This window comes from Triturus cristatus, chromosome 6 (genome assembly GCF_964204655.1).
Source record: "Triturus cristatus chromosome 6, aTriCri1.1, whole genome shotgun sequence".
Lineage (NCBI taxonomy): Eukaryota > Metazoa > Chordata > Amphibia > Caudata > Salamandridae > Triturus > Triturus cristatus.
Window position 1 is genome coordinate 40,803,902 of NC_140589.1, and position 144,179 is coordinate 40,948,080.

A 144,179-nucleotide genomic window follows, 5' to 3' on the forward strand; every position below is an offset into this window, starting at 1 on the left:
GCCATTGGGCGGCGTGCCGCCAGACAAAGAACAAAGATGACACTCCCGCAGTACCCCGGGGATGCCTTACGGCAGGGGTACAGACGGAGAAGATGACGAGGACCCCGCCGCAGGAAAATAGAGTAGATGCTCAAGTAAGGTCCTTGGGATGCCAAACGGCAGAGACCGCTGGGAGAAGGGAGGGCCCCTGAAAGGATACAGGACGAGCGGGACGGCACTTGCAGCCCGGGCATGCCCAGAAAGGGACACCCTCCAAATCGGTAGCAAGTTGAAGCCTAGACCCGTGAATCGAAACACAGGGATTGGGGCCCCTCTCTCCTCTCCCAGGCAATTGAGGCGGCTGGGTCCAGAATGCGAATAGAAAATGATGAACAATGGATAAAAATGAAACATGGTCATTGAAGGACTATAATAAGACCATGAGTGTTGAAATTTGAAACATGAAGATTTCCTGTTAACAAAATGTTTGTTGTGAAAATAAAACTGCGACCTTTTCAGGCACCAAAAAGTGGTCAAGTGCTAATTAAGGGAAAAGCGCGCAGCGATGGCAACAAACATGGGGGAGTGGGGAGGGAGTGCTCGCCGCCTGGACGGGGTTAGGACCCGGGCCGGGGAAGGCGAAGCCGGACCCGATCGAGGCCCGGGTAAAACGCCGGCCGGCGGCGGGACCCCCCCACGCCACGCCCCCCGCAATTAAAAGACCCGGCTAGGCCGGGGAGGGCAGGGATAGGCCCGAAAACAAAGGAAGCTCCCCCCCCCAATCAGGGGGCGAGAAAGATAGGCAAGGGGGGGGTTAAGAAGGGCCAACGGCCCGGGAAACCTCATTTCGAATTTCCCCCCCCGCAAAAGAAGAAGAGAAGCAGAGAACCTTTCGCGCCAACGACCGGCCGGACAAAGGCCCCTGCAGGCGACAGGCTCCAGGCGACGGGATGATCCAAGCTGAAGAGGCAGAAAGGAAAGCCGGGGAAGCTGACGGACCGGACCGGAGAAGGGGATGCAAGGACGCTACACGGCATTTCGCGCCGTTTGGTCGGAAGGAAAATATGCGGCCATTCACCCCTGCCCCATCTGTCGGCGAGGGTACGGGCAGGGTCCACCACAGACGCAGGCTCAAGGGCACTTGGAGCCAATACGGCGGTGCCCGGAGCAACAGGAGCAGATTGTGAGCAGGCAACTGGCGTACACGAACCACGCGGGGGTCGGTGCGGGCGGCGGTGCCCCCGAACGGAGAAAGACGGGTGCGGGCGGCAGTGCCCCCTTAGCGAGCCCGGAAGCAAGATTAAAAAGAAAAGGTAAGGAGCGGGGCTGCGCGAAGCAGGGGTACGGCCGATTCAATTTGGGAAGAAAGGGTTAGATTACCGGGGTGATCAGAGGTGGCCAACAAGCGCGCGGTGCCTTTCCGCGGGCCTGTCCTCATCGCGAGCCAGCGTTAATGATCTTCCCGTCCTGCATCGCGGCCCCAGATGAATTTTAATTGAACGCAGCATTTCTTCCTGGGGAAGGCGCCCCGCTATTTACTGGTGCGCTACTCCCCCACATACCGATAGAAAAAGACGGGGCGAGATCAGTATTCGTCAGCAGGCAGCCGTGGTATTATTCTTCAGCAGGCAGCCGTGGTTTAAAGCGGGGCACGTACAACAATGCTGCCCCAATTACGTGCTGAAACGTGACTAGAGTTCAGTTTATCGCATCAGTAGCAAGGCGTATCAGCTCAGTCAAGCCTAGCAGATCAATGCAAAACGAAAGGTACACGGGGGTTCAAACGGTGAGGGAGCAGCCAGGCAAAGATTTTCTCGTGTGCCACACGAGCGCACATTTAAAGAGCAGCGCCGGTAACACGAAAGCGTAACGTTTTAGAAAATCCATATTCCGTTCTGAATGTATTCTCTATCAAGAAAAAGCTCATAACGAATCTGATATTGAACGCCGCCAAGGGCACTACTTACACGTTCATTTCTATCAGGAAGCAAACACAGTCCAAAGATCCAGATGGCCTGTATTTAACATGAAGAGGGTCTGGCGTAAGTCGAGGTCTATACTGGAATCTACGCATTATCAAACTCAGTGAGTCCCTAAAATTCACGAAAGTCGATAGCTCACGATTCTTTATGGGGACTTTAAGTTAGGCAGTATAGTTTTTCGAATTTCCCCCCCCGCAAAAGAAGAAGAGAAGCAGAGAACCTTTCGCGCCAACGACCGGCCGGACAAAGGCCCCTGCAGGCGACAGGCTCCAGGCGACGGGATGATCCAAGCTGAAGAGGCAGAAAGGAAAGCCGGGGAAGCTGACGGACCGGACCGGAGAAGGGGATGCAAGGACGCTACACGGCATTTCGCGCCGTTTGGTCGGAAGGAAAATATGCGGCCATTCACCCCTGCCCCATCTGTCGGCGAGGGTACGGGCAGGGTCCACCACAGACGCAGGCTCAAGGGCACTTGGAGCCAATACGGCGGTGCCCGGAGCAACAGGAGCAGATTGTGAGCAGGCAACTGGCGTACACGAACCACACGGGGGTCGGTGCGGGCGGCGGTGCCCCCGAACGGAGAAAGACGGGTGCGGGCGGCAGTGCCCCCTTAGCGAGCCCGGAAGCAAGATTAAAAAGAAAAGGTAAGGAGCGGGGCTGCGCGAAGCAGGGGTACGGCCGATTCAATTTGGGAAGAAAGGGTTAGATTACCGGGGTGATCAGAGGTGGCCAACAAGCGCGCGGTGCCTTTCCGCGGGCCTGTCCTCATCGCGAGCCAGCGTTAATGATCTTCCCGTCCTGCATCGCGGCCCCAGATGAATTTTAATTGAACGCAGCATTTCTTCCTGGGGAAGGCGCCCCGCTATTTACTGGTGCGCTACTCCCCCACATACCGATAGAAAAAGACGGGGCGAGATCAGTATTCGTCAGCAGGCAGCCGTGGTATTATTCTTCAGCAGGCAGCCGTGGTTTAAAGCGGGGCACGTACAACAATGCTGCCCCAATTACGTGCTGAAACGTGACTAGAGTTCAGTTTATCGCATCAGTAGCAAGGCGTATCAGCTCAGTCAAGCCTAGCAGATCAATGCAAAACGAAAGGTACACGGGGGTTCAAACGGTGAGGGAGCAGCCAGGCAAAGATTTTCTCGTGTGCCACACGAGCGCACATTTAAAGAGCAGCGCCGGTAACACGAAAGCGTAACGTTTTAGAAAATCCATATTCCGTTCTGAATGTATTCTCTATCAAGAAAAAACTCATAACGAATCTGATATTGAACGCCGCCAAGGGCACTACTTACACGTTCATTTCTATCAGGAAGCAAACACAGTCCAAAGATCCAGATGGCCTGTATTTAACATGAAGAGGGTCTGCTGGCGCAGTTTTATTTTCACAACAAACATTTTGTTAACAGGAAATCTTCATGTTTCAAATTTCAACACTCATGGTCTTATTATAGTCCTTCAATGACCATGTTTCATTTTTATCCATTGTTCATCATTTTCTATTCGCATTCTGGACCCAGCCGCCTCAATTGCCTGGGAGAGGAGAGAGGGGCCCCAATCCCTGTGTTTCGATTCACGGGTCTAGGCTTCAACTTGCTACCGATTGGAGGGTGTCCCTTTCTGGGCATGCCCGGGCTGCAAGTGCCGTCCCGCTCGTCCTGTATCCTTTCAGGGGCCCTCCCTTCTCCCAGCGGTCTCTGCCGTTTGGCATCCCAAGGACCTTGAAAAGAAAAGCGTAATCTCCCTGTGCCCTTAGACACCGGTACTGAAAGTAAACCGCCCCGGAAGAGCTGATTAGACACCGGTACTGAAAGTTAACCGCCCCGGAAGAGCTGATCGTTGTGTCATCAGCACGTGTTCTGATGGAAGTTTCTTCAGGCGGGTAAGGACCCCCTCGCGCCGCACCCTCCACCGATATTACTGCCTTCTGACCCTGCACACACAGGTGAGCTGTAGCTAGATCTGTGAGTACATTTATTATTTATTGACACCGCAATGCTTTCCCATTTTCAGTGGCACCCGTGAAACCCATCATGAGGCTGGTGCGACGGGGGGTATGGGGTCCTTCTGAGCTCAGGACATTTCTTTCTAACCCGGTCCCGTCCCCCTTCGTTATTTCAAGAGACGAGCACCCCTTGCAGCAGCATGCACTAGCAGAGCTCTCAGGTTTTCCAGGGAGTGGACAGCTCAGCCGGTGAAAGGGTTTTATTCAATTTTAGGAATTGCAGGCCAGTTCTATATGAGTTAAACAAGAATGCAAATCTCAGTATGGAACAAAACACGTCGGAGTAGAGGTGAGCTACTTTTTTAATTGAACAGTGTAAGTAGAGAATACTGATTTTAACGAGCGTTTTCTAAAAACACTGTATTTGATGATCAAGTTAGTCAGGTCCGGTTGTGACTAGAAGAGTGGGTAGTGAGTGTTTGGCTGCATGTGGCCAGATGCAACGTTTCAGGACTTTTACTTTGGACTGTCTCATCTTTTAAAGTGACTCCACTGTATTGATGAAGCGTTACATGGATGTTTCTACATCAAAATAACCGCTAGTGAGAATATTACTAGAATACTGCTAAACTCTATGAGTAGGGACAAGGCTAACGGTTGGATTAAGAAATATTCTTGGTGTTAGGGTAAGAGATGTCATATTTAGGGTCTGGTGTAGAGTTAGGGTATAGGGTTACTGAAGTGAGGTTCTGGGGTATAGTTAGGGTATAGGGTTACTGAAGTAAATCACAAAGGCGTCGGTTCACCAAAGGTTGTTTATTTTGGATCGGCTGTAAATGGGGAGCTTCCTCGCCTTCCCATCCGTAACTGCTGTCACGGCCCGTTCGACTTAGTGACCTGACAAGAGCTCTCCTAAACCTGATTAGATGTGGTCAGACCATACCAATAGTAAGGGCTCGGACGGTACAATCTTTACATTAGAAACGATTTGATCTAAAATATGTCCAGCCTGGTGAGTGGGCCTATACATCTGTTGGACAAGGCCATGAGAGGACAAAGCGTATGTAAAAGAGGCTACCTCCGGGTCTAGAGGCTCGTCCATATGAAGGTTAAAATCACCTAACTCTAAAAAAAATGTGCATATTTAAGCGACTAAGTAGCCAGAATATCGCTCAGTTATCTCAGAAAGGGGCCATCATGATCCTGAGGTCTGTAAATCAAAACCCCTGCAATAGACTGATGGGAAGATAGAGAGCAACAAAAGCCTATCCTTTCAGCTCCATCTAGTTCCTCCAGAGGGATACAAACATTCATGCTTGCGTTTTATGTATTATGGCCACCCCTCTGCCTCTATCTTTAAGGCGGTCCTTCCTGAGGATTTATGTCCAAGAGGAATGGCTGTAGATAAGATTGGATTAGAGAATTTAGTGAGCCATGCTTCAGTTAAACAGTCTGGCTTTTCTTCATCTAGTAGCTCCGAAATATGCATTTCAGGCTTCTGCAAGGAGCGGACGTTTTAAAGCGCAGTCGTTAATTCTTCTAAGACTGAGCTAATTTCTAGGGCAGAAGTGGTTGATTCACTCCTGGCTGAGACATTTGGGATCCATTAGCAGTGTGCGTGCAAAAAGTCAGGATTCAGAATGTTAGGTTGACAGTGAGGTGCACAGGGTGACTTGGGGCTAAGCTGCGTAGGGCAGGACTGTTATTGTAAACCAGAGACCTATATTGTGTATCAAAACTGGCAGAGTGACTGGTGCTGGCGCGTGCAGACAAGCTAATGCCTTTGGCACACCCACTGCATGCGTCTGCGCACTACCTCTACTTAAATGCATGTGGCCAGGGACTAGAGCGCACACTACTCAGTATGGTTGGTGCCTCTTCGTGTCCCAAAGCAGAAAAAATGGCCAAAAAACGATCAGTATATCCCCAAATAATTTTTTGCTGCTCCCACCTCCCTGAAGCCCTTCAAATTACAGTTGGCATGTAAAATAACAGAGCATGTTCCAAATTACATAAAGATTAGAACACACTTAGAGCGAACTTAAGTGCCATCAGAATCAAACAACTGGATGGCACCTTTCCCAGGATTTTATAATCCAGGTTTAGTAAAAATAGAGATCTATGTGAACTCGCCAAAAGGAGGGGGGGGTTCCCTCCTCTGCTTGGTCATGGTGAGGGGAAGCATGGAGGCAAGCTCATTCAATTGCAAGCCCTACACCCATGACTGTAGAACAGCGGGCACCATGCACATATGCCACATGTCTTCCATAGCTCAACAGCCAAGCAATGAAAAGGATATGAGCATAGAGCGTCAGTGTACCCTGCCCACCGTCATTGGAGTGACATCAGGCCCCTGACAGAGTTCCAGTTTGAGCTGTCACCTTTTTCTCGTCTACATCATACTGAGAGTCTGTGTCACTTTGCATCTAGTCATTACCCAGGCCAGCACGCTGTTCTATCTCTTTCATAACCAAAGCTGACCCCCTAGCAGCTTGTTCATGGAATGGGTGGATCTGTAACTTCCAGTTACTCCTTTGCCATTGTGCTGGTGCTTACTTTGTGCATTCCCATTATTGCAATGGCAAAACATAGATGCATCTTGATACTAATTGCAGATAGGACGCCACACTCCTTTTACACCCCCTCCTTAATTATGATTCAGAATTGGTCGCACTTCCCCTTTTGCGATTCAGAAAGTTTTCAGGATCACAAATTGGTTTCAGTATGTCGCTAAGAAAAAGATTTTGCAGTCCCAGTTGCTGTGATTTTGCAAATTACATTGTTTGCAACTGCAGAATAGTTTTACAAACTGGTTCTAAATGAACATTTACCTTCCCTACAAGGGAATAGACTAGAAAGAGCTCCAAGTCACCTTTTGGGCTGCTGACTTTGGTGAGCCTTGTGAAGTATTTCAGCTAGGGTAGTTATCTAACCTTTGACTCCTGCGGGGCAGCTATTTGTTGTTTGGGAAGCCATTCAACTGGGATCTCCTGTTTTGTTTGCAGTTCCTGTGGTGTTCTTGAACAAATGTCTGAGCTCTGTTTAGCCTGGAGGTCATGGTCCTGGACAATAGATGCATCAAGAATGTCGAGTGGACCTTAGGTGATAATTAAGTGAATCGAGTTGTAAGATTTTTCTGGCTGCAGTGTTTGCTGCCATGTGGATAGTCTTGGAGTGTGTATGTGTGAGGAGAATGGCCGGTCCAGATGCTTGATGCTACTAGATGGGGAGAAATTGTACCTCCATGCTGATAAATTTTTAGGTCGAGCCTAGCAGCAGCGTGCATTCGCTGCTCGCTCTGCGAGGCATGCTGTACTCGGGTATGCAGTGGAAGCCCCGCCCACTCTCCACCCATATTTGTCGTTGGCTTGTGTTGTTGTCCTTCGTAAATGCTGGCTTCTGATTCGTTATTAGGCTTGTTAGCCCCTCCGTAATACCGCATTCTTAATTTGTAACCTCCCATGGCGACGCATCCTTTTATTCCAGTTGTTACACGGTACTGTTCTTTAAGTCTGTCAGCACTCTTTTCTTTATAGAGTTTCTCTAACTGCCAGCAAGACGTGCGTTGTTTACATTCAGCGCCCCATATGTGCTTTCACTTTTCAAGCATCCGGGACACAGACTCGAACTTATCTCCCCCAGCTCCAAAGTCGGTAGTTCTGGCCCTAAGGCCACCACCTCTTTTGCGCTTCATGCCGCACTAAGGCTCTTTTTCAGTGCTGTAAATATCCAGCGTTACTATCACCCAATTTAATACATTTATTTTAAAGCACTCTAACCACTTTGAGTAATATCCACGCTATTTATTTTTCACATTTATAAAGCGCACTGTTACCCGGAGGTGTCCTGGCGCTGATTGTCAAAGAGTGTGTGTGCAGAGGGATTAATGTGTGAAGAGCCACGTCTTCAGTGCTCTCCTAAAGGACAGGAGGTCCGGCAATTGTCTGAGGTTCAGCGGCAGTGCGTTCCATGCCTTTGCTGCACCCAGGGAAAAGCTCCTACCTCCCCAGCGAGCTTTCCTAACTCTGGGGACAACAACCAAGCCCTGCTCAGCTGATCTTAGCTATCTTGTCGGTCTGTACCATTGGAAAAGTCGGTTCATGCAGTGGGGCCCTAGGCCATACAGAGCCTTAAAAGTTACGCATAGTGATTTTGAAAATGATTCTTTTACGAACTGGTAGCCAATGTAGCTTTGCCAGATCCCGTGACACCGAGGCAAATTTAGGTGTGCCTGTGATCAGGCGGGCTGCTGCATTCTGCAGAGTTTGAAGTTTATTGAGGAGCCCCTGTTGGGCATTCAGCAGTAGACTGTTACAATAGTCCAGTCGGGACATCCCCAATCCTGTTACCACTGTCTTCTTGTGCTCGTCGGCAAGAAACGGCAGAACTTTCCGAATGGTTTTTAGGATGAAGTGGGTTGCTGAGGTAAGTGCATTAATTTGAGGCCTGAAGGACAGCGAGTCGTCCATCAGTACACCCAAGTTTTTGACCTTCGAGACCGGAGATGGGGGTGTGCCCATTTCCTCTGGCCACCAGCGTGGGGACCAGAAGTTGTCTCTGGACCCGAACAGCAACACCTCAGTTTTAGCTGAATTTAGCTTGAGACAGTTTGCTGCCATCCAGTTACTGACCTCCCGCGTGCAGCCTCTGAACCTTTCTGCAGTGCTGTCTGTTTCCCCCGGTAGCAGTGACACCACTATCTGAGTGTCATCTGCGTACGATGTTAAGTTGAAACCAAAGGATCTAATAATTGGTGCCAGGGTGGAGACATACACATTAAAAAGAGTAGGACTCAAGGAGGACCCCTGAGGGACTCCGCAGGGGAGCATAAAAGGGTCTGATTCAAAGTCCCCTAGTGCCACCTTCTGAGTCCTGCTGGAAAGGAAGGCATGCAGGATTTTAAGTGCCATTCCTTGAATCCCGCTAGCCCTTAGCCGGTCCACTAGTATCTTGTAGTGGACCGTATCAAAGGCCGCGGACAAATCCAGCAGAATCAGGGCGGCTCTGCCCCCTGCATCCATCACTGTTCTCAAATCTTCTGCTGATTTAATCAGTGCCGATTCGGTACTGTGCCCTGCCCGGAATCCATGTTGAGATAGGTCCAGACTCTGGGCTGCCTCCAGGAAGGCGCCCAGCTGAGTGTTTAAGATGCCCTCCAAGATTTTCGCCGGAAGGGGGAGCCTGGCAATTGGCCGAAAATTGTTCAGGTCCGTCACATCTAGATTCGGTTTCTTCAGCAAGGGTAGAATGGAAGTTTGTTTCCAGCGCGAGGGAAACTCCCCACTGTCCAACATAGCATTGAACAGTGGGGTGAGTCCTGCGGCCATGGCCGAAGAGGCTAGTATGGCCACGCTGGCCGGACAGGGGTCATTAGGGGAGACAGATTTTATCCGTTGTAATCGGTTCTCCACCTCCTCCTCCCTAATGGGGGAGAAATTGAGTAGCCTCGGTTGGTTACTGTCAGCCTCTAGGTTAGTTTCTGGAGCAGCGAACTTGACTTGAGTGTCTAACGAGAGGAAGATGTTTTCTACCTTTTCCTGGAAGAATTTCGCCAGATCTTCGCATAATTTGCGACTTGGTGGTATCTCTGCTGGTTTAGGGGCAGCCAGGGACGATACTGTGCGAAATAGTTCCTTGGAGGAATTACTAGCATCCTTGATGCGTTTCGTATAAAACTCATGTTTGGCCTCTTGGATCGCGTGTTTATACCTTTTCAACTCTGCGTTGAGAATCTTTCTGTCCTCCTCTTTGTAATTTTTTCGCCAGATTCTTTCCAGCTTTTTGCAGAGCATTTTATGGTCCCTGATTTGTTCTGAGAACCAGGGGGCAGAGGGGCTGGATCGTGTGGAATGATACGTTTTAGGAGGGGCTAGGTTGAGGCAGGCTGCCTCCAGCCAGTTCGTATATGAGGTGGCTGCATCTTCCACATTGACTGGGAGGGGCCCCATAGAGGTTCTAAGCAAGCTCTCTAGAGCCTCTCCTTCTATATTTTTCCACTTCCTGATTGTTCTGGGCGGGTTCTTGACCTTGCTTAGTCTGGGAGGCGGGGCCAGGCTAATTTCAAATTGAACTGCCGCGTGGTCAGTCCAGGAGACCGGTTGAACTGCGGTGACTTCTAGATTGGGAAGATTGGAAAAAATCCCATCTAGAGTGTGTCCTGCTCTGTGGGTCGGGCCATTGACCTTTTGGTTTAGCTCAACCCCGTGCAACAGTTCTATGAGATCCCGCGTATCCGGCTCCGAGTCACACTCCAGATGAAAGTTAAAATCTCCCAGCACTGTGAACGTCTTGGCGCAGAGCGCTTCTTCTAGTAGGCAACTGAGTGCTGGGAGAAACGGGGCTTTAGGCCCGGGGGGCCTGTAAATAAGGCCACCCTTAAGGGTATGATGGTTGGATAGGGTGAAGTTATAAATAAGTGCTTTAAAAAGGTCGGTGGTACCCGACTGGAAGGATCCTCTGACCGAGTTATGGTAGATTATGGCAAGACCTCCTCCCCTCTTATTTACTCTGTTCTGGACAAAACACTCGTACTCAGGGGGGGTGGCTTTGACAATATCTGGACCTGAGGCTGCATCTGTCCAGGATTCCGTTACAAATGCTATCAAAGCTTTGGTTTCCAGTATAAGGTCCGCTAGCTCTATACTGTGTCTCACCAGAGATCTGGCGTTAAGTAGCAGGCATTTGACTACCGTAAGTTCTTTCCTCTCCCTAGGCTTAAATAAAGCCGTGAGAAGATTACTGGTTTGCCAACATAGCGTGGGAAGAGCCTGCATACAATTTGTGCAGAGCTGGGGGGGGGCAGCAAATCCTCCTGCATTTCCATGATAACGCAGTCCGGGCTCTTGCATTTGTAACAAAGGGCCAGAAGAGTGTTACGGCTGTAGGAGTGACGACTCGAGTTTCTCCCTAACCCCGGACCAGGGATCCTGGCTCTAGGCGCGGAACCGGCGCGGACGGGCGCAGACGGGCGCGCCCGCTGCGCTCGTCCGCTGCGCCTCCTAAAGGAGGAGGCCATTTATGCAGATCTGGTCGTGAGGGGCGGAGCACTAGTCTGCTCGTCCCGCTCCTCACTGAAGAGGGCAGGACAACGGGCGACTAATCACGGGTTCGAGCCCCGAATGTGCAAGAAGTGCAAATTTAAGAAATACAGGTAAAAGAATAAAAACGGGTGTTTTAAAATCAAGCGGCAGGTTCTGTAGGCAATTAAAACCACATACCAAACAGCAGTCTCATGGAACTTCAAGTCCTGGCTTCCGCCTCAGGACCTTTCTCTCACATACACACACTAGCAATCTATAGCTATATAAAAATGACAATAAATAAATGTTGACGCACGTTACATATATCTTTAATTGGGTTATGAATGGGTGGATGAATTCCTTTTAGTAAACGCCTCGGATAAGTGATGGCAAATGCGACAATGAAAGGCGCGCACATCGCGTGTTTAATAATGGTGTTCCGTATTTATCCCACCTCCACTGGTCACTGCTGGCCTGCCTCGTGCGCGTGTATACACAGGTCACATATCAGACAAAGCGCGAGGAAGGATCCTGCCCTCCGTGATGCCTTCTGTGTCCCATTAGTTGAAAGTACACCGGGTGGGAGGGGCACAGCTCTGAAAAGCAACCCTCCCACCCCCTCTAAGGAGGCAGTCAGAGCAGACCGCTTGTCAAGGAGTTTTTGGCAGCCCGGCTGTAGGAGGTGAGTACAGTCAGTATATTTTTTTCCTTGCATAAAGTTAATGTTACATGCATTTTTATGGCGGTTTGACCCGAAGCCCAAACAAGCTGGTGAGGTCCTACGGCTAGGAGGAAGGAGGCAATTGAGGAGGGTGACGCTGCTCATTAACCTACTGGGGTAGGGAAATATATGGTGCTTCTGTGTATCACTGATGTTACTAGAGAATTACATGTCGGGGACACCTTGTTTCTTCTTCGGGCCATCAATTTAGCAGATCGGTGCATTATGGGGGCTGTTGTTTTGTTTCAGTCCAATTAAACAGTTGATTAATACAGCCAACGCCATGATTTGCACAAGGCAGGTGCAGGACTCGAAAAGCAATGCCCCGGTAGAACAGAATCATCCAGAAACCCGAAAAGCCACGGATGCTTCCTGTGTTTTACTCAAATAGGCTCCTGTTCATCACTGCACACATTCGTGATCATCTGTCTGATATGCCTACATATGGAGCCATTCTCCTGTTCACCAGTACATAGTACTGTTTGATGGATGTAATATACAGCTAGGCCCCTGTTTATTCTGCACACATGGAAGATCTGTCACTGATTATCGCACCAAGGTCGTTTCCGAGTTGTGTAATATCAACACCCATAAGTAATTACTTACCACACCAGGGTATTGTGTGATCTGTGTCATGTGCAGTCTTTCATCACTTCAGGGGTATTTAAGTGGTCCTGACGAAAGCCTGTTGTTGGCTAATGGGAGCAGCTCACACCTCCAGGACATGTTCAACACTGCATTTTTAGGTCTCGCCTGGCGAACGCAGCGCGAAGCGCTGTCGCCAGCGAGATCTATTGTTGCTGACTTGCCTCGGAAGTGGGACAGGAGATGGGCACGCGCATGGTCTCGGCGGATTTGAGTTGGTTTACGCGCCTACAGCCACGCGGCGTGCACATCTCCTGTCTCTCTTCCCTCAGCAAGCCAGTATGCAGTTTCACTTTCGTCCTCACCAGTCTCTGTGAACGCTCATACATACGCCCCAGCATCCAGTGATTCACATCAGCGTCTGCTTAGCTGACTCTTCGCGCCACGTTAATTGGCTTCCTGCGTTGCTACACGATTAGCATAGCTCCAACTCGTAGCAAAACCTTTGGCAGCCGTCTAACTGGCGCCATAGTTTTCTTAAGGAACGGAAGGGGACTAAATGACAAATTATTTGTTTTTATCTCATTGCTAAGTTTGGCTTTTTTTTTCCCCTTTCAGCCTTATAGGAACTGCTTTTGTGATATGCGTTGGATGTCCGATGTGCTTTGTTGTATTAAACATTCATTGGCCATCTAATTTTATTCATTATGTTATCGTAGACAACCAGCATACAAGCTCATGTTCCTACGAAAACATGAACTTCTTTAGCGATTCTGTGCGCTATATTCAATGCCATTATCACCGCTGTAAGAGCAGTTGTCTACTGATCAAACTATAATAATTTTTAGCATACCTTGTAAATATGCTCAATAGTATTCTGCTTAATATATACTCTATAGTATTTTGCTTAACATCTAATATTGTTGCCTGGTCCTTCGTGCTACGAAAGGGGGGACACTACTATACGCTTTTGCTGTTTTTGGGGCATGACGGCCTTTACACACTGTGCACAGAGTATTGGCCTCATTTATAAAATGCACCAGCGTTTTTGTTAAAAGCAGTCCGCCCATATTAGTGGTACTGCACACAAACATATAGTCCACCTCATGTTCGCAGTCGTATCTCATATTGTCATCTAATCCTTTGTGGCATCAAAGAAGAAATACTACTATAATCCTTTACTGCATATTGGGATTTGGCAGCGTTTGATATTGTCCTTTTTTATAAAATAGAACTAAGTTTTAATGGAAAAGAATACGTTCATATTAGTGGTACTGCAAACAAACTTATAGTTTAGCTGGTGTTCACATTCGTCGTGTTTTTATCGTTCTTGCATACCTTATATATTTTCTTTACTACTAGATGCATTTAGCTGAAATATGCGCTTTTGATGTTACACCGTGTAAGAACTCGTTCTCCACATTTACAATGCCCACATGCTGTTTGTAGCACCTGCCTATCTTCACACCATCGCCATGCCTCTGCTTAGCTGACTCTTTGCGCCACGTTAATTGGCTTCCTGCGTTGGCATTGCTCATGACATTATTTTTGCTTATGTTTTTTGTTTTTAATACATGTAAAGAAACGGCATTGTCACCGTGCAGCAGACGTGGCGCAAGGGGCATGACCTTACAGACACGCGCGGGTCCTGTGTTCTATAAAGGCAACCTGAGGGCCGCCCACGCTTGTAATCGAGTGGATCCCGTTCGTGGCAGGAAGGATCCCGCGCTCTTGTGCCCCTCGCCCCCGCCCCTCAAGCACTTCACTCCTATCGCACTATCTATCGGTAATAGGAACAGAAGCAGTGTTAATGGTTTTCAATTTGTGTTCTTTCTGGCATTAAATATTTATGGCGAACGATCGCCGGGTTCAAGGTTTTACAGGCGTCTTAACACATCTCAAGGCAGGAGTCCTCGGTGGGTTATTTAGATAGCTAACTTCTAAGCCTTTGTGTGCGGTTTATCGACCCCTCCGCCCACAATTCGTGTCCAGGACGCGCGGCTAATAGACACACTGCTGCACGCCACACACTGCTGCACGCCACACACTGCTGCACGCCACACACTGCTGCACGCCACACACTGCTGCACGCCACACACTGCTGCATTACGCACTGCTGCACGCCTCGCACTGCTGCACGCCTCGCACTGCTGCACGCCTCGCACTGCTGCACGCCTCGCACTGCTGCACGCCTCGCACTGCTGCACGCCTCGCACTGCTGCACGCCACACACTGCTGCACGCCGCACACTGCTGCACGCCGCACACTGCTGCACGCCGCACACTGCTGCACGCCGCACACTGCTGCATGCCGCACACTGCTGCACGCCGCACACTGCTGCACGCCGCACACTGCTGCGCACACTGCTGCATTACACACTGCTGCACGCCGCACACTGCTGCACACCGCACACTGCTGCATTACACGCCGCTGCACGCCGCACACCGCTGCACGCCGCACACCGCTGCACGCCGCACACCGCTGCACGCCGCACACCGCTGCACGCCGCACACTGCTGCATTAGACACTGCTGCATTAGACACTGCTGCATTAGACACTGCTGCATTAGACACTGCTGCATTAGACACTGCTGCATTAGACACTGCTGCATTAGACACTGCTGCACGCCGCACACTGCTGCACGCCGCACACTGCTGCACGCCGCACAATGCTACACAAAACACTGCTGCACGCTGCACAATGCTACACGAAACACTGCTGCACGCCACACACTGCTGCATGCCGCACACTGCTGCACACTGATGCATTACTCACTGCTGCACGACACTGCTGCATGCCGCACACTGCTGCACGTCGCACACTGCTGCACGTCGCACACTGCTGCACGTCGCACACTGCTGCACGTCGCACACTGCTGCACGTCGCTCACTGCTGCATGTTGCACAAAGCTGCATGCCGCACACTCCTGCACGCCACACACTACCGCACGCCACACACTGCTGCACACACTGCTGCCCGCCCCACACTGCTGCCCGCCCCACACTGCTGCCCGCCCCACACTGCTGCACGCCGCTGCACGCCGCACACTGCTGCACGCTGCACAATGCTACACGAAACACTGCTGCACACCGCACACTGCTGCACGTCACACAGTGCTGCACACTGCTGCATTACTCACTGCTGCACGCCGCACACTGCTGCACGCCGCACACTGCTGCACGCCGCACACTGCTGCACGCCACACACTGCTGCACGCCGCACAATGTTGCACACCGCACACTGCTGCACTCCGTACACTGCTTTTATGCGAGTTTATGCTACGGACATTGTAAATGACAATGCCTTTTATTTGTTTTAAAACCAAAACATAAATAAAAGGCATTGTAATTTTACAATGCCAATAGCTCAAACTCTTATAAATGCGAGACCTATTGCATTGCAAATGCTTGTTACATGTCCTATTCCTAAACACAATGCATGACATGTCGCATTTTACAGTTAAAACATGTGCCTCTGTGCTACACATCGCTGGGCTGCTGTCACTTCATAGAGTGCAAAAGAAACAATTGATGGACGGAATGCTGGACAATGTAACATTCACCCCCCAGTCACAAGGATCTGGGTTTAATCCATCATTCTTTTGCTCACCACACCACCCCAGTTTGGACCTAGCCATATGCAGATCAGTCTTAACCCTGTTCCTTGTGGGAACAGTCCAGCCGAACTGCCAAGCCAGGTCCTCCCTGGACTGGAAACAAGCATCTTAGGACCGCTTTCAGGGCATCACCCTTCTTCAGCCAGGCTAGCTTGAATCCAGTGGTGTGATGAGCACGGGACCCACATCTGGGCATAGCCTTCCCACTTAGGGCGACATATGCAAAAGAAACAATTGATGGACGGAATGCTGGACAATGCAAACATTCACTCCCAGTCACAAGGATCTGGGTTTAATCCATCATTCTTTTGCTCACCATTCCATTTCACCCCAGTTTGGACCCAGCCATATGCAAATCAGTCTTAACCTTGTTCCTTGTGGGAACAGTCCAGCCCGAACTGCCAAACCAGGTCCTCCCTGGACCGGAAACAAGCATCCTAGAACCGGTTTCAGGGCATCACCCTTCAGCCAGCCTGGGTCCAAACTGGAATGGCATAGTGAGCAAAAAACGATGGATTTAGGCCCAGATTTCTGTACTGGGGTGAATGTATGACATTGTTCTACATTCTGTCCATCATTTGTTCTTTTTGCATTTGTTACCCTGAGTGGGACGGGTATGCCCAGACGTGGGTCCCATGCTCTCCATGCCACTGGAGTCCAGCTATCCTGTCTGATGAGGGCTGAAAGCCCGAAACCTTTCCTAGGATGCTTGTTTCCAGTCCAGGAAGGGCCTGGCATTTCGGGCTGGAATGTTCCCATTGGGCACAGGGACAAGACTGACTTGCATATGGCTGGGTCCAAACTGGAATGGCATGGTGAGCAAATAAACAATGGATTTAGGCCCAGCTCTCTGTACTGGGGTGAATGTATGACATTGTTCTGCAATCTGTCCATCGTTTGTATTCTGTCCATCGTTTTGTTCTTTTTGCATTTGTCACTTCATAGAGTGGCACAATATATGTTGCAGCCCACTGGTTAAATGTAAAGTAGTTGCAGGTAAGCTGAATATGCCAATTACGAGTATGTCCGTTTCATCACGTTTGAAAGAGGGAGCACAGGCATCTTTCCATTAGTTAGCAGGGAGACTTCTTCCACCAGCAAAAACGACCATGGCATAAATGTGGGAGGATATCACACAAAAGCTGGTCAATTCCAACAGTCAAGCACATGAAAAGATATGGGAGGAAAGTCAAACCACTGGAATCGCTCTGCTTAGTGTTCCAACCCATTGTGTTTTTTTTGTGTCCGAAATGCCACCTTGATTTAGACCCAGTCATATGCAAATTAGTCTTGATTGTGCTCCAATGGGAATTGTCCCATCCTAACACCCAGGTCAGGTCCACCCCAGACTGGAACAAAAGCAATTCGATACTGATTCCCCCTTGATTGAGGCTAGTCAGTTGGGTGTAGCTTGGTTCCAGCAGCACAGGGAGAACAGGGCCCGAGTCTGGGCATACATACCCCTGCCACCATAATTTCCAAGAGTCACCCACCCGTGTAGTCTTATTTTGAAGGTGATTTGTTGGGTAGCAGGGGTGGGGCACAAAGGGGTTAGACACTTGACCACAGTGCACATGAACTGTAAATTCTCAACTAGAAAAAAATATTTCTTGTACTTAGTGGATATCACCTATCTTGGATGTAGATCGGTGTTAGCACACCCCATGTGCTCAGCAGGCAGACCTGAGTGCAAGTGGTGGGCATTGGACCGAGAGAGGCACAGCTTAGACTAGGAATCTCAGCTTTCCAATCAATACTTATTTTTCTTTTGGACAGAAATGATCCCTGGTGTCAAAGTACACCAAGTATCTGGTTGTTCCAGTTAAGTTTTGTGAGGAAATAGTCTTTTATTCAGTTTTACCCCCACTTTATGCCACCATTTGAGTACTAGGTGCTGGTTTAATGACTCTGAAATGCCCTGATCACTGCTTAACAGGACACTGTGCATGTGCACCTGCCTTTTTAATGATGCCTATTGAACTGGCTAGTCCCCAATTGGCATAGCCTAACTTACTTTTAAGTCCCTAGTATATGGTACCAGGGCCCCCCAGGACCTGCACGTTGGTTTTCCCCCAGGGACTGCAGCACTTGTTGTTCCACCCTTAGTGGGACAAGGTTAAACCTGCTCCCAGTCTGCCACTGCAGTTTTAAACTCCTAACTAGATTGCCGTTTAAGGTAAGCCCAGTCTTCCCTTTTTATGTCTAGCTTCAGGACTCGAAAAATGCACTCGCCTCCTCGCGCTTGCAAGTCCGATTCAGTAAGGACGAGCTATCTTTAGGTCCTACTCGCCCTTTCTGGCGAGTAGGAAGACAAACTGACACTTGACCTCTGCCTCTGAAAGCAGAGCAAATGTGACAAGATAGCAAGATTTAAAGGCATCTTTATTGCTCACAAAGTGAATGAGCAATAAAAATGCTTTAAATCTTGTTAACGTGTCACATTTGCTCAGCTTTCAGACACAGAGGTCAAGTGCATTTTAGTTAGGTCAAGTAGATGTTTCATGTTACTAGACCTACAGGTCTAGTGACATTTTTATGATTTTTTGAGCCTTTAGCTTAGGCAGATATGCTCTGTCTCTTCAAGACCTGTTGTAATCATTTTGTGGTCTTGCAGCCGGCCCCATGGCTTTATTGGTTTGTTTTACTGTCATTGAAAATCGCTTGCTTGCTAGTGGGTTATTTCTTTGTTCCTCCTTTTAGTAGCCGCTTGGATGTGCCCAATTGTGCAGGGACTAACTACTGGGATGTTTCCATTTGTGCATTTTTAACTCCTTTATTCCCCCCGTGTTAATTTTTGATGTGCGTTTGCACGACTTGTTCAGTCTCCTTTCTTCAGGGTTAATGCGCTGATCTGCCACAAATAATTCAGTGCTCTGCCCAAGTTAGTTTGCGGGTAGAATTCACTTCTTTCCCCGAGCCTCATATACATTAACGTACCGCTGTTTTTTTTTTAATGATTTCATTCTTAATATCAGCTTAGCTTTGTGTTGCTGCCTCACATGCCCGTCATTTAAGTTCTTCACTTCGAAGCAATTGCCTCATTATGCAGTTTGATCAATCCCTCCTTCCCGGGCTGCAACAGGCTGCTGTTCCCATCGTTTGATGGAGTACTTGGCTGAGCCCCTGATGGCAGTGGTGCTCATCAGTGCAGGGTTCTCACGCTAATCAGCGACCAAAAATTCAGTGTTTTTCCCAAGCTAATGTGCAAGCGGAATTCGCTTTTTGCCCAAGCCTGCATCCTGTCTGGTTTATTTTTTCAAGCTCTGAACTAATTCCTCGTTTAAAAAAAAAGAAAAAAAAAAGAGGTCCTTAAGAATACTTTCATCTTCCAACATGGTCGATAAGAGCATTGATCTAGTTGTTGCCATGCACTCGCCACCCTTTTCCAGGTTAGATATAGATAATCTAATGCGACACGTTCAATTGTACATCACTGAAGTCATGATAATAAACCCCAGATTTAGTTGATAAATAGGTGAATGAATCCCTCAAGTCCTGATTATAGTTCACCATTAAATAACCAGCCAGTCCTGTAATTAACTTTACCATAACACATTTGTATTCCGATCTCCTCTATTCAGTTAAATACCAATAAGGCTATTTACATGTTTGCAACTCGATGTGAGTGCTATTTTCTTTACCCTTTGAGGTTTACTCGCATTAAGACTTTTGCCCCACAGATTTAGATTTACAAATACTACTTAGATTGTGTGATTCACTCCTACTTTTTAGATCTTCCTAGCCAGCGCATGCGCTGTGTGTTTCAGACATGTTGTATCTCATCTATGGGTTTCAAACATGCCCACCATTTTTCATTGGTTCTTTTTTCTGCTTCTTGGAAACTCTTTCTTTATAGTGGGGCACTGGTGTAATTTGTCCCTCCTTCTCGTGTTTGGCTTCCTCCAATGGAGGCTGGCCCTTTATGTGCCTTTTCCCTGCTGTCTTTTTGTTTCGGCACACTATTTTTCCTGGTCTCGGCTCCTCCTTTCGGAATGTTGTGTTTTTTTTTTTTTTTTTTTTTGCTCTCGCATTTTGAATTTTCTCTTTCCAATCCCCTGGTCTTAAACGCTCCAAACTTGCGGCACAGTTAACATCAACTCCTCCCGCTTCACTGGATTTACAAAAGAGGTCTAGGATATAGGTACAGCACTTATCCCTGTCTCGGGAATGTCAGTAAATTTATGGTGCAAGGATCAGAGAAGCAAGACCCCTCCGCTTCCCAAAAAGTGAAAGAAAACTTTCACTTCAAAGCAATATAAAAGATTTTGATCCGCACTCATACGCAAAATACAAGTCCATCCAATTTGTTTGTTTTAAGATTGTTCTTTATTCTTTCTTCTAGTAGCCAACGCGTTTCGTCCTGTTAAAGGACTTCTTCAGGGCTCAGCAGTTGATTTCCTTATCAGTGTTTAAATGATTTTCAGTACGTTGGTTCTACCTCGCTTTTCTTTCTTGAGACCTGTTCGGTGGTATTATTAAATCCGTGTTGGAATTGGTGATTTTCCTATATATCCCATACGTGGGGGGATGTATCCTTTAATAGCTTTTAGGTCATCGCTATTTTCTGGATCGTACGTCTAGTCCTTTGGGAGCCGGTACTCCATCATCCTAATGCACGCGCAAAACTGTTGCTTGCTTATTAAAATGCATTCAGCCAATAGACCGTTTTTCAACACATCAAAATTTGCTTTTTTTTTCACATCACCCACAGGTGAATTAAACGTTCAGGTGTTTTTTGTATTCCGTAGTTCCACGACACACAATTAAATCTATACATTTCCAAAGCACACCACATAATTCCACACCAAACTGCATATTTCAACTACACAACAGTTCCACAACACAGCATACCTTCAATACACACCACACCTCCAATACACACCACAGATTTGAACATCCTGCCACAAAATCTAACAGGATAAACTAATGAATTGTTGTACGCGCACAACCAATGATACTATTGTTGTAATACTGTTGAAAGTTCCTGTTGTGCACCTGGGGTAACATGCTCCGGTCCTGCACGTTATGTCATGCTACTTAGCTGCGAATCCTATGATAGGATGCGTCCCCCTAGGGCACTAACGAAGACCGGTGGTGGGTTTCAACCTTTGAAGCTTAAGCATGCACTTACTTGGTTCGCGCTTAGCGTTTCATAATTTTTGTACGTTAGGGCATCGAAGCTCGCTCAATCATTCGGTTAATGAACACCTTGTTCATGTCCAACGTTTTTTAGTCTAAGTATTTACGCTACAGTTTAGACACTCAATATTTGTTCACGCATTTAGTCAACGGACGCATTACATCGTTCACGCACCCCGTTTATTTTTTTCCGGCAACTACCTGCACGAGAACGCCCTACTCAGACTTCATAGTGATAATGATAAGTCAGGCACTTGCACGCGTACACGTTCTTTTATATCATGCTATTCAGATTATGCATGCATCACCACAGAACAGAATTCACAGCTGGGACCTGAGAATAATATACTTTCATCAAGCATGATCACGTTCACATCAACTGCAAGACTAATTAGCATTATGATTAACTGGATGGAAAGCAATCTTGTTAGTTTTGGACATTGACTTAAGGCAGTCTCCTCCTAGTATTTTGTTATGATTACAGCTTCTGTTCCCTGATGAAGGGTATTGCACCCGAAATGCATTGGAACGTCAATGGAATAGTCACATTTTTTTATATATCAAGACCATGTATGAATAAATAATACATACACAGTCGATTAAAAATCAGAATGATTACAAACCATTTGGAATAATACTGGTTCTTACTACGTTGGATATTAAAGCGTCAATGGGTAACCCACCACGGGCTTCATTAGTGCCCTAGGGGGACGCATCCTACCATAGGATACGCAGCTAAGTAATACAAAATCTAACAGCACATCACAGAATTCAACTCCACAACATGCCACTCCACAATACGATTACACATAATTACCTCCGTAACGCACAATCTTGCGCTACACAAGGATGTGCCACAGCCAGGCCCTCCTCAAAGTTCTGTAAGGACTCTAGGTATAAAATTTGACTGTACCCTCTCCTTCCAACCACAGATACAAGTGTTGATTTTTTTTTCCTGTTTCCGAACTCCGCATGCTGAAAAGATTGCTACCTCTCCTGTCTGAGTCAGCCAGGAAAAAGGTCATCCAGGCTCTGATCACCATGAGACTGGATCATGGGAACACCCTTTACCTCAGACTCCCCGAGTACCTCCTTAGTATTGTATTGTATTGTATGAGATATTTATATCGCGCAACTATCACCCCACGGGTATCCTGGCGCATAGAGACCATGATGACATAAGGCAACCAATCGATTCGGCCACTAGACGGGAACCTACTAGCTGTTTCTGGCAAATAGCCATGTCTTAAGGTTTTTCCTAAATGACAGTAAAGAGTCTACTTGTCTAAGGCTTAGGGGAATTTCATTCCATAGACAGGCTGCTGCCAGGCCGAAAGCTCTGCCCCCTAGCTTTGTCGAGTTAACTCTGGCAACAGACGCCAGGCTTTGGCTGGCGGACCGAAGAAGTCTTTTGGGCGCATACCAGGTAAGCCGTTCTTGTAAGGAGAGCGGACCTGAATCATGGAGCGCTCTAAAGACAAGACCTAAAGATTTAAAACTGACTCTGTCCTTGATAGGAAGCCAGTGTAAATCCCTCAGTGCCTGCGTCGCGGAGGAATTACGCTGTCTCTTAAGGGCCAGTTTAGCTGCCATAGACTGGACTCTTTGCAACCCCTGTAGAATGTACTTGGGAGCACCCAGATACAGGGAGTTGCAATAGTCCAGTCTACTCATGATGATACTACGGACCACCAAAGGCCTCACTTCACTAGATAGTAGAGGAAGGATCTGACGGAGGGCTCTCAATAGTGCAAAACCTATGCCGATTGTTTTATTGGCCTGGGTTTTCATTTGAAGGTCTTCATCAAACATGACTCCCAGGTTATGCACCGTCCTGGATGCCTCTATAAGGGCATCCTCTGGTCTGAGCCTGAATTCACCTATCAGTTGTCTGGACAGTCTCGCTGCACCACAGTACAGCAGCTCTGTTTTCCCCGCATTGAGCTGGAGAGAATTAACTCCAAGCCAGTCTGAGATCTGCCCCATACACGCCTGAAAGGAACTCATGGATACTGCATGCTTTCCTTGGATGGAAAAAGACAATTGAATGTCATCGGCATAGTTGATAACATCAATCCCAAAGGATTTTATGATGGGGATCAAAGGGCTTAGATAGACATTAAAAAGAATCGGGCTGATTGCTGAGCCCTGGGGTACTCCAGAGCATACTGGAGACCATGAGGAGACATAAGGCACCATACTGACCGCCTGCTGTCGACCTGACAGATATGATTGAAACCATTTCAGGGCACATCCCCTCACTCCAATACTCTCTAGTCTTGCCATCAGTACTGCGTGGTTGACCGTGTCGAATGCGGCCGACATATCCAGTAGGACCAACACTGAAGAGGTCCCACTGTCGGCTCGCATTCTCAACTTATCCATCATTGTGATCAGAGCGGTCTCCGTCCCATGCCCTGGCCGGAACCCAAACTTAGTAGACTTCTGGTGGTACAGAACTCTGCAGCCATACTTTTACTCAATCTCCCCCCTAGGTACCACATGCCCTCCCATCTGAAGGCCCTTCACTGGCTTCCCATAAAAAACAGGGTGCAATTAAAGGCCATGGTACTAGAGCAGAAGGCCTTGCATGATTGAGGAGCAGGGCATCTCAAAGAGAGGATTCATGAATACATTCCAGATCGCACTTTGCATTCTTCCTCTGCGTACCTGGCAAGAGTTCCTCAGATCCATCAACTTAGATCCTTTTCATATCTAGGGTCCTCAATTGGAATAACCTACAGAGAAACCTTAACCTAACCAGTGATCTCCCTGCTTTCAAAAAGAAACTGAAAACCTGGCTTTTCACTTATTCAGACTAGGTTTTTACTTTGGTGCCCTTAAGCCTTGAGCACTCTGAGTAGCTGTGCGCTGTACAAATTGTCAGAACATAATTCCACAACAGTTAATACCATTTAATTACTATCCACCTAATTCCACTGCACACCATGCCACATATTTCCATTACATAACTCCACCCCACACAATTCCACTACAAACAATTCCAATACAACCCATCTCTACATCACACTTCCACAAACTGTCATCACTCCCCCCACACACCCACTGCCCGTCCTCTCCCTCACACTACCCCTTTCTCATCTCACAATTCCACTGCTCCCTCTCATCACTCCCTATCTCTTCTCTAAACTGCTTGCTCACACATGCTACCTTCCTGTACTTCCTTGCATTGTGCACTGGTCCACCTCTCACCTCATCCCCCTGCATGCCCTCCCCCTGGGGTGCCCTTTCCACTTGTCCCTCTCTCTCTCTCTCTCTCTCTCTCTCACACACTTCTCTTGCTCTTACATGGACTCTTCCCACCTCTCTCATATTGGTTCACTTCAGCTCTTCGAGCACAGTTTCTTTCCTGTGCCTTTTCAAGATTTCTGTCCATCAACCACACTCTCCTCATATTGGGGTGTCTTCTGTGTACACAGGTGCTCCCTCTTTATTTTTCTCACACACTCGCTCTGCTCCTCTGTCTGCACAAACTAGCTATTCCTCTATCTTTTTTTTCTGCTGTGCTGGTCTCACCTCTATCTATTCACCATTCAGTATAATTCCTCTACACAAATACACTTTTCACCACACAATTCTACCCCACACAGTTTCACAACTAACAATTCCAATTTAAGCCACATGCATCCACTCCAAACCAAAACACATGGGTAAAATACATTGTCATTTAGAACGCCAATGCCTCTAACTTTCGTAAATGCGACACCGATTGCATTGCAAATGGTTGTTAATATATGTAAACCACCCCAAGGTAAGCCTAACAAGCCCTAAGGCAGGGTGCTGTATGTTACCAATACTAGCATGTACTTTTACATGCGCCATCAGTGAAAACCCTACATTTTCTCAAGACATGAGACCATATTGACCTGCACAGGGGAGAGTAGTTGCTTTTCCCCTGCCGGAAGCCACCCGGTGTTAGCTCAAAAGGTGAGCTTCAAAGCTGAAGCTGCCTTTGTAGGGCAAATGGGGGAAACGTGGAAGAGGGGCTGCTCTATTGTTGAGGTAGACACAGGCGCAGGGGACAGGAAAGGTAAAACCAGTCTGATATCAACAGGACTGGAAGATGGACTTCCCGCTGCACCATGGAACCGGCAAAGAGATTGCCCCAGCGTGGACTGCACCTGTTGAACTTGGTGGCTATCAAAGAAGAGGAACTCTGCCTCCTATGACCTGCTTGGGAAGAAGTAGTCTCCAGTGCCTGGTCAAAGCCAAGAGACTCCAAGAGTCTTTGTGCTGGTCTCCTGTTCACAGCACAGACACAGCAGCTGGGAAGCCTGCTTGGGTAAGCTAGTAACTCTGAATCTTCAACCCGTCGTCGTGCAGCACCAGGGACCATGACCCGATGCACAAACTTGCACCAGAGTTTGCTGACCTGGGAGTGTTGTCGGAGTGTAGCTGGGATCTCCAGAGGATGAGTTGTTTCCTCAGGAAGTATTAGCCTGTAATCGCAATACTGGTAGTCCGGTGGCAACTGGAGTACTGCCAGCACTTAGAGTATTTTGATATACTTTGACCAGGATGGCCTCACCCCCTTCTTGGACCAAGGATTAGTTGCAACAAGACACCTGTGGACTCCCATCACACCCACAGCATCCTTTGAGCATCTTTAGCATCCTTCATCCTTTGCATCCGGACTGCTTTCATAGGAAATCCCTGCAAATGATGTGTCTGGAACCAACTGAGGACCGCTTCACCTGCTGAGGAAACTGCTTCTGAAGACCTGGCTGGTTCCGCTGACTGGCTCCCAACTGGAGTTGGTCACCTAAAGTGACTGCATTACAACTAACCCAAACTTTTTAGTGAAACGGTTTCTAAGTGTCAAATTCATTCAATTTGCCAATGCGTGTTCGCAGTTGAGTGAAAATACCTGATTTACTATATCGTGTAAATTCTATGTCCCCGGAACCCACTGGTGGATCTTTTTCATAATGGTGTAGAAAAATACAGTCTATTGTTATAAATTGGTGTCAGATTTCTTTGGTGTACAAAAAAAAAGTGTGTATATATGTATATGTGTGTGTGTATATGTATATATCACAAAGGGGAGCGGTTTTCAACTCACCTGCACCTCGTTGAACACCACAGAGAGCGCGAAGACCCAGGAACAGGCACTGATGAGAGCCATTGGAGGCTTGAAACGCGTCTGCCTTAGCGTTTGTTGGGACTGCTGCACTACGCGCATTTTATTTCAATAAAGTCCTTGCCTCGAATTCCGGAGTGTGCTGTGCTTTTTCCTGAGTTGGAGGAGGCGTTGGACTCATGTTTTGTCAGCAGCAGGTCGCTGACTAACAGCACACCCTCTCGGTCTGGTGCACCGTGTTAAGACCAGCAACTCTCTTGGAATTATTGCACGAACTGCAAAAACACGGAGCCCCCCCGACCAGTTTTGACTGCCTACATGGTGTGATACACTGCATTTGGGGAGAGAGGAGGTGATATTTTCGCCTGAATAAGGAGTCGGGTGTAAGGCTTTTGGTCATCCTGCAGGGCTCTTGATCTGGAGTGTGGCCCTGATCCAGTATTTTGGGACATCACTTGGTGGTGGAGTGTTTCTGTTACTGAACAAACACCCCTCAGGACTGCATGTACCAGCATGCTTCAGTCAGGCAGGCTGAAAGCGCGACTCACCCATTGGAGGAGAAGTTAATGACATCACAAAAGGGAGCGGTTTTCAACTCACCTGCACCTCGTTGAACACCACAGAGAGCGCGAAGACCCAGGAACAGGCACTGATGAGAGCCATTGGAGGCTTGAAACGCGTCTGCCTTAGCGTTTGTTGGGACTGCTGCACTACGCGCATTTTATTTCAATAAAGTCCTTGCCTCGAATTCCGGAGTGTGCTGTGCTTTTTCCTGAGTTGGAGGAGGCGTTGGACTCATGTTTTGTCAGCAGCAGGTCGCTGACTAACAGCACACCCTCTCGGTCTGGTGCACCGTGTTAAGACCAGCAACTCTCTTGGAATTATTGCACGAACTGCAAAAACACGGAGCCCCCCCGACCAGTTTTGACTGCCTACATGGTGTGATACACTGCATTTGGGGAGAGAGGAGGTGATATTTTCGCCTGAATAAGGAGTCGGGTGTAAGGCTTTTGGTCATCCTGCAGGGCTCTTGATCTGGAGTGTGGCCCTGATCCAGTATTTTGGGACATCACTTGGTGGTGGAGTGTTTCTGTTACTGAACAAACACCCCTCAGGACTGCATGTACCAGCATGCTTCAGTCAGGCAGGCTGAAAGCGCGACTCACCCATTGGAGGAGAAGTTAATGACATCACAAAGGGGAGCGGTTTTCAACTCACCTGCACCTCGTTGAACACCACAGAGAGCGCGAAGACCCAGGAACAGGCACTGATGAGAGCCATTGGAGGCTTGAAACGCGTCTGCCTTAGCGTTTGTTGGGACTGCTGCACTACGCGCATTTTATTTCAATAAAGTCCTTGCCTCGAATTCCGGAGTGTGCTGTGCTTTTTCCTGAGTTGGAGGAGGCGTTGGACTCATGTATGTATGTATATATATATATATATATAATTGTTTTGGTGCTGTTTAAATGCTTTACACTTGTTCCTCTGTGTAAGCCTTGCTGCTCCGAGCCACAGCTACCCAGAGTTACGTTTGCAGTTAGGCAGACGAAACCTAAGGGTCATAAAGGGGCTGGTAAGTATATTACACTGTGAGGTCATCCAACCACACCATATAATATGGCCCATTTTCTCACAAGGCTCCAGCTGGTTCCGGTGCCATTTGCAATGATGTCTGCAATTTGGAGCTCCCTGAAAATGGAAAAAGTCTGGTTGTGATGGAAGCTTTTCCTGTACAGCCATGTAGGGCACACAGGAATATTTAGTGCAAACATCATAGTGTTCTTGGCCGTGCATAAGAGGGCATAAACCTCCTGTCCTTTGCACTCCGGATGTATTGCAGAGGAGGTGGGGGAGGGTTCACGTCTGTGCTCCTAAAAAGGTCAAAAGACAGGTGGCCATGTTTGCCTACTCCTTATATCCACTTTAACCAATTTTTGTAGATTGCCTTAACATTGAAGTTAAGCCAGGTTCACCCACTGATCCATGCCCCGACTGGCATGATACAGGATTATTTCTTCTTTCATTTGCCCTTGGTTTCAGAAACTGTTTAAAATATTTCTGGCATTCAGTGTAGTCCTGTTCTAAATACATTTGACACAGTCCTGGTAAAACATCAACTGGATTTGCCTATCCCTTCTTGTTGCCACTCAATCTTTCTTTCTACTTCTTCCCAAAATGCTGGAAAGAAGTATTACACTTCAAATCCAGAATTATTTGGTATCCATGGATAGTCTTGACTACTGCCAGGCTGATTTAAAACGCATAAAGAGTGAAATCTCCTTCTATCAGTCCTTGGTGATGTACATATTATAATTCATAGCCCTCGTCTTACTCTACCCATTGTCTGCTTTTTCCACCAGCATCTGAAAGTACTCCTCTTCATATCCACCTTATTTACTTGTATGTTCTAAAGGGTTATCTGGCAAAAAATAGCATTCTGTATGTGCACTTAATTGTACTGTTGCCCAGTTTAGCGAGCTGTGATGTATTTTTGATAGCAGAGCCCCTGCCCAGTGCATCTTCGGGAACCACTCCTATTGGGGTCCTGGCACATGCAAGACTAGTATTGCAGAGATGGCCCTAAATTGCTGCTGACTCACCTTCGACTCTGGACCAGAAATAGTAAAATGTCAGAATTGAATAGAAATTATACAAATAACATAAGAAGCATACTCCTCTAACACATGAGGGGGCATTAGTAAGAGGTGTCCTGGATGGACCCTCCACTCCCAAAAAGCTGTAAGTGTCCCCCTACCCCCACCATGTCTTATCTCACCAGTGTCTAAATCCTTGTTCTCATCTTGCCAAAATGAAATCACTGTTGGACTGTCGCAGGGGCTTTTCCTTTATTGTCCTTTATTGATTAATGTATAAATGCAACCTTTTGATGCCCTTGTCTACTTTCTTCATGTAAGATGACAAACCTATAATAGTTCTCCTATAGAGGGCCAGAAAGTGCCAAGAACTGCTTAGCAGTGGAATACCCTTAATTGGCTGAAGTTCAATTAAATTAAAACAGATCATCTGGTGTTCGGTTTTAGGTTTAAATCTTTTTATTGACCACAGACCTGGGAGGGGCAGTGTGAAGACTAGAAAGTCGTATAACTCAAGTAGCCCATGATAATTTGTAAACTATTTTTAAAATGGGTTTGACACAAAACATTACAGCAGTAAACTTTAATAAACAAAATGCATTGGCTTAGGATGAGCTCAAAGGAGGCACAATAAGGATAGTGGTGAGGTATTGCATCAGAAAATCTTCAAACAATAAAGCGGATCCCACCTATACCATCACCAGTAAAGTTAATCCCGGTTTCTTTTACTCCTTCACTAGCCTCACTAGCTGATTCAAAAATGCTGCAGTCCCCTCCGCTTATACAACAGCATATATCTACCCTTCAAGGGCCAATTTAGTTTCACTGAATATCCAAACAAGGTCTTCATATCTCTGACATTCTGGTAAGTGGTATGCGCCAAGAAAGTCCTGTTCCTTTCCAGGGTGTCCAGTAGTAGGCCTTGGAAGAGATTGGTTTATACAATTTCATTAAGGTATACATTACATAATCCATGAATTACTTTCTTTGTTTTTACATATAATGGATTCATAAAATAAATACTCAATAGATGCTCATAGACAAATTAAAGGTGCTAGTGCAGTATACATTTCTTATATGCTGCAAGAAGTAGTGTACTTGTAGCCCATTACTGATCACCCCTGTCAAATATTTTCCCCCTGTCAACGTCTTCTATAGCTTTGAGTTTATACAGAGACATTTCCATGTTATAAACTGCGAGAAGCCTAGACCTCCACATATCAAAGTTGGGTTAATCTGATTTTAGCCAATCTGACGCAACGCATAGTCTAGCTACAGCCATCGCCATAAAATTTAGATAGTTGATTTTTTTTTTAACTTGTTTTTTTATTTAGTCACTGCTTCTAATGTATCCAAAACAAGGATATACATGCACATTTTCAGAGATTATAGCGTAACATACATCCAGCGCTATTAACATGGCATCCCTTGTTTGTGCCCAGACTCACTACTCGTGAGCCGAGTTTCTCCCATTCGTAGCAGCAGTACAGTTTTATTAACGATAGGACCAGCATACTAAAAGATATATGAACAATAATAAACACAACAGGGAATCTAGATTACCCCCCCCTAAAACCCAACCCCTATCCCCCTCTCTCCGCCCACATGACAGTGACAGACATTGGCCTAGTACCTCTGACTTAGGTGGGAAACTAGCGGTGTACTCATAACTTGTGTGTAGGTCATGTATTCATGGTGCGGGTGACAGCATTGCCTCGGAGGTGTTAGTGGGCCCGTCACTCTGCAAGCTATCTGCACTCTCATTCTCACCCTCATTCATAGCTGTGGACACTTCGGACAGCATTTGCCCCCATTCTAGGAGATCGCTCTCTGCATTATCATCCGTCTGTACTGCTCTGAGGCGGCATTCCTCCGCTATCCATATCTAGTTTTACTATATACAGTTTGGCTTTGCTCCGCTTTCCAGCCCAGACCAGGGAGGTCAGGAGACTGTTCAGCATATTGCATGTCGACTTCGGGATTTTGCAAAAGGAGTTCTGGAGCACATAGAGGCAGTGAGGCAACAGTACCATTTTCAACACTGATACCTTTCCCATTACTGAAAGTGGTAACTTGTTTTTAAGACCATTTTCATGTTCTAGTACCCCCAGCAGCATCATCGTCCTCATCAATGGGGTGATTCTGACTGGCACCTTAATGATGTTACTCAAGAATCCACCTATCCCCTGTATTAAACGTGTCAATTTCGTGTCACCACTTTCTTATGAATCTCATTATGTAGTCCTGTTTGACTGGTTCAACAGAATTTAAGACCATCAGTACCGTTCCGTTCTAGCACGTTGATTTGCTTTGTACGTAGCCAGTTCCCCTTGCAGACTACATTATTGTTCTTGTGATCCAGGGACCCGGTAAGCCTTTACCGTCTTCAACATCGCTGTAATGAGTGGCATCTTGGCATTCAATAAAGTAACCCCTGGCACCCAAAGACGAGGATACCTCTGCACAGATTTAGTGACTTTTTTTTTTGCAGAGTTTTATATAGCGCGAACTTGACCCAGTATCGGGTATCCGAGCGCTTTACATAGCACCAGTTACATTACATGAGGACACACATTCATTTTTGTTAGACTTGATTTTTGATTCAGAGTGCTATTTGTGATTCCATTTCTCTTTTTTGTGTTTCCTTTCTAAAATAATGTTTTGTCCCTCTTGGCCAATGTGATTCCCGAGATTGCAAAATTTGGTGGCTCAGTAATGGCAGGCCGGTGGTGTGCAACGGTTACCTAGAACCTTGGAGATATTTGCCAATCTTGGGTCTAGATAAAGTCCTCCCGCTCATCCTCGCTCTTATTTTTGAGGACAGTTTCTCTTTCTCTCCTCCTCCACCTAATGGAATTACTTCTGCTTTTTTATGATCATCTGCAATGAAAATCTTTCATGTAGTGTGTCTTTTCATTGGACATTAATTTGCGACAACATGCTCCAGTTCAGAACGGAGAAAATGTTGATAAATGGGGATAATAGTTGTTTATTATGTGTGTATTTCTCATTGTGCAAACAGACTGTGAAAACCCAGCTTCTAGGCACTAATCTACTCCTGTTTAACAAACAAGCATACTTTCTAAAATCTTTTTTTTTTTCAGTGTTTCATAAAACAATACAGCAAACTTTGCATTAGGGCGCTGAACGTGCACCAAATAAAGACTGAACAATTACGGAAGCTCACGCATACCCATGCACACCCAACAAGCAAGCAAATTTAAGTCAATCAGTAAAATATGTTAACCATGTCCCCTTAAAAATAATTAATACGATCGATCACAAAGGTAGAAAACTGTTTCAAGTCCCAAATTCAGATCGGGCTTTAAATCTACATTTAAACATAGAAAACATTTGTCCCTCACAGCAGTCTGGTAATAATCTCACTGTGAAGAACCTACCACTACAAATTGTCCTCCAAAGCTGATTGATCAGCATTTTTGGAATTTAAATTTTAAGATCCATTGAAGACCATAAGAATCATTGTGATATTGCAAATTGAAAATAGCTAGACTGGCATTTTAGTAATGTAGGGCCCTCTAAAATATTAATAGTTTGAAATATGGTCAAATTTGGAAAGACCGTAAATGACTTGAATGATATTTTTCGGGCTGCCTGTATTCTGATCCTGGATGGTGAGGGATTAGGATAGGCAGGTAAATATTTGAATGGCTTAGAAACAAGCATTGGCATAGCCAATAGGTCTCGCCTTTGGGACCTTATAAGTGTTTAGTTATTCAGCACAATATCCTTGGTGCAACATCATAAACTGTTGCATGGCTAAACACTTACAAGGTTCCAAAGGCGAGACCTATTGGCTATGCCAATGCTTTTTTTTTGGTGTGCCTGGGCCGATTTTTGATCCCAATCCGACCCTGCAGAGGAACCCGCATTCTCCCACACCTCGCTTGAGCCTTGCTTTGGGCACACAAACTGCGAAGAATATAGGACACGTTTTTGCATAGTGACAAACTTTGGGCACGTGGACAGGTGAAGAGCTTTGGGCACATTGGGGGCGTGAGAACCTTTGGGTATATAGCCAGTCAGAGAGGGGCTTGGGACACTAAACCAGTGGGGGGGGGGGGGGGGTTTGTGGAGTATGGACAGAATGAAGCCCTGATGCCACATTGATAGTCTGGGGAGTCTGGGGCATACTACACGTCAGTAAGCGGGACCAATATAATGTGGGGCATCTTGGAGACCGAAGAGGTGCCTGTGTCAGGTTGCAGTGCCACTTAGGTACAGCTCAGCGAGCTTGGGGTCACGTGGCTAGGGTGAGGCGCTTGGGGCACGTGGGACGTGTGAAAAGCTTGGAGAGGGCACAAGTGGGAGACTCTGACTGGAAAAGAATGTGAGCAACTGGTGCTATCATGGCGATATAGCCCCCAGCACCCTCAGTGCGTCACCTGATATGATCAACCTAATCCAAAGCGCCTCGCAGCGGCGCTACTTGCAACATAAAGTCTCTGTATTGTAAGGAAGGTGTCTATGCTGTGCGAAAGAACACTAACCTGTCGCTTAAAGCGCTATGTATATAACTCGATAGATATACTCCCAATGTCCCACGCACCTTCCGAACCCCCGGCGGGTGGTGTGCCTGTCTCCTTAAGATGCAGACTTTCCCCCAAAGCTTGTAATAGCAGCACCTGCTGCTGCAGACTGCTAATCATCCTATCTCCAGGGTGACATCTGCACCTACCGTGATTACAGGGCTCGCGCACAGACTGTGAGGAACAGATGTTTCCGGCCTGGTCCCTGTTGAAGGGGGGGAGAGAGATGGAGGCGTCGGGGGAGGTGGCAAAGGGCCCTGCTGGGGCCAGTCTGAAGAACACACGACTGCTTCCAAAATGCAGGACCCGACGGGACAGCAGGTCCTGCCAGTTTGTACATTCCCCGTCTGCGATGTAAAAATGAACACGCGCCGACCAAAGTGAAGCACTATGTAACAAGCACGCGAGTGGTGCGTGGCGTGCTAATTAAAACAGATGGTAGAACAGATGGCCCCTGCTCGTAGCCGCAAGCGGTAGGCCGTTGGCAGATACATGCAGACGCCTTTGCCCAATTGCGTGATGTCTTTTTGAAAAAGACACACGCAAAGACCAGTGAAAACAATGCAAAAACAAAAACACATGCACAAGCGTGTGGAAAGCCCAGGGCGATTCCAAGAAGTAGATTTCCTTGGGCAGCGCATGCGTGCTGCGCTAGGCTCGACCTAAAAACGATTGCCTTAACTAATAGAATTCTATCTAGGGTGTCTAATAAAGAACTAACCTTAGAAAGGTGGTGTAGATGCACATATGCTGCTTTTGGTAACAGGAGCTTTCAGATGAAAATGATGATTGTCTGTCTATAAGGCTCTAAAATTACGCACCACAAATGCAGTTGTGTGCGGGCTCTTAAAGCTTCCGGCCACCAGGGAAACCTGGAAAGAGGCCTGAAATGAAAGATCTTGATCTGGGCCATATTGGAATCAACAGTGATAGGATGACCAGGGCTCGACAAATCATTAAAAATTCACAAGACCTGCAGGTCTAGTAACCCACAAAATCTCCTCGACCCAACTGAAATGCACTTGACCTCTAAATGGCAAGGAGTGGTAGCTACTTATATCTTTTTTTAATTTTCATATTTTTATTTTATGAAGCATTCAGTGTAGCACTCGTTGAGGCAGGTTTATACAAATTCATTAAGGTAAATATTACATAATCCTTAAATTACTTTAATTGTTTTTACATATAATGGATTCATAAAATAAAAACTCACTAGATGCTCATAGACAAGTTAAAGGTGCTAGTGCTGTATACATTTCTTATATGCTGCAAGAAGTGGTGTACTTGTAGCCCATTACTGATCACGCCTGTCAAATATTTTCCCCCTGTCGACGTCTTCTATATCTTTGAGTTTACACAGAGACATTTCCATGTTCTAAACTGCAAGAAGCCTAGACCTCCACATATCAAAGCTAGGTCCATCTGATAGCCAATATGATGATAGTCTAGCTACAGCCATTGCCATAAAATGTAGATATTGTTGATTTTTTAAGATCATTTTCATATTCTACTACCCCCACCATCATCATCATCAATGGGGTGATTCTGACTGGCACCTTAATGTTCCTCAGGAATCCACCTATCTTGTGTATAAACGTGTCAATTTTTGACATAAAACGTGCATAATATCCAGCTGCTCTGTACCACATCTTTTACATTTCCCATCACAGTGATTTCTCCATTTGGACATTCTTGCAGGGGTATAATATAGGTTAAAATATGACGTTTTCAGTTTTGTCGTGAAAATGATGTTATCAGCTCGAGCTAAGGACTCTTGGAGATGACACCTTCACATTCAGTATCTCCAAGCCATTATTTTGCGTTTGGTTTAGCAGCACGTATATAGGTCCTATTCTATATTTATGCTCTATAGCCTCGATTAGTGGGATCTTCATCATATAATTCAAGTCTCCTATATTTTGGTATAAAAAATCTCGCATTTGTAAATATTTATAAAACTTAATTTGTATATTAAAAAATCTCTGAAGTGAAGGCGTGCATGATCATAAAAATCCCCTAGTTTCATAATTCCTTTTAGTCTCCATTCTGCCTTCACTGTCCCTCTGAAAATAAAGGGAGAGTAGAGGCTGAGGTGGGTTTATAAAAACAGCGATTATTAAGCTCTATTCGTCTTTTAACCTTGGTCCATACCCTTAGTGCGGCCTTCAAGATTTTGCTTTTTGTTTTTGTTTGATAACTTGGTTCAATGCTCCATTACCGCATTATTTTCAGCCTCTTTTCCCAGCAGCATTTCATACATTGTTGAGGTCTCAGCCATATCTAAATCCTGTGGCCTGCCTGTTATTAAAAATGGCAAATTTTGTAAAACGAACCAGTAATAGAATGTAAAACTAGGTGCGGCCATCCCTCCCTGGGACATGGGTAGAGTCATATATTTACCTGCCGTCTGTATCTCCACAAAAATCTAAAGCATGTAGGTTCTAACTTTGTCAACCGTTCTTTATCGATCCACAGTTGCATGGAGCCAAATAGATACATAACTTTGGGGAGAACATTTATCTTCAATACATTGCATCTCCCTTAGAATGGGAGATGCAGATGATTAATCCTGTCTAGTTCAGACCGCACTTTATCAATCGCCAGCCTTAAATTCAATTCAATTTAAAGCTTTTATTCGATTTGTACATACAAATCATACAAGCAAAAAAAAAATACATAATAAAATGTTTAAAATCACCATATGACCACTTATATAAAACGATGATAAGACGTTGTGCAAAAGTCTGAAGTGCAACAATTAAGGAGTAATCTTGCCAGTTTGGGTCAACGTACTATTATAAAAGCAAAACGTACATGGATGAACAGACAGGAGATCAGTAGGAATTACTCAATGGGCCTTTCCTGGCAGCTGTACATCAAAATTTATAAATAATCATAATATACTGTGGACATCAACAAAATAAAAATAATACTTTAGTTACAAAAATAGTATAAAACTTGAAGACGTATATATACAGACAAAAATGTAAACAGTAATAGCAGCGTAATACAGTACCTGGCAGCTGTATAACATAGGTACAGACAGGTAAGTATAAAAATATTATAGTACAATACTTTTCCTGACAGCTGTACACTTCAGAATAAAAGTAGCCAGGAAAAAACAGATCTCCTCGTTCTCTAATGAGGATAAAAGTATCAGTGCTGTTTCTGTAGTACGAATATTATATTTAATAAAAATTGGCTTAAGGTATTTTAACCTGAGAGAATGATAAAATTTACAGAGAAGTAAAAAGTGGCAACTATTCTGCCGGGAAATACTGTCACACGGACAGGGTATATCTGAACTGGTTCTTGTGTTTGGAAATGCAACCAGATGGTGAACAATACCCAATCTGACACGTGTTAAAACATACTGATGGGAGGGACGGGTCACATACACAAGATAGGATTGGAACCCCGAAGTTAAATTTAAATCTTTATAAAATTTCACGGTAATAAGATTACCAGAAATTTTATCTCGCTCTGCCTTTCGGAAGTTTAAGAACGTTGTCTTAATTTCTTTTTTTGAAATAGAAACAACCTCTTCTGGCTCGCGGAATACATCAATATTAAAAAGAAGGAGATACCAGCGGTGGATGTATCTCAACCACTGTATGCGTGAGGAGTGGTCCAAGCCTATACAATCAAGAATGATATCCTGAGTAAATCGAGTCTCTGGTTTAGCCCAAATAGAACGCCACAATAAAAGTGGCCGGACTGCTGCTAAATCAGAAATAAACTCGATCCCAACTTCTTCATGGATCAGCAGAATGGAAGCAGAAGGGGGGACACATAACAACCTCCTTAAAAACTTATTTTCCTCCTTCTGCAGGGATGTACCCACACTATGGCCCCATACACCTGCCCCATACAGTGCAGAGGGGACACAACAAACATTGTATATGTTCATCATGTCTAAAATGCTTCGTGAGCCGAGTTTAGAGGCAAAACGAAAAATACTGCCAGTAGACCGCAGCATTTTTAGTCTGATGGAATCAAATTCCGAGGTCCAAGACCCGCTATCGTTAAATGTAATTCCTAGATAACAAAAGGACTTGACAGGAGTCAACTTTTCCTTATCCAGAAAAAAGGTATGCTTTACCTGCTTAGCTGCCCGTCCACATGTCATAACATACGTCTTAGTTTTGTTCACGCGGAGCCGCCTAACTTGAATAAACTGCATAAAATTATCGATTAGGCGCTGAAGGCCCATCTGTGTGCGGGATATGAGAACAGCGTCGTCCGCGTAAAGTAACAGCGGAACAGGTTTACCACCAATCAAGGGGGCATCTGCTGGGATGTCAACCAAGGAACGGTCGACGTCATTAATAAAGAGGGAAAATAACAACGGGGCCAAAACGCATCCCTGGCGTATGCCCCGAGACACTTTGAAAAACGGGGTACATTCTCCAAAGGTGCCATAGCGGACCTTACAAGAAAGTTTTTCGTAAAGTCTAGCTAAAAAATGGACTATTTCCCTCGGTGCCCCTGCGTCTAGCAAAACCTCCCAAAGAATAGTGTGGTTAACCAAATCAAAAGCACTGCTCAAATCAGCAAAACATAAAAAAAGGTTGCCATTTTTAGCCACAGTATATTTGTTAATTAAAAGGTCCAAATTTACACATTGGTCCAATGTGCCCAGGCCTTTCCGAAAGCCATATTGGACTCTAGTTAAGATATTAAAATCAGCTGCCCAATCTTCCAGCCTCCTGAGCAAAATCCTACTCATCACCTTCACAGAGGCGTCCAATAATGAAATTGGACGGTAGTTAGAGGCCTCTGATTTATCACCTTTCTTATGTAGAGGGATAATGACCGATTGACCCCAAGTAGACGGGAAATTAGTTTCTGCCGCACAATTGAATATCCTCGCCAGGATGGGAGCCCATAAAGCTGGTTCATCTTTGTATAAATCCAGCGGAACCCCATCGGGGCCAGGGGCCTTACCTCCTTTGCTTAAGGAAATTGCTTCATGGCTTTCTTCTAATGTAATTCCCAACGGAAGGGGTAGCCATGAGATAGACTCAGGTAACATTGACTCAAGAGATAACCCTTCTGGATTGAAAATTTTGGAAAAGTGACTGACCCAATCGCTACATGCCACATAAGATGTTAATTCTGGTACATCTTCTTTATTGAGAAACGGGCTGTTAATTGTTTCCCAATACAGTTTGCAGTTTTTGGTCTCGGCTGCTTCCTTCAACTTATCCCACGCCTCGGTCTGTAATACCCTTTTCCTAGTATTGATTGCTATTTTATATCTTGCCCTAAAAAATTGTATATCCGTCTTAACGCGTGGATTAGTGCCCAAAGCATTCTTTAAATAATGGAGGGCGACTATACAGGTCTTATCAAACCACCCCTGCTTCGGACCGCTATTAGATTGCGAGGCCTTAGTAAAAATACCATCAATAATACTATTCATGGAGACAAAGTGAGCTAATAGGCAGCCTAAGTCACAGTCATCATCCAAACAGAAACTAATTTGGTTCTTACATCTGGTAAGAACCTCCTTCTGCTTAACCTTAGAATTTAATCCAGTCCATTTAATCCTTAGACCCTTTGGTCTAATAGGTACTAAGTCAGTAGAACATTTCCCATCTGAAACCGTCGAGGTACCATGCCCCAGAAGGGTAACACGAAGGCTGTTATGGTCGCTGAGGCTTTCTTCATTTACATACAGATCGGTAAAGTCTCCACTGCTAGACAACAGAATATGATCTATAAATGATCCTGCATCTCTGCCTGTAAATGTAGGGCATATTATTGCCTGGTTGTTTGTGTTACAGTTTAACAGGGTCATGTCTAGTGTGACTAGCATATTATTTAATGTGGAGCCATAACTGCAGTGTTGGAAGTGAGGAGAATCCTCCCTCACACCCAAACCCCCCCAATGACTACTCATTGCTGCGCCAAAACCGCAGATGTTCCCGTTGGACAAATGGCAGGGCTGCAGGTTAAAATCCCCTGCCCAGACAACCTCGGCCTTTCTTTTCGAAATACCAAGGGCTTTAGTTATTTCCCTTTCTAGAGGCGGTAGGATATCCCCTCTAGTTGCATCAAAGAGATTGTTGTAAAAATTTATCACAACTAAATCAATATTCTTCCTGCACTCCACCCTTATAACTTGACTATGGGTCCCAACTGTCGTGCTGTATTTAACCATACAATCGCACAGCTTGGTAGATAAAAGCAACAAAAGGCCCCCCTTGGCCCTACCCGAGCTTGATTTGGTGGCTCTGAGACAGTAGGATGCGTACCCTTCGATGTTAATGGGGTCCAGACACCAAGTTTCCTGTAACAAAATTAGGTCCAATCCCTCCCCCAAAAAACTGGCCCAGAAGGGTGTACCTAATTTGCTGGCAAGGCCAGCAATGTTCCAGGAAACAAGAGAGAGTCCTGCTGGTTTGCCAGAATCACCAACTACAGATGACTCTGGCTGAGTTGCTCGTAATAAGGTAGGACCATCTTCCCGAGAGATGATATCTGGGCTTAATCTGGGAGTAACAGTAGCTGTACATGCATCAAAGCTATCCCTGTTTTCTAAACGCGAGAGGGGTATTAACGACGACACCATTGGGGGTTCGGGGAGTGCGGCTAAAGGTGTGACAGGAGGAGCACTCGCCATATCTAAATAGGACAAAGAGATGTTTAAATCCAAAGCTTCAGTAGAGCTCAGTCAATCTACCTCGTCCAACACAGCATATCTGTTAGGATGAGCAAGTTGTGAGTACAGGCAGTCTTGGGAAGGGGGCAAGTCCTGCCATGTTTGTTGCCACTGGGGTTTAACTGGTTGGAGTGGCTGAAAGGGTTGCTGCCACTGATGGGCAGACTGAAATAAGGGTGGTGGAAAATGGGGAGGATGTGACCAATGAGGATTAACATGGTGCAGGGGAAAAGATGGAGCATGTAATGGCTGCTGGTGAAAATTAACATAATGTGGAGAAAAAGAAGAAGGGTGTGGTGGTTGCTGCCAGGGTTTAGTAGCATGTTGCGGGGAGTACACAAATCCTCTATTACTTTGAAAGGTGGAACAAGGAGGGTTTGGTCTTGAAGGCATCGGTAAGAAATAAGACAAGGGGAGTGGGTTAATTTGAGTCGCGGGACCACTATTGGGTACATTACATATATAACTAACTACCCCTGTATCTCTAAAATTAACTGTAATAACATCCCCTACTATTGTTTTCTTGCTTCTACCCACCCAGTCCCCTCTACGTACAGTAAGAATTTCACCGTTCATACTGTTGGGCAGAGGTTTATGTAAGTGGAACCATTGAGCACATTTATTTCTTAGCTCAACGTGAGTTTCTTTTACTCCCTCCTTCAACGGGGGGACTGCTGTCAACACGACCACAAAAGGGGAAACCTCTGGTGGTAAATTAATTGACCTAAAACGTGCCTGCTTTGGCTTAAGACCTTCAGGTTTGTTCGTAGAAAGAGGTGCTAGAGGGGTATTAGATTTCCCTACAACATCTTTTACTTGAATAGTGGTGGTATTATTACTAACAACAGAGTGTTGGGGAGTCAGAATAGAACCCACCACCTTCGGAGTGGGTATAGATGTGGATTGAACAGAATTACTCCCAGTTTGCAACAAATGAGGTATAACTGGATTCCCGGGGGCTACGGTTACTTGAACGTTATTTAATACATCTTTAGGGGGCTGGATACATGGTGAACATTTAGGGGCTAGTTCTGTAATCCCTTGTGGCTGATCAGGCCCTTGCCCATTCGTTTTATGTGGCCATTTCGAATGTATTAAAGACGTAAGCCTATCCAATTTGGAAATTAGAGGCTTGATTTGTGCTGCTATTGTGGCTTCAAGGTCCAGTTTTAAATCTGTTACCATGTTTTGCACCCAACAAGGAATACCTGATGTCATTTGTGGGTTGGGGGAAATCAAATTATGATTCCTAACTGTAACTTTAGCTTTGTTTTTACTCTTAGATATAGCCTTTGGGAGATTGGTAACCCTTCCCCGAGAAGCTATAGGTACAGGAGCTGTTACCACATCATTAAACCCGCTCAGACATGGAGCCGCTTTGCCAGAAGACTGACAGGCCTCTAGGTCTGGTGTTATCTCCAGATCCACAAAAGACGGGTCCGAGCCTGATAGGGCAACCGATAAATCAACAGTATTTGGTACAATCGGAGCACTATTAGTGGGCATGGTTAAGGGTAGGGAACAAATATTCGAAGACTGCAAAGCGGGTGATTTGGCATTAGCAAGAGAACCCAAGGATGAGCGCTTGGCATTTGCAAGATCCGTGGAGACTCTTTTTCCAGTAAAACAATGCTTTGATCAATAGTCTCGTTTACACGGGAAATGAAGAGATCTATAGGTCCTGTCACCTGTGCTACCACCGTAGCTTTTTTCGCACAACTTCTAGTTCTATTGCGCATGGCCGACATCTAAAAACAGAGTCAATAGAGAATGGTGAAATAGCTGGAGGGCGGCCGTTGATGTTGTTATATGAAAATACAGGACACAGATCCGCCTACCTTAGACGTTTAATGATGATTAAGGGCGACAGGGCAGGGGTTCAGGGCCAGGGCCGTCCTTGAACGGCCTTAAACGGCCCGCTCTTTGCCCGGTCTTCGCCCCGGGCTGCGTCCCGCGCGCGTCCCGCGTTGCGCGGTCCAGAGCGCGCTCTTTAAAGGGTAGTAGATTGTAGGGGCGTGTCGCTGTGAGGGGGCGCGGCTCACGCGGGAAGAGGACCAGCTGGAGCTGGGGAATGCTGGTCCTCGCAGTCCCGGGGCCTGCGCCTCACCCTCCTCTGCTGCTATGCAGTTAGTGCCGGCGTCCCAGCGGCTCCTCAGGCACAGGGTGGATTGGTTGTGCTACTCCTGTAGCGTGGTGAGAACAGCAGCGAAGAGACAGACTGAAACGAGTGGCCTTAAATTGATTTTGACAATGTGGTCTAGAGCGGCAGTAACTTTTATCCCGAGATTTAGTGCGGTCTAGAGCGGCAGTAACTTATATCCGGAGATAGGTTGCCTCTGCAATCACCCGTTGATCTTCAGTATGGGTTTGTTCTGTGCAGATTAGCTGCGTCTTGGCACTATTCAGTTCATATCCTGAATATTTTCCAAACTGTTCAGCTAGATTTTCTATTTCTGGTAGTGATGCCGTTAGATCTTGAATTATCACTGCCACATCATCTACATAAGCAAAGACCTTGTACTCTATTCCATCTTGAGTTACTGGTTTAATAATCACAATCTTCTCCAGTTGAATCAAAAATAAATTCATATAAAGTGCAAATAATGGGCAACAAGGACATCCTTGTCTTGTTCCCCTAGAGATAGCCATCATATTTAATCCGTATTATTTATTCTTCTCCTGGCAGAGAGAGTTTTTTATAGGCCCTTGAGTGCTTGAATAAACCCATCCCCGTAGCCGTTCTCTTTTAAAACTGCTTACAGATAAATACACGGCTCTCTGTCAAATGCTTTTTTATGCGTCTAGCAGTATAAGTCCGAGTAGCATCTGCTGAATCAAAAAGTGTGACCGTTCTCCTTGTATGATCCAACGTTACCCTTCCTGGAATAAACCCATGCTGTTTAAGGGAAACCAGCGAGGTTATGACTCTGCTCATTCTATTTGCCAAAACTTTAGCATATATTTTGCTATCACAATTTAGTACATTGGCCTATATGAACTGGGAAGCAAGGGAGGCTTCTCTTTCTTAACAACAACTACTATGCTTGCTTCTTTCCTAGAATGTGGAATAAAGCCCCTTTGTACCTCCCTGAATATCAATAGAGTATCATTACTCAGTTCAGAAAAGAATGCTTTAAAGAAAGCTTTAAACACGTCTACCTGGAGGGTATCGGGCCCTGCAGCTTTTTTCCCCAGAGGCCATAGATCTTATGGCATCTACTATTTCTTGCAAATATATCGGAAGACCTAAAGCTGTCTGAACTTCCTTACAACGCTTGCATTCCCCCTGCCCATAATCTGGGCATAGATTGGCAGAGGTGTCTACTTCTCCTGTATATAGCTTTGTAAAGTAACCCTCAAAGATTTGAACAATCTCTGCTGGCGTTTCTACAATTTCATCTTCTATATTTTTATGGCTTTTATGCATCCTCTTCCTCCCTTAGCACTAATTTGCTTTGGCAATAGCCTACCCGTGGCTCTCCCATATTCATAACATTGTGTTTTAGAAGTGTGATATTTCAGCAGCACTTCTCTGCCAAAATACTGATTAATTTTGGCTTTCGTTGGTCAGCAAATGTGCCGAGGTTGACTGACTGGTGCTGTCTTGCTGAGAAAGTAATATACGAAAGTAGGTGCTGTCCCAAGATTTGGAAAAAAACCTGAAGCCCTTGGGAAACCTATCGCTCATGAAGGGAGGGTGGGCTGAGCTGGGGCGGAGGGACGGTGGGAGGATCCTGGATACTATGCATGGGAAGTGAAGCAATGTATTGAAAGAATATAAATTCCATTCCTGTAATTGCCCAAAATGGTTTTGCTTAATATCTATTGTCTGTACTGATGGATTGACCTGTTTTAATAAAAAGTTTAAAAAACCATTTTGGCTTTCGTTTTTAGCTATTTCCTTTTGTATTTCCTAAAGATCTTGCTTTTTTCCTATTTTTTTTTAGCTAGTTCTTCTTCTGCCTACTTCTTACACAAATCTTGTATCTCCTCCTTTTACACCCTCTGTAGATGTAAATTAAAACTAAGACTTTCTCCCTGAACCCTGCCTTTAACATTTCCCAAACTATACTCCTGGGGGCTGTACCCATATTGATCTCTAAAAATTAGTGTATCCAAGTTTTCATATGCTCTACACATAATGAATTTGCCAGAAGCTTCCTATTGAAGGTATGTACCCCCCTTTGTCTACCTATGTGCCCTACGGGTTTCGTGAGGGTTAATGGATTATGATCAGATATGACATAGGGAGAAATCTCAATTGTCATTGTGCTGGCTTCGCTAGCCGTCATAAAAAAAAAAAAAAAAAATAATCTAGCCGTATCATCTTTTGCGGATGGGAATAAAATGTAAAGCTCTGGTTGGGGCCATATGCTTATCCCATAGATCTACCAAATCATGATCTTCAGCCAATCGTGCCAAAGCCCTATACACCTTCGGTTTTCGACCCGATATGCCAGTTCTTTAAAATGCGTATAGTTCACACTTAAGTGAATATTAAGATCCCCACAAGCCATCAATGGAGTAGGCATGTGGCCAGCTCTATATTCAACTCATTAAAATGTTTGCCTCCTCCAAGTTAGCTCCATCAAATTGAGCCTATGTAAAACGTATCCCACCTACTCTCATTCTACGATTACCCAAAGTCTTTGATTATCTACAATTTGGCGGGGTGTGACTGAGAGATAGTATTTTGCAAGAATCGCAAGCTTCTCTCCCCCCCCCCCCCCCCTCCCTCCTTCCCCCCCACTTCCCCAGCGGTCACACTCTTTTAGCAGTTCTTTCTTTCCAAATCGCATATGTCTCTCTTGGATGCAGATTATATTGGCCCTCAATATCCTTAAGACCAGGGCTGCTCTGGCTCTTTGGTGCCTGTTTTTTAACCACAAATATTTATAGAGCAAATACGTAACTTATCAAATTGATTTTGCCCTCTTTTATCTGCCATTATTGGTTGTTTTCTTCCTTATTTTTCCCCCACATACATATTCAATCCTGCCCCATTGTCTCATCAATGTTCCTCTTACCATCTGCCGTTCGTACTTCAGCCAGTGGGGGTATTCGACTCTCTCTAAATCGCCACATGGAGTTGCCTTAATCGGCATCTTCGTTAAGGCATTTTTGTTTTTTTTTGCCCTCTGCCCAATTAACATGGGTCCCCGTGGACTGATAGCATGCTTCTTAGGAGCTGATTTCCTCACTGCCGTCTCAGCCCCTGCAGCTACTTGTGCTACTTTCTGTGCTACCTGCGCACTGCCGCGAGGTTTCCCTCCCCTCGCGGGCTTAGGCGGCATGGTCTTCAGTCGGCTCAGGACACACAGACAACGGCGTCGGAGATCCAGCAGCATCCACTGCACACAGCGTACCATGGTCAGAAGCCTCGCTGACGACCGACTATACCGATCGTCGCTGGGCCATAATCTCCTGTAAAAATACACGGCCGGCAGGCAGTTTATTGCATTCTCTATTAGGGGTTAACTTGAAGATGTCTAGCATCCTCTGCAGGGTAGTTTTGATGAGGTGCTCACAACCGCTGAGTCGGGGCCCCCATCTTGCCCCTGAAGTAGCTACTAATATCTAATGTATCAATATCCACACTTTCTTTTATAAGAGGAGTAACGATAGGTTGTTTACCTCATTTATGGAGAACTCCCTTTGAAGAGATGCAATCGCTATAATTGCAATATCTTCCGCAAAAAAAGACAGCTATTGTGTTTTGACAGTTTACCTGGAATTATGTTCTGATTGGAAGTCAAAGGGTTTAACCTCGAAACTTTCAACCAGTTCACTAGTGGAAACTTAAGAAAAAGAATGAAACATTTTACATTGGGCATTCTGTTTATCATCCTAATATTGTGAGTTGACATTGACTCGGAGATAATTTTTTTCCTTAGGTCGGTAATCTGACAAAAAATAAAAATAGAGTTGCTGAATGTTTAAGCAGCCAAATGCCATAGCCACAGCAACAGTTGTCCTCTCTCAATAGATCTTGAATAATTCCTTTGAAGTTTTAGCAGAGAAAGTTAACTACCAAAATATAAAACATATTTACGTTTGCGCCGCTAATTGATTTTATTTTGGGGTTTCAAGAGGCAAGTGGTGCGTTCGCACCTAATTTACAGCTATTTAAAACCTGACCAGAAGTACAACTCCACAAGAAGAAAAACTTGTTTTAATCCTGCATGAATTCTGGCAAGGGGGCCAAAATACCAAAAGAAGAAATATCTTACTTCCAGTAGTTTGCTGAATGTGGTATAGAGGTGACCATGTAGACATGGAATCGTTACAGGGATGAAAGTTCTCTTGTGAAAATGAATCATATTTCCCACAAAGGCCTTTTTCATTGAATGGAAGCACCAGTTGGTGCAGGTTCTAAATGGGGTAATACATTAAATGTGTCAGCTGCTTGGTAAAAATGATCTATGTGGCATTGAACAATCTACTAAAATCCAGGGTATTTTACTTCTTGCCATTCTGGAATCGCTTTTCGGGGATTTGTAGAGGGAGTGTTAACAATTAAGAAGCTATCCAATCACCAGGATGTTCACATAAGTCTTTTGCATTACCTATGATAGTTGTGATCGAGGATGGATTACCTACATTGCACCCTGAGTGTGTGCTATAGATTGGGATATTATTTTGACCCAAAACTTCTCCCTCACAAGGTATTCATGCCCCAACATTTAAGAAAACCGCCTCTTTTTGTTGATACATACAGGTTTACAGGTAGCACGTGTCTGTCTGTCTGTACCAGGTGCGAGGCAGAACTGCTCAAGGTTACTTTTTTGTATTTTCTTTTTTTAAGCTTTGCAGTGTCAGATTTCCTTTCTCTTCTCATACTGAGGGAGTGTATAGTAAATGAAAGAAATAAGCATATACACTTTGTAGGTATTGTCGCAATACCTACAATGTAATTCCATATCACTCTGGATAAATGAATATGTAAGTAGAAAGCTTTTTCTAAATGAGAATAAATATATATCCAAACAAAACCCACTGGGACTATTTCTTGACCATATGAAAATTATATATCCACAAAGGAGTACATGCTCATTTCTTTCTGCACTATTAAAATATGTGGCTGGTAAGGTCCAGTGCCTTGAGTTAATCTGCTCCATTAATTTCAATCAAATTGGGCAACACCATCCAGGAACGGGATTCCTGGACCTTTCTTCACACTGGGAACAGTGTATAGTAAATGTATAAAAGAAAATCATGATTTACATAGTTTCTCTGCTTACTAGTGTGGAATCCAAATTCATTCTTTCTTCAAATCATTGCACGGGAAAGATGTACGAACACAAATTGATAATGCCATATTACTTATATTCCTTAGGCAATTAAAATGTTTTCAAGGTTTTGTTTATCTCCACTTCACACTCAGTCTGTTCTATTTTTGTTTAATGTATTTTGGAATTAAGCTTTAAGGCATATACGTTTATGCGAATGGAATTCTAATTTTGGGTACTTTTTCCATCTAACCAGGTGCTTGACATACAAGAAGTAAGGAATACATGATTGTCTTTTGAAAATCGTTTTGACATACAAACCAGCTATGAAATAACTGTCCAGAGCAACATCTTCGCATGCCAGCTAACTTTCTTCTAAACAAAAAAAGTTTTTTTGCGTATTGGACAATCGGAACGTTACTTGATGAAACTAGTACCAGGAAAAAGGAAACCTTTATATTCACCTATGGAGTAAGGTCCATCAGTGTTACTGATGTGAAAATAGGTTAGAACGCAAAGAGTCATGTGCACAACATAAGCTCACATGGAAGGGCAATATGAATATACCCAATGGATGACCATGTCTTAAGTAAACTGAATCAACTGGAGAGTTACATCCGAGAGCATCAAGTCTTGTGACTTCATAATCAACCCTGATTAAAATGCCTTCACTGTCGCTATATCAGAAAACTCAGCCACGTGATATCACTCCTCAGAAAGACTACTTAAACATGCAGGCTGTCATGTACCTATTTATACGGATTTCCCACTGAGTGATCAGAAGAATTGTGCATAGCAGAAACCTACAAATGCTATTATTGTGCAAACAATTCAATTAGATCTGTTTGAAAACGGGAAAGTGCACATTATGGATACACTTTATAGATGTAATGATTGCGATCAGGCTTTCATCACAGAGAAGCTTTTAATACAACACCAGGTAAGACATACTTCGGAAGCGCCATATTTATCTGCTGAATGTGATAAGGATTTCAAAACAAAACAACATCTAGCAGTACTTCAGCGATATCGCACTGATGAAAAACCTCATATATGTACTGAATGTTTCAAGGCTTTTATCACAAAGCGCCAGTTAAGACGACATCTGAAAACCCATACGGATGAACGACCATATAAATGTACTGAATGTGGTAAGGCTTTCAGAACTAAAGTACAGATAATACAACATCAGATAACACATACTGTTGAAAGGCCATATAAATGTATAGATTGTAAAAAGGCTTTTAAATCAAAACCAGTACTAGTAAAACATAGGAGTATTCATACGGGGGAAAGGCCATACAACTGTACCGAATGTGACAAAGCTTTTAGAACGGAGAAACAGATAACGGTACATCGGAGAACCCACAGTATTGAACCACCATTTAAATGCATTGAATGTGGCAAGGGCTTCAAAGCGAAAGGAGACCTAATACGCCATCAGAGAACACACTCTGGGGAAAAACCATATAAATGTATTGAATGTGATAAGGCTTTCAAAACAAAAAGAGATATAATACAACATCAGATAACCCATACTGATGAAAAACCATATCAATGTATAGAATGTGGAAAGGCTTTCAAGTCAAAAGCAGTACTAATAAGACATCGGAGCACCCACTCCGAGGAAAGGCCATACAAATGTACAGAATGTGAAAAGACTTTTAGGACAAAGGAACGGATAATGCTACATCAGAGAACCCACAGTAGTGAACAACCATATAAATGTACTGAATGTGACAAAACCTGTAAAGTAAAAGGAGATCTAATACGCCATCGGAGAATCCACTCTGGGGAAAAACCATATAAATGTACTGAATGTGACAAGGCTTTCACACAAAAAGCATCACTAACAGCCCATCATATGACTCACACTGGTGAAAAACCATTTAAGTGCACACAATGTGACAAGGCTTTTAAGACCAATAAAGATCTAACACTACATGAGAGTGTCCACTTTGAAAAAAGACCATATTATTGTACTGAATGCTCAAAGGATTTCAAAACAAAGAGATATCTACTTCTGCATCAGAGAACACACACTGGTGAAAAACCACATAAATGTACTGAATGTGTCAAGGCTTTTAGGACAAAAAGAGAACAAAGTGTACATCGGAGAACTCATTCTGGCGATAAACCATATACATGTACTGAATGTGACAAGGCATTCAGGACAAAAGGAGTTCTAATGTTACATAAGAGCATTCACTCTGAGGAAAGACCCTACAAATGTTCGGAATGTGATAGGGCTTTCAAGTTAAAACCAGTGCTAATGCTACATCAGAGAATTCACACTGGTGAAAAACCACATAAGTGTATAGAATGTCACAAGGCTTTTGTAACGAAAGGACATCTGATACGACATCGTACAACCCATACTGGTGAAAGGCCATATAAATGTACTGAATGTGACAAGGCTTTCAGGACAAAACAATGGCTAATGCTACATCGGAGAATCCATACTGGTGAAAGACCATTTAAATGTACTGAATGCGACAAAGCGTATATAAAAAAAGAAAATCTAGTGGTGCATAATAGATCACACACTGGTGAAAGACCATATGAATGTACTGAATGCAACAGGGGATTTATAAGAAATGGAGAACTAACACGACATCAGAGAATTCACAATGGTGAAAAACCGTATAAGTGTAAAAAGTGCGTCAAGGCTTTCATGTCTAAAGGAGAGCTGATACGACATCGGAGAAGACACATTGGGAAATTACATAAATGTAAGAGAACTTTAAAGGCAAAAGGAGAGCTAATGCTAGATCAGAAAATCCCCTCAGAGGAAAAACCATATATGTACTCCATTGAATATGAGATGGCATACAATGCCAGAGAACAGACTCTGAAAATCCAATAAATGTACTGAATACATCTTTTTGCTACTTTTGATTCTGTGGTCCACCACACCAGACGTATTCTCCTTCTAAACATTGCAGGGATAAGAATGTTTGTACTTTGATGGTTTTCATAATTTCTAGAAAACTGTTTTTTCCGTGTTATGATTAACATGTGACTCTGATGCCTCAAGTATAGAATGCAGGGTTCCTTGCGGATCTAGCTTTCCACTTATCTTTTTAACACATCTCTGAGATCTTTTACTAAGTAAGATCAGGTGGTGTAACCAGTGATTTCAGTTCTGAGTAGATGACGATTATGTGCTGATGGAAGTTCAAACGTTTACTTCTCTGAACAGCTTGATGGGGTTTCAGAAGAATCCGAAGTTTGTTCCGTTTAAATGGAGCAGAAATGGAGTTGATCTTAATTGATAGAAAAACTGATCAGTAGAAGAGTGTGGGAAAATCCACCTTGTTTCTTAGCTAAGCTCTGCATTTGGAATAAATATCCCAATACTGGGCCACTCAAGAGGCACATTGTGATGGTTTTCCTGGCTAGTTCACATCTTGGCTATTCTAATAGTCCGTTTCCCATAACAGCACAATAAGATGTATAATTGGACTATCAAAATGTGCCAATTTACTGAAATATTGCTGAAACCTCTACTAGCTTAAAGTGCAAGAAATAACATGGCTCAATATTTTATAGAGCATCCATTAAAGGATTTTTGTTAGGGAGGTTACAGTCCAACTATGCAACTGACTCTGTCCAACAAAAACCACCTTCTTGCTCCTAGATGCCAGTACCAGTATTCATAAAGTGGAATTCTCTTAACACTCTTTGCAAATTACACATTTATTCTATTAAACCATATGCTGGCACAGGAGAGTAAATTGAATATTGTTAATGGATGGTATCTGTAATCAATGCTTCCCAAATGTCTTAGAACCAGACACATTTCTTATGATGATAAACTTTCGCGACCCACCTAGCTTTAGCAGACATGAGGCAGGGATGATCCTTTTGATGTGCTAGACGTGCTTCCAAAGTGCTGTGAATTGCCAAAATAGACTCTCTACATTTTTTATTTCTGCATTCCTTTCTAAAAGTAAATGTAATGACCTTTACCACTCCCTTCGATATATATTTTGGTCCCTGTCCGAAGATATTTAACTGTCCATAAAATTGGCAGTTTATGAACTGCACTGCAGCAAGAATAATTTTCAGAGTGGGGTGCTGACCTGTGGCATCTGTTCACTATGATAACCAGGCTTCTGAAAAACCTTGGTGTTGATACTAGTGATTTTTAACGAATTTAGGGAAAACGAACATCTGCGGCAGAGTATGGGCAGTTGGGGTGTGTGTGTATATGTGTACATACACATACATACACATACACCACACCAACAAGTTCCCTCACCAGGGATTTCACGCACTCTTCGGTTAAAAAAACTTCCATTTATTTTGGTAAACACGTTTAAGTGATTTCTGCCTTTCTCAATGCCATATTGCAAAACGTTTAGCATCCCACTTAATATAATGCTTTGTCACTTTGTTACTACAATGAAGGAAATGTAGTTACTTAACTGGCTCCTATGATCACTTAACCTGTTGCAGGTCAGAGTGTGGCAGGGTGAGGTACATATTCTTGAATATACTACCGAAGCATGGCACAGTAGCGCACTGTTATTTTCAGGCACCCCATTTTCTATTGATGGTCATTCACTATTTTCCAGAGCTACAGCAACACCCGGTGGATTGTAAGTTCTCTGACTGACCCCAGGGAGCTTGCAAAGGAGGCAGACCTGGGTGAGTTCCAGAGTGTCTGGGATGGCTTTGGGGAGTTATTTAAAGGACAGTGTCTCTGGTTTTCCCATCAGTGAGGGGGAGGGTCACAGTGATCTAGACAGGTCTTGGTATAATAGGGGATGAAAGGGGTGTCCCATGTCGTCCCTTCCAAGAGTGAGAGGAGAGTAGAGGTGGGGTTTGGCGGAGGCACAGGGTGCCTTATTTCTAGCTCCATACGTTTGATTATTCCCAGAGAGAGCACAAGCAGTGGAACCTGGTCTGAATGGCGAGACATCCACTGATGGGAGCTCTCCACTGGGTTAGGGGAGCGGAGTGTGGCGGTTGCCCCAGGCGCCCTCCCATTTCTGGTTTCTGGGGGTACAGTTTCATAGCGGATGGTACAGAGGCCCAGATGGAGGGGAAAGAGGTGGAAGCAGTCCACAGTGGGTGGACCGGTAGGTGCGGTGTTGCCAGCTGTGAGATCAGATGACCCCTAAGACTGACCCTGTGAGGCCCCTTCTGGCTAGGGGGGGAACTCAATGGGCAGAGGGCTGGAAACCTGGACCAGGCAGTTTCTTGCACTACACAGTGTGTTTCCCTCGGGGGTAGGGGTACTCCCCTAGAAGTCCCAACTTGCCAGGCACATGTTCAGCTGAAGGGTACAGACTACCCGTAGGCTTACCCAACCCTACTTGAATAACCAGTGTCGGGCTACCATCCCTAAACTGGTGGGAGGAAGAGTGGAAGAAGGGTGCAAGTCACCTGGGGCTACAGCCCCCCTTCACTCTGAGAGCCCACAGAGTCCGAAGACCCCCTGGATGGCCTGGGTGTTGACACTGACCACGGTCAGTGGACTTTCTTGGTTGTTGTCCTTGTGGGCAGAGTTTTCCCTCGGATGGGGACAGAAGTTGGACCCAAGGAGTGGAATGGGCAACACCACTTTGTTGGCCATGGTGGTACTATCTGCCTACTGGGATGCATCTGTGAGCAAATGAAGGTTAGGTTTTGCACAGATGGGGTCTGTAGATAAGGAGAAGGTTCCCCAGATGAAGAGAAGGTTCCCCGTGAGTCGGTTCAGTGACTCAGTACAGTGTAGACAGAGGGATCCAACTGAGTTCAGTGAAATAACTCTTTCTGCAGGGTCTCCTCCAAACATTTTGCATTCCTTCTTCCCTTCCTTCTTCCCTTTGTGCTGAATTAGTTTTTGTTGGCTTTAGGGTTCTGGGCACTTTACCACTGCTAACCAGTGCTACTTTTAAGTTTTACATGACCAGGTAGTAAAAAAACTATCAAAATTGTTTTTCGGTACTGCAAGGACACTCACTCCTATAGATTAACATTGGTATTACCTTATTGCAAGTTATAAGTGTAATTCTGAATTGGGAAAATAGATATTTCGAGGTTGGCGTCTCTGGACTTGCAATTTAAAATCACAACCTAAGGTAAAGTTGGGTTTTAAATTGCAAGCCTGAAAATGCCCCTTTAAACAGTTGGCATTTTTTTACTTAACCGTTCTGTGCCTTCTGTCTGTTTCTGAATACATGTCTCGGGTGGGTAACAGCTGGGCCTTGTGCATTCCATCTAGACCTCCACATACAATGGGAGCTTAGGTGTGACTTGATGGGCCATTAACTGGCTTGATGGGGAGGGGTGGAGCTAAGCATAGCCCCACTTGCACCTGACTAGACTGTGCCCTGCCTCCATACAACAGCCCTAATGACACTGTATTGATTGAAGCCAGGGGAGGAATGGGGTTTCCTGCAATTCAAAGTCGCTGTCTAGAAGCTTCTCCAACCTTCTAGAACCAGGGCACCAAAGTATAAATACTGTACCTCCGACACCACCACTTCAGTGCACTTCTGAACTTATGGTTACTCTACCAGGAAGAAGGGCTGCTGTGCGGCTGAAAGAAAGGCCACCCTGCTGGATTCCTGCTTTGCTGACCTGTGCCCGCTGCCCTCTTGCCTGGGAGTGAGAAGAACTAAACATGCATCTCTACAACCCAGACCCCTGAGTGACTCTAAAGGCCTGCTAACTGACCTCTTGTTTTCTGAAGTCTTAAACAAGACTTTTAACCAACCTTCCGAACTCTGCCATCTCTGAGTATGCCCTGCCAAGTGGTACCAGCCCAGTCCTGGAACCTTGGAAGTGTGCCTTAGGTGCTCTACCCTCTGTGGTCTTCCTCGGAACTGCTGCGAACACCCTGTGAATCAACGCAGACCGAGACAGGATTTAATGTACTGTGTTCAGCAGGCCCAAGTGGGTTCCTGTAGCTGGCCCACTCTCCATCACAGTAGGCCTGAACTTGTGACATTGTCTTAATCTGGGACGACCAGATAACCTCTGTTGGCGTGTCATAGTTTCTACTTTCTCAGTAGGACCTGTGCGTTTGTTGGACAACATAAACCTTGGTATTATACCAGACTGATTCTGTGCACGCACTCAGGATATGCTTGCCTGTAGTACTACTAACTTACTCTTAAACCAAAGAAGGTAACAAATGGATTGTGCAGCCTCTGAACATGACAAACCTGGCTCCCCAAGGAATAGTGGTAACATAGCTAGAACCTTTTTGCTCAGTCACTCTCGCATACCCAAAGAGAGCAAGCATATTGTTAGAATACGAGCAAGCATATTTTTAGAATACTTTGTATTTCCTGGGGTCTCGTATGGGGAAACACTTCTTCAAGCGGGTTTGTTTTTATGCAGTCCAGAACTGAATTTTCTCCTATCTGATGGGAACCTTACCCATGACTGCATTTATCGTTTGTTGGTTGATGCCTGTTGTAGCGAATTGTGATTGAGCAGCCCTCGCTGGATTTATTGTTAATGTTCGCTCAACAAACTATCAAACATCTATGTATTGTTACTGGACTGTTGTACAATCTACATATTTGTGCTGTCATATTATCGACATCAGGATGTGGTGTGTAACCGGCTAAGACTGGCCATGTTGCTTCCTCATTGCTAAGGCGACTTCATTTGTTGTGTGTGGTAGGGCTCCTTCAAGCCAATTTTGAGGTTCTTGGTATGTTAATGGTATTTCTAATTCTTCGTAAGCTGTTTAGTTATTTGGAACTTTAGGCGCAGTGTAAGTGTGAAACACCTTTGTGTTGTCTGCTGCTTGGAATGTAACCCCTGAATAGAATATCTCGGTCCCAAAAGCTTTGTGAGCCTCAACCATGAAGGTAACATCCCCACCCATAAGTGCGAGACCCTGTAGTAGCAGTTTTTTAGTAACCACATGTTTGCAGTTCTCCACTATAAGTTAAGCTAGAAGAATAAGTGGAATTCAGAGAGGGTATCAGAATAGGATACTCCTTTGAAAGGTTCAATCTTGAACAGCCTATACATAGGGGGTTTCCTACTCTGCTGAGGAGTATAGTCCCTACCACTATGGATATCTCTGGTTAATGGATGAGTAGAGGTCTTTGGGTATACAAAAGAGAACTACTCAGGCGATCCATTAATAAAGAACCCAAGCTACTAAGGGTGGCGCCGTGTCTCAAGCTTCTACTGTTTCAGTAGGAACTGTGCAATTGTTGGACAACTTAAATATTGGTATTGTACCAGACTGATTCTGTGTACACCCTCAGGATATGTTGGCCTATAGGCATGCAAGCTCATAGTGCACCATATAAACCCCTAAACCTAGCGAGGTAACAAATGGATTGTGCAACCTCAGAACATGACAACCCTGACTACCCCTCCCCCCCAACCCCCCAAGGAATCGTGGTAACCGATCTAGAACCTTTTTGTTCAGTTGCTCTGGCATACCCAAAGAGAGATGCAAGAAATACACTACGTGTTTCAATATTTATTGAAGCATTGTGATTCTTATATAGATTATGTGCACTGCAATTATCTACAGAAAGAAACAAGATAGCGTGATTAGCATTATAAGAATAGTGAAAAAGATTAAAAATTCCACTGTAGTGCAAGGGCAGTGTATATATGTGGGCATATAAGTACTGTGTATAGTGATCTCCTATGTGCCCCCTAACCTTGTTGCCTAGGGCGGGTGATCTGCTAAAATCCCTTACTAAATGATCTATCTCTCCATTACCTGTGGGTAAGTGTGCTTAGGTCCACGTCTTGGTCACAAGTTGGACATTCCTGGTCACAGAAGGAAAACGGTAATCAGCTGGGCTGGAATTCCAGCGTGCAGCAACCTTGCAGTGACCGCGTTCTCTTTTGATTTGAACATGGAAATGCTTGTGTGTGTATAATAAACCGCATCCATGCTACCTTGCTGAGACCCCAGTCAGCCTGTCGTTATTTTTCATCTTATGATAACTATGGGGCTGATTAGGATGGCGGTCTCGGTTTCGGTCTCACTGCCATCCTAGGCATGTTTTTGGCCCGCCTCATTAGGATGGCGGGCAGTTTGGTGGTGGTTGGCAAGACAGACCGCCACTTATCTGACGGGCTCCTGTAGCCCACCGGTGCGGGGGAGGCAGAGTAATGCCTACAATGGAGGCAGGGCCTGCCAGGCAATGCAAATAGGCATTACGATGTGCCTTTCTGCCAGTCCTTTCATGGTGGAAAGGGACATTTGGGGCCCCCAGACTCGTGAACTGGGGGGGGGAGGGGAATCTATGGTGCCCCCTACATATCCCTGCACCATGTGGCAGGCACTGCATGGTGCCTGCCACGTAATGCAGGGATGTGTACCGTGTCCCTTTTTTGCATTGCGGCGGGTGCTGTTGCCAGCAGCACCCGCCGCAATTTAAAGTATAGGCATAGTAACCGCTGTAGTTGTGATCTCATCAAAGTGCCTACTGTGGGACTGCCGACTGCATGTGGGGTGGTCCCAGTCCCCAATAGGGTCTGCCCACCATCGTTATCGGGCCCTATGTCGCCTTCAGGACACTCAAAAATATTTGCGCAGTGAACTTTATCCCTTGTACTAAAGGTTCAGGGTGTTGTGATAGTGTACCTACGAAGTCGAAATATAAGCAAATGTGTAGTATCCTGTTCAAGGTAATGTTATTCCATTTTCACCATCTACTCAGCCAGTGGAATGTTGCAGTGATGATGCGCTTAGGAATGTTGGGAGCCTGTGAGGAGAAGTCACAGTTGAGGGTGGGCTGAGCAGCATTCTGGCTGCTCCTGGTGGGGCTGATCTACATATCTTGTAATCTACTACAATAAATCATCCTGAATTACATCAACCTGCTTGGACCTCGTTACTATAATTATTTGGCGACGAGTTGGTGACTACCTACGCGATACATGCGGATCTCTGGGACCTGTAAATCAACAGAGGACCCAAAGATGAAACTAACTCCAAAAGGGACAGTCACAACCATGAGGTATCCACAGAAAACCATAAGCGAGAAACCAAGATGTTCTTCAGTATAACAAAGACGACAAGAAGATAGCAAGACGTTTCTGTCAGAACATATATGTTAACAAGAAACCAGTTAAAATGAAGCACAATGCACAGCAGCCCCACCAGTGTCCTCGTCATCTGACAGCCCTAGTCCAAGCGTGCTGTGCTCATTTGTAAGTTTTACTTGGGTTTTCTTTTCAACTTGTCTTGTTGCTGCACGTTCTTGTCAAAATGGACGGAGGTGCATTTGAAAGGAGGAGTTCAATCACCTGATTTCTTCTTCAGGCACTACAGGTCAAGCAACACAGGGCTAGCCAATTCTATCTGCATTTATGTGTCTTTTTTCATGCTTGGACTGGCCTCTACGGTGCTTCAATCTCTGAGGAGATGTGGTGGTCTCATCTAGATTACCCATTTTGGACTGCCTGTTTCACCGTATAGTTACTTCTGCGTGTCAAGAGGTTAGTGTTTTAGAAGTTGTATAGCACAAGAACCGGCTGCTGTTGGTCCTCATTCTGTGTGCTAGTTTGAGAGGCTATTTGGTTTGGTCCAGCCCCTCTGTCCCTTTGCCCTTGCAAAACCAGGAGCTCTCTTATTGCCCGGCTAACTTTGAGTACGTTGCTTCAATTTTGGATTCACTACAATGTGGTTGGTTTTTCCTAAAGTGGTGCCCCGTTTTTACAGTGTGTGATGAATGTTTGTTTGACTCTTTAAACCAGCTGCGAGGCGACATCGTGGGAGTTGGCCAATTTTACAGTTAAGACAGCTCATCTTTATTTAAAAGGGCCGCGTCACACAAGTTTAAATTACTCTTGCGCCACTTACTGTTTCTTGTGGTCACGTGAAGGGCTTGCTGTAGCTGCTGCTGTCATGTCATAAAATGCGAAAATTCCTGCAAGGACGTTTTGGTGCAAGGACGCACCAAAAGCCACTCTGCATGTACGTTGTCAGCGTTCTGCCATATTCCGGCTGGAGACTCCTCGCAAGCCAGGGAATTTTAAATTCCCACACTGTCTCTTCTCGCGTTATGCCAACCACTTTTCTGTTAATAAACGCTTATTATTATTATTATTAATGGCATTTATTAAGCGCATGGTTGCACAAGGAACAGTGCGTCCCCGCGCTGACAATCCCACTAACCTCTCACGAGCGTCGCTCACGGAGGTGGAGTACTTGGGCAGGAGAAACTAAAGTGAATTATGTCTTGGGGGGGAAAGATGGGTTTTCAACCCTTGCCTAAACCTAATTTCGGACGGTTCCATCCTCAATTCGATGGGTAGGTCATTCCAGCCTTTACTGGCAAGGTGTCTGAAGGACCGTCCTCCCATCCTTGCTCTGTGGATCCGTGGAACTACTAATAACATGTTGCCCATCGATCTAAGAGGGCGAGAAGGTCGATAAACAGGAAGCAATTTCTGGAGATAAGAAGGTGCTTTTAAATGAGCAATGCGATGGGTAATGCACATCGTTTTGAATGTGATTCGTTCCATTATTGGGAGCCAATGCAGGGAACGCAAAGCATTTTTCCCAGAGGCCCTCCTGGGGAGGTTCAGGACGAGCCTAGCAGCTGCATTTTGGACGCGTTGCAACTGCATTAGACCTTTTTTACTGAGTCCGCATAGGAGGGAATTCCCATAGTCTAAATGGGAGGTAACCAAGGCATGTACCATTGTTTTTCTGGTGCTAGGCGGCAGTAGGTCCAGGACCTTCCTCAGGACCTTCAAAATGCCATAGCATTTACCAGCAACATTACCCACATGATTAGTGTTGGCTAGATTAGAATCGAGGAGTATGCCGAGGTTTTTGACTGTGTCTACCGGGACAGGGACAGAGCCCAGTTCTATGGGCCACCAGGCAGATGTCCAGATGGAAGGACAGGGGCCAACAATAAGAACTTCTGTCTTATTACCATTGAGGCGGAGATAGTTCTGCTTCATCCACCCATCAAGTGCCACCAGGCAGGCCGAGAATTTCTCAGCCTCCACAACTGGATCACGAGACAAGTTGATCACCAATTGTGTATCGTCTGCGTAAGAGACTATGGCAACACCATATGACTCCACCAGTATGGCAAGGGGTTCCATGTACAGATTGAATAACGTGGGGCTCAAAATCGAGCCTTGTGGAACCCCTTGTCTAAGACATCTTATACTGGATTTGCATGGTAGACAATGCACTTGAAATCTCCTGTTATTAAGAAAGGACACCAACCACTCATGGGCAGGCCCGGTTATGCCCTTCTCACTCAGACGGTCCAATAATACGGAGTGTGATACGGTGTCAAACGCCACACTTAAGTCCAATAGGACCAGTGCGGCCGTGTGACCCTCATCCGCCTGACACCGCAACAGTTCCGTAGAAAGAAGGAAAGCGGTCTCCGTCGAATGTTTGGCTCTAAATCCCGACTGAGACGAGTGGAGGAGCTTATTTTCCTCCACAAAGCTCACCAGCTGTCGGTTAACCAATTTCGCACAATAGGGGAGGAGCGAGATAGGTCTCAGATTGTCTAGTTGTGATATGCTAATATGGGCTTTCTTTTTTATCGGGACAACTTGGGCCAATTTCCAGTCGTCCGGAACTAGACATTCTTGAAAGGAAAGAGAGGCCAAGTTACCTATGTGTTCCGCTACCTGGGGGAGATGACTTCGAAGAATCCTCGCTGGAACCGCATCTAAGTGAGAGCCAATTCAAACTTGAAGGAGCCAAGGTGTTTGTCTGTGTTGGTACACGTTAGATCTACTCCTTGTGTACCTGCTCAATGCTACGAGAATTTGAAGATGACCAGGCACATCGCAAGTTCCAAGGGTACAGTTGCTTTCCTCAAGCAATGGAATGGTTGGGTGAAGCTGCAGTGTCTCGGGGTCAACATTTTTTTTATAATATGGACTGTGGATTTCTTTGAATCAGTTACACTCTTGTGAGGCAATTTTTCAAGTTTGCTGCCTGTAGTGCATGTGGGCCCCTCAGTCTTCTTTTTTCTAGCTCAATGTTATAGAAGCTTGATTTTGCTAGGTTATATTCTATGTGGGGTCATAACTCTCATGAACTTGTTCTTTGCATGGATGTCATGGCAGAGTATAATTTGACACTTTACGTTGTATTTACTCTGTTTTTATGTTGATGTTTACATATTCCTCACTACAAGGATTGTATTAAGAGTCGTTTCTGGCCCAAGTTTGCATGTTTTCACTAAGGTGTCATGCTTGCTATTCATCGTACATTTGTGGTTACACCTCTACATTTTATGTTACATCCCTTACACGTGGAATTGTCATGGGTTTAGTTCCCCCCCCCCTTTTTTTTTTTAAGTAAGCATAGTTACCCTTATACAAGGGATGTTCTATTCAAGTACTACTGGGGTGAGAGGTCGCTCACCGGCGAAGTTCCAAAGTTACTGTTTTTCTCCACTTTTATCCTTCACAGGATTGTATGGTGGGTTTTGTTGAGCCCAACATTTTATGTACATGGACTCTGCGTTCACCCCTTCAGGGGTTCATTATTTTTATTTTACATGCATGCAGTCTACATTTTATTTTCTACATAGGGATGGTAATGGGTTCTAGTCCCATTTGCTCACAATACACTTGCCTTCATTATCTACCTACGGTTCCTTCCCTCTTTCAGGGTATCTATGCACAGGTGTTAGTCCTTTTTGCATTAGTTAACCATCCCTATTTTTAGGGACAGGTATTGGGTTCAGACCCATATACATTAGTTAACGTTTTCTAACCTCCCTTTTGTCTTAGGGTAGGTCAGGGGTTTCAGTCCCATGTTCTCTTACTTGTGTTGTATGGGTTCTAGTCCCATTACTTCACTGCACAGTATGTGACCTCTACATGGTGTTGTCTTTACAAGGGCTATCATTTCATGGGTTTTAGTCCCGTTCTAAATAGTTTCTGAACCCTTTTCCTCCTAGTAGGGATTAGTCATGGGTTTTAGTCCTCCCATTCTCACATACGTTGGGTTCATCTTTACCCCTTCATAGGGTGTGTTTCATGGGTTTCAGAACCATTTGTTATTTTCTCAACATTATATATTTTTTTTATTATTGCATTGTCAATTTTGCAATGTTATGTTTATATTAAATTACTTTGTCAATATAGTAATGGGGTTTGGATGAGGGATCATATTGTATTTTCCACTCCTCTTCCCTGTTTCTTTTGTGTGTTCAGTTTTCCTCGTGATGTCTTTTCTTGTCATCTGTGGATTCTGAACTTCATCTTTGTCACTTTCTTTGTCCTCTGTCTTTCTCTTATTGTAGTGTTTTTATTTGTTCTTCCTTCTGCTTGAGGTTACTCTTCCTTCTCCAGTGTGTGTGTGTGTGTGTCTGGTTGTAGTCCAGTGTTTTGTTATGTTGTGTTATTCCTTGCTTTCTCGCCTGCCTGCCTCGCCAGTAGGTTTCTGAGGGGTAGTCATTGGTGCTTTCATGTTTTGTTTTTCCTCGTTTTGTTTTGCTGGGTTTTCCTTCTCTTTTCAGTTTTTGTTTATAGAAGGAAGGGTGGGTTTTATTTATCGGTTTGTTGTTTCCTCTTTTCTACTTTCACCTCTTTTTTTTTTTTTTTGTGTTCCCACTTTGTTGTTCACTACTTTGCATCGTTTATGCTGTTTCTGTATTCCTCTTTTTTCTTTCCTCATTTTTGGTCTTCCCTTTTCAGTTTACTTTCTTAATTGCTTTTGTTATGTAAGAAAGGGGGATATGTAGTATCCTAGTATCCTGTTCATGGTAATGTTATACCATTTTCACCATCTACTCAGCCAGTGGAATGTTGCAGTGATGATGTGCTTAGGAATGTTGGGAGCCTGTAAGGAGAAGTCACAGTTGAGAGTGGGCTGAGCAGCATGCTGGCTGCTCCTGGTGGGACTGATCTACCTATCCTGTAACTTTCTTCAATAAATCATCCTCAATTACATCAACCTGCTTGGACCTCGTTACTACAAAATGTTTTCTAAGAACCCTATCCTGCACAGTCACGCAAGCAAATGTGTGTCAAAAGTCAATGTGCAAGAAAGAAGGCAACTTAAACGTGTGAATGTAAAATTGCAGTTTCTTCCTGAGCCTAGCCCAGCCAACTGACACCCACTCTTCGGGCTTGAGTCAACTAAGCTATCTAAAAGCAACTTGCATACACGGATCACGTGCCTGGTCTCCCTCGAATTCTGAACCTGTGTTTAAATACTGACTACCGGGGTAGTCGGCAACACACCTTTCCACGTATGCCTGATGGCTGGTTGCACCCATTGGTCACAGGACCATTACCCCCACAACACTTGCTTCAACTCCCCCGGCATTCCTCCATCCATCCATAAACACTTATAAAGTGCTTGGCTACCACCAACAGCGAAGTCCCCGCGCTAGAAATAGCAGCGTGATCAGACCGGGCAAAGGGCCTAGCTAGGGCAACTCAAACAGCCATGTTTTCAATGCCTTCCTGAAAGTGGATTCCGATTCTGCTTTGAGCAGGTGATCAGGCATAGAATTCCAAAGAACGGCTGTTCTTACTGCGAAGACTCGCCCACCAATCCTGGCTTTGACAAAGCGAGGCGTGTGGAGAAGCACCTGAGAGATGGATCGCAAGGTCCTAGTCTGGTTATATTTGTGAAGCTTCTGTTTCAGGTGTCCTGGATCTTTATCTCTTGAGGCTCTATAGACAAGTGACAGTGCCTTAAATTTAATTCTCTGTTTCACTGGGAGCCATTGAAGGCTGCGCAAATGAGAAGAAATGTGGTTTCGGAGGGGCACATTTCTGATTAACCTCGCTGTGGCGTTTTGGACTCTGCAATCTCTGGGTAAGATAAGCAGGGAGAACCAGGTACAAGCTGTTAGCATAGTCCAGCAGAGATGTAATAAGGGCATGAACTATTATAGCCCGACAGTCCATCGGCAACAGGTGGAGGAATCTTCGCAAGGTTTTAAGTTTTCAAAAACAAGCTCTGGAGACTTGACCAATCTGGGCCTGGCCTGCCAATTTGGAATCGAATTTAAAGCCTACGTTTGTGACAGAGGTAACAGGGAGAGGGTGGGGGGGTTCAGCTGCGTCGGCCACCAGCGATCTGCCCGTGGGGGTGAAGGTTGGTTAAAGAACATCACCTCCGTTTTGTCAGCATTTAATTTCAGGCAATTGTCTGTCATCCAGAAGGCAATCTTGGTGAGGCAATGCCTGAAGCTGTCAAACGCGGCCTTTGCAGTGTCTTTGAATGAGAACACGAGCGGTGTGTCAGCGTATGAGATCATTCTCACTCCACAGTGTTCCACTACAGTTGCCAAAGGAGCAAGATTAAACAGGGTGGGGCTCAACACCGAGCCCTGAGGTACTACACATACCATGGAGCAGAAAGAAGAGACCTGAGGGGGCGGAAAGACCTGCTGAGACCATGCATCCAGAAATGAGCAGAACCAGTTCCAGATAATTCCCGAGTCCTGGACATATGATTTGTTTTTAGGTTCTTTTTCTCTATTTGTGTGCTTACATTAGTCACATTACTGGTTGTATTCAGGTTCCTTTCCCCTATGTATGCTCTCATTGATCACTTGACCGTCGGGAAAAGACTTACATGACTGTCTTCTGGGCACCTAATGATAGATTGTAGCACCTTTGACTACATGCACTTGCATTTTCTTTTAATTTGTTTCTATATTTTATTTTTCTATATTTTGGTGAGACACCGTGTTAATGTATTTTTAAGGGATGAAAAAAAAAATTGTTGGACCCATGAGGTTTGTTTTCCTATTATTGATAGCATGCATTATGTAAAGTGCTAAAGTCTTTTTCCTATGTTTCTAGTTAATGCAACAGTGTCTCTCTGGAGTATATGGAGCACACTGTCGCAATGTTTTCCTAGCTTTGACCGAGACCGTTTGTTTGAAATGCCAGCAGTGAATAAAGAATCTTTTGGACCAACCTGGAGTGCGGGCTCTCCTTGCAGCGCGATGGCTTTAGCAGGGGATTTCGGTATGCTTGATGGGTCCTGCGCCTATCTGCCCAGCACCGACCTCGAGAGGTTGATGTTTATCGGATCAAAGCAGGAATTTTCTTTCGCTGAGGTATCCGATTTCTGATTCCCGCCGCCTTTGGAGAACTGACGCTGATCTAGCTTCAGAAGCACGCATCAACTGGAGAGTTGATACTGTTCCGCGTCTCATCTCGGAGACAAGCGGCGGCTTGCAGCACACCGGGAAATGCATCCGACGCTTTATCTATCTTTCGCTGTTTCCTGTCACGGCAGAGGTTCCATCCGCAGTGTGGAATCCACTATGCGATTGAGGCGGCAGGTATTTGTCCTCGCTTCTGTGAACCAGCACGCTTGTTTGGGACATTGAAACATTGTTTTTTACGTGCCTGGAGAGGAACGTAGTGCATCCATTTCCAAAGAGGGTGCCGGCATAAGTGGAGCACTTCGCGATGTGCGAGGCCGTACGCAAGCGACTGGCCGTCGCAAAATACCTATTTAATGAGAAGGAAGATGTGAGGGGGCGAATATCACCAGCTGAAGCAGCGGGTAATCGCAATGGCAATAAAACTTTGAAACAAACACTGGGGGCTTATGAGAAGCTTCGCAAAATAAAAAAATTAATCGCAGCTGGGAAGTGATTTCTCTTGACAACTACATAGAAGTGGGAAGAGTCTCAAGAGAGCTGTGCATCCTGATCACACCAGCATATCAGGACCCACATCCAAGGCTTTTGGAAGAATGGTCAGCTCTGATGGCCTCTACATGCTAACAGATGCTGGGCCTGCTCTCAAAATATGCGGCCATGGAATTGGAGCAGGTGACGGAGGATTTAAAGAACATGAAGGAAATGCTGGACAAACATCCATAGCAGAAGGATATACAGAACTTCTACAAAAAGATGAAGGGGAGACTCGCCAAGTACGAGGAGGAAATAAAGCCAAAAAAGAAATGGAAATTTACACGAGACAAGATAAATTATGCCTCAGGTCGCATCCTGACTTTTGGCAGAAAGTATGACGTTGCCAGAAAAGAATTCAGGCGCACATATGCCCTCAGACCGCAAGAGGCAGCAACATCAGAGTCTAGCTCCGATATCTTGGATTTGGACGAAAGGTAAATTGCATCTGGGAGTGGCCCCGCTCCATTTACAGCATTGGAGGAATATCGTTTTTTACGACAGAACCAGGGACCAAGACGAAAACTCCCAAAAGAAGAAAACAACGCAAAAGGAAAACCTGGAGGGGCAGAGGAGAAGAAGGAAACCGAGAAGCCGAGTGGGAAAGGAGTTCAGTACAGAAAGAGAAACAAGTGATGGGTGAGGCAACTTTTACAGTTATCAATTTATCCTCCCATACTCTTAACCTGATGAACAATCACTGCTGGAATTAGGTCTCTCTTTCTGCCCTACGAACAATCTTGACTACTCATGAACCCGCATAGACATGTTTTTGTTTGCTAGGAAACTCAAATTCCTAATAATCCATACTTTGGAAGGGTCCAGGGGGATGCAAGAGAGCACTCTGATGGAGTATATCCCTACCCAATCTGACACGCCCTCTAATCTCCTATCCATTGGAGATATTGTGGGCTTCGCTTCCCTAAGGGAATTGGAACTAGACAATAGGGATTGGGCCTCTGAGCGGGAACTCTTAAATATCCTGGACCTAGAGACTGACGGGAGAAGTTGTGATTTTAAACCGAAATCCAGATTTAAACCCAACACCCCCCATGACAACATTGACTCTTTCCATGAGGCGGTGGTACGTGACATTTGAACTGGAAGATAGAAATACAAATCGTGCTGCTGCAAATCTTCCTAAAAGCCAACAAACAGCACTGGAATCCCTGAAACAAGCTACCTTTGTAATTAAGCCTTCCGACAAAAGGGGGAATGTAGTGCTGTGGGATGGCAAGAAATATATGGCTGAAGCCAAGAGACAGCTTGATTTTTCCAGCAGCTACACTAAGACCAATGCCGGCCAATCAGTTTCCACTATTGATTGTTTTCACAATAGGCTTTCCAAATGGCACACCCTTGGGCTTTTGAGTCATGATGAACGACTGTTTTTAACAGTTAAGAAATCTGTCACTCCCTGTTATTATATGTTGCCCAAAGTCCATAAACACTGCACCAACCCACCAGGCAGGCTAATCATCTCAGCTAATGGCAGTCTCTTGGAGAATGCCTCAATTTATCTAGACTACTTCCTATTCCTTTGTTTGCAGCTTACTCTATTACTGCCGCGACAGTATGGGTTTTATATCCAAGGTCTCGGGCATCCCATGGCAATCAAACTAGATCTTTTCCACAGTGGATGTCTTCTCACTGTACACGTGCATCCAGAACGATCTGGGCATTAAGGCTTGCAAACATTTCTTTAGGGACAGACCCATAGCTACGTATGACCACACTAACATTTTACTTTAGGTGCTCCAGTTCTGTCTGGAAAACAACTATTTCCTGTTTGGCAAGCAGTGGTATAGGCAACTCACCAGGGCAGTTGCTTCGCGCCGAGCTACGTCTGTATGTTCATGGATTGTTGGGAATCAGAATGTCTGATCTGAGGGTTTTGATAAATGCACAAAACCTCTGGTCCTTTGGACCAGATACATTGATGATATTTTTCTCATTTGGGATGGCCCTCATCTAGTCTTAGATGAGTTCCTGGATGCTATATCCGTCAATGATCTGAACCTTAAGTTCGCGATAAAACCAACACCAACAGGATTGATTTCCTGGATGTAGCAGTGGAAGTGCTTAATGACACCAAACAGACGAGCTTACAGAGAAAGAAGACTGCCGGCAACAGTATCCTTCATGCTAGAAGCCACCACCCGCCCAAACTTAAATGCAGCATCCCCTATGGGGAACTCCTTAGAGCTAGGAGAAACTGTAGCACTTTGGAAGCTTGGAGGGGAGGATGGTAGGGAAATTCCAGCAGAGCGGTTACACACGCAAAGTATTGTAAGATGCCAGACGTAAAGTTAGTAGAATGCAGAGATAAACCTTGCTTAAACAGCTTCTATTTTAGAAGTTTTACCTTTGTAAGGCGTTTTCTGTTTTTCTAGTCGCTCATTTGATTTTTCTATGTCTTATAAGTGTAATTAATTAGAGTTATTGAAGAAAATTGACCCCACCCCCTTTTTTGTTTTCTAGCATTTCTTGTGCATCCTGTTTCTCAAATGACCAATATATTGTCTTTATTCACTAGGTAAGTGTTTGACCTCGGTTGCACTTATCTGATATACAGTGTTTGTTCTGATTTATGTTTTTTATACAAATCACTGACTCAAGTTACGTACACATGCACATTGCCTTGTAAACAGTTAAAGTTAATTGTCTGATGCTGTGTTCCTTAGTTTCCTTTCAGTTTTGTGGATACCCTTCCATCGGTTTTGATAAATATTCTGTTTTCTCTGTAGATTATCATGAAGAAGGTTAGGGTAGCACATTACTTGGCACCTAAGTGCCTGCAGTGCATTATTATCCAACTCATTTAAACAGTCACTATTTCATCACAGGGAGCCGTCACTCATTGTCCAAGATGCACTGCGTACTGTACTACCCGTCCACCAAAAGCACTTCATCACCTCATCTGGGTTAAGAAGCACTCTATAAGTAAAATTGACTTGGTGAGCCTCTGAGACCGCAGCCAACACCATCACACAATCACAGGAACACTGCAACAACTCACACCCACACCAACCGACCACGAAAGAAACTCGGAACCATTCTGGACAACAGGCTCCATATGACCGCACAAGTCAAGACAATCCGTTCCTCCTGCTTCCATATTCTCTGCGTACTTTGCAAGGTCTTCAAATGGCTACCCCTCAACACCAGACGCCCCATCACACAAGCAGTTTGGGGTATGGCAACTCGCTGTACGCCTGTATCTCCAACCATCTCCTCCACCAACTCCAGGCCATCCAGAACACCGCATCAAGACTTATCCTTGACCACCCACGATGCACCCACATCTCCGAGACCTCCACTTGCTCCCCATCCACAAACACAGTCTAGTCAAACTCCTCACGCTTGCATACAAGGCACTGTAAAACATCAGACCAACATACCTGAACAATCACCTTCACTAACCCACCAGACCCCTACACTCAGTCTCACTCGCGCACACCCCGTGCATCAACAAAAGCAGAACGGGAGAACGAGCATTGTCCATCATCACACCTAAGACTGGGAACAACATTCCTCAACACATAAGGGACTCCTCCTGGCTTACTGAATTCCACAAGAAACTGAAGACCTGGCTCTACTACTAACTGCGGGGCGGCTACCCAACACTTTCAGTCTTATACCTACACCCCTGCTCTAGTGCCTGGATACCCTCACTAGTGATTAGTTGTGCTATACAAATCTACATAACATAACAGTGAGCCGAAACACATTGATGCTGCTTTATGCATAATTATGTGGTTATGTTGATAAACTAGTATTTGGTGAAGCTTATTCCACCCTTGCATGCTGATATGGATGCGTTGATATTTTCTCAGTCGACCTTGAATGTTGTTTTGTTCATATAATTAAACATAGTATGTGAAACTTTGTTTTTTCACTTATTAAATATTGATTAGCTGCTGTTGTTTAGTCAGTAAAGATAGGGAAGCATAATCCAAAGCCTTCCTGTAAAGTAAGAAAATGGATCCAAACGAACAGAAGAGGCTGACAGGAGAGATTTATTATCCAGAACAGCAAATCACTGGAGTGTGTCCTTCCTCCAAGAAGTACAGCCTGCAAATGACTATTGGACATAGACGTACTTTGGCGATGAGGGAGTGCATGAGAAATGCACCTTCAAACATAAACATGCTTGAAGGGCGCATGCCAAAGAAGAATTCAGAACATAGAATATAAGCATGTAATGTAACACTTTTACATAGCAACAAGAAACGTAACAATATCAGGTAAGTATCATTACATCCTCTCCCTCCCATAAGAAAAGAAAGAAAAGTTAATACAGGTAAAAATCTCTAAATTGTGTGGGCACAGAACAATTACGATTTGTAGTAAGAGAAACTCCATTTAAATTATTTTGTTGAGAAGATGTAACTCCTTGACAGTTAGATTCACTAGAACAAAAAGAATTGGTGGAAGAAAATAAAGGAACAATATTGTGAGCAAGTTGAGAACCTTTGGATGTATTTGAAGCTTCAAATGATGAAGTGCCCAGAGGGAAATGTGATATATCCAAATTATACTCAATAAAGCTATTTTTAGAAATTAAAATCTTTGAAGCCTGTTCAGGGGATAACCTGACCACAAACATTTACAACGCATGCCTTTACAACTCCGTTTTTACATCGCAATATCCATTACAACACATTTATTTATTTATTTATTTGTGGGTTTGTATAGCGCTAGAATCGACTCCAGCTGGAGTATCTCTGCGCTTTGTGGAGCCGGTAAAACAGAGGAATAAAGGAGCTAGATCTCATTTCTGAACAACACAGTCTTCAGGAGTTTCCTGAAAGTGAGATGTTCTTTGCACTGTCTCAGATAAAGGGGAAGTCTGTTCCATAGGGTAGGGCCTACGATAGATAGTGCTTTACTACCGTGTCTAGATTTCTTTGCACGGGGAGTCACCAGAAGAAGACAGTTACTGGACCTAAGTGAACGACTTGGGACATAAGGAACAAATTTGTTCTGAAGATAAGTAGGCCCCGTGTCCATTTAAACATTTATGAATCAAGCAGCATATCTTGAACTTAGATCTCTGGCGAATGGAAAGCCAGTGCAATTTCTCCAGAAGAGGTTTGGACGCAGTTCTTGGAGGAACATTAAGGACAAGACGAGCCGCGGTGTTTTGAATGACCTGAAGCTTGGCCAGCACGTTTTCGTTGGCAGAAAGCAACAGGCCATTACAGTAGTCAATACGACTCAGAACCAATGTTTGGACCAGAGTTCTCCTAAAAGAGTCCGGTAGTAAGGGAAAAACTCTGCGTAGCAGGCCAATGGTATGGAAGCAAATTCCAGCAGTGTGGTTAACATGCTGTCCAAATGACAGGTCTTGATCCAGCCGAATCCCTAAACTCTTCACAACCTGTTTGGATTCCGGAGCTACTCCCAAATCGGGAGGCCACCAATCAGGGGTCCACAATAGTTTGGCTTCTCCAAACAACATTAGTTCCGTCTTGCTGACATTGCATTGAAGGAAGTTGGAAGACATCCAATGAGCCACCGCCTTCATGCCCGCAGAAAAGGAGTTTTTAATTTCGGCGGACATGGTCTTAAAAGGGAAGAGGAGCTGGGTATCATCAGCATAGGATACTGGGATGAATCCATAGCTGCGCATCACTCTTGCCAGGGGTGCCACATAGATGTTAAATAAGGTAGGGCTTAAACAAGAGCCCTGTGGCACCCCTTTAGATATCTCCACCTCCGCTGATCGATACGTGTCCATGATCACTCTCTGGGAACGCCCAGATAGGAAGCTCTTTAGCCAGTCAATGGCTTTATCCTCAATGCCAGCGTTCGACAACCGGTCAATAAGAATGGTATGGGACACGGTGTCGAACGCTGCTGAAAGATCTAAAAGAACTAGGATTACTGAGAAACCTTTGTCCTGGTACATATGTAAGTCATCCATAACAGACAGCAGGGTAGACTCCGTGCTGTGTTTCGGCCTGAACCCTGATTGTGAATAGTCCAGGCCGCCAACAAGTTCAATGTGATTGGACAGATGACAGTTAACATATTTTTCGATCAGTTTCCCTAAGAATAGTAATAGGGATATGGGCCTGAGATTTGTTAGATCGGACCATGGGATAGCAGTATTCTTCCTAATAGGCCTGATAAGAGCACGTTTCCACTCTCTTGGGACAGTGCCTGAGCCCAGAGAGAGATTCACCAACCTTTGGATCATGGGGCACAGCTCGTCAGTCAGGACAGGCATAATCCTGGCTGGGATGATATCGTCAGGACTGCCACTTTTAATCCGTGATATTAGTGCAGATGTCTCTTGTAAAGAAATGGGTGGAAAAAAGCTTAACGTAAATTTATGCAGTTTGGGGTCAGCATCTATTTCCAGAGGTGCCATATCTGTGGTCAGTTTGTTATTAGTGCAAACTATTTTGTCATAGATTGTATCTATTTTGTTTGTAAAAAAGCAAGAGATGTCGTCACACAGCTGTTGGGATGCAAGATCCGAAGATTCACATGCTGCCGGTTTAACAAAGGATTGTAGAACTTGGTACAAAATCCTTGAAGAGTTTCCTGCAGCTGTAATTTGCGATGCAATGTGAGTTTTGCGGGCAACACGAATGGCTTTATGGTATATAGATAGTGAGTCCCAATATTTATTTTTGTCCTCGATCAAATGAGAGGTTCTCCATCTCTTTTCAAGTTTCCTGGCATGTAATTTTAACGTCCTAAGTTGATCAGTAAACCAAATTTCTTGTTTCTTTGTTGGTCTGGGTTTAAATTGTTTAAGAGGGGCAATCTTGTCAATAGTTTCCACAATAGCTTTTTCACAATTTTTAACGGCCATATCAATATTTTCGTGAGGAACAAAAGGTGGGCAATAAAAATTATTTTTAAAAATAGTGTCGGTAATTTTGTGCCACTGTCTACGTATCCTCGGTAATTGTTTAGTTCGAGAGGAGATACGTTTCGGGTAGGGAGTAAGGAATTCCACAACATAGTGGTCTGTCCAGTTAACCTGCCTTGCTGGTGGACAAGAGACCAGCATAAAATTGGAAAATACCAAGTCAAGGGTATGGCCCGCCTAATGTGTGGGCCCAGAATTACGTTTCATAAGGCCTAATGAGGACAGGTCAAGTAGTAGGGATTGGGCCTCGCAACAGTCCGACTTATCACAGTGTACATTAAAATCTCCGACTAAAAAAAAATCGCTGTCACTATTGACATATGGGGCAAGTAGCTCAGTCAATAAGCTAGAGAAATTATTGTACGATCCAGGGGGTCGATATACTAATGCATCCATTTGAGTATCATTTGATGGCAGTATTATTTTAAAAATTAGTAATTCAATTTCTGGGGAACTTATTTCGTCTAAAACAGATATACTAATTTCCTGTTTATGTACAATTGCGATCCCCCCACCAGTTTTAGTGGGGCGATCCAGCCTAACTATTTTATAGTCACTAGGGACTCCCAAGGTTATGGCAGGAGTGGAATGTGGTTTCAACCACGTTTCTGTGAGGTAGCATGAATCTGGTTGTTTGGAAGAGATTAAGTCCCAAACTTCAGCACTGTGTTTCGAGAGCGACCTAATGTTACACACGATGTTTTTCCTCCCAAATAGGGTATGGTTGCTTCCTGTAGCCCCACTGATATCTGGGTCGACTAAAATAGAACAATCAATATCAGGCGGATCTTGTGAAAAAATGGTGCTCTTAGTGCGCCGTTGTTTGCATGGCAGAAGCCCATCTACCTCAGGGTGTTCATTTACCCTGCCACCCTTTAACGATTGTATGTTATATCCCTTCAATACCTGTGAGCTATAAGTGAGCCTCACCGAAGGATGCCTTTGTGTGTAGGTCTTGGCAGTCCCCATGGCCCCTGGCCCCGTCCTGTCGCGGACGGGCGCAGACGGGCAGGTCTTTGGCCATGATTTTACATCGCATGCCATCACAACGCATTTTTTTAAAACTACATTTCCAACGCATTCCATTGCAACACATTCCATTGCAACACATTCCAATACAATGCATTCCATTACAATGCATACCATTACAACGCATATTACTTTTAGGGCAACAGTAGGGTAAGTGTTGGATAGTGTAGGGGTAAAATGACTATTCCCACTCCAGTGAGTGCAACAGTAGGGTAACTGTTGGATAGTGTAGGGGTAAAAATTACTATTCCCACTCCAGTGAGTGCAACAGTAGAGTAAGTGTTGGATAGTGTAGGGGTAAAAATTACTACTCCCCATTACTTACCTTATAATGGCATGCGTTGTAGTGACATGCGATGTAGTGGCTGCGTTGTAATGGCATGCAATGTAAAGGATGTTGCGTTGTAATGACTGCATTGTAAAGGTAGTGCGTTGTAATGACTGCATTGTAAAGGTTGTCTCCCCCTGACCACAACCTTTTGTTCCTCCACCCTTTTTTGTCTAAAAAGAGTGCACCCTTAGCAGTTTTGAGAACTCGAACTGGCAATGAGAATTTAGAGGCACCTTTTTTTTAACTCTGTTAGGATTTTTCACCATGACCCAATCACCAACTTCAAAAACATGCAAAACATTAGGAAATGTATAGTCAACATTTTTCTTTTGAATATTTTGTTGGATTAAAACATTTTTCTGCATGTTCAGTTTGTCTTGACCCACCAGACAAGACTTCTCATCTTTCTTCAACATTTGTATCCAATTGGGACACAACTTACCATTAGGATCTCTTTTTTTAAAAAGTCTGAAAGGAGAAATCTCAGTTGTTGAATGAGGGGTAATGATATATGACCATGTTTTCTTTTTGAGAAAATCATCTACTGCAAGATTGCAAGCCAAAGCAGATTGTATACCTTCTTTTATGAACCTATTCATCCATTCAACAAGCCCGTTGGAAGAAGGAGAAAACAAAGCAATGTTTTATGTCATGTGATTTTAAAACTTCTTGCATTAGTGAAGAGGTGAAATGTGTGCCATTGTCAGTGATAATTTCTTTTGGAGAACCTTCAGACTCAAAAACTCTGCTCAGAAACCTAATCAGAATTCAAAATCGACCCATTTTGAGTAATAATCAATTAATACAATGATGTAACGTTTATCAGAGAGAAGTAAATCAAATGGGCCAGCAAAGTCAAGGGCGAACTTGGACCATGCATCTTCAGGAACAGGTACACAATGCAGAGGACGTTTGGTGGTTTTCCAGTGTTTGTCTGAAAGTGAACAAGTTTGACACTTGTCTATCCATTGTGAGACATATTTATCTAAACCTGGCCACAAAAAATGCTCTTTTAATATTCTAGAAGTGGCTCCAACCCCTAGATGACCCTCATGAGCATTCTTAAAATGTTTGAAACGAAGAGAAACAGGAGGAACACATTGATACCCTCGAATGAGAATATCATCTACAATAGAGAGTTCATCTGAGACTTGTGCAAAAGATTTAAGTGGGGCAGGTAAAGAACGTTCTTTTGGCCAACCTGAAACAACCATATTTTTAGCAGCTTTAAGAATGGAATCCTCTTTGGAGGCCTGAACCCAATCATTGTGAGTGAAAATAAATGAAGAACTGAGCATGTTTTCAACTGAAGCGACAACACATTCAATGTCATCAAACTTAGTATTAGAACAACTGTCTTCCAAAGGTAATCTTGAAAGACAATCAGCTCTGATGTTGCGTCCTCCAGGAATGTACTTTATGACACAATTGTATTCATGTAACCTTGAAAGGATGCGAACCAACCTAGCCGAAGCTTTCCCAGTTCCATTTCCACTCAAGTGTAATAACGGTTTGTGAACAGAATACAAATCACATTCAGTGTCCCAAAGGAAAGTCTTGAATTTTTCGAAAGCTCTGGTACAAGCAAGAGCTTCTCTCTATAGTACTGTATTTGGATTCTGAAAGAGAAAGTGCTCTTGAGGCAAAACCAATTGTGTGTTCTTTCCCACCAGTCCATTGACAAAGAACCGCCCCCAGACCAAATTGACTTGCGTCTACTGAAGTTGAGCATCTTTGACCCGGTGAGAAAGAAGACAAAGCAGGTGCTGCTGTGATCAAACCTTTTATGGAATCAAAAGCATGATTAACATCCTGAAACCAAATAAAACTTGAGTTCTTTTTAAGAGAGCACGTAAAGGTTGTACAATTTGTGCATACCCTGCAATGAATCTTGACTAGTACTCTCATACCCAAGAATGACTTCAATGCATCTTTGTCCTTAGGAATGGCAACTTTAGAAATGGCTTGAGTAAGAGAGAGTTTTGGTTTGATCCCAAAAGAGGAAATGGAATGACCAAAATAATCTATTGAGTTAGCAAAAAATCTGCATTTGTCTTTGCCTAAGGTGATTCCTACTTCTTTAAACTTGTTGAGAACTTTTTTCAAAGTGGCTATGTGTTGCTCCTTGTCGTTAGAGAAAATTAATACGTCATCTTGATAAGCTTGCACAGATTCAATTCCTTGCAAGATATGCTCCATTAATTTTTGAAAAACACTGGCCGCTGAGGCCAGGCCGAAAGGTAATCTTAAATATTTAAATGCTTCAAAAAGAGTTATGAAGGTAGTTTAAATCAGTGCAAGAAGATGAAAGGGGAATTTGGTGGTAAGCTGAGTGAAGATCTAGCAAGGTGAAAAACTTGGACCCACTGATGCCAGTTAGAAGGTCTTGTATCTTAGGCAGGGGATGGCAGTCCACTAAAATATTTTTGTTAAGAGAGCGAAGGTCAGCACATAAACGGATACTGCCATCCTTTTTTCTCACTATGACAATCGGACTGACCCATTGAGAGGAATCTGTGGGAGCAATAATCTCTAGAAAAACCATTGTATCAAGTAATTTCTTGAGGTCATGTCTAACACTCAAAGGAATTGACCTGAGGTGGTGTGCTATGGGAATGGCATTGGGCTTTAACTTAATGAGATGTTCAAATTTAGAAATTCTACCTATTGATGTGCTAGAAACTTCAGGAAACTCCAAAGTAATCTTTTGAATGTAAGTATCACAACTTTCGGACACCATGACAACAGAGACATCATTGATTTGAACTGGGCTGTCAGAACCTTGAACTAGTTTGGGACCCATTCTAGCAAGGTCTTGCCAGCCAACGATGTTTTTTTCCTTTTAATGCAACATACATTTTTGTAAAAAAGATTCTTCCTAAGCAAGTTACATTTCCATAAAAGAAGCCAAGCATATCAATTACATTATCACCATATGCCTTTGGAATTTTGTCTGTAGCTTCTAAAGAGATGTATGATGTCCAATGATTTTTAAAAAGAACATCAGAAATGATAGTCACTGGAGCACCTGAGTCTGCCATCATGTCAATGGTAAGGTTACCAATCATTACCTGACAAGTAGGATCCTTCACATGGTCATTGAGAATAGTCTTGGAGTTAGTGTCAATAGAAAGAATAATTTTTTGTGAAACAGATTGTAAAGGCACTTCTACAGTGTTAATATTAAGACTTTGTAAAGGTATAACAACAGATTTAGCATTATAATCATCACACTCTTGAGGAATAACAGAACTAACCTGAACCACTTGTTTGCTTCTGCAAACCGAGTGAAAATTACCAATTTTGAGACAATTCCCACACTTTTTACCTGTTGCAGGACAAATGGGACTATTCCCTAGATGAGATCTTGAACCACACCTGTAGCATATAGTGTTGAACTTTCTGGGAAGAGGCTTTGAAAATGTGTTTTTAAGGGTAACATCATTAACTGAAGGAACATTCTGTACAACATTTACAGATTAAATATTATCATTTGAAATACATTTAGAAGAAATAATAGCTCTTTCAATACTCTTTGCCATATCTATTACTTCTGATAATGACGGATCCCTGCAGCTCAAAATTCTTTCTTTAATCTGTAGGTGAAATCAACTATAGACAAACTGATCTCTAATGTAGGTTTCCAAAGAGAGGCCACAGGTACACTCAGATGCCAAATTTCTTAAAGCCGAAATGTATTCTTCCACTGTTTTGTTGGGATCTTGCTTCCTCTTCATAAAATTGAACCTCTCCAAAATGACACTTGGTTGTTCAAGAAACTTCTTAAGTCTTGAAATAGTGTCAGTGTAAACATTCCATCCATCACCATTGTCAGATGGAGGGAGAGAAGGTGGAAGATTATCAAACATTTGCTGACCAGCACTACCTAAATGACCAAAAAGAATTACCAACTTGCGCCTGGGTGAGTATTCTTCAGCGTCAATAGCTACAAGATGATTCTCAAAACTACAAACCAAATTTTCCAAGTTTCCTTCGGTTTGGCAGGTGAAGGTAAAAAGTGGTTCAAATCTACTATTTGGTTGGTTGACATGACTTTGAAGAGTTAATGCAGGAACAATAAAATCCAGAAAAAGCCAAGTATAATCTTATTTTAAATGTCACCTTTAAATTGTAGTAAATACCAAGTTTAAATTATTCTGTTCAATAAATAAAGTTCAAATGTTTAAATACCTCACGTAGAGAATGCAGTCACTTAACAGTTGCTCCGTGTGGAGATGGTTGAAATTGACGAATTGAACCTTGAAAAGATTGTTGCAGTCGAGAGCTCTTGCTCTGGGTGTAATTGTCATTAGGAAAGTTTATTGTGAAAGACTAGTATGTTTGCACATCCTCAAATTAAAGATGGCTGCCAAAACGTGGAAAGGGTGATGATATGAGCTCTGCTGAAGTATAAGAATATCTTCACAAATTGAGAACAAGTGGCAGTGGTGATAAAGACCAGGTCAGCACCTCCACAGTGTCTTCCAATGAGTTTAAGTATATAAGCCAAAGTGTGCTCAATGTAAAACACTGTGCCACTTAACCAGTGTTATCCTGTATAGAAAAAATCCTTCTCTTTACATTTACAAACAAAACATATAGTACAGAGCACAGCAACAAATTAGTTTAGCAACCGACCTAGTTGTCAGTTGGTTTTAAGGAACATAGCACCATGCAATGTGTACAATAGATCATACAGCAGACAGCTGATGCGTGTTTCGTAGTGTAGACGACCTTTTCAAGGCTTAGCAGCAAAGTAGTAAAAAACACTGGGTAAATTCAAAGATTCCCTTTGTTGTACGGAAAATAACAACAGCAGTGGCAGTAGTCCAAACTTCCAATTTATGTATAATAACAATGCTTCGGAACAATTTCAATAATTGTAGTGCTATATAAGCGGCGCAATTTGAAAGATGTGAAGTTCGTATGTGTGATGGAGCAGGAAAAACAATTTTTTTTATACCTCCTCTGCATGAAATAAATTACGTAATCATTTTAAGTATTAACTTGTACTAACTAGTGTGAAATGGCATGACTAATCAACGTTTGCACCTTAATAAACATGAGATTCACGTGGGACTAAAATGCTAATTGCATGGCAAACAAATGATTAACTGTGGTAAGCAAACTAACCTTAGAATGTGGTGAAATAGAGAAATGCATGATTCATGTTGCTTTTGTGATGGTTTGTGCTTCCAGCGCTGCAGAATGGTGAGTATTATTGCTTTAAATGTTGCTACAAGCTAGGAAGATACTAATGTATATTGGGATTAGCGTGGGTTTAAGCATTAGAATCTTCATTTCTATATTTTAATTACCGTTATGTTTGTTTTTGCTTAAGTTGGCATTCGGGCCTACTAGGCCGCAGTACTTAAGATGGAGTTCTGAAGATGCCACTGTCATGTGAGCGCGATGTCTACTGTGCAGAATCGGATGGCTCTGGAGATCTCCAAGCGACCTCCAACACGAACCAGAGTGTTCCTTGTCAAGGATGGGAACATGGGGGACGGCCAAAACGAAGAATGGTGCGAATGATCAAGGGGACAATGAAGGACCTGTACAAGAAGGCTTGCATGTTGTTACTTCGAAACTTTTGCCTGTGAATTACCAAAAAGAATACAATTGAGAAATGTCATGCCCGGTCTCATGAGAAACAGGCAAACCTGGGAACATTTGGGAAACTTGCAAGTTGAAATTAGTTTAGCCACTCAGAACACTTTCTACCCCTAAATTGTTGCACATTGACCTTAAAGTAAAGAGAAAAAAAGGTATAAAAATTCCAGGATCTGGCAGAGGGGGGTTTGTTCATTCTTTGGTTGGTTCGCTAGAATGACTATCTTTGGCATTGGGACTGCGCCGAACTGAAGGAGATTTCCTGGTTTACCTGGGTTTTCTTTGAATGCAAGAGGACGATTCCATTGGAAGGGTTTTGATTATTGCTGTGGGTTGACGGGTTCCTCTGGAGATTGTAGCAGAGACTGGAATAATATTCGGGGTGGGCGGAAGGTCGCCAATATTCAAAATTCGGTAAATATAAATGTTATGAACATTTTATGCTAAAGATCAAAAGATTGGAGGTCTCCTAAATAGATGAATTAATTGAACTGTAACCCTGAATCTGCTAATGCAGATTGAATTAAATTAGATAAACTAAAATTGGATTATTAAGAAATGAGTTTGTGATTCTTAAATAAGGTATTGAAAGGTTTCCGAAGCTTTAATCGTGTTTTAGCTGGTTCTAAATTACCATCAACCAGTCCAACTAATTGGTCCATCGACCAAGTGGTGGAGTGCCTTGATGTCAAAGTCAGGATTCTAAAGGTGCTAATGCATATAATGTGTTTAATGTAAAGGAATTATACTCAATAGATAACAAGGTACCACACATGTCCAGCGCTTTTTTCTCCTGTGCACAGATTCGAGTGAGACGTATGAGTGTTGGTGTTATGGGCCCCACCAATGTATAATGATAATAATAATAATACAGCATTTCCTAGAGCGCAAACAGCTACCTCACAAGGAGGTGTCCCAGCGCTGGAGCGGCATAGACACAGAGACCAATTTTATGTAGCTAGCGCGGTTGAGAGAAGAGCCACGTTTTCAGCAGCTGTTTAAAACAGGATTCAGAGGGGGCTTGCTGAGGCGCCGGAGGAAGGGAATTCCATAGCGCCGCCACCTTGGCCGAAAAGGTTCTTCCTCCTAGCCGGGCCCTTTTTATTCGTGGAACTGCCAGTTGAACACGGCAGTTGGAGCGAAGAGAGCGAGCCTGAGTATATCTCGGTAGCCGAGCTCTCAGGTAGTTCGGGCAAGTGCCATACAGAGATCTAAAAACCAGCATAAGAGCCTTAAATTTGATCCTGCTGGCTACTGGTAGCCAGTGGAGAGAACGAAGGTGCGGAGAGACTGAATGCTTAAATGGAATACGCATTAACAGTCTCGCAGCCGCATTCTGGACCAATTGAAGTCGCTGGATTAGGTACTTTGGCAAGCCCAGATAGAGGCCGTTAGCGTAATCTAATCTTGACGTTACCGTGGCATGAATTACTGTTTTTCGGCAGCTCTCAGGTAGAAGTCGCAGAATCTTCCGTAGGTTCCTCAGCTTTCCAAGACAGCATCCAGCTACCTGTTGGATATGTGAAGTTATGAATGAGTTAGCGTGGTGACAAGTCTGTGACATAGGGGGAATATGTAAATCTGCCCTTTTCCGCTGGAGCAGTTTTCTGGTAGCAGAAAACTGGTTATGTTTGGCTAGTTTAGATATTATTAGTTTATGTTTTAACACTTTATGTTGAGTCATGTTGCGTTTTATGGTGTCAAATTGTTTGGAAGCCTCCCGGGAAGTGGGACGTTGGTTGCCCTGTATGTAGACGGGGAAATGTGTGGCAAGTGAAGTCGCACAACGCATTGTCTGGTTTCAAGTGGATAACATCGGCGTGTGTTATCGGTAGGGACATTTCCGTGTCAATGTGTATGGGTGAAATAGCAACAGGTTCTCTCGTGAAACTCTGGCTTTAATTCTCAGGAGCATTGTAGTCTCCACATGTGTTTTATCCCCAGAGAAAGGGTTAGCCTTTTTGCCTGTTAGAAGGGTAAGGTAGAGGGAAGTGCTACTTTATCGGCGAAACAGAATTATTCTGTAGTAGGGTAGAGGTAAGTGCTGCCTACTGGAAATACATAATTCTTGTGTAAATGAATAAAACTATCTCTTTGGTCTAGCGAAACAGGCAATGGTGGTGTTTTTATGTTGATTTGATTGAAAGAAACGTAAGAAAAGTTTGCCGATAAAATTTGTAAAGGAGGGTCAGCCGAAGCAGGAGTAGCGAGAAAAAGCTGACTTCAGAAAGACCGCATCGGGATTGGCCAGCCGTAGAGAGATGAAGCTTTCACTGATAGGTGTGTTAGTGTGAGCCGCACTAGGAGTGGAGATTTGCCGGTGTGACGTAGACGCCCAGGATTGGTGCGCTAGTGTGTGTCGCGCTGGGATTGGACAGAATACGAGACAGCCGTAAAGGAAGTGACTTGCAAAAGCTTAGGGATTCAGAACTTTGAAATATTAAAAATGATGTACTACGATCCACCTGAAAAGGAGAAAAAATCATGGTTTAAGAAGATTAAAAATCGATTGAAAAAGGATAAGCCGATTGTGACTAGGGAAGGACAGATACTTCCTCCACCAAAATCGGCTGCATCTTTTATGGTAGCGAGATATGGGTACCATACATGTATTTGGTTTGAGAATTGGGCAAAGTATACAAAAGAGGATGGAGTGCTAGCGTTTCCAGAAAGTGGTTCGTTTAGTATGGCTGTATTAAGAAACTTAAGAGAAAGAATGATGAGGTTAGAACCGAGAACTAGACCTACTCAGTTTGAGGCTTTGACGGAGTGGGAAGAAGAGATGTATGAAAGGGAATGGCATCGGAGTGGAAGAAGGTATAATTACATGTTTGGTAGATAGTGTGGATTTCATGCGGAATCTTAAATTAAAGTAAATAGCTCAAAATAACAAGAGGCAGAATCCGTGGTATAAGAGTTTTTCTAATGGGCTTTATTCCATTCAAAATGGCCGACTCGAGTCGCGGCCCTCAGGTTCCGTCACCACGAAGGTTCAGGAAGTGAAGTACAATAATTCATTAACAGACATGTATTTTTATAATAAGTACACTACAATGAAACGAATGTAGAAGGCGTAACATTTGATAAGAAAAATGACGTGACAGTGACATAATCGAAACTAGGCGTAATAAGGAATAAAAGAAACATGATTGGTTAGGATTATCAGACATAGGTGGATCTATAAGATAATACTTGGCATAGATGCGCGCGCGGCAGCATGACGTGTAATTGACGTGCAACTAGGGGGTGAAGGGGACTTGACATTTAGCTCTACATGTGGAGACGAGAAGTCTGGGGTCAAGTCATCCTAATCCCAAATCATATCTAACATCCTATGTTTAAAGAACTATGTTATCCACAAGGAAGGACTCTCGGACAGAATCTATTCTATACTGACTGTGTGCGTGTACAAGCGTCTAAGTGTCTATATGAGATGCGAGGGATAGAAAACTTTCCATGGCAACAGGGCTATGAATCACTTGCAGGAGGACGGAAAGGCTGAGTCCTTTGCTTGTGAGCTAAAGGAAATGTTTACCTAAATCACTGGACAGGAATGCATCGGCTGGAGAGCAAAATAGATAATTCGAAGGTGAAATACAACTTCTTGGCAGACAGGCGAAAACTGGCCGAGGCAGGCACCGTTAGCTGCACAGGGAGTAGGACAAAGTTCATGGATACAGATGCGAGCTCAAGCTGAAGCTGTCAGAGACAGAGAGCAGGGAAAGGCTTTGAGGACAGAATCGGGCCTACTCGCCTGAACTGTAAAAATGGAGTAACTTAGCCATATAAAGTCGGTGGCCTTTCATACTTAGGAATCGAATATCCAGCCCTGTGATGGCGGATCTGACAGAGAACATGTTGACGGTAGACACACATATGTTTGCGTCTTAGAAACTGGAACTGGAGGGAACATACATGTACTTGTAACATGCATACAGAACCGTTGGGGTCCAAGATAGGGGACATAACTGATCAGGAAAATCCACATTTCCACATTCCCTCCTTGTCCCCTTCTTGCCCTTCACGAGACATCAATCTTCATCATTCCATTGATTTGCTCATGGAGCATCATTTCTTCTTCCTTCTTCTTCCGGGATTTTGAGCGAAAACCTTGATGTGGAATACATGATGTGGCACACAGACCACAAATCGCTGGTCCACATTGTAGGCATAAACAACAACTGAAGAGCATAAGAAGGCCAATACCTAGGAAGGATAGAACTCTCCATCCCCAGGCTGATATCACACTCCAAAACCACCCGGACCACGTCCAAGTGCCTGGATTCTCGTGTATCTGGCTTACAATCTTATGAAGGCGTGTTATAGCTTTATATACAGATGGCGAATTTTCTGGTATGAATATGCAGCAGCTGGATCCGATGACCCTACAAGCTCCGCCCCTATCGGCCAGGATGACGTCAAGGACAAGACGATTCTGGAGAACAACAATTCTCATCACTGATTGTTCCTCTGTCAGATTGCCTAGGGCGGCTATAGTCTCATTCACTACAGCTTCAAGAGTCTTGGTGAGTCTGCGTATCAGCTTACTATTTGATATAGTACCTATATAGGGAAAGATACCTTTATTGAAATCTACATACTTGTCCCATGCTGTCTCAGTATAATCGACAACTGGGAGATCTCTTCGCTCTCTATTGTGTACTAAATGAACATCTCGATAATAATCAGGGGGAGCTAGGAAAACAGGTGGCAAAAGGAATGCGATGTAACAGGTACCATCCCAATCTAGAGGCAGACGCATATATGCCGTCTGACCACATATGAAGTAGGAATGGCGAGAAGCTCTAAATGAAGATTTCCCTTGATCACTATATTCTACTGTAGTAACGCATTGGCTATGGCCCATGTGTTTGGAACCAACTTTTCTTACACATAATTCACCCTTAACTGGAAATACTGACATAGTGGGCAGAATTAGTTCAACTTCGGATTTGACATTCAGAATCATAAGATTAGGCGTAAAATTACCTAATTTATACACTTCATTTTCTAAATCAGTTCCTGTTCTACTGGGGTGACCCTCCTTATTAGGGTGACAGACTTTGAATAAAACTAGATTCAGATTTCCCCATATCCAATGTTGTTGATAAACTGCTGTGTCTGGGTCTATGGAATTTAATAAACTAAACCATGCTCCACAGGAGCCATTGTGTGTGAATGGATGTGGAAAGAAAGGCAGAACTCCTTTGTTATTCTGATAGGGAGGGAGTCGGCCACACACCCAACAATTGGTGGCATTACTAGTCTGATGGGAATGATGTAACATACTAATGAATGTGTTATTGCGCAGCGCAAGTCTATAAGATAATTCATGTGGCGGTAGGTCACTAAAAGAATGTTCATCAGTTATATTGAAAACACGTTTAGAAACAGGATAATACATATGCAACAATATACTTGCAGTAACTATTAAAAAACTCAATAAAAACAAAATTAATAAAGTCACAATACAGTGGTTACGCAGTAATTTACAATAAGCATGTCGTTTCATTATGATTCTGGACTCTACGTGATTCAGACCTAAGGGGTACATGTCGGGACAGATTCAACCGCTTCACCTTGGAGAGGACTTAAACAATCAAATCGTCCGACAGTTTAGATCTGGACCTGAGTTTCTGTTTATAGCACTGAGAGTCATTCTGTTCAACAAAAGGAAGTTTTGAATCAGTCTGTGAGGGAGTGCAGGGCACAGTGTCTATATCTGAAGGTAGTCCATGAAATTTTTTGACGTGACTGGAATGAATCCACCCTTTTCGTCCCTCCATCTTCACGGCTGTTCTTGTGGTCAACAGGACCAACTTGGGTGCTTTCCACCTGGGCTCCAATTGACTTTTCCTGTCAAAATTTCTCACAAAGACAAGATTACCCGGAACAACGTCATGGGGTTTCGCCTCAGTGTTGTCGGGAAAGGCTGCAGCTACCTGTGAACGAGAAGATTGTAGTGCAGACATCAAGGAAGCCAGGTAATCTGTCAGCATATTACAGTCAACATCAGTTATTTTACGTGGTATAGGCGTCCCCCACATATTCGGTGGTCTACCAAAGATCACCTCATACGGGGATAGCCCTGTTCTAGAGTGTGCTACCATTCTCATGTAAAAGAGTGCAACTGGTAATGCTACTATCCAGTCGACACCTTTCTCTCTACATATTTTGGACAATCTGATTTTCAGTGTCTGGTTATGTCTTTCTACGAGACCTGCTGCCTCGGGATGTCGGACACAGTGGAATTTCCACTGATATCCCAACAAGAGTGAGACATGTTTCATTAATTCGGATGAGAAAGGCTGACCGTTATCTGAATATACAACACGTGGTAAACCGTACCGTGGGAAGAATTCTCGAACTAGCTGCTTGGCAGTAGTCGGGGCAGTGTAATCTGATACGGGATACGCCTCTGTCCAACGGGAGAGAGCGCAGACAACTACGAGGACATATTTGAATCCTCGACAACGTTCCATCTGAATATAATCCATCTGGAGGACTTCAAAAGGATGGTCAGGAGGCTGAAATCCACCCTGCTCTACGGGAACACTCTTTCCTGGATTAAACTGACAACATATCATACAGGTACGAACTTTTTGTTTAGCTGCTGCTCGTAAATGTTTGTTGAACCAAATGTGCTGAATGCTGTCTAGCATAGCCTTCTCTCCTAAATGTGCTGGACTGTGAACTGTAGCTATAATGGCTTGAACCATGGAATCAGGGAGAAACCATACAGATTTCTCCTTCGTCATCCATCCTTGATCTGTCTGGATCCCTCCTAGTTCAGTCCACTTCTTTATTTCTTCTGCTGTGGCATGTGTCTGTATGTCAATTACGTCAAGTGTGGGATCCTTAATTGTCATACACTGTGTTGGTGTCTGAACTATTGGCTTTGTCATGTCTAATGTGCGATTCTGAGCAGTCTGTTTAGCTGTTCTGTCAGCTAAATCATTGCCTTGAGAAATGGTATCAGTAACCTTCGTGTGTGCTTTACATTTCATAATCGATATAGCAGTGGGTAGATGTATTGCGTCTAACAAAGCATGAATGAGGGGCCCGTGCTGAATGTGGGCACCATGGGACGTTAAATAACCTCTCTCTCGCCATAGCACGCCGAAGTCGTGTACAACTCCGAATGCATAACGTGAGTCAGTGTATACATTAACTTTCTTATTTGTGGCTTGAATACAGGCTTGCGTTAGAGCAATAAGTTCTGCTGCTTGGGCTGACAGAGTATCTATACAATGTGCCTCAATAACTTCAGTGTCTGTTGTGACTGCATACGCGGCCACTAAATCTCCTTTACTTGTTCTCATGCATGATCCGTCTACATACAACGTCAGGTCTGGATCTAACAATGGAACGTCTGTCAAGTCTTGTCTAGGTTTCGTCTTTATTTCAATGATTTCAACACAATCATGAGCTAGTGGGTCTGTTCCAATTACAGGTAATAGTGTAGCAGGATTCAATGTATTACACCGTCGGATCTCTATGTGTGGTTGAAACAATGTCAGTTCATAACCGGTAAGTCTTGCTATGGTCAAGTGTTGTGTTTGTGTTCGGTTCACAAGAACCTCTACTGCATGTGGTACTTGAACTGTCAATGGGTGTCCTAATACTATGGCATCGCTTTGTCTGATTGCTAAAGCTGTCGCTGCCACTGATTTCAGGCATGCAGGCAAAGCCTGAGCTACGGGATCTAATGTACTGGAAAAATAAGCACATGGCTTGCGTGATCCTGCTTGATCCTGAGTGAGTACTGACAAGGCAGTACCTTCGCGTTCTGTAACAAAGAGTGTAAAAGGTTTGCTATAACATGGTGTTGCTAAAACAGGTGCTTGACATAAAGCTTCCTTTAGGCTTTCAAAAGCTTGTGTATGTTCCTGAGTCCAAGGGAGAACAGTCGATGTGGCTGCCTCCTGTGTGGTTAACTGAATGAGTGGTTTTGCTAGAAATGCGTACTGAGGGATCCACTGCCTACAATATGAAGTGAGGCCTATGAAAGCCCGCACCTCCTTTTGTGTCTGGGGTATTGACATGTTAGCAATTAACTGGATGCGATCTGGTGTAAGCTGCCTTCCCTCCTTGGACAGCGAGTGACCAAGATAAATAACTCGCTGAACACAGAATTGCAGCTTAGAAGGGGACACCTTGTGCCCCTTGTCGGCTAGGAAATGTAAAACTGTCAGAGAAGCTTTTTCACATTCTGGCTCGCTTCTCGCGGTGATCAGCAGATCATCGACATATTGAAGCAGTGCTGTATTGACTGGCATGTGTATACTGTCAAGTTCTCGTTTCAGTGCTTGGCTGTAGATGCTGGGGCTTTCTGTAAATCCTTGAGGAGCGCGTGAGAATTTAAAGCTGCGCCCATTTAAACTGAATCCGAACAAGTATTGGCTTTCCGGATCTATTGGGACGCTGAAAAAGGCATTCTTGAGATCAATAACAGTAAAAAATGTTGCTTCGGAATCAATTGCTGTCAACAATGATGATATATCAGGGACCACGGGGAATTGTGGTACAATACACTTGTTTAGTTCACGCAAATCAATAACCAATCGGTACACTGGTGGAGCAGTAGGATCAGTTCGTTTAAGAATCGGAATTATCGGTGAATTACATACATTGGAGTCTGTTTCTACAACTACTCCCTGGGCAATTAGCTCATCAATGATTTTCAACAAAGCCACTACAGCATCATGCGGTAACTTGTATTGTCGCATTCGTGGTAGTACCACTCCTGCTTTCAATGTAACTCGATAGGGTGTAATGTTCATGCAGCCAACATCCGTAGGGCCTTGTGCCCATAGATGTACTGGTAAAGTCTGTAGTCGGGGATCCATGTCTCTAGACACATAGTGACCTTTAAAATCACGCAAAAACAACCTTACTCCTTCCGGAGAACAACATATTATGGCTCCTAGTGCTTTCAGAGTTTTAATTCCTAACAGATTTTCTGGGCATGATTTAGTAAGCAATAAATCTGTAGTTCTTGTCAAAGGTCCTATCGTAAGTGGTAGAGGCTGTGATACTTCATTAACAATAGGTTTTCCTGAAAAACCAAGGGAAACATTTTGAGAGCCTGAGAGGGGTGCCCCTGGAACTTCACTACGTTTTATTGTTGTTCGACTTGCCCCTGTATCGAGTAAGAATTTTCTATCTTGACCTAATAATTCACTATGTACATAAGGTCCTTCTTGATCTACCGGAATCTCGATAAGCGGTAAGTCAACTTCCCTCTCTAGGCTGGTTCATGCGTAACGCTGATACTCAGGGTATTCATACTGTGCAGTCTGATACATTTGTTGTGTTGTGGTTTGTGTGGCAGTAGCAGGCAACGGTGGTGCAGCTGGCACAAACTGTATGGGTTGCTGTGAGGCTGGCATAGACTGTTGCTGAACTGGCACGGACTGTCCATGCTGCATAGCTCCTTGTTCATTCTGATCTTGTCTAACTAATCGTGGTCTCTCTTTTGCAATACCTGTAGCTATATTTCGTTTCAGGACTTGACAATCATGTACATAATGGCCTAGTTGTTTACAGTAATTGCAGGTTCCTTTTACAGGAACTGCAGAATCACCAGAATGTGTCACACCCTTTTTGTGACCATCTGCTGGTACTGTCTGAGAAACTAGCATTTTCATTTTTGTATCCTTCATGCGTTTATGCTCGTGTTCTTGTTCATCCCTAATTCTATTGTGATGATACTGTAACATTTGTAACATTTGCGACGGAGTGTTACTTTGCCAGGTACTCTCGAATTTCAATATTCTATTCTTCACTGGAGGCAATGCATTTTCCACTAATTTTGTCACAAATAAATGTGGATATGAGTCACTACTTGCTTTTATACCACTATTTATACCAAAACATTTTTCAAATCGAGCATAATAATCGCTCGTGTCTTCATCTTGTTTTTGTTTACAGGCTGTGATTGCACCCCAATCTTCCTTTTTTGTAGTTAATAAACGTGGCAGTACCTGTACTAGTAAACCTGGTAATAGTTTAACTTTATCCCCGAGCCCTGAACCTGCGGCTCGGCCTCTTTCTTCCTCTGCTAATGCTGTCCAGTCTATCTTTTGGTCTCCCACTTCCCACTCTTTTTCTTTCAGTTTTTCATATATGCCAGCAGGCAAAAGCACCTTTAATATCGTCATAATATCAGGAAAGGTGTACTCTCCCATCAGTAACATGTCTTTAATTTCTCGGTGGAAACCCGCTGGGTCTTTGTCATGACTAGGTACTACTTTCTTCATTTCTAATAATTCCATTTTTGATATGGGTGTGTAAACAAATACACGGTGAAACTCATTGTCTTCGCCTTTTATTGGGTGCACTTCCCGTAAAGGATTTTGTCTATCCATGTAGTACGGTGCTCTTTCTCTGGGGGCCAGCGAAAGAGAATCTGGATTTACAAAAAGGACGTACTGCTTACGTGACACTAATATCTCTTTAATTAACTTGTTACTAGAACCTCTCCATCTGTACGTAAGTAGTTCCGTTAATATATCAGGTAAAGGACCAGGGTCAGCATGTTGGCTCTTATATAATATGAGGAGTTGCTGAATCATATAGATTCCAGCTAAACGTTGTTCATCTGTACTGAGGTTGAGAAACGTGTGTGCTACGGTCTCATCACCGTATTTTTCAGGACTAACAATCCAGTGAACGGCTGATCTGGCTAATTCTTGCTCATCCATGGAATCGAGGAGGTGGTAACCTCTTCGTTCTCGTAGAATTTTATCTGCGGCTTGAAACGAATGTTCAGGAGACTTCAGATTTATTACAGGCGTCGGATACGTTCTGCTATTATTTGGACATACAGAGTGTATGGGATCAGAAAAACATCTAGTATTTTCACAAGACCTTCCTCTGCCTACATAGGCTATGGTCTCTGACTGTCTTGCGGAATTCCCTGATTCGGACACTTCATCTTGCTCAAACTCGTCTGTTCCCAATCTCTCTTCATGAATACGCTCTATTTCTTTACGGATTTTTCGGCACATGGCTATTATACAATTTTGCTTATCGTGTCTCCCTTCTGATATATTCTGACTCCATCTTGTAAGAATAAGCATTGCATTCCGGTCTACCCCCGGACGATCTTGATTTCTGATCACACAGTTTATGAGGAAACGTAACAGTTCCCCCTGTATCTCTACTTTCTGGAATTCCATAGCTCTGTTAATACATCCTGGATCTCGTCCTGTTTGAACAAAATGATATATGTTATCTAGATGCGTAGTCATTCCTGGTAACCTTGCTAAATACTCTGCGGCTCGTCTGATACGTAATGATGCCAGGACCATTTCGTCCTCTTTACCAACCACGGGGTCATATCTACAATTTACAAGGAGTTCCTTAAGCGTACGTTCATTTACGAACTTAGGTGTACGTGAATGTGCTGACTCTTGAAAAACAAGTTTATTTATTCTAGGTGGTGTAAAAGTACTGCTAGCACCTCCCGTGGCCCCATCTGGGGCGTCGGGTGTGAATGGATTCGTTGAACGTGACACAGCAACTATGGGTGTCGATACCCCTGTAGAGTCGACTGCGGAGACAGATGCGGAAACAGATGTGCTTGCCGAAGCTTGTGTCGGAACTTGCTGTTGCACGGGGACAGATACCTGATCCTGACGTTGAACCCCTCCGCCAGACGGTCTATGTGGTGTGGCGTTAGCATACTCGGGAGCTGCATCGTCTAGATATGAGGAAAGAAAAACATCTTCTGCGGTTCTGGGAAGCCCCTTTGGATGTACCTTAATTGGAAATAATGGGGGTGGCAAATCTTTTGGCATCTCTGTAACAGCCTTAGGTAGTCCTTCGGCTAGAAGGGGATACATACCATTCATAAGAGCATTTCTTTGTCTATTCACTTGTTCTGATTTCATTCGGATACCTTCCTCAATTAATAGATTTTCTTGAACTTTATTTGAACTTTCTTTACTCCTCTCTTCTTGTCTACGTGCTTTTTCTGTTCGTCTATGAGATTCTTTACGCCATAACTCAACAGCGTCTTTCTGTGACTGTCTGACCTTTCTTTTCCATAACTCTTCCTCCACTTTCATGATGCACTCTGCATCCCAGGTTCCCGCTATGGGCCACCTTTGACTTTCCGGTAATCCTTTGGTATAATCTACCCATAGATCAAGAAACAATATGGCATCTAAGCCATGTTTATGGTACATGAAATGTCCTGGAGTGTCTCTAGGAGGAATAGGAACTGCTTCTTCAAGCACCCCTTTTCTGGTAGTAATCTGTCTTAACTTCGAGAAGAGCGGCATATTGACAACTGACCTGATACTTACTCTTGAACTTGCTTAATACGAGAAACACAATAATGAACAGTGAACAATGAACAGTCATTCATACCACAATATGCAAGACATTTCTGAATACTTTAAACATTAAACATTAAACATTATAACAATGATCGACAATGATGACAGTCTGCCTAACTAATCACCACGCTGAATTCTTGACAGTAACTGAATACTTCGGAATACTTGATATACTGCTAAACAGTACATATACACTGCTAAACAGTGCAGACCGGATTTGTGTACCCAAATCCGTCTTGACCGGCACAACCTATGTGCGCGTCAACATGCCTCCCCGGCGATGGTACTCACCGAGTAGCTCCTTGAAACGGAAGGCCTCAGAGAATGGACAGGACTCGATAACTGCGGACATCGGACCCTCTGGACGTCGGAATTTCGGAAAACCTGGTGGGCCTCTGTATACCTCGGATCTTGCTCTCTCAGCTAGGCTCTGGTCGGGATACTTCGCACTTCTCACCGCCTCGTCTGGGTTGATCGCAGCCTCAGTCGCCCCCGCTTGACCGGAGGGAGCTTTACAGGAAATCCTGCTGGTACGCGTTTATGGTCCGTCCAGCTGTGGCAGGAGACCGGGCCTGCAACGCACCGCCGGCGCGTGAGATGAGAAAGTGTCCCTATTCGGGCGCCATTATGTGGTAAATAAAATAAATATTACCGGACTGAATTTCATGCGGAATCTTAAATTAAAGTAAATAGCTCAAAATAACAAGAGGCAGAATCCGTGGTATAAGAGTTTTTCTAATGGGCTTTATTCCATTCAAAATGGCCGACTCGAGTCGCGGCCCTCAGGTTCCGTCACCACGAAGGTTCAGGAAGTGAAGTACAATAATTCATTAACAGACATGTATTTTTATAATAAGTACACTACAATGAAACGAATGTAGAAGGCGTAACATTTGATAAGAAAAATGACGTGACAGTGACATAATCGAAACTAGGCGTAATAAGGAATAAAAGAAACATGATTGGTTAGGATTATCAGACATAGGTGGATCTATAAGATAATACTTGGCATAGATGCGCGCGCGGCAGCATGACGTGTAATTGACGTGCAACTAGGGGGTGAAGGGGACTTGACATTTAGCTCTACATGTGGAGACGAGAAGTCTGGGGTCAAGTCATCCTAATCCCAAATCATATCTAACATCCTATGTTTAAAGAACTATGTTATCCACAAGGAAGGACTCTCGGACAGAATCTATTCTATACTGACTGTGTGCGTGTACAAGCGTCTAAGTGTCTATATGAGATGCGAGGGATAGAAAACTTTCCATGGCAACAGGGCTATGAATCACTTGCAGGAGGACGGAAAGGCTGAGTCCTTTGCTTGTGAGCTAAAGGAAATGTTTACCTAAATCACTGGACAGGAATGCATCGGCTGGAGAGCAAAATAGATAATTCGAAGGTGAAATACAACTTCTTGGCAGACAGGCGAAAACTGGCCGAGGCAGGCACCGTTAGCTGCACAGGGAGTAGGACAAAGTTCATGGATACAGATGCGAGCTCAAGCTGAAGCTGTCAGAGACAGAGAGCAGGGAAAGGCTTTGAGGACAGAATCGGGCCTACTCGCCTGAACTGTAAAAATGGAGTAACTTAGCCATATAAAGTCGGTGGCCTTTCATACTTAGGAATCGAATATCCAGCCCTGTGATGGCGGATCTGACAGAGAACATGTTGACGGTAGACACACATATGTTTGCGTCTTAGAAACTGGAACTGGAGGGAACATACATGTACTTGTAACATGCATACAGAACCGTTGGGGTCCAAGATAGGGGACATAACTGATCAGGAAAATCCACATTTCCACAGCTAGAATGACTATCTTTGGCATTGGGACTGCGCCGAACTGAAGGAGATTTCCTGGTTTACCTGGGTTTTCTTTGAATGCAAGAGGACGATTCCATTGGAAGGGTTTTGATTATTGCTGTGGGTTGACGGGTTCCTCTGGAGATTGTAGCAGAGACTGGAATAATATTCGGGGTGGGCGGAAGGTCGCCAATATTCAAAATTCGGTAAATATAAATGTTATGAACATTTTATGCTAAAGATCAAAAGATTGGAGGTCTCCTAAATAGATGAATTAATTGAACTGTAACCCTGAATCTGCTAATGCAGATTGAATTAAATTAGATAAACTAAAATTGGATTATTAAGAAATGAGTTTGTGATTCTTAAATAAGGTATTGAAAGGTTTCCGAAGCTTTAATCGTGTTTTAGCTGGTTCTAAATTACCATCAACCAGTCCAACTAATTGGTCCATCGACCAAGTGGTGGAGTGCCTTGATGTCAAAGTCAGGATTCTAAAGGTGCTAATGCATATAATGTGTTTAATGTAAAGGAATTATACTCAATAGATAACAAGGTACCACACATGTCCAGCGCTTTTTTCTCCTGTGCACAGATTCGAGTGAGACGTATGAGTGTTGGTGTTATGGGCCCCACCAATGTATAATGATAATAATAATAATACAGCATTTCCTAGAGCGCAAACAGCTACCTCACAAGGAGGTGTCCCAGCGCTGGAGCGGCATAGACACAGAGACCAATTTTATGTAGCTAGCGCGGTTGAGAGAAGAGCCACGTTTTCAGCAGCTGTTTAAAACAGGATTCAGAGGGGGCTTGCTGAGGCGCCGGAGGAAGGGAATTCCATAGCGCCGCCACCTTGGCCGAAAAGGTTCTTCCTCCTAGCCGGGCCCTTTTTATTCGTGGAACTGCCAGTTGAACACGGCAGTTGGAGCGAAGAGAGCGAGCCTGAGTATATCTCGGTAGCCGAGCTCTCAGGTAGTTCGGGCAAGTGCCATACAGAGATCTAAAAACCAGCATAAGAGCCTTAAATTTGATCCTGCTGGCTACTGGTAGCCAGTGGAGAGAACGAAGGTGCGGAGAGACTGAATGCTTAAATGGAATACGCATTAACAGTCTCGCAGCCGCATTCTGGACCAATTGAAGTCGCTGGATTAGGTACTTTGGCAAGCCCAGATAGAGGCCGTTAGCGTAATCTAATCTTGACGTTACCGTGGCATGAATTACTGTTTTTCGGCAGCTCTCAGGTAGAAGTCGCAGAATCTTCCGTAGGTTCCTCAGCTTTCCAAGACAGCATCCAGCTACCTGTTGGATATGTGAAGTTATGAATGAGTTAGCGTGGTGACAAGTCTGTGACATAGGGGGAATATGTAAATCTGCCCTTTTCCGCTGGAGCAGTTTTCTGGTAGCAGAAAACTGGTTATGTTTGGCTAGTTTAGATATTATTAGTTTATGTTTTAACACTTTATGTTGAGTCATGTTGCGTTTTATGGTGTCAAATTGTTTGGAAGCCTCCCGGGAAGTGGGACGTTGGTTGCCCTGTATGTAGACGGGGAAATGTGTGGCAAGTGAAGTCGCACAACGCATTGTCTGGTTTCAAGTGGATAACATCGGCGTGTGTTATCGGTAGGGACATTTCCGTGTCAATGTGTATGGGTGAAATAGCAACAGGTTCTCTCGTGAAACTCTGGCTTTAATTCTCAGGAGCATTGTAGTCTCCACATGTGTTTTATCCCCAGAGAAAGGGTTAGCCTTTTTGCCTGTTAGAAGGGTAAGGTAGAGGGAAGTGCTACTTTATCGGCGAAACAGAATTATTCTGTAGTAGGGTAGAGGTAAGTGCTGCCTACTGGAAATACATAATTCTTGTGTAAATGAATAAAACTATCTCTTTGGTCTAGCGAAACAGGCAATGGTGGTGTTTTTATGTTGATTTGATTGAAAGAAACGTAAGAAAAGTTTGCCGATAAAATTTGTAAAGGAGGGTCAGCCGAAGCAGGAGTAGCGAGAAAAAGCTGACTTCAGAAAGACCGCATCGGGATTGGCCAGCCGTAGAGAGATGAAGCTTTCACTGATAGGTGTGTTAGTGTGAGCCGCACTAGGAGTGGAGATTTGCCGGTGTGACGTAGACGCCCAGGATTGGTGCGCTAGTGTGTGTCGCGCTGGGATTGGACAGAATACGAGACAGCCGTAAAGGAAGTGACTTGCAAAAGCTTAGGGATTCAGAACTTTGAAATATTAAAAATGATGTACTACGATCCACCTGAAAAGGAGAAAAAATCATGGTTTAAGAAGATTAAAAATCGATTGAAAAAGGATAAGCCGATTGTGACTAGGGAAGGACAGATACTTCCTCCACCAAAATCGGCTGCATCTTTTATGGTAGCGAGATATGGGTACCATACATGTATTTGGTTTGAGAATTGGGCAAAGTATACAAAAGAGGATGGAGTGCTAGCGTTTCCAGAAAGTGGTTCGTTTAGTATGGCTGTATTAAGAAACTTAAGAGAAAGAATGATGAGGTTAGAACCGAGAACTAGACCTACTCAGTTTGAGGCTTTGACGGAGTGGGAAGAAGAGATGTATGAAAGGGAATGGCATCGGAGTGGAAGAAGGTATAATTACATGTTTGGTAGATAGTGTGGGCAGGAAAGTCATGATGACAAAATGAGAAGATGGCAGAATGCGAGAATGACTGATGGTATGTTTCCTCTGAGAAATATTGAAGAGACAAGTGGCAGAAAGTGTACAGAAAAGAGGAACAATACAGGGTCAGAAGGCTATAAATATGGTGTGAGTGAATCGGAGGATGAAGTGCTAGAGGACATGTTTTATAAAAATCCTCCCCCGTATCAACCAAATTCTACGTTGCTGATGCCGAGTGCGTCGGTAAAAGAAACCATGCTAAATAAAAATCTTGAGCAAACGCCACCCGATTTGGGAAAATGTAATCCATTTAGAGACTCTGGAATGCCACAACCCGCTAGGACTGGAAATGAAAATTCAGTTGAACTAGCTAGAACTACTCTAAAATTAACTGAGACAATTAGAGAATTAACCAAAAATATGGAAGCAGTGACCGTACCTGTAACTATAGGGCCGGTGATGCATGTCTTTGATAAACAGAAAGATAGTGAGCATTGTTTAACAGTTCCCTACAATTGCGGTAGACAAATCGAGACAGAAAGAAGTGGATCTGGAGGAAATGCATGGAAAAATATGGCAGGAACATCAGGTTTAAGTACTCCTAAAAATTTGACTGTAAATCAAAGTCCAGCAAGTTAGACACTGATGACAACAGAATCGGCAACCGAAACCCCAGAGAGAAATACTGATAGAATAAGAAGTGAAACGACTCCTGTGGGTCCCACTTCTGAAGAATTAAGTGATTGGTTAAGAAGTTTACAGCGAAAATATACAGAACCTCAACCTTTAGATGTGGCAGAATTAAAGGTAACTTTGGAAGAATTAATAGTAGGGACTATTCCAACTGAAAAATTAAAAATCTATCAGGATGAGGAGCTAATATTCCTCTGCAAAAGTATAACTTGGAGAGCAAGGAGTTTGCATGAGAAACTGGAAGAGACAGCGAGTTAAATGGGTATTTACTTTGAGAATATAAGATCATTACAGAAACCATATAGGGTAGATTTTTCTGAAAAGTATATTGATAATCTGAATACTGCGGGGAGATTGATTCAATTTACAGAACTGATTGCCTTGTTAAGGAAATGGGGTGATGTAGACAGGTGGAAAAGTAGATGGTTCTGAAAGAGAGAGGATACGACAGATAAGGCTTTTTCGGCATTTCCAGTAAGAGAAAAGGAGCCAGTGGTAACTGAATATCCCATGAAGGAGATCCCAGGAGGGGGTTATGTACATGTTCCCTGGACTAGGCAGGATATTCTGTCATTTACCAATGATTTTCCGAGGTTAAGAGAAAAACTAGTTGAATGGTACCGACAGGTAGACAGATTTGTTAAACTGTCGAAAGTGTTGTGAATAGATCTGAATGGCCTTTTTGATATAATTGTACCTGCAGATTTATGGGCAGAATATAAAATTACAATAGGTTGGCAAACTCAAGAGTACCCTAGGGATCCTAAGACGGGAGCCCCTGATCCGGAGGTAATGAGGAAATATGAACTGGTAATTACCTTTTTGAAAAATAAAGTGCTGCCAAAAGAAACTGACTGGGTAAAAATTGACAGAACTCACCAAGAGGTTAAGGAATCTGTTCATGCTTACTATGAAAGGTTACTGTTAGCCTTTAAACAATACAGTGGACATGAGAAATTAAGTGAGAAGGATTTAAGTCATTTTGTATATCGATTTGTCTACGGTTTAAGACCTGAGGTTAGTGAAATGATCAAACAACATACAGTGGATTGGCAGAATAAAAAGATAGATGAAGTGTTACGACATGCAAAATATTGTAGTGATGAAATCGGAGCGAAACAACGTAAACTGAAAGAGAAGGCAATGTGGGCACAAGTTAAGGTAGCGGAGAGACAAGAAGCCCAGCTGATTGAGCAAGCTAATGGCATGGGCCAAGCAAGACAAAAACCTAATATTGGAAAAGGAAAGGGGCAAATTAGCCTAGAGGAAACTGAAAAGAAATGGCCATGTCATAATTGCGGAAAATTAGGGCATTGCAAATCCGAATGTAAATTGCCCCCAAGTGCTAATGGTGATAATGCATCATTGAATCCGCAGGTGCAGAATGAGGGGAGTCGTCAACCGCCGCAACAGCAGCAGGTTGTTACCCAACAGTGTAAGGTGCCAAAGCCACCTTTTCCACAGAGTGTAAATCCTCAGAGATACAATAATGAGACAGGATTCTACACCGAGCAACAGGTAACGAAGCTACCGCGCGCTAGTGCTGTTTCGCAGTATTGGCTGCAGCGTGATGAGAGTGAGTCAGAAGAGAGTTATTGACGGTGCCTAGGAGAGGAAGAGGAGTGCGTACTTGGCGCAACTCTATAGGTAGACCAGACAGGAACTTTTGTGGATGGAAAGGTAAATGATGAAAATGTTACTTTCCTAGTGGATACTGGTGCTACTCGTTCAACTGTTAGATCAGCTGACGTTAAAAATCTTCCTCTCTCTGGTGACACAATCCAAGTAGTTGGAGTTTCAAATAGAGAGATAAAAACATATCTTACTGATCCTGTTAAAGTTAAAATAGGGAAATTCACCGACATGTATCGATTTGTCGTGTGTGACACTAGCCCCGTGAATTTGTTAGGGAGAGATTTGCTGTGCAAAATTAATTGCACTATTTTCTGTACCCCTGATGGCATAGCTTTTGAAACTCCTGATGAGGATGTACTGTATAGAATGACAATGGCAAATTTAGAACCTGAAACTACTGAGTCATTTGTTGTATTTGATCTGGAGGAATTGCCTCAGGAATTGAAGAAGACAGTGAAACCCGAGGTAGGGGATTTCACAGGAGAAGATATGGGATTGATGAAAAGAGTAGATCCTGTGAAAATAAGTGTAAAAGAAGGAGTAAACTACCCGAATATTCCTCAGTATAAACTGACACCAGAAATAATTGCAGGAGTAATGCCTGTAATAGACAAGATGATTGAACAAGGAATTTTGAGAGAAATAATGAGTAGTCCATGTAATTCTCTGATCATGGGTTTAAAGAGGCCAAATGGGACTTTCAGGATAGTGCAAGATTTGAGAAAAGTGAATAAAATCGTTGTTCCCTGCTGTCCCATTGTACCAAACCCTTCGGTAATCCTATATCCGATTCCCCATGATGCGAAATGGTACACAGTCATCGACCTGTGTTATGCTTTTTTTCTCTATCCCATTGCACCCCGATAGCCAACACATTTGTACGTTCCGGTTTGGCAAACGTACTTTGGCATGGTGCCATATCCCACAGGGGTATACAGAAAGTCCATCAATATTTAATCAGATTCTAAAGAAGTCCCTAGAAAATTTGAAGATGCCCGAAAGTTCAGTGCTCGTGCAATACATCGATGACCTATTGGTGGCATCGAAGACGCGAGAGGCATGTGTGGTGGACACAGTTGCACTGTTGAATCATTTGGCAGATGGAGGACTCAAAGTATCCCCATAAAAATTACAATTTTGTAAGAAGGAAGTACAATACTTAGGTCATAAGATTGAAAAAGGCCTGAGGAAAGTGACTGCAGACAGGGTCAGAATAATAAAAGGAATGAGAGCACCAATGACTCAGAGAGAAGTGAGAATGTTTCTTGGAATGGTGGGATATTGTCGCCAGTGGATCAGCAACTTTTCGCTGATTGCGAAACCCTTGGTACGCTTGACAAAAAGTGATGTGAAAGACCCCCTTGAACTGAATAAAGAGGAGGTGAAGGCTTGCAAGTTGGGAACGAATCTACGAGTCACTGTGGTTACTGATAGTCAGTATGGAATTGGAGTGGTGCATGATTTTGGACAGATCTGGTCCCAAAGAGGTTTCCTGACGTCGAGTGGAACTCCAATCAGAAATGCTGAAGTGGTTGGAAAATTGCTTGAGGCGATACAGCTGCCAAAGCAAATCGCAGTTATAAAATGTTCGGCATATTCTAAGGGCACAGACTACGTGTCAGCGGGCAACGAATTTGCAAATGACATAGTGCAGTATTGTGCGTGGAACCAAAATTCCTTAAACCGGAATCGGGACAAGGAAACTAACTCCTGTCCCTTGCTTTTTACTAACACTGTGAGTACATGGGATGAGGTGAGGCAGTTACAGGAAGAGGCAGGAGAAGAAGAAAAGAAACAGTGGATAAAATCAGGATGTGCACCATGCGAGGTAGACAGGGTTTGGGTTTATCGTGATGGAAGAGCAGTAATGCCTGATAGCATGATCTCTACCATGGCACGGATGTACCATGGGCAGGCACATATAGGTAGGGATGCCATGATTAGACTTTTCAAACAGACCTGGTATAACGCCAAGTTCCGGCTTGTAGCTGAAAGCCTTTGTCAAAGATGCCTTATATGCCAGCAATATAATCCAGGAAGAAAAACAGTGGTGACTTTGGGAACCATAGGACGGGAGGGAGGTCCTTTCACTAGAATGCAGATTGATTTCATTGAAATCCCCCATGTATTCGGCTAAGATAAGTCCTAGTAATTGTCTGCCTGCTTTCACGTTGGGTGGAGGCTTACCCGACCAGAAGGAGAGATGGAGTTACTGTAGCGAAACTTCTATTGAGAGAGTTCATTCCTAGGTTTGGTTTCCCAGGAACGATTAAATCAGATAGAGGAAAGCATTTCCAGAATGAAATTATAAAATTGAATTGTGAAGCATTGAATGTACAACAGAAACTACATTGTGCCTATCGCCCAGAGGCTTCTGGAGTAGTAGAACAAATGAATGGCACCATTAAGAACAGATTGGGAAAAATGTGTTTGGCCACAGGTCTAAAATGGCCAGATGTCTTGCCTCTTGTGCTCATGACTATTAGGTTGATTCCTGATAGGAGCACTGGTCTGAGCCCCCATGAAATTATTATGGTTAGAGCGATGAGACATGTTTTCAGTCAATCAATCAATCAATCAAAAATAGCTTTATTTCGATATCCAATATCTTAAAAGCATTTCCATGATTACATCCTTCAATTTATATGAACCATAACAATTTAAAACATCAATTTAAAAATATAAAATACAATCAGACATTAAATTAATCAAATTCTAATTGGCCACAATATTAGATAATATAGTTGTGGCAAAATTAATCTAATCTTGGGTCAATATTTATAAAGTTCATTTCAAGCCCTTCTACACATAGAGGCCTTTTGCCCCTTTAAATTATTCTTGGTTTGTTTCCCGGGAATAAAGTGGCAGTGCAATATATCGTGTGCAAATCGTAAGACTAGAAATATGAACATAATTCATTGCAAGTCTTCACGCAAAAATTTGAACCTTACAGTCCAAGCACAGCCAAGATATTTGGCTACACCACAAGCAAAGAGAGTCTGCGGGTCAGCCTTTAAGATACGTAAAGCAGTGCAATATTCGTGCGTACTCAACTCCCTGCAGATGGGTTTAAGCCATTCCTTTCTTGCACTTTTGTAAGCAGGGCAGGCAAACATAAGGCGGGCTATGCTCTCTGTCGGTGCTTTACAACAGGGGCACCCTAAAGGCGTCTGATGTAGGGTGCTCCATTTCGCGGTTAGCTCTCTGACCGGCAGTGAACCTACCCTGAACTGGATATAGAGCGCTCTTATCACGTGGTGTTTTTATAAAATCTAGATATGGTTCTAAAAATGTGTGTTGCTTATGGAGATAAAACTCTTCCGTCAGCCTCCCTGCTCTTAGGTTATTATGCTCTTGGGCATCAACCCAAGCCCAATAGCGTCTTTTGAGATCAGCCTTACTAGGAGGGGTTTGCATGTCCCATTCCTCCTTGAAGCCTAATGCAACAAGAGATTTTTTAAGATTAACTAGCCAGCTAATTCTTTGGTTTACATCTAGAGCCATGATTTCTATCAACGCGGCAGCATAGTTGGTTAGATCAGGGGTCCGACATAAGCGGGCCCAAAATAACAGGGGTCGTAGCCTTGCTAAATCTTTAAAAGAGTGCCTACCCATATCTTTTAACAGCGGTTTCAATGGCAAACTTCTGGGTAACGTCACTAAATCTCGTGAACGTGTGTTCAGACCTGCAAATGCTTTCAGTATTCTCAAAACCCCACAGTTCGGCTCCATAAAGAGCTGAACTGACCGCTTTAGCTGCATAGATTGTAAGGGCAGGAGCAACAGGTCTGCTCAACGATGTGCGATGTTCTTTAATTAGTATGCCCGTGACACGCTTATGGTTTAGGAGCATTTTGTCAATGTGATGCCTCCATCGCATTTTATCATCTAATCTTATTCCCAAATAGTCGAACGTTGGGACTTTATCCAAGCGTGTTCCATCTAAGCTAAAATTATCTCTATACGGCTTATAAGGATTAAATGCCATAAGCTTAGTCTTAGAGGTGTTCACAATCAAGCCCCTAGATTCGCAAAAAGTATAATCTGTCTAGGAGCTTTTGGAGCCCTACTGGCGTTTTAGAGATAACCAATGTATTGTCTGCAAAAAGTAAAGTGGGAACCCTATCTCCTGCCAGGGCTGGTGCATCGGATGGAAACTCCTGCAAATAGCTCACCACTCAGTTCATATATAGGGAGAACAGAGTGGGAGCCAGAACACAGCCCTGGCGAACTCCTCTATTTACTGGGATCCTGTTTGTTTTTTGTTCCTGGGACCCCCACCTCACTTGGGCATAATTGCCTTCATGTAGACGAATCAAGATGTTCAGTAATAACGGAGACATCCCAATTTCTTCCAATAAGTGCTGTTAGACCTGGCACCTTGGCGTGATTTCCCTTCCACTTTTTGCTGATGTGCCTCATGTGTTTTGTTGGTGTTAGCTGCTCAGGGCACTGTGCCACTGCCAATCAGTGCCACAGTGCAAGTGCTCCTTATGAAAAGTGTATACATTGATTGGTGTCCATGTTTGGCTTATTTGGTTTACTATCAGCCCCTAGTAAAGTGCACCAGGAGTGCCAGGGTTTGTAAATACAAATGCTGCTGGTGGGCTTGCAGCACTGGTTGTGCCACCCACAGAAGCGGCCTAGTAAAATGTATCTAGGGTCTGCCATTGCAGAACCTGCGTGCAGTCTGGTACTGTCATGCTGACTGCGCAAGTGCACCTACTTGCCAGTCCCTAAACCTTCCCTTAACTACATATTAGTCACCCCTCTGGTAGGCCCAAGGGCAGGGTGCATTGTAGGCATAAGGTAGGACATGCCCTGTTGTGTGTGGCATGTCCTAATAGTGAATTACAGCCGTTTCGTTTTTCACTATTGCAAGGCTACCTGCTCTCCATAGGCCAGAATGGGCTGCTGGAATTATTACACTCTATAATCCCAGCGGACTCAGAGAGCATGGTAGAAAGTCAAGTTTAGTATGCCTGAACTCAGAATAATAAAATACTTCTTTTAGTAAAGTTTATTTTAATATCATGTGTTTGTAAATACTACTTTTAGAAAGTTAGTATTTACTTGCTTAGCCATCTCAGTCCGCCTCTGCTTTGTGTGTGTGTATGCTGCCTAGTTTCAGTGAGGGGCAGGGCTGGGGAATTCCAGGAGACAGGCTGGCTGCCAGGTGGTGGGTAGAGAGATTACACCAGGATGGGTGGGAGGAGTACACCTTGACTCTAAATAGACCTGTGCTCTGCCACCACAATGCTGGCTCCGCCCCCTGTGGAGCGGCTGATGTCTCTGCCCTGTGAGCTGAAAGGAAAGAGCAGAGTCACCACAACAAAGTGCTCCAAAACTGGACTGAGCCAGGCACAGGCCCCATGGTGACAAAGAACAAAAGAAACTGTGTATAAAAGAAGGAGCCCTGCTCCTAAGAAATCAGATCCTGTTTACGCCAAGAAGAAACTCTGCCTGAAGAGGAGGAGCTGGGAAAGCTACATGGAGGACTACTGTCTCTAAGCCTGAGAGACTGGCCTGTGGTGGGTGCCTTGCTGCAAGAAGGAGAGGAAAAGACTGAGAAAGACTTTTGAATCAACTTGTGCTGTGTGAACAATCTCCAAGGGCTTGCTGGTGAACTTGCCCCCTGAACTGTGCCCCAGGAACAGTGGGCGCTACCCCCTCCCTGGAAGAAAGGAAGCTGCTGCTGGTGAATTGCAACCGCTGACCCCAGAGAACTTGTGGGCCCCATCTCGCCGTGCAACGTGACCTCTGCCCGAGAGTGCTGCTGTGAGCACCGTGACGGCCTGCCCCGCCTGGCCTGAACAAAGTGAACTGCTGCCCCCCTCGAGCCGGAGATCGCACCATAAGGAGAGACTGTCGTATTCCAAGCCCCGAGCCTCTGTGGCCCGAGCCGTAGAGACCACTGCGAGGATCGACGACCCTCAAGTTCGCCCCTTCTGGATGACGCCGACAGCGCTGCGCCGTTGAAATCACCCCCGAGCTGCCCCTCCTTCTTCCCCCCTCAAGGCGAGCTGTGAAAGTCCCGAGGCGCCCCCCCCAGCACCGTGGTTCTCTACAAGTGAAGACTACAAGGCGACGTGGGACGCCCCCCCTGTGACTGCCGAGGCCGCGCGAACTCTCCCTCAAGATCTAAGATACTGTGTGCCTCAAACTCCCCGGTACGACGCGTACCTTCAACTGTGCGGCCCGGACTAGCTTTCCCGTACGCTGACCCCCGCAGGAAGCGTGAGTTATTGCAAGGGAAGCGGCCCTGAGTGTACGGTGCGTACGGACATCTGTACGACGCGTACCTTCAAGTGTGCGGCCCGGACTAGCTTACCCGTACGCTGACCCCCGCAGGAAGCACGAGTTATTGCAAGGGAAGCGGCCCTGAGTGTACGGCGCGTACGGACATCTGTACGATACGATCCCTCGTCTGTACGGCCTTGTCCGTGTACGCTTACTCACGCCGGAAGCATGAGCAATCGCAGTGAGGTGTCCCGAAGAGTGTACGGTCCGTACGAAGAGTGGTACGACGCGTACCAACACCCGTACGACCCGTACAAGCGGCGATTCGCCGCGCACAGGCCCCTAAGAAGGTGTCGATTACCACCAAAGTGTGCCTTGTGAAGAACTGTGGCCTCTGAAAGTATACCAAGTAACTGGAATCATATCTAAAGCTTAAAAAGACTGTGTTTGAAAGCCGACCTGAAGAGTTTATATTAAGAATTATATTTTTACAAATACAGTCTGGTGTGTCTGTGTGGTGGGTTGGTGATTGTTGTGGGATACCTTAAATGCTTAACCTCATGCCCTCTGGAATCTAGCCGGACTGCTCGCGCCACGTTACCTAGAGGGTGAGCAGGGGTAATTTTTCAAGAGTGATCCCTTGCCCTGACTTAGAGGAAAGGGTCCCTGCTTGTCGCAAGTGCATACCTGCGCCAACCAGAGACCCCGGATTCTAACATTGGTGGCAGCGGTGAGGATCTACGGATTTGCATTTGTGGTGTCTGCGCAGTGATTACTAGCCATTGCACAGTGAGGACAGTCCAGTAGCTTGAGCCACAGACTTTTAATTTTTGCTGGCCAAGAAAGAAGATCCCTTGTGTTTGTAGTCATGCCTGGCCCAAACAGCATTGAGAAAACGACCTCTGAAACCTCTGAAGTAGGAGGGATTGAATGGGATGAGTCAAAACTGGACAGCTACAAGACATCAGAACTCAAGCACTTCTGCAAGAAGTTCAAGGTTCCACATGCAGGATGCAGGATCAAGGCAGATCTCTACAAGGTGCTGAAAGCCTGGATTGAATCAAGGGGTGCAGCTGATGAGGTTGCACCATTGGAACCAGCAGAGAGCGTCCACAGTTTTGGCAGAGGCCTGTCACCAGAGGAGCTGGCAGACAGACAGGCCACCAGGGATCATGAAATGAAGCTGGCAGAGCTGAAATTAAATGGCCAATTGGAGCTAGAAAGCAAGAAGATGCCTCTGGAAGAAAGAAAAATTCAGATGGAGCACGAAATGAAAATGAGGGAGCTGGAGCTGAAAGCCAAAAGTTTGGAAAACCCTCCCTCTGGTGGCAGCGCAACGCCGGTGCAGGTAGAGTCAAGGGTGTACATGCCAAAAGATGTAGTGAAAGAGTATTTTAAGAATGACGACATAGGGCAATGGTTCAAGGCCTATGAGGTAGCCATGTCTTCCCACCGGGTCCCTGAGAGAGATTGGGAAGCGGGTTGTGGGGGTGATTCCTCAGTGAGGGGCGGGACACACTCTTAGATTTGCCCTCTGAAGTCTGTAACTCTTACCCCCACATGAAGGAAGCTTTAATGACCAGATATGGGCTAACTCCTAAATTATATAGACAGAGGTTCAGGGGGTGTACCAAGATTGTTGGGAGTACGTATGTGGAGTATGTAACCTTTTTCTGCGGAGCACTGGATGGCTGGGTGAAGGGTAGCAAAGTGAATGATTACCAAGGTCTCTTTGATTTAATTGCATGGGAGCACTTGTCCCTTAATTGCTTTCCTGAGCTACGCCAACACCTGATATATAGCAAGCTGACTAACCCTAGGAAGCTTGCTGAAGAGGTGGACCGCTGGGTCAGCACCAGGGTCCACAAGGGTCAAGTGGGAGACTCCGCCAAGGGTGGGCAGGGTCCCCAGCAGAAGAGTGGGGGGGACAGCGGAAAACAGAAAGGGTTCCCAAAAGGCCCCCAAAGTAATACCCAAGGGAACCAGCAGAAAGGTTCTCAGCCTCCCCCACCCCCGAAGCAGACAGGGGCCCAACAGTTAAACCTGTTCCCAAGGGGCCCCCTCAGTATTATAAATGTGGTGAGCTGGGTCACTTTGCCAGTGATCCCAAGTGCCGCCAGTATGTAAAACCAGCACCCTCTGGTGCTCTACCCAGGCAAGTGGCTACAGTAGCCTTTGGGGAAGAGGTAGACGTCCAAGGTGGGTGGGACCCCGTTCAGATGACCCTAGTCTCATTGGGAGACAGTGAAATGGTCCCTAAAACCGACTTGCCCTCTAACACTAAGAAATATGGGCAAGTGGTGACCGTCAATGGGAGGAAGGTAGAGGCTCTTCGAGACACAGGCGCCAGTGTGACTGCAGTGCGGCAGCACCTGGTATCTCAAGAGCAGGTTGTACCCCATGCCTATTGTCGGGTTGTCAATGCTGACAACACAGAGAGTCATTATCAAATGGCTCAAGTTCCCTTTGATTGGGGGGGTTCTCTGGTACTCTGCAAGTAGCTGTGAGAACTGCCATGCCTGTAGTCTGTCTCCTAGGAAATGATTTGGAGAGCTCCCCTTGGGAAAAGGTGGAGAAGACAGCTCACCTGCGGATGGTGGGTTTACCTGACTGGGCGTGCGTGACCACCCGGTCAATAGCAGCCAGTAGGGGTGTTCAAGAGATCCTGGAGCCTGAGGGGGAGGCCCAGGAACCGGCCTTAGGGAGAGGGCGCAGGAGGCGCGGGAAACCGGCCCCTACAGTTCCCACGGCCCAGGAGGAAGCAGACCTTGAGGGGGATGCCCTGGAGCCTACCGGGGAACAGATAGCCGAACTGGGGGACCTGCCTGAGCTGACCCATTGGCAGCAAGAAGGAGGCCCCTCCAGGGAGGAATTCTGCAGGGAGCAGAAAGAATGCCCCTCTCTCGTGGGTATGTGGCAGCAGGCTGCAGCCCAGACCAATGGTGATCAGTCCAGTACACATTTAATCTACTGGGATAATAACCTCCTATACTCTGAGCCTAAGGTTGCTGAACCTGGGTCAGCCCGTGCGCTGGTGGTACCCCAGAAGTTCAGAGCCTTCCTACTGGGGCTGGCTCACGATGTGCCATTAGCAGGGCATTTGGGGCAGGACAAGACCTATGAGAGGCTTGTCACCCACTTTTATTGGCCTCAAATGCACAGGAGCTCAGATGCTCATTGTAGGACCTCCGAGACTTGCCAGGCAAGTGGTAAGAGTGGAAGGAAGAAAAAGGCTCCACTCCAACCTTTCCCTGTGGTCAGTACCCCATTCCAGCGAGTGGGGATTGACATTGTGGGGCCACTGGACACCAAGACAGCCATGGGCAACAGGTTCATCCTGGTCTTGGTGGACCATGCCACCCGGTACCCTGAAGCCATCCCTCTGAGGACAGTGACGGCCCCCGTGGTGGGACGGGCACTGATGGGAATTTTCTCATCAGTAGGATTTCCTCTAGAGGTGGTGTCTGACAGGGGCACCAATTTCATATCGAAATATATGAAATCCCTTTGGCAAGAGTGTGGTGTAACCTACAAGTTCACCACCCCTTACCATCCCCAAGGAAACGGGTTGGTTGAGAGATTCAACCGAACCCTAAAGGGCATGATTATGGGTCTTGAGGAACCCATGAGGCGTAAGTGGGACGTCCTCTTACCATGCCTTCTCTTTGCGTACCGTGAGGTGCCACAAAAGTCTCTAGGGTTCAGTCCCTTTGAGCTTCTGTATGGCCACCCAGTACGAGGACCTCTTAGTCTGGTCAAGGAAGGCTGGGAGCAATCTCCCAGGAAACCTCCCCAGAATGTATATAGTTACATGCTGGCCTTCAGGAACCAGACTAGGCGTTTCAGGCAACTTGCTGAGGCAAATCTGGAAGCCAGCCAGGAAGAAATGAAGCGGTGGTACGACCAGAATGCCACTCTGGATGAGCTTCAACCTGGGCAAAAGGTATAGGTCCTGGCCCCTGTGGAGCCTTGTGCACTCCAAGACAAGTGGACCGGACCCTTTGAGATTGTGGAGCGCAAGAGTCCTGTCACCTATTTGGTGAACTTGCAGTCTCCCAGGAACCCCTTGAGGGTCCTACATGTCAATCGACTAAAGCCCCACTTGGAGAGGTCCGAAGTGGGCATGCTCTTGGCCACAGATGGAGTCTGAGCCTCTTCCTGACCTCCTGATAGCCTCAGAGCGAGACGGGTCAGTGGATGGAGTTAACCTCTCACCCACCCTGACCCCTGAGCAACAGGATGACTGCTGGGGCAGTTTCCTGACCTTTTCTCCCTGGTTCCTGGTGTCACAGATTGGTGCGTCCATGATGTGGACACAGGAGACAGCTTGCCTGTGAAGCACAAGGCTTACAGAGTAACTGACAGGGTCAGAGCCTGCATCAAAGAGGAGGTCTCAAAGATGCTTGCTCTAGGGGTGGTTGAGTCCTCCAGCAGTCCTTGGGCCAGCCCAGTGGTCTTGGTCCCAAAGGCTGCAGCGCCGGGTGCCACACCCGAACTCCGTTTCTGTGTGGACTACAGAGGACTCAATTCAGTCACGAAGACTGACGCGCACCCCATCCCCAGAGCTGATGAGCTCATCGATCGGTTAGGGGCTGCACGGTACCTCAGCACGTTTGATTTAACGTCTGGGTACTGGCAGATAGCCTTGACTGATGGGGCCAAAGAGAGGTCCGCATTCTCCACACCAGATGGGCATTTCCAGTTCCGGATTATGCCATTTGGGATGAAGAATGCCCCTGCCACCTTCCAGAGGTTGGTCAACCAGGTGTTGGCTGGGCTGACCGAGTTCAGCGCCGCCTACCTGGACGACATCGCAGTGTTCAGTGGCACATGGAAAGAACACCTGCACCACCTCTGGGAAGTGTTGATGGCACTGCGCAAGGCAGGCCTCACGATCAAGGCAAGCAAGTGTCAGATCGGGCAGGGTTCCGTGGTGTACTTGGGACACCAAGTGGGGAGCGGCCAGGTGGTGTCAGAGACTGCAGAACTCCTCAGGATCCGGTTGGTGATATAGAGGTCCACCTCCAGATCTCCCCAGACTCCAACCAGAAGGTTACAGAGCCCAGAGGTGATCCGGTGAGGGAAAGGCTAGGGGAAGGGGTCAGCAGGGATTTGATTCTGAAACGAGAAAAACAACAACAAACAGTACTGTAACAACAATCTACTCTCTTTCGGTCTCACTAATGCAGGAGGCTACCAAAGGTATACTTGCATGAACATCACATCCCTTGAGGATACACACAATGTCCCCCCCACATGTGACTCGCCACATCCCTCTGTTAGAGCCCACCAGTGAAGCACATTCCTATCCTGCCTGCGTGTCCCTTTGGTTGGTCCTCCAAGGATCCACTCCCGATTCTTGATTCCCTTACTTATGGGCCAAGTCGCGTTTTTACTGAGTATCGGCTTCCACGGTGAAGACACCGCCGCCGGGAGTCCCTACGTTGTAGCACTCCTTCACTCCGGTGATATCAACACGCTAGTGTCGGTGATCTTTCCACCTTCCTTGAGCTTCGCTAAGTAACTAAAGTCTCGTTCTCCCTTAACTGGCTGACATGCGCTCTCCTAGCGCTTATAAACAATGTAATAGCTCCTCTGAACTTTGAATAAACCACAGCTAGCTCCTTTGAGCCAAAAACAAAACCTCGCGCCTCAGAGCGTGAACCTCCAACGGTTGGCCCAAGCAAGCTCTTCTGAGCATTAATTTCCAGACGCTCCTTCGAGCGCGATATGTCACGGCTTCCCTGAGCCCCTGGGAGTCTTCCGAAACACAGGAAGGCTGGTCTCGAGGTCCGCACAGGGAGACTCCCGTGGTAGCTCAGCCTAGCTCCGACCCTCTCACCTGCTTCCCTGTTAGGTGACTCCGACTTCGGCAACGCCTCTCCCCACCTGGTTGCCAAGCTCCGAGGGACGGGGAAAGTGTAGTTCTCGGTTTCTTTCCAGATGCGCAGCAAACCCCCTGTCTCGCCGGGACGCCGAGCTCCGAACGGCGAAAAAGGGTTCTCCTCGAATTCAAAATAACGCACGTCTCCTGACGTGCGTGACGGCCTTAAGTAGCCGTCCACTTCCTGGTTGCTGGGTCTTTGGGACTTGTAGTCCTGAGACGCTGGGTAGGCGCCGTGGGTCCCGATTCCTCACAGGTGGCGCCCCTCCAACCCAAGATTGAAACCATCCTGGCTTGGGAGCCCCCAAAGACCCAGACAGAGGTGAGGGCCTTTTTAGGACTCACAGGGTACTACAGGAGGTTTGTCAAGGGGTATGGCAGCATTGTTGCTCCCTTGACAGAGCTGACTTCGAAGAAGCAGCCCAGGAAAATGATCTGGACTGACACCTGTCAGAAGGCTTTTGACACCCTGAAGACTGCCATGTGCACGGCGCCCGTGCTCTTGGCTCCTGACTTCTCCAAAGAATTCCTAGTGCAGACAGACGCATCAGAACATGGTGTAGGGGCTGTTCTCTCACAGATGACTGAGGAGGGCTGGGACCAACCTGTAGCCTTCATTAGTAGGAGGTTACTTCCACGGGAACAAAGGTGGAGTGCAATCGAGCGAGAGAAGCATTTGCTGTGGTCTGGGCACGAAGAAGCTAAGACCCTACTTTTTTGGGTCTCACTTCCGGGTTCAGACAGACCACAGGCCCCTCAGATGGTTGATGCAAATGAGGGGTGAGAACCCAAAACTGTTGAGGTGGTCCATCTCCCTACAGGGTATGGACTTTACGGTGGAGCATCACCCTGGCACAGATCACGCCAATGCTGACGGTCTGTCCAGGTTTTTCCGCCTTAGTGAAGAGGAACACACTGGGGTAGGGTAGTTCCCCCCACATTACAGCTGGAGGGGACACGTGTTAGACCTGGCACCTTGGCGTGAGTTTCCCTTCAACTTTTTGCTGATGTGCCTCATGTGTTTTGTTGGTGTTAGCTGCTCAGGGCACTGTGCCACTGCCAATCAGTGCCACAGTGCAAGTGCTCCCTATGAAAAGTGTATACATTGATTGGTGTTCATGTTTGGCTTATTTGGTTTACTATCAGCCCCTAGTAAAGTGCACCAGGAGTGCCAGGGCTTGTAAATACAAATGCTACTGGTGGGCTTGCAGCACTGGTTGTGCCACCCACAGAAGCGGCCTAGTAAAATGTATCTAGGGTCTGCCATTGCAGAACCTGCGTGCAGTCTGGTACTGTCATGCTGACTGCGCAAGTGCACCTACTTGCCAGTCCCTAAACCTTCCCTTAACTACATATTAGTCATCCCTCTGGTAGGCCCAAGGGCAGGGTGCATTGTAGGCATAAGGTAGGACATGCCCTGATGTGTGTGGCATGTCCTAATAGTGAATTACAGCCATTTTCGTTTTTCACTATTGCAAGGCTACCTGCTCTCCATAGGCCAGAATGGGCTGCTGGAATTATTACACTCTATAATCCCAGCGGACTCAGAGAGCATGGTAGAAAGTCAAGTTTAGTATCCCTGAACTCAGAATAATAAAATACTTCTTTTAGTAAAGTTTATTTTAATATCCTGTGTTTGTAAATACTACTTTTAGAAAGTTAGTATTTACTTGCTTAGCCATCTCAGTCCGCCTCTGCTTTGTGTGTGTGTGTGTATGCTGCCTAGTTTCAGTGAGGGGCAGGGCTGGGGAATTCCAGGAGACAGGCTGGCTGCCAGGTGGTGGGTAGAGAGATTACACCAGGATGGGTGGGAGGAGTACACCTTGACTCTGAATAGACCTGTGCTCTGCCACCACAATGCTGGCTCCGCCCCCTGTGGAACGGCTGATGTCTCTGCCCTGTGAGCTGAAAGGAAAGAGCAGTCTCACCACAACAAAGTGCTCCAAAACCGGACTGACCCAGGCACAGGCCCCCTGGCCACAAAGAACAAAAGAAACTGTGTATAAAAGAAGGAGCCCTGCTCCTAAGAAATGAGATCCTGTTTACGCCAGGGAGAAACTCTGCCTGACGAGGAGGATCTGGGAAAGCTACATGGAGGACTACTGTCTCTAAGCCTGAGAGACTGGCCTGTGGTGGGTGCCTTGCTGCAAGAAGGAGAGAAAAAGACTGAGAAAGACTTTTGAATCAACTTGTGCTGTGTGAACAATCTCCAAGGGCTTGCTGGTAAACGTGCCCCCTGAACTGCGCCCCAGGAACAGTGGGCGCTACCCCTCCCTGGAAGAAAGGAAGCTGCTGCTGGTGAATTGCAACCGCTGACCCCAGAGAACTTGTAGGCCCCCATCTCGCCGAGCAACGTGACCTCTGCCCGACTGTGCTGCTCTGAGCACCGTGACGGCCTGCCCCGCCTGGCCTGAACAAAGTGAACTGCTGCCCCCCTTGAGCTGGAGCTCGCACCGTAAGGAGAGACTGTCGTATTCCAAGCCCCGAGCCTCTGTGGCCCGAGCCGTAGAGACCACTGCGAGGATCGACGACCCTCAAGTTCGCCCCTTCTGGATGACGCCGACAGCGCTGTGCCGCTGAAATCACCCCCGAGCCGCCCCTCCTTCTTCCCCCCTCAAGGCGAGCTGTGGAAGTCCCGAGGCGCGCCCCCCCCCAAGCACCGTGGTTCTCTACAAGTGAAGACTACAACGCGACGTGGGACGCCCCCCCCTGTGACTGCCGAGGCCACCGCGAACTCTCCCTCAAGATCTAAGGTACTGTGCACCTCAAACTCCCCGGTACGACACGTACCTTCAACTGTGCGGCCCGGACTAGCTTTCCCGTACGCTGACCCCCGCAGGAAGCGTGAGTTGTTGCAAGGGAAGCGGCCCTGAGTGTACGGCGCATACGGACATCTGTACGACATGTACCTTCAACTGTGTGGCCCGGACTAACTTTCCCGTACGCTGACCCCCGCAGGAAGCGTGAGTTATTGCAAGGGAAGCGGCCCTGAGTGTACGGCGCTTACGGACATCTGTACGACACGATCCCTCGTCTGTACGGCCCGTACGGCCTTGTCCGCGTACGCTTACTCACGCCGGAAGCGTGAGCAATCGCAGTGAGGTGTCCCGAAGAGTGTACGGTCTGTACGAAGAGTGGTACGACGCATACAAACACCCGTACGACCCGTACAGGCGGCGCTTCGCCGCGCACAGGCCCCAAGAAGGTGTCTATTACCCCCAAAGTGTGCCTTGTGAAGAACTGTGGCCTCTGAAAGTATACCAAGTAACTGGAATCATATCTAAAGCTTAAAAAGACTGTGTTTGAAAGCCGACCTGAAGAGTTTATATAAAGAATTATATTTTTACAAATACAGTCTGGTGTCTCTGTGTGGTGGGTTGGTGATTGTTGTGGGATACCTTAAATGCTTAACCTCATGCCCTCTGGAATCTAGCCGGACTGCTCGCGCCACGTTACCTAGAGGGTGAGCAGGGGTTATTTTTCAAGAGTGATCCCTTGCCCTGACTTAGAGGAAAGGTTCCCTGCTTGTCGCAAGTGCATACCTGCGCCAAACAGAGACCCCGGATTCTAACAGGTGCCATAGCCGATCACGGGGAACTAAGTCAAAGGCAGTCTTTAAGTCAATAAATGCCAAATAAAGGCTGCCCTTACCAATCAAAACCACCTTCCAATATATTAAAAACAACCTAAAAGCTTGGTCCACCGTCCCTGTACATGCCCTAAATCCAGCTTGGTATTGGGAGAGTATATTTTCTTCCTCCACCCATTGATGGATTCTCTGTAGTAACACCCTACCAACTACTTTCTGCATGGCATCTATCAAACTAATTGGGAGGTAGTTGGCGGGATCATCCCTTTCACGTTTTTTAAAAATGGGTACCACCTCTGCCCCTTTCCATGATTCTGGTACTGCACTCCCTCTTGCAATTGAATTAATTAGAAGCATAGCATAATTTGCCGAGTTCCGAGGGTCTGCAAGAAAAAGATCTCCTGGAAGACCATCAGGTCCTGGGGCTTTTGCTGGGACTATTTTCTTTATAGCCATCTCGATTTCTTCTAATGTGAAGAAATCAGTGAGATTTGAGATAGTATAGAGGTTTGTTTGTTCGTGTATCCCCCCTCGATGAGTAGGATCTAATTCAGAATAAAGGCTCTCAAAATGATTATACCTATCTTGGCATGTGATATGGTTAGGAATCGCGTCAGGGTCTTTATTACCGTCCCGTCTGGCCTTATTCCAAAAAAGCTTGGGATCTCTGGCTATACTTGCGTCTTTTAGATCTTGCCAATATAACTCATCCCAGTCTAGTTTCGCTTGATAAATTGCAATTTTATAGGGCTTTCTGGCTTCTCTAATTAAAAGACAGTTTTTACTTTTTATTACTAAAATCAAGGCCTTTTTTTTTGTCTGCAGTCCCCATTGAACCAAGTATGGCACTTTTTGGCTCTTCTAGTTGGTTTACCTGTATTACCTACTATAAAATATGCTCCTATCTGAGCTGTCATGCTGTCATACAAATCTGGTATTTTTGTTAGTCCCCCTGGTTCCTCATTGGCCTCTAGTAATAAACGAGTGTTTTCGCTCAAAGCTTGACTTATGCCAGCTGTCAATGGTTCTTGGGCAAGATCTTTGGGCCATTTGAGGGTCCTTCTGGAATTTGAGGGTACTAACTCTTTTGTGATCATAAGGGGTTCTAAAAACTGGTTACAGGAAGGGAGAGAGACCCAAGGATTGGCTATAGTACTTAATGTGTTGTGGTCACTGTCAGTGGAAGGGAGAACTTCCATATCCAGTATCTTTTTCCATAACCTCACATCTACTAATATGTAGTCGATTTGTGAAGGGCAATTAATTCTATTGAATGTATTGGCTCCTGTGACATCAGAAGGGGTTCTTCCATTCGCAGCCCTTAATCCAAATTCCAATGTGAGTGCATTAATCTGGATTGCAATTTGAGACCGTTTTTTGATGGGGGGTAAATTTAATGTTGGGACGCCCCATTGGGGAATCTACTTCATCTAACCCCATCAAATCCTCTGAGTCTAGTGGCTCAAAAGTGCAATTAAAATCGCCTGCAATCATGATACATGAGTTTGGTGCACTTTTGGCTAGCTCCTGTTCTAAGGACAGTACAATATTTGACGGTTTGCCCCCAGGTGTGCCTCTTATGTATACATTAAACAACTCCACGATTTTACCACATCTATGTCCCTTAATTGTGAGCCGCATGATATCTAGGTTATCACAATGATGTTCAATAATTTGGCAGACCATATCAGTCTTAATCCAAACAATGAGGCCTCCGGAAGGCCTTCCCCCTCCCCTTGGAAACAGCAGATTTAAAATAACAAACATAGCCAGATTTGTATAATGGGACTAGGCTCCATGTTTCTTGGAACATGCAGATATGATGTTCCTCGATCAAGTCATTCCAGTCAGGTAGGGACATTTTCCTATAAAGGCCTGCAATGTTCTATGAGAGAATCTTAAACTGCGATAATGAAGTTTTATTACAAGAAAAGTTTTGACATTTCAATTGAGATTGGGCCGGTGACTGGGCGAGAATATTATTAGATGTTACCACCCCCTGATCTCTTGGGCCATTGGTCAAATTATTGCTATGGATACTAAATTTTGGGGAAGTTTGAGAGCCATCAGGGGTGACATTCATTCCAAGATTACCAAGGACATTTAAAGTATTGGGGGTTGTAATGGGTTGTGACTTCTGTCTAAACTAAACGGGCTGCCCTAGTCAATCCACGGCCTCAAGCAGGGACCCACTAGGAATGGATGATAACTGCGAACTATCGTTGGCCCTAGTTGTAGCAATTGTGGGAAAGCGCCTAACCTGGATAGATGAAAAATCAGGAGAGCAGGTTCTATACTCCAATGCCAAGAGATTTTCCGCTAGGTCAGAGTTAATCAGGGTAAGCTCGATACAATCCGATAGTTGACTAATGGACGTACGTCTCCTTGCTCTAACTATGTCTTCCCTGATCAACGAGCGGCAACCCCTAACGTGTCACAGCCTATGAATGGACTTTGGGGGCGTGGCCTGCTGCGCAGCGAGATGGCCGCTCTCTGGGTGAGCTCTGCTGGCCGGAAAACAATTCTGACATTATCCTGCACTTCGGGGTGAGACCGAGCTGCCCGGACCGGTAGAAATAGCAGATGGGGCGGTGTGGCATCTGCGGAGGTGCATAATTCCCGTCCTGTCTTGGTCTGTCGGGTGCTGCTGCCCGCTGAACTCGGGGGCGGTGCTCGCCGGCGGTGTCTGCTGGAGCACAACCTGGGGAGGCGGCTACTCGAGCCCGAGACGGACCTGCCAGACGCGGCCTGTGCCAAGAAAAGAGCAGCGTGGACTAGTGGGGCTTAATCCTGGTTGCTGCTGGCGGCGGATGTCTTTCCCCCGCAGGTGGTGAAGGGCAGTGGCGTGTGCTGTGCTTGGCGCCTGCTGGGATGTGAGACGAAGGGGCTGCGGAGAGGAGATCAAGTCTCTGCGATCCAGCTGCCATTGTTGGGTGCGACACAGAGTTTGGCGGGCCCGAGATCTGCTGCACGGAGACGCCCGGAACTCGGGATATATGGAACAGATATGATCGCCGGCGGCTGGCGCGGGCCTCGAAGCACGGACACGGTCAGTAGATTAAGGAATGTGAGACCGCCATTTTGAATCTTGCGGCTGGCGTGCTGGGAAGTGTTGGGACGACTTGGGCGCCTGAGAACGGTGTGGTCACCCGATGAGCCGTCGTAATACCGCATCGCTGCGGCCAGGGACACTGAGGGTGTGATAGCTGTTGCCCGTGTGGAGAGGTGCGGGCCGGCCTGGGGGTGGGTCCGATCGTCCTGAAGACCAGTCATAACTTTGGAGCTGTGTGCCTTGGCTGGGGGACGCTGCCGCTACGACACTGGGAGCATCGGGGGGCGCCTGGAGATCTGCGCTGTCCGCAGTGACGGAGCTACGTCTGGGGCTGCGTATGGTCTGCAGATGCAGAGGAAGCAGGTACATGGATGAGAACTGCCGTGGACCTAACTGCTGGTTGGCGACTGTGTGAGGGTGCTGTGCTGTCAACCCCCTGCGCTGCCTGTGCTACAACAAGGCATTGTTTGGGGATCGCCTGCTGGGGTAGTTGGCCCACGCGCCCCTCTGCAACGTGTATTATAGCGCGGATGTGGCCTGTGCCTCACGACTTCATAGCCGGAACCGGTTAGTGGGTGCGCTACCGGTAGTGTGGGGGTGCCCTGCTGAGGAATATCCGTTCAACATCCGATACGGTTGTGGCTGGGGGGCCCCTGCTGCTGGTTCTCCGAAAGATATAGAGACGCTACACTGACAATGGGAAAGCAGGACGCTAAACAGCCGAAGCTGACCTTCGACCAGAAGCGCTCCACGAGGCAGGTGGAGTTGGAGCCGGAATCCCAAGCAGAGGTGAGGCGTGAACAAGCGGCGGATGATCATGGCGAGGACTTGCGCACACTAATGCTTGAGATGCGTTCAAGCCTAAGAAATATTGACACCAAACTTGACAACCTTACCTGTCAATTAGACTCTGTGAAAACTCAGGTAGCGATGCACGAGACGCGTCTGGATACTCTTGAAACTCGACAATCGGAATTTCATGAGTTCCAAGTTGAAACGAAAGACCAGCTATTGCATATGGACAAATTGCTAGGCGTTATCCGAGCTAAGAACGAGGACCTAGAAGCGAGGTCACGACGCAATAACCTCCGCGTCACGGGCATTCCAGAGACAACGGCAATCTCCAAAATGGAAACCTACATAACTGAGCTCTTGCACGAACTGTTTGACCCTCACCTGTCCGCGGTGTTTGTGGTGGAGAGAGCGCACAGGTCCCTGGGCCAGAGACCTCCTGTTGGGGCGCCGCCTCGGCCTATTATTGCGAGGCTTTTGAACTACCAGGATCGTGATCTCATCCTAAAACTGGCCAGGGAAAGGGGGAACATCACGCATAAAGGTAATAATATCTCGTTCTACCCAGACTTCACCCCGGCGGTCCAGGCTGCCCGCCGTGAATTTCTTCCAGCAAAGCGGGTCCTCCTCCAGGCACAGATTCCGTACTCTCTCCTCTACCCTGCTAAACTGAAGGTGTCATTTGAGGGAACTGCCCATATATTTACTGACGCTAAGGCGGCAATGAAGTTCGCCAAACATGTGGGAGGGAGATCCACAAAACGGCTCCGTGGTGGGGCGGAGGCGGCTGAAGGCAGACTGAGTGATAATGATTAAACATGTGTATTATATTGTGCATCAACGGAGCCGCGAATATTGGTCAACTGGGAGCTACGATATGATGTAGTGGGGTGTGAATTTGTGTATCCCCGGGTTTCGTTTCATGATATCTGTTATAATGTGTTGCTCCCAGTAACTAGGTCTTGGGCGGTTCGTACCCCCTGCAGATCTTCTGGCCACCCTGTCACGTACAGGGTTGTAGCCGGCATAGCTATACCCCCTCGGGAATGCTCCCTTGCTCGATTCATGACTGTTTGGTTTTTTTTGGGGGGATGGATATTCTACAACCCGGTTGGGGGGTTGGAGTGGGTGGGGGTGGGACAGTTGGTTTTGGGTTATGGTTACTTGCCAGGATCTTTATAATATGATGTATGTCTGGTGTCCTCTACTTACGTGCAGGTCCCTGTCAAATTGGTCTTTTTACACTTTAAAAACTACAGAGGGAAATGCACAGGGTAGATAAAACATTGAACTGTCTGACCTGGAATGTTCGGGGGCTAAACGACCATAGGAAGGCACGGTTAGTGCATGCATACCTGGTGTGTCATTGTGTAGATGTCTGCCTATTGCTGGAGACGCACGTGAATGCTGCGCCGGCCCAGAGGCTGCGTCATAATAGGTGGGGACATGTCTACTCAGCTATCTATTCCAACTACGCCCGTGGGGTGGCAGTACTGATCCGACGCGGGCTAGACTGGAGGGAGGGTTCAGTGCCGAGCGATCCGGAGGGTAGGTATGTTTTGATACAGGGCCTGATATGTGGCATTTCGGTGGTGATTGTGGCTGTGTATGGTCCCAACATTGATTCCCCCATGTTCTTCCATAAACTTTGGGGGCAGGTGAAGGCTACAGGTTGCAGTACGATTCTGTGGGGGGGAGATTTCAACGCGGTGCTTGATGACAAAACAGACAGAAAGGGGGCGGCCCGAGCACTAAACCCATCGGCGGGTACTGCGTTGCGAGAGATAATTGTTGATGGCGCGCTTGTTAATATTTGGCGGAGCAGACATGAGGCTGTGAGGGAGGGAACCTGTATATCGGCCCACTGCAGCGCCTGGTCCCGCCTGGATTACTGGCTGGTGTCGCGAGACATTGCCCTGTGGACCGTGGGGGTGGAGCATATGCCCCGTTCCTTGTCTGACCACGCCCCTTGCCTGTTGAGATTGTTGATCCCGGGCAGTTCGTGGCGTCTCCCGCCTCACGCTCTACTAGACGATGCATTTAAAGAAGAGATCAGGACGGATATCACTGACTATTTTGAGCTTAATGCGGGATCGGTAGACACTCAGGCATCTTTGTGGGAAGCCTTTAAGGTTGTCATTAGGGGCTAGTGCATTGCCCGGCAGGCCGGGGTGTTGAAGGTGATACGAGGCTCCCTTGCAGCGCTGGAAACTGATATAAAACAACTCGAACGGACTTTCTTTGATACTGGAGGGGTGGAGGAGGCGGGACTGATGAAAACCAAGTTATTGGCATACGAAGAGGAGGCGTTGCGGGAGGTAAAATTTTTAGGGAAATATGCAGAGGCTAGACGATATGGTGAGGCTGGGAGACCGGGGAAGGCCTTGGCAGGCATGTTAAGAACACCGCAAGCCGCGACATACATTCATGAAATGCGCACAAAAGCTGACGATCTACTTCATGACCGGGGGGAGATCATGGGGACATTCTCTGATTTTTACTATATACCAGCACCCAAGATACATGTCCGGAGGGACTGGAATCCTTTCTGGATTCAATTGCATTGGTGTGGTTTAATAATAAACATAGGGAATATATGGACCTTCCGATAGATGCTGGAGATGTGGCGCAGGTCATTAAGAGCCTACCGTCTGATAAAGCGCCTGGGCCGGATGGTCTGACCACGGCTTTCTATAAGGCATACGCGGACGAGTTGTCGCCCAGGTTACTGGCAGTCTATGAAGAAGCCTTAGAGAAGGGAGTGCTGCCTGCAACTATGCGTGAGGCGCTGATCATCACACTGCTAAAGCCAGATAAGCCGGCAGACGACCTAGACTCCTATCGGCCCCTCTCCCTGATTAATGTGGATGTGAAGATCCTGGCTAAGTTGATTGCGAACCGGGTGCAGCCCATGCTGCCTATAATAGCACTCCCCGACCAATCGGGATTCATTCCGGGTAGATCAACCTCACATAATATACGTACGATCTTCTCCGCCCTACACTACTTACACCCTGATGTCAGGGCTGCGGTGGTGTTTCTGGACGCCACAAAGGCCTTTGACACGCTTGAGTGGCCCTATTTATTTACTATTCTGAGCAGAATGGGTTTTAGTACGCTTCTCCTCAGGAAGATCCGTTTGCTCTACACTTTACCCAAAGCCAGGGTGCGGGTGAAAGGCCTGGTGTCTGAACCTTTCTCCATCTCGCGGGGTACGAGACAAGGTTGTCCTCTCTCCCCGCTGCTATTCGCTATAGCTATGGAACCGCTAGCGGCCAGAATTCGACAACATCACACGGCAAGGGGTATAGGCTTCAGTTCTAGAAATCTCCTAATATCGCTGTACGCGGACGATGTGACCCTTTATATTATCAATCCTGAAGAAAATTTGAATCCTCTACTGCGAGAATTTGTCCGCATTGAAGGCCTTGCAGGCATTTCCGTCAATTGGTCTAAGTCGGTAATTTTCCCCCTGACCGATAATACCACAGAGGTGTCCTCCGAATACCCCCTGCGCTGGGAGGCAGATGAGGTCAAATACCTGGGGATCTGGATAAGTCGGAGCCTTCAGGCGATCTGGAATCTAAACTATGGTAGAGCGATGATGTGGTTGGGTGAGAAGGTGAAGCTCTGGACTTCACTGCCCCTGTCCCTCACAGGGCGGATTGCGTTGGCCAAAATGATTATACCACCCAAATTCCTCTACCTATTTGCCAATATACCTATACCACTTACGTCGCATTTCTTTGCTACCCTAAGATCCAATCTGGTGCAGCTGGCGTGGGCAGGCGGGCAAGCTAGGGTGGCATGGGACATACTGTCGCTGCCAATGAGACAGGGCGTCCTGGGAGCCCCGGATGTGAAGCTGTATGCCCTCTGCGCTCAGGCTCAATTTTTACATTTCTGGACCCACCCGACTCCATTTGTCCTCATGTGGCAGTGGAGCGGGATGCTGTGGCGCCCCTTCCGCTAAATGTGGCGATATGTGCAACGGCGAAACGCCCTAGAGCTGATGTGTGTCAGGACTCCAAGGTTACAGATAGGTTTGATAGCGCATCGAAAGGTCAAAGCTTTCACTCCCCGTGCTATGGAAGATACATGGATGGAGCTAACTCGGAAATGGCACCTAAAAAGGCCACCGGAACCGAGTAGCGGTTAGAGTTCTAGTGTCTAGTAGAGAACGCGCTGGAATTCCAGGTGAGGCTCGCGCTGCTTGTGAACTGCGCACTTCACCGAGAATTCCAGGGAGTCAGGAGAGCACTTCAGAGTGCGATAGCGAAATAGTCATAGTGTTGTTTTTTCTGAGAGAATATCGTTATCAGGGCAGAGAAAGGTATTCGGGAGTCTGCTGGTTATGAGTCCACGAACCCGAGTTCAAAGAAGTTTAGCGGTTTGTGAGGCATTAGTACCGTGTAGAGAGAGAGAGACGGAGCAGCGTCGCACCGAAGCATCTGAAAAAGAAGAAGAAAACGAAGCTAAGTTATCAAAAGCGTATTTTTACAATCTGTGAATAGAAATACATTTGCTGATAACAAAATAAGTAAAACGAACTTACTGTGAAGAAAAACGGCATTTCTGTAACCCAGCACTGAAGTCAAGTGCTGAATCGGCAAGACCTGTAACATGAGCAAGGTGTAAATAGTTAAAACAAGAGAAACAATACTCACCAGAGAGATAAAAGACGTCAGTTGGTAGCTGGGAAACCGAGAGCTATAAGATAAAGCCTAAAAGGAAAGGTAGAGAAAATACATTATAAAAAGATGATTAATTACCAATAGGAAAAGACCTTAAACACAGTAAGTAGAATTCTAATTGAATACAATAATACAGAGTCAAGAGGAGAGTAGAGGTCCTTAACAAATAAATGTAAATATATTGCAGGTGTGCTAAAAGAAAGAAACTGCGAATAGAGGCAGACAGCAAGGAAGATTAAAATAGATGAGAGTGACAGAAAATAGAGAAGTAAGTAAAAATACACAGGGAGAAAGAGTAGCACGAAGAGGATAAACATTTGGTTAAAGATGTCTTTCTATTGCAGACAAAGAATTCAATTAAGGATGAAAAGAGCACACACAGAAAAGACTACATAAAAATAGAAGAGGAGCTGTGTTCTGGGATTAGCAGGGTAAGGAAGCGAGATAACAGGGTTTAAAGAATAAAGACAGGTTTAAGGACAAAAAGGGTTTATGATAACATTAACTTCTGTCTGCAGGTTTACCTCATCAACAACAGAAGTCTGCAGGACGGACTACTGGAGAAACCAGCCAGAACAGTCTCTTCTCTCTTTTGTTATTTTATCCACTTTTCCCCCTTCCCCCATGAAAGCCTCTCTAGAGACTTGTTACACTAAGCTCTAGGTTGTTGTCGGGGTGGATTCGGGAGCTAGCATCTCTGTTCCTGTGTAGTAGCGTACAGTGATTTAAATCTGACAATGTGGACACGGCTGGGACACTACAATAGGTCTGGGAGGAGTTGCGAAAAAGAGCGGGGGATCCAATGCTCTATGCCCCCTCGCTCCTCCTGATGCATAACCCGTTGCTGTTGTGTGTTGCGGATGGCGTTGCTAAGCGCCTAGTGGAAAAATTGCATCTTCGTACCTTTGCTGACCTCTTCCCCAACGACAGGTTCCTATCCCCCCCGGTAGCTGAGGGGGACTGCACGGTGCCCTTCTCTGAACTATTTTTGTATCATAAATTGCGGGTGGCATGCCGCGCGCTCAGCGGGGACTTTCCTGAGGCCCCGCCGACCTTTGCTGCTCTTGAGGCAGTGGTGGGTTCCCCGTCCTCACGCAAGTTAGTCACTCGTATATACAGGCAAATGCAAAACACGGCGCCGGTGGCAAAGCCTAAGTCCCTTCAGTATTGGAATGAGGAGCTCCAATCCCCGCAGTCCGAAGACCAATGGGAGTTCTGCTGTGGGCAGCTAACTGAGCTGTCACCCAACTATAAGCTACGACTAATACACTTTAAATACTTACACAGATTCTAAAGAACCCCTATCAGTCTGAAAAAAATGGGGCTTCGGGAGACTGATGAGTGTTGGAGATGCAGGTGTTCCCCGGCTTCCTTTTTACACATAGCGTGGTCCTGCCCGAGGTTGGAGAGGTATTGGTCTCAGATTTTTAATTTGCTTAACCAAATTGTTGGTCTCTCAGATGTCCCGTCCCCTGCGCTTGGGATATTGGGTTATGTCAGAGACACTCCACCAACATCGTGCAAACTGCATGCGCTGCTCCTGTTATTTGCTAAAAGACAAGTAGCGCTTCATTGGGGCAGATGTAGGGTGCCCACAGTGAAGGGTTGGTTGGCTGCCGTGACATATGGGTATACACAGCTGAACACGTTCTGGGAGATGATGCCGTCTGCGTCCCGGCCCCGCGATATTTGGGAACCATTTGTAAGTTGGGCCCGGGAGCGTCAAGGCATGGAGTCAGAGGGTACTATCTTGAATGAGTGAGCTCTATGGGATGGGGTGGGGTGGATGGGAGGACGCTCCGTATGTAGAGATGACACGCTGTTTACTCCCTATGCTGTGAGTGAAACTGTAGCAATGTACCAGCTCCGATTATTGCCTGTGCAGTCCTTTACAATTGTCTTTCCAGGCGATTATGCTGCAAACTGAGGCCCCCGGAGCTCCTAGATCCAGTTTGGTATTCTGCATTGCCTCCTTTGAAATTGACGGGCGAGTATTGCACTTTGTTCATTTATGTATGACACCTGTAAACATACTGTATATAGATGTACCACAATGCTGGCTGGTTGATTCTGTTGGTTGTATTAATTTTGTCAACATAGCAGAAATGTTTAATAAAATTTAAAAAAAAAAAAAAAAAAATGAATGGACTTGTTTATCAGGGATTCGGTGTTCTCATTTTTAGTACCTATTTTGGGAACATTGACCATATAAACTGTCTGAGCATGACTAGTAAAGCAAGGTGATTCTGCATTTTTTCGGAGAGATGTATTACCACCCAAAGAAGGAATAAATGGGGCGTTGCTTAATCTTCTACAGTTTGCTACTGCTTGTGAGTAGGATTGTTTTTGCAGAGTATTAGGAGGGGGGAGTCCAGGAGGACCTAAAGGCAAAGTAGATTGAGTCTTAATAGTACGCTGTGAGTGGACGACGGAAGCTGGTGGCGCAACACTGTCTATTTGATCTCCTAGCGGTGATATGAGATGCAAGTTGGATAAAGCACGAATGGCTGAAGTATGCGATACGTTATTAGAAACTAGGAGCTTGACAGTAGCCACTAACTCCTCAATTGTTGCTTTCAAGGACCCAACCTCCTCCCTAAGCAGCTTGACCGTGTGGAAAAGGATCTGTGGGGATAGAGGGCCTGTGTTATCTGTCTCGTTTTGGCTCCTCTTCGAAGTTATAGTGGGATGTGAGGGTTGTACTTCCTCATGGGGATCAGACTTCCCAGCCAAAGCTGCAAACCGATTTGTACAGGTGATTAGAGGGTCTATATGGCACGCTACATCCTGGGCAGGAAGGATAGACAGTTGGAGAGGAAAATCAGGCGTCTGAAAAGCTGACTCTGGTTGTGTTATCTCTCGACAAACAACTGTTTCCTTACGTTGTACTTTCTGGAACATTGATGGAACAATAGTAGGGCGTGGAGGGGTAGGGTCTTTTGGAGATGTCAAGTTAGCAGAGTCGGTGGCAACCGGGAGATCAACTCCCAATATCCCCTCGCATTCTATAATAAGATGATCACTTCTGTCCATAACACAGTTGTTATTCGTGGCTACTTTCTTGGCTAGTTTCCTAGCCTTTTTCTCTTTTCCTACCCCACCAGTAGAACCACTTGCCCCCCCCCCCCCCCCCCCGAACTCTGGCGCTTTTGAGCGCGAGGCTGATCTGGTCCGTCCCTCCAGGGAGCAAGGCACTCTGGGACTAGAAGTCCCCACTAGCAGCAGGCAAGCAGCCTCTGGTGTAAGGAACGTCCCGCGGGGAAAGGAAACTAACTCCTGTCCCTTGCTTTTCACTAACACTGTGAGTACATGGGATGAGGTGAGGCAGTTACAGGAAGAGGCAGGAGAAGAAGAAAAGAAACAGTGGATAAAATCAGGATGTGCACCATGGGAGGTAGACAGGGTTTTGGTTTATCGTGATGGAAGAGCAGTAATGCCTGATAGCATGATCTCTACCATGGCACGGATGTACCATGGGCAGGCACATATAGATAGGGATGCCATGATTAGACTTTTCAAACAGACCTGGTATAACGCCAAGTTCCGGCTTGTAGCTGAAAGCCTTTGTCAAAGATGCCTTATATGCCAGCAATATAATCCAGGAAGAAAAACAGTGGTGAGTTTGGGAACCATAGGACGGGAGGGAGGTCCTTTCACCAGAATGCAGATTGATCTCATTGAAATGCCCCATGTAATCGGCTAAGATAAGTCCTAGTAATTGTCTGCCTGCTTTCACGTTGGCTGGAGGCTTACCCGACCAGAAGGAGAGATGGAGTTACTGTAGCGAAACTTCTATTGAGAGAGTTCATTCCTAGGTTTGGTTTCCCAGGAACGATTAAATCAGATAGAGGAAAGCATTTCCAGAATGAAATTATAAAATTGAATTGTGAAGCATTGAATGTACAACAGAAACTACATTGTGCCTATCGCCCAGAGGCTTCTGGAGTAGTAGAACAAATGAATGGCACCATTAAGAACAGATTGGGAAAAATGTGTTTGGCCACAGGTCTAAAATGGCCAGATGTCTTGCCTCTTGTGCTCATGACTATTAGGTTGATTCCTGATAGGAGCACTGGTCTGAGCCCCCATGAAATTATTATGGTTAGAGCGATGAGACATGATTTCATTCCTGTCAACAAACTACTGCCTATATCTGATGACTTCGTTTTGGATTATTGCAAGGGGTTGGCTGATACCGTTCGTTCTGTGTTTCATCAGGTTGGACCAGATGCAACCACCGTTGAAAAGAAGCCAGCTCATGATTTGAGTCCTGGACACTGGGTACGAATCAAAGTACATAGAAGGAGAAATTGTCTGGTCCCACGCTGGGGGAAATCACGTCAAGTGAATCTGACTACAACGACTGCTGTGAAGTGTGCCAAGGTAAAGAATTGGATTCATGCTAGTCACACTCTTCGAGTTCCTGGTCCTATAAATAGATCTGAAGAAGAGTATTTGGAAGAGTCTGATACCAGTTCTGAGTCAGAATCAGAAGAAACAAGAACAAGACAAAGCCCAAGAATGGGAGAAGCGGATTTGAGCCAAGTTGCGGAGGCGGAGAATATACCACTAAGGAGACGACTGGAAATTTCTGACACTAGCTCCGAATGAGAGACTGAACAGGTGGGAATACAAGAAAGGAACAAAGAAAATATTGAAGAAACTGAACAAGAAATTTTTGATAAAGAAGCACCAAGTACAAGCACAAGAGAAATTCCGCCTGAAATCATAGAAATAGTGAGGAATTAGATACAGAGAGTGAGGGTAAGATTATTGCGGAAGACCCCCGAGGAGGTGTAGGGACGACACACATCCAGGTAGAAAAAGGGACAGTTAGTCAGCAGGAAGATTGCATGGAAGAAACACGAGGAGAGTTAAACGTAGATAGTGAACCTGAGGTCCTGAGAACAAAATCCAAAGAAAGTAAAAGTCAAACTGATACAGAATCTGAATAGAGTGAAGAAGAAAGCCAAGGGGGAAGAACTTTGAGGAAAAGAGCTTGGAAGACGGAGCGAGGTGAGAAGGAAAAAAAGTTGAAGAGGTCGTCGAGAGCGGAAATTTGGCCTAATAAACTTAAAAGATTGAGATACCGACTAACGAGAATAAAATCTTCTAACGCTGAACAAGTGAATGAAGTGTCTAGTCAAGAGAAATCAGAAGACACTGATCAGGCACACTTGAAAGGAGCAAAGAGGATAAAGAAATCAAAACAGAAGTACAAGTCACCAGAGTGGACATATGTGGCACTTCCTGATATACAAGAGGAAGCAGATAGCCAAGAAAGTCTAGGAGTGACTGTGCAGGAAGTGGTTGAAAAAGAAGATTCGGAAATCCTGAGAGTTATCTTATCTGATATCAGAGAAGAGACGGATGATCAGGAAGTTCTGAACCAAGATTGTGAAAACAGAGACAAAGACGATCCATGCACGGATTGAAATGACAAAGAAAGGCACAAGCAATTACAACGTCGGACAAGACACGTAACTGGAAGAACCAAGTAGGCAATCAAAGCCTTAGGTTTAGACAAAAATAAATTGTGAATGAAAAGAGGCTAAGTCAAAAGACACTGATCATTTCCGAAATGGCAAACACAGAAGGTAGAAAACCTACATGTGGGTTTCTCCGAAGATGGTGTAAAATGTGTTTTTGTTGTACAGGATTACTAATGCTTGTATGGATCATATTAGCAATGATGGTTTCATTTAGAGTAACATTTGAAGAGGTAGAAAACCAGACCAAGAACGGGACTAATAGAGGAGAGATTTATGATACTCATGTTACTAAACTGGTAGACGGAACAGATTTTCATAAGGATAAGTCTATAAATGATTTCTCTAATAATGTTTTTTCAAAGTTGCTGTACGAATATGTAAAGACTATGGAAGTTAGAGATTGTTATGTTTGTATGCAGTTACCTGCATCTGTGTCAGAAGGTGTCACCTATCATCACCTTCCTTTGACATATGGGATAACTTGTAGTGTGTTAGCAAGTTTGTTCTATAGAACAGGGAAATTAGAATACTATTATACTGATGTAGATAATGTTTTCTCACAGATACCTGTAGGCCCCGAACTAAACAAGGTGATTCCTGGTAGAATTGTAGGTGCATTTTTCTTAGAAACAAGAGAATTAACTTTAGAAGAAGTGTTTAAGAATAATCATACTTGTAGTATGAGAAAAGAAGAAAAAACATTCCTGAACATGGTAGAGGAGAGGAGAATTAAGATGCAAAGAAAATAGTCTGGGGAAAAGATGGAAACAACATTTTGGTATGCTGAAAGGAAAACCATTTAAAGGGAGAAACAAATCCCGCAATAGCTTTAGATTGGCCTCAGAGAGGGAAATTGTGCATCAGTAAAGATAACACTGCTTATGATAATTACTTTGTAGGTGCAAGTGAATGCCATGACTTATATAAAATCAAGGGAGGATGGGGATTTAAAGGAGGAAATGATCCGGTAGTCCCTGCAATATATTACATCTGTGGGAACAGGGCTTATTATAGGTTACCGGACCACTGGTACGGTACATGCTACCTAGGCCTTATTTTCCCAAAAATATTTAATGTGGGAAGGGGAGAGGACGGTTTGCATGAAATAGGTAGACAACTAACACGTAGAAGGAGGGGGAGTTGGTCATAAATTATAGGCGATATATTGGAGCACTGATACCAGCCGTTGGAATATCTCTGAATACACATAAAATTAGAAAATTGTCTACAGTTGTGGATCACTTATCGACAAGCACAGCTGGAGGGTTCTTAATGGTGAATACAGAATTGGTTGCCATGAGAGCGATGATTATGTAAAGTTGCAAAATCGACTTGCCATTGATATTATATTGGCCAAAGAGGGAGGAGTCTTTGGAATGCTGAAGGTACAACATTGCTGTACTTACATTCCTGACAAAAGTCAAAATTTTAAGAAATACATTAAGAATATAACTGATTTGCATGAAGAAATTGTTTCACTGGAGGTTGAAAGTGTTTGGGAGAAACTTGGTAAAAGTGTTTCTACTATAAAGAGTTTATTAACAAAATTAGGTAGTTCATTTGTGAGTAAAATACTAATACCAGTGACTTGTGTGATAATGCTGATACTGATATTAAGACTAGGGTGTGTATGTATAAAAAGAAGAAAGTTACAAAATAAAATAAAAGGAGAGATTGAGAAAAGAAAGGAGAAAGAAATAGGAGAAAGAGAAATAGGAGATATAGAACTAGAAAAATGCAAAGAAAACATGTACAAGAAAACAAGAGAAGATGAGATGGGAAATACTATGATGTAACATAATAAATGCAAGGGAACTGAGTAAACATTTCCGTAGAAAATTTGACATTTTATTGTGATTTGTGGTGATGTTAAACATCGCCAAAGGGGGGATTGATGGAGCAGGTAAAACAACATTTTGTATACCTCCTCTATTTTGCATGAAATTAATTACGTAATCATTTTAAGTATTAACTTGTATTACCTAGTGTAATAAACACAAGATTCACGTGGGACTAAAATGCTATTGCATGGCAAACAATTAAATGATTAACTGTGGTACGCAAACTAACCTTAGAATGTGGTGAAATAGAGAATTGCATGATTCATGTTGCTTTTGTGATGGTTTGTGCTTCCAGTGCTGCAGAATGGTGAGTATTATTGCTTTAAATGTTGCTACAAGCTAGAAAGATACTGATATATATTGGGATTAGCGTGGGTTTAAACATTAGAATCTTAAGTTCTATATTTTAATTACCGTTATGTTTGTCTTTGCTTAAGTTGGCATTTGGGCTTACTAGACCGCAGTACTTAAGATGGAGTTCTGAAGATGCCACCGTCATGTGAGCGCGATGTCTACTGCACAGAATCGGATGGCTCTGGAGATCTCCAAGCGACCTCCGACACGAACCAGAGTGTTCCTTGTCAAGGATAGGAACATGGAGGACTGCCAAAACGAAGAATGGTGCGAATGATCGAGGGGACAATGAAGGACCTGTACAAAAAGGCTTGCATGTTGTTACTTCTGAACTTTTGCCTGTGAATTACCAAAAAGAATACAATTGAGAAATGTCATGCCCGGTCTCATGGTAAACAGGCAAACCTGGGAACATTTGGGAGACTTGCAAGTTGAAATTGGTTTAGCCAATCAGAACACATTCTACCCCTAAATTATTGCACATTGACATAAAAATTAAGGAGAAAAAAAGGTATAAAAAGTCCAGGATCGTTCATTCTTTGCTTGATTCGTTGGTTTGCTAGAATGACCATCTTTGGCTTTGGGACTGCGCCAAACTGAAGGAGATTTCCTGGTTTACTTGGGTTTTCTTTGAATGCAAGAGGATGATTCCATCGGAAGTGTTTTGATTATTACTGTGGGTTGACGGGTTCCTCTGGAGATTGTCGCAGAGACTGGAATAATATTCGGGGTGGTCGGAAGGTCGCCAATATTCAAAATTCGGTAAATATAAATGTTATGAAAATGTTATGATAAAGATCAAAAGATAGGAGGTCTCCTAAATAGATGAATTATTTGAACTGTAACCCTGAATATGCTAATGCAGAGCGAACTAAATTAGATAAACTAAAATTGGATTAATAAGAAATTAGTTTGTGATTCTTAAATAAGGTATTGAAAGTTAACCGCAGGTTTCCGATCCTTTAATCGTGTTTTAGCTGGTTCTAAATCACTATCAACCAGTCCAACTAATTGGTCCATCGACCAAGTGGTGGAGTGCCTTGATGTCAAAGTTAGGATTCTATAGGTGCTAATGTATATAATGTGTTTAATGTAAAGGAATTATACTCGATAGATAACAAGGTACCCCACATGTCCAGCGCTTCTTTTTTCTCCTGTGCACAGATTCGAGTGAGACGTATGAGTGTTGGTGTTATGGGCCCCACCAATGAATGAATGAGTTAGCGTGGTGATGAGTCTGTGACATAGGGGAAATATGTAAATCTGCCCTTTTCCGCTGGAGCATGTGCATCCAATTTTCAAAGAGCACAAGCAAAAGTAATCCTGTAAGGTGTAAAAAAAACAGTCTGTTCGTTATGATAAACGAAGCCTCAAAATAAAGACTATGAGCCTAATGATACAGCATCCATATTAACGGCTGTAAAAGACCTATTGTATAGCAACGCGTGCCGCTTCATGTGGAGAAGTCTTTGCATTTACCCAGCGTTTTTTACTACTTTGCTACTAAGCCTTGAAAAAGTCGTCTACACGACGAAACACGTGTCTGCTTTCTGCGTCTACGCTGCATACTTCGCGTCAACACAATCAAGATTTTTTCTTGTCTACTTTATTAGGATTGTTGTATGATCTATTGTACACATTGTATGGTTCTATATTCATTAAAACCAACTGACAACTAGGTTGATTGCTAAACTAATTTGCTGCTGTGCTCTGTACTATATGTTTTATAAGAATATCTTGTTGAAGTGCTGCTCACCTAAGATGGCCGCCGTGAGTTAGTAGCGTGATGATGTCATCATGTTTTTTGCATATGAGTCACGAGAGCATGCACGGGAAGTAGTACCGACGGATGATGTATTCTCCTAAATGAGAATACATCGTATTTTATGGCAAGGCCTGGAGGCCAATATTATGCATAATACCTTTATTGCTCCTCAAACATAGCAGCAACATCACTTAGAATTAGAATACAAAAACACTCTAGAACACTGAACATGCTTATAAACCCAAGACAGTCAGCCATTTTCCTCTTTTGTTGCTGCTCGAACACAAGATAAGTACATACATATGTATTGTCTTAACTTAACCCCTTCAGCGCTGCGCGGATTCCCGCGCGGTGCTGAAGGTTCTGAGCGCAGGCGGGGCCATGACGGAACGGTTCCGTCATAAGCACAGCCCAACCGACGTGCATGACGGAACCGTTCCGTCACAAGCGTCGAAGGGGTTAATTTAAATAGAGTATTAGTATAACTGATGGTATTGAAGTTTATTAGTATAACTGATGGTATTGAAGTTTATTGAATTAGGTAGGAGATTTAAATATGAGAAAGGTTTTACGGTTTTAAAAATGATTTTTGCTCATTAAATTGCGTTAAAATAAGTTAAAAGATTAATTTATACTGTTGGAAGGTCTCTCTGTTGAGATTTTTATGGGGAAGAGTTTTGGTGTGTTTTGAAGAAAAATTAAGGATCGGCAGTTTAAACGCGCTGGATGGTTGCGCATGAGGGTTTACCTTTGAATGAGGTCTCGTGGTTTTGGAGCGCGAGGGCAGACTTGGTAGCGCGTGCAGGTCCGCGCTAGAGCAGGAATCTGGACGCGCTCAAGCGCTTAGTAGAAGTGCGCTCGAGCGGAGAGTATGACGCGTTCAAGCGCATTGTTTGAAGTTTAATGGGCTTGACGAGATGTTTGGAATAAATGAGCCGCCGTACTCACGCAACGTACGGCGGTCATTTTAGAAGCTTGGGAAAGATCATATTTGTTAATAAAGGGTATTGTGTCGGCCATATTTTGGGAAAGAAGAGTTATTCGAGGCGTTGTCAGTTTCAGTCAGAAACTAATCGTTTTTACTCGGAGAGGTCGGATTTTGGTCAGAAGGTGTCACTATTCGCTGGTTTTGTAGTTTTAAGATGAGTTATTTGTAGAAAGGTAGGAGTTAGGTGAATTGGATAGGAAAATGTATAATAAGTTTGGAAAGGGTTGGATAAAAGAATTTTATTTTTGCTATAAAATGGAAAATTGTGAGACAAGTTTTGAGGAGAAGATGAAGACATATATGGAGAAAATGTTTAAAGGATTATCAGCATCTATTGATAAAAAGATTGAAAATACTTTTGAAAAAAGTATGAAGAAAAAAGAGTGTAGACAGAGGTCTGGTGAGGAAGAAAGTTTTTGGACTACCGAGGAGGTTGGGGTAGTGGCAGGAGTGTCTGGAGAAGGAGCTAAAAGGAAAGAAAAAAGGAAAAATGTTTTTAAAGGGAAAAACATGAGGGATGATGAACGTAAGGTTCAGAAAGGGAAGGCTATAAAGGCCAAAAATAGCGCTATAAAGGCGCATAAGAGAAAACATAGTGCAGTATCATGTGATTCAAGTTCATCCTCAGGAGATGTTGAGTTAACATGTAGCTAAAGCCTGGAAGAGTCGGCTATTGAGGAGGTACCTAAGAAAAAGAGGAAAATAGATGAAAAGGAAATTAAATTGGAGGTTGGGGATTTTGTAGATCCTCAAGGAGAGGATATGTTTGATCTGTTACTGATACAACATCCATTGTCACCACAATGGACTCCGGACGATCATGTAGCCAGATATATAAGATATTGGATAAGGAGGGAAATCCCTAAAGATGTAAGAACAAGGCTACGTTCGGAATGTCCAAGACCTAGTCTTAATAGTAAGGTGGCATACACACCAGAGCTAGATCAAAAGATGCTAGCGTTCATACATAAAGGTGGTAAAGACCCGAGAAGGGGTCTAGACAAAGGATTGAAGGGTTGTCAAGACAGGCTTTTGGACGTCTTGGGACCGCTTACAAATTTTTTTGATATGTGTGAAGAGGCACACAGTAACATTACTGGTGTAGATGTAGTTGAGATGCGCCAGTGGATACAAAGAGCGATATGTCTCCTTGGGAATGCCAGTGCGGCCTTGTGCATCGAAAGAAGGAAGAGTATTCTCTTCAAAATTTATCCCAAACTTGCAGAACTGGCTACTAAGGAGTTAGGCGAAGAGAGCGAAGGTCTTCTTTTCTGGGATGACTTCGTTAAAGATATGGCCAGATATGTTGGGACATTCAACAGTTTACAAAAAGTACAGAAAGATATAAGAAAGGTTTTTGGTTCGGCCCGGCAATCACAGGGTCGGTTTCCTGGCCGAGGTCAAGGCTTTACCAGAAGCAATTTTGGGAGAGGATCTAGACCCTACGGGACAAGTTATGGAGGAGGATATGTATTTACAAGATCGGATCAGGGAAGTTTCTTTCCGCAAAGGCAAAGAGGAGGAGCAAGGGGCTCTCGTGCAGAAAGGAGGCCTAGAGGAGTTTCAGGTGAGATCGCTAGCAGACCATTCATTTACTCAAATAAAATTGGGCGGCAGACTAGCCATTTTGTTTCGAGATGGCAGGAAATTCCTCAAGACCCGTGGGTGTTGGAAACAGTGACTGGTTACAGGATAGATTTTATCAGTACTCCTGTTTAGGAGAGAGTACCAAAGATTTTAAGGTTCTCAAGAGAGATGGAATTATTAGTGACAAAGGAGGTGATAGCTTTGGAGGAGAAAGGTGCAATAGAGGCTGCAAGAGAGGTTCCAGGTTGTTTCACAAGCAATTTGTTTTTAGTAGAGAAAAAGAAAAGGGAATGAGACCAGTAATAAATCTAAAGGAATTAAACGATTGGGTTGGTTACAATCACTTCAAGATGGAAGGGATTCATATGTTGAGAGATCTGTTTAGGAGAGGAGATTGGTTGCCAATATACCTATACCACTTACGTCGCATTTCTTTGCTACCCTAAGATCCAATCTGGTGCAGCTGGCGTGGGCAGGTGGGCAAGCTAGGGTGGCATGGGACATACTGTCGCTGCCAATGAGACAGGGCGGCCTGGGAGCCCCGGATATGAAGCTGTATGCCCTCTGCGCTCAGGCTCAATTTTTACATTTCTGGACCCACCCGACTCCCTTTCAGCCTCATGTGGCAGTGGAGCGGGATGCTGTGGCGCCCCTTCCGCTAAATGTGGCGATATGTGCAACGGCGAAACGCCCTAGAGCTGATGTGTGTCAGGACTCCAAGGTTACAGATAGGTTTGATAGCGCATCGAAAGGTCAAAGCTTTCACTCCCCGTGCTATGGAAGATACATGGATGGAGCTAACTCGGAAATGACACCTAAAAAGGCCACCGGAACCGAGTAGCGGTTAGAGTTCTAGTGTCTAGTAGAGAACGTCCTGGAATTCCAGGTGAGGCTCGCGCTGCTTGTGAACTGCGCACTTCACCGAGAATTCCAGGGAGTCAGGAGAGCACTTCAGAGTGCGATAGCGAAATAGTCATAGTGTTGTTTTTTCTGAGAGAATATCGTTATCAGGGCAGAGAAAGGTATTCGGGAGTCTGCTGGTTATGAGTCCGCGAACCCGAGTTCAAAGAAGTTTTGCGGTTTGTGAGGAAAGCGGCAGGTCTCCGTGTTGTGAGGCATTAGTACCGTGTAGAGAGAGAGAGAGACGAAGCAGCGTCGCACCGAAGCATCTGAAAAAGAAGAAGAAAACGAAGCTAAGTTATCAAAAGCGTATTTTTACAATCTGTGAATAGAAATACATTTGCTGATAACAAAATAAGTAAAACGAACTTACTGTGAAGAAAAACGGCATTTCTGTAACCCAGCACTGAAGTCAAGTGCTGAATCGGCAAGACCTGTAACAATGAAGTGGTTGTTAGAATTACATGTTAGAAAAACATGAGCAAGGTGTAAATAGTTAAAACAAGAGAAACAATACTCACCAGAGAGATAAAAGACGTCAGTTGGTAGCTGGGAAACCGAGAGCTATAAGATAAAGCCTAAAAGGAAAGGAAGAGAAAATACATTATAAAAAGATGATTAATTACCAATAGGAAAAGACCTTAAACACAGTAAGTAGAATTCTAATTGAATACAATAATACAGAGTCAAGAGGAGAGTAGAGGTCCTTAACAAATAAATGTAAATATATTGCAAGTGTGCTAAAAGAAAGAAACTGCGAATAGAGGCAGACAGCAAGGAAGATTAAAATAGATGAGAGTGACATAATATAGAGAAGTAAGTAAAAATACACAGGGAGAAAGAGTAGCACGAAGAGGATAAACATTTGGTTAAAGATGTCTTTCTATTGCAGACAAAGAATTCAATTAAGGAATAAAAGAGCACACACAGAAAAGACTACATAAAAATAGAAGAGGAGCTGTGTTCTGGGATTAGCAGGGTAAGGAAGCGAGATAACAGGGTTTAAAGAATAAAGACAGGTTTAAGGACAAAAAGGGTTTATGATAACATTAACTTCTGTCTGCAGGTTTACCTCATCAACAACAGAAGTCTGCAGGACGGACTACTGGAGAAACCAGCCAGAACAGTCTCTTCTCTCTTTTGTTATTTTATCCACTTTTCCCCCTTCCCCCATGAAAGCCTCTCTAGAGACTTGTTACACTAAGCTCTAGGTTGCTGTCGGGGTGGATTCGGGAGCTAGCATCTCTGTTCCTGTGTAGTAGCGTACAGTAATTTACATCTGACAGAGTGAAGTGCCCAAGTTACATTTTACACCCGAACAGAGATGGCTGAGGGAATAGACTTACAAGGGTTAGGAACCATATTAGATACCATACAAAAAGAGTTAAGTGCAGTCCGAGAGAAAAACCAGAGCCTTAGAGTAGAAGTAGTAAACTCTAGAAAAGAGACCGCAGAATTGGCGCAAAGGTTTAGACAACCTTTTGGTTCTGGGTCGGACGCTCAAGCCTCATTACCAGAAGGGACTAATAGGATGACTACTCAGGTGATTCACTCCCTCTCACCCGTCATTCCATTAGCGGCACCAGAGCGTTTTAGTGGGGATCCACAGATGGCTCAAATATTCATTACGCAGTGTTCGTTACATTTCATGTGCCGCCCTTCCATTTTTCCTGATGCTCAATCTCGAGTAACCTTCGTGTTATCATACCTAAGTGGGGATGCAGCATCCTGGTCTTTGCCTCTGATTTCGAAGGACGATCCCATATTGCGGAATAATGAGAACTTCAAAGAAGAGTTTCTTCGAATATTTGACAGAAGGCGGATATCCCAAGCCGTAGACAATGAGCTACTTGACCTGAAACAGGGGAATCGCGATGTGGTCTCTTATTTGGCTCAATTCAATAAACTAGTGGTGGAAACCAACTGGCCTGAGAGTAAGAGAGCGGCGGTGTTCTATCGTGGTTTAAAGGATGAGTTAAAAGATGCATTGGCTGGAATACCCAATAGACCCACAGAAATCTCAGCGTTGGTAGACTTGGTGTTGGAAATCGATTTCCGTCAAGGGGAAAGAAAAGGTGAAAAATGAAAAGAATTCAAGTCGGTGGTTCCAAGATTTGATCGAGTCAGGTCGGAAGGAGGACGAAGTTATGAAGGTCAGAAGAGCATCGAACCTATGCAGATTGGTACAAAACGGGGTCCTCTTTCCAAAGAAGAGAAGGAAAAAAGAAGAGCCAGCAATCTTTGTATGTACTGTGCATTGGGAGGCCATTTTGTGCGTGCTTGTCCAAAGAAACCCAAGGGAAGTTTCAAGCCGAAGGAAAACTAAAGGCACCATCTGTTGGAGGAGTTGAACAGGTGGATGCAATTTTAGATCAGACTCCAAAAGAACATAGAGTGGCCAATACTCTACAGTCTGCAGCGCCACATCTAATTTTATCGATGGAAATCAGATTCCGACAGGTGACGCTGATTGGAGTCTCAGTGATGATCGACTCGGGAGCCACCGGAAATTTTTGTGACTTAAGGTTTGCAAGCAAGGTGGGAATCGAGGCCATCAAAAAGTGAGCCCGTTAGAGCTGTGGATGGAACCAATCTGTCCTCAGGTCCAATAGTCAGCCACACGGAACTAATACATCTGATCTCGAATGACGGACATGAGGAGAAGATCTAGTTTAACTTGATCGATGCCCCCCAATTCCAATTGATCCTTGGACCTCCCTGGCTTACTGAACATAACTCAACAGTCAACTAGAGTACCAGAGCCATTAATATGGAATCAGATTATTGTTTAGGAAATTGTTTTGGAGGTCAGCAAATGGAGCAAGAGGTTAATCCTGCACATTCGTTGTGTCAGACTGGGGAATCAATTTGTGTAATTTATTTTATTTATTTATTTTTATTTTAGCGATTTATAAAGCGCCTGGTGACCCGGAGGCATCCCCGCGCTATGAAATCAGTGGAGACCTGAGGGGAGGGGGAGGGATACTATTTGGGGAAAAGGAGGGTTTTCAATCTTTTACGAAAGAGGAGGTGGCAGGATTCCAGACACAGTAATCCATGTACAAGACATACCAGAGGAATATCAAGATTTTGAAGATGTATTCAACGAAGTGGAAGCTGAACAATTACCACCACACAAACCTTATGATTGTAAAATTGAGATTGAACCAGGTTCAAATCTACCTTGTAGTCGTGTGTATGCCCTTACGGAAAAAGAACACCGTCACCTAAGGGAATATTTGGATAAGTATCTAGCAAATGGCTTCATTCGTCCCCCGCAGTCCCCAGTCTCCTTTTTTGTGCCGAAGAAAGAAGGGGATTTGAGGACATGCATCGACTACAGAGCCATCAATAAGATTACAAAGAAAAACCGTTATCCATTGCCATTGATATCTGTTTTGTTAGATCAAGTGAAAGGAGCAACAATTTACACGAAGTTGGATTTGAGAGGAGCGTATCATCTGGTGAGAATGAAGGAGGGCGATGAGTGGAAGACAGCTTTCAGAACGAGATTCGGCCTATTTGAATATCAGGTTATGCCCTATGGGCTATGTAACGCTCCAGCAGCCTTCCAACACTTCATTAACGATGTATTGAAGGAATTCATCGACCAGTGTGCGATAGTGTACATTGATGACATCCTTATCTACTCTGAGGACAAGGAAAAACATCAGGATCAGGTTAGAGGGGTTTTACAGAAGTTGAGAGAAAACAGACTGTTTGTAAAACTAGAGAAGTGTGCTTTCAGTGTCTCTCAGGTTGAATTTTTGGGTTTCGTAATTTCACCAACAGGCATTCTTATGGACCGCAAAAAGATCGAAGCAGTAATAAACTGGAAGTCCCCCGAGAGCGTCAAAGAAGTACAAAGCTTTATTGGCTTTGCCAATTTTTACCGGAGATTCATTAGTGAATTTTCACATAAGATTTTACCACTCACCCGTCTATTAAAGAAAGGGCTCAAATTTGAATGGACAACTGAAGCTGAAGAAGCTTTCCGATCTCTAAAAGAAAGTTTTACGTCAGCCCCAATTCTGCAGCATGCGGATCCGACTGAACCTTTTTATGTGGAGACTGATGCCTCAGATCAGGCCGTGGGAGGAGTTTTGTCCCAACGAAGTAAGCTAACGGGGCAGTTGCATCCAGTCGCCTATAGGTCAAGAAAATTAACCCCGGCGGAAATAAACTATACAATCACAGAGAAGGAGCTATTGGCCATAAAAGACGCATTCAAGGATTGGAGGCATCACTTAATGGGGGCACAGCATCAAGTTACGGTATACACAGACCACAGAAATTTAAAATTTCTGAAGACGGCCAGAACCCTAACACCAAGACAATTGCGATGGTCGCTATACTTTGCTGATTATGATTTTGTCATCACTTATCGGCCAGGAGCCCAGAACGGGAAAGCAGATGCCTTGTCCAGGATTGACACGGAAAATCAAAAGACACCTCTAGGAAATCAATCCATTATCCCAAGTGAAAAAATTATTGGAGCAATTACTTCAATTGATCTAGAACATGGCATCTCAGACGCAATGGATGAAAAGACCTTGGAAGAGTGGGTGAAGAAAGAAGGAAGGGAAGTCCGTAATCAGTTGCCCTACTACCAAGGAGCCCTGTATATTCCCACTAAAGAGTTGCAGCAACAGATCATCAAGGAATGCCATGATGCGAAGTTGGCAGGACATAAGGGGGAGGCAAAGACCAGAGAACTGATCCAGCGACACTACTGGTGGCCTGAAATGTCGAAGAGCATAGAGCAGTATGTCAAGACTTGCGAGATTTGCGCTCAGGGAAAATCCGAAAGGCAGGCCCCAAAAGGTTTACTTATGCCCTTACCCACTCCACCTTATCCTTGGCACACCATTACATTAGACCTCATTACTGACTTACCCCTTAGTCAGGGCTTCAATACCATCTTAGTAGTGGTAGATTCCCTTTCTAAAATGGCTCATTTCACAGCTCTGAAGGGAGTGCCAACGGCTAAGCAGTTGGCGACTCATTTTAGTGCTCAAATAGTGAAAATACATGGGATTCCTAAAATAGTAATCACTGATAGAGATCCACAGTTCATTTCCCACTTTTGGAAATCTTTCATGGAAGGTTTGGGTACAGAAGTCCGTTTTTCCACCAGTTATCACCCAGAAACTGACGGTCAAACCGAGAGGGTGAATCAAGAACTTGAACAGTATTTGAGATTGTTTATTTTGCAACAAGAAGGAAATTGGTCGGACTATCTATGGGCTGCAGAGTTTGCCCATAATAATGCAAAAAAAAATTCCACCGGGTTTTCCCCCTTCTATATGAATTATGGAAGACATCCAAACTCAACCCTCAGGCAAACAGAAATCTCAGTTCCAGCGGTGGAGGAGATCGTAACACAGTTAGAACAGGTGCATAAGACTGCAATTGAAAATCTTAAACTAGCTAAAGAAAAGTATAAGACTTATGCCGACAGAAAGAGACGAGTAGGCCCTCCATTGGAAATAGGAGATAAGGTTTGGTTAAGTACCAAGAATTTGAGACTAAAAGGAAATCGGAAGTTCCAACCGAGATTTATTGGTCCATATCTGGTAGAGGAGAAAATAAATCAGGTGACTTACCGAATACAATTACCACCTAGGTTGAAAATACACCCAGTTTTCCACATATCGCTGTTAAAGAAGGCTCCATAAAACTTACGAAAAGACCTGCCACCAAAGCCTCTTCAACTAGAGACTGGTACAGAATTTGAAGGCAAAGAAATTCTAGACTCCAAAATGCAAAAAGGGGAGCTATACTATTTGGTGGACTGGAAGGGTTATGGGCCTGAGGAAAGATCTTGGGAACGAGATGAAGATGTCCATGCTCCAAGATTAGTTAAGGCCTTTCACCGACGATTTCCAACTAAACCCCAGAGGAGAGAACCTACCTTGTTGGAGGGTACTGTAAGGACTCCAAAGTTACAGATAGGTTTGATAGCGCATCGAAAGGTCAAAGCTTTCACTCCCCGTGCTATGGAAGATACATGGATGGAGCTAACACGGAAATGGCACCTAAAAAGGCCACCGGAACCGAGTAGCGGTTAGCGTTCTAGTGTCTAGTAGAGAACGCGCTGGAATTCCAGGTGAGGCTCGCGCTGCTTGTGAACTGCGCACTTCACCGAGAATTCCAGGGAGTCAGGAGCGCACTTCAGAGTGCGATAGCGAAATAGTCATAGTGTTATTTTTTCTGAGAGAATATCGTTATCAGGGCAGAGAAAGGTATTCGGGAGTCTGCTGGTTATGAGTCCGCGAACCCGAGTTCAAAGAAGTTTAGCGGTTTGTGAGGAGAACGGCAGGTCTCCGTGTTGTGAGGCATTAGTACCGTGTAGAGAGAGAGAGACGAAGCAGCGTCGCACCGAAGCATCTGAAAAAGAAGAAGAAAACGAAGCTAAGTTATCAAAAGCGTATTTTTACAATCTGTGAATAGAAATACATTTGCTGATAACAAAATAAGCAAGACGAACTTACTGTGAAGAAAAACGGCATTTCTGTAACCCAGCACTGAAGTCAAGTGCTGAATCGGCAAGACCTGTAACAATGAAGTGGTTGTTAGAATTACATGTTAGAAAAACATGAGCAAGGTGTAAATAGTTAAAACAAAAGAAACAATACTCACCAGAGAGATAAAAGACGTCAGTTGGTAGCTGGGAAACCGAGAACTATAAGATAAAGCCTAAAAGGAAAGGAAGAGAAAATACATTATAAAAAGATGATTAATTACCAATAGGAAAAGACCTTAAACACAGTAAGTAGAATTCTAATTGAATACAATAATACAGAGTCAAGAGGAGAGTAGAGGTCCTTAACAAATAAATGTAAATATATTGCAGGTGTGCTAAAAGAAAGAAACTGCGAATAGAGGCAGACAGCAAGGAAGATTAAAATAGATGAGAGTGACAGAAAATAGAGAAGTAAGTAAAAATGCACAGGGAGAAAGAGTAGCACGAAGAGGATAAACATTTGGTTAAAGATGTCTTTCTATTGCAGACAAAGAATTCAATTAAGGATGAAAAGAGCACACACAGAAAAGACTACATAAAAATAGAAGAGGAGCTGTGTTCTGGGATTAGCAGGGTAAGGAAGCGAGATAACAGGGTTTAAAGAATAAAGACAGGTTTAAGGACAAAAAGGGTTTATGATAACATTAACTTCTGTCTGCAGGTTTACCTCATCAACAACAGAAGTCTGCAGGACGGACTACTGGAGAAACCAGCCAGAACAGTCTCTTCTCTCTTTTGTTATTTTATCCACTTTTCCCCCTTCCCCCATGAAAGCCTCTCTAGAGACTTGTTACACTAAGCTCTAGGTTGCTGTCGGGGTGGATTCGGGAACTAGCATCTCTGTTCCTGTGTAGTAGCGTACAGTGATTTAAATCTGACAATGTGGACACGGCTGGGACACTACAATGGGTGTGGGAGGAGTTGCGGAAAAGAGCGGGGGATCCAATGCTCTATGCCCCCTCGCTCCCCCTGATGCATAACCCGTTGCTGTCGTGTGTTGCGGATGGCGTTGCTAAGCGCCTAGTGGAAAAATTGCATCTTCGTACCTTTGCTGACCTCTTCCCCAACGACAGGTTCCTATCCCCCCCCGGTAGCTGAGGGGGACTGCACGGTGCCCTTCTCTGAACTATTTTTGTATCATAAATTGCGGGCGGCATGCCGCGCGCTCAGCGGGGACTTTCCTGAGGCCCCGCCGACCTTTGCTGCACTGGAGGCAGTGGTGGGTTCCCCGTCCTCACGCAAGTTAGTCACTCGTATATACAGGCAAATGCAAAACACGGCGCCGGTGGCAAAGCCTAAGTCCCTTCAGTATTGGAATGAGGAGCTCCAATCCCCGCAGTCCGAAGACCAATGGGAGTTCTGCTGTGAGCAGCTAACTGAGCTGTCGCCCAACTATAAGCTACGACTAATACACTTTAAATACTTACACAGATTCTAAAGAACCCCTATCAGTCTGAAAAAAATGGGGCTTCGGGAGACTGATGAGTGTTGGAGATGCAGGTGTTCCCCGGCTTCCTTTTTACACATAGCGTGGTCCTGCCCGAGGTTGGAGAGGTATTGGTCTCAGATTTTTAATTTGCTTAACCAAATTGTTGGTCTCTCAGATGTCCCGTCCCCTGCGCTTGGGATATTGGGTTATGTCAGAGACACTCCACCAACATCGCGCAAACTGCATGCGCTGCTCCTGTTATTTGCTAAAAGACAAGTAGCGCTTCATTGGGGCAGATGTAGGGTGCCCACAGTGAAGGGTTGGTTGGCTGCCGTGACATATGGGTATACACAGCTGAACACGTTCTGGGAGTTGATGCCGTCTGCGTCCCGGCCCCGCGATATTTGGGAACCATTTGTAAGTTGGGCCCGGGAGCGTCAAGGCATGGAGTCAGAGGGTACTATCTTGAATGAGTGAGCTCTATGGGATGGGGTGGGGTGGATGGGAGGACGCTCCGTATGTAGAGATGACACGCTGTTTACTCCCTATGCTGTGAGTGAAACTGTAGCAATGTACCAGCTCCGATTATTGCCTGTGCAGTCCTTTACAATTGTCTTTCCAGGCGATTATGCTGCGAACTGAGGCCCCCGGAGCTCCTAGATCCAGTTTGGTATTCTGCATTGCCTCCTTTGAAATTGACGGGCGAGTATTGCACTTTGTTCATTTATGTATGACACCTGTAAACATACTGTATATGGATGTACCACAATGCTGGCTGGTTGATTCTGTTGGTTGTATTAATTTTGTCAACATAGCAGAAATGTTTAATAAAATAAAAAAAATAAAAAATGAATGGACTTGTTTATCAGGGATTCGGTGCTCTCATTTTTTGAACCTATTTTGGGAACATTGACCATATAAACTGTCTGAGCATGACTAGTAAAGCAAGGTGATTCTGCATTTTTTCGGAGAGATGTATTACCACCCAAAGAAGGAATAAATGGGGCGTTGCTTAATCTTCTACAGTTTGCTACTGCTTGTGAGTAGGATTGTTTTTGCAGAGTATTAGGAGGGGGGAGTCCAGGAGGACCTAAAGGCAAAGTAGATTGAGTCTTAATAGTACGCTGTGAGTGGACGACGGAAGCTGGTGGCGCAACACTGTCTATTTGATCTCCTAGCGGTGATATGAGATGCAAGTTGGATAAAGCACGAATGGCTGAAGTATGCGATACAGTATTAGAAACTAGGAGTTTGACAGTAGCCACTACCTCCTCAATTGTTGCTTTCAAGGACCCAACCTCCTCCCTAAGCAGCTTGACCGTGTGGAAAAGGATCTGTG

General features: G+C 44.9%; 1 protein-coding gene across 2 annotated transcripts; it reads left to right on the plus strand.

The window, feature by feature from the left end:
- Nucleotides 1-3,756: 3,756 nt before the first annotated feature.
- On the plus strand, nucleotides 3,757-79,151 carry LOC146813736 (uncharacterized). Of its 2 annotated transcripts, XM_085610228.1 has the most exons (4): nucleotides 3,757-3,909; nucleotides 47,387-49,862; nucleotides 67,206-67,260; nucleotides 78,315-79,151. In XM_085610228.1, the coding sequence occupies exons 2-4, from the start codon at nucleotides 47,999-48,001 to the stop codon at nucleotides 78,346-78,348; spliced, it is 1,953 nt and encodes a 650-aa protein (XP_085466354.1). In that variant the 5' UTR covers nucleotides 3,757-3,909; nucleotides 47,387-47,998; the 3' UTR covers nucleotides 78,349-79,151. The 2 variants fall into 2 exon arrangements, with proteins under 2 accessions (XP_085466354.1, XP_085466353.1); XM_085610227.1 differs by lacking the exons at nucleotides 67,206-67,260; nucleotides 78,315-79,151 and having other exon boundaries at nucleotides 47,387-51,127.
- Nucleotides 79,152-144,179: the final 65,028 nt, after the last annotated feature.

What these genes read in the sequence shown, in the direction of transcription:
- LOC146813736 (XM_085610227.1), top strand. Translation starts at nt 47,999, where the DNA reads ATGGATACACTTTATAGATGTAATGATTGCGATCAGGCTTTCATCACA.